Below are 138987 nucleotides of genomic sequence, written 5' to 3'. Positions count from 1 at the left end.
ACACAATATACTTATTAATTACAAAGGGAAAAATAGTAACTTTATGTGGAGAAACTTGACAGACCCTACCTTGACCAGGTGATGAAATTTAATATCACCAGCAATGGGATTAATCTATATAGTACGCCTTCTGGTATGATGCACTGAGAAGGACAGAGCATCAAAAATGAAGTACCTTGAGCTAATCATGAATAAACATTAGACAAATATAAAATGAAGGACAGTTTATGAAATAACTGGCCTGTAATCTCCAAAAATGTCAGTGTTGTGAAACACAAAGAAATACTTTGCCAGACTAAAGGACACTAAAGAGACGTAACAACTGAATACAACATATGATATGGGATTTTCTTTTGCTCTAAAGGACATTACTAGGACAATTGGTAAAATATGAAAAATGTCTGTAGATTAGATAATGGTAGTGTATCAGTGTTAATTTCCTGATTTTGAGATTTGTTCAGTGGTTATGTTTACATATAAGAGAATGCTCTTGTTTTTAGGAAATATACACTGAAGCATTTAGATGTAAAAAGGCATCATTCTGCCCCTGCCCCTTACTCTCAAGTGTCTTAGGGAGAGGGGAGAATAAGTGTGTGTATGTGTATTATATATAATATAATATTTTATATAATATATATATCTATAGAGAGAGGGGAGGATGCAAAGGTGGTATAATGTTAACATTTGGGGAATTTGGGTGAAGGGTTTGAAGGAATTCTTTGTACTACTTTTGCAACTTTTCTTTGTAAGTCTGAAATGATGTCAAAATAAAAAGTGAAAAGAAAAACAGGACACCATAAAGAAAGTGGAAAGACAAGACCAAATTGGGAGAAGACATTTGTGAGACAAAACCAACAAAGGGTTACCATCTAGAATATGTAAAGAACTCTCCTGAGTTCTCAAGAAAGCCAAACAACCCAAAAGAAAAATGGGCACACAACTTGGATGGGAACCTACAGGAACAGCCAAAACCGTACGGAATGATGTCCAACCTCATCAGTGACCAGGGAAATGCAACCAAACCATAAGGACAGCCCACTTAGTACGCATCAGATGAATGAGTATGCATCAGTCAAACACAAGTGTTGGTGCGGTCCTCGTTAGTATAGTGGTGAGTATCCCCGCCTGTCACCCGGGAGACCGGAGTTCGAGTTCCCGACGGGGAGGCAAGATGCCGTTTTGGGGCCGGCCGGTGGCATAGCGGTTAAGTGCGTGCACTCCACTTCGGCGGCCCGGGGTTCACAGGTTCGGATCCCGGGCATGCACCGATGCACCACTTGTCAAGCCATGCTGTGGTGGTGTCCCATATAAAGTAGAGGAAGATGGGCACGGATGTTAGCCCAGGGCCAATCGTCTTCAGCAAAAAAAAAAAAAAAGGAGGATTGGCATGTTAGCTCAGGGCTGATCTTCCTCACAAAAAAAAAAGTGTTGGTGAGGATGTGGGGCAATAGGAACTCTCATCCACTGCAGATGGGGCTGTAAATTGCTGCCACCACTTTGGAAAACTGGCATTATCTAGTCGGGTTAACACTACATGTCTTTTGTGCCCCAGCAATTCCACTGCTGGGTGTCTTTATACCCTGGAAAGATTCCTGCCCAGAAGCACCAGGAAGTGTGTCCAGGAAGAATGATCATAACCACCCAAACAGGAAACACGGAGCCCTCCCCCACTGCTACCTTCCTTGGATGGGAATCCAGAATCATTGCATTACAGGTGGGGAAACTGAGGCATGGAGAGGGAAAGAGGCTGCCCAAAACACCGCGTGGGCTCTGAGGCAGAGTCAGAAGAGAGATCTGGTGTGGCAGGGGAGGGGAGGGGAGGAGAAGAGAGAAAAGGGAAGAGGGGAAAGGAAGGAGGGGGAGGGAAGGGTAAAGGGAAAGAGGGAGGGAGCTCTGCTGGTCTGAGACCTGGCAGACTGGAGGCCAGAGCCAGAAGGGTCCCCATTGTATCCCTTCCCTCCCAGCCACCATCTGGCTTCCTGGAGCTTGCGGAGGGGACTCAGGCAGCCCCCCTCCCTTTGGCCCAGAAAAGGGTGGGTCCCTGCCCCATGGGAATAGCAAAGGAGAAGCTGCTCGGTGGTGTAGTGCTCTTCCTCTTTCAAAGGGTCCTAGGCCCTCCAGACATCCTCAGAGTGTTGATTACTTTCTCCCTAGAATAGGCTCCAACACAACAGGCTTGCAAATATACAGGAAGGTCAGGAGCCTCTGAGGCCCATCCACGAAAACAAAACCTCTCCTAGCTCCCCCAGAGTCACTCAGCCAGCAGATGGCGCCCAGGCCACAGTGTTGCGACAAGACAGCCACTAACATGGGGGTGATTGGCTGCACAAAAACCCAGCAGATTTGAAATTATGGTTTTTTGCCCAGGAACAGGTTTAATTCTTGGATGAGGGGCCCTCTTGTACCAGTGTCTGTGAATGGAAAGGGAGCAACAGAGGATTTATCCCTCCCCTGCCTAGGACAAATGCCCTAGTTCAGGCCATTCATAGGGAGGGCTTCCAGGGTAGATGGGGCTTTAGGGATTGCCCAAATACACTCTCGCGGATTGCCTGGTGCCAGGCAGAGAGCAGTAGTCAAACGTGGCAGAACTTTGAGACATCCTGGCCTTGGCAGTGAGAGCCTGGAGGCTGGGTGGCCCCCCTCAGGGGTGCCAAACCTGCTGGGTCAGGGTGGGGTCAACCTGTGGGATTCTCAGATGCCAGGGCCTTCCTAGCTGAGGTCTCTGTGTCTGTGGGTCGTGGGGCAACTTGTGTCTGCATTGCAGGTTCTGGAACAACAGATGTGTCCCCATGGGACCAATGTGGCCACAGCTACTTTCTCCACCCCACTTGACTTGCGCAGGCCACTTGAGCAAGGGCTAAGGGCTTCTGAAATCTGTGCTCCCCTTCTGACCACCCTGTTACAGCGAGGGGGAAGCTGAGGCCCAAGAAGGGCAGTCTTGCCAAAGGGCCCACCGGGCTTCTTCCTTCACAATTCTCCGGCCTTTGTGAAAGCTTTGTGCTCCAACCATCTTCTCAAGGATGCGTGGAAGCTACAGGGACATTCAGAAGGTGTTGCAGGTCTCAGCTGCCTGTGGTGCTGGCTGAGTAAATAACTGTGGAGTGGCATCGCTCACCTGAATGTGATCTCTTCCCTCCCGCAGGTGGAGAAGTTTTCCGCCGGTGTGTCCACTTCCTGCTCCCTGCACCGTCCAGCTGCCTTCCAGAGAACCCCACCCATATCCTGCCCCAACCTCAGACCCTAGGGTCAAGTTACATGCTGGGTGGGTCATGGAGAAACCTCCTGCTGGACCCCTGGAATCCTGCCCTCATCCTCTGCACCTCAGCTTCAGCAGACCGGGACCAGGCCCGCAACCCCCATGCTGAAGGCAGAGCAGCATAGTGAACGATACTACCCCAGGGCTGGAATCCCAGCACCTCCACTTACCAGCTCTGTGCCTGGGCCCAGTTCTTAACCTCCCAGTGCCTGAGTTTCCTCATCTGCAAAATTGGATTAATGGTGGTCCCCTGGTCAGAGCCTGGAGGGCCAGAGCTCTGGGCTTGCTAATGGTCTCAGCTGCATATCTGAGCCATCACTGCCCTAAAAGCCACCACACCTGAGGCTTCCTCTGCCTCATGTGCTGGCCCAGGTCCTCCACCATATTAGCTTTAATCCTCTCACCACCCTTTCAAGGTAAGAGTTGTTTTCTCTGCTTCACAGATGAGGACACTGAATCCCAGAGAGACTGACTAAGAACCAGTGGGGAAGAGGCAGGGGTGGGATTTGAACCCAGGTCTATGGGACCCTGAAGCTGAGGGGGGGCTCACACAGCTCTACCCCAAAGATGCTCTGGGTCAATTATCAGGCACAAGTTATTGAATGATTTTTATATAGCTATAACAGAGTTTGATCATTTGAACTCATACTCTGTAAAGTCTACCTGTCAAAAAAAACCCACCCCACTTTCTTCCACTTAAGAGCCCCCTACGGCGTTCCCAGGCCTGACTACTGTCTGCCAATCCCAAACCTCTGGACATGTCATAGAGTCTTACTGTTTTATAGGATCATAAAGGCTACATGGTCTGTCCCCACCCCTCTCCATTTGATGCCTGAATCTTACATTTCTTGCAACCGTCATGTAACAGAAAAGCCCACTCAAACTAGCTTAAACAGTAATCTCCAGAGGCCCTCCACCTTCAGGCAAGGTGTGACCCAGAAGGTCAGTGATGTCATTAGGATCTGTTTCTCTCTCCTCTCTGCCTTCTGTGGCACTGATCCAATGCTAAGGGGCTCACTTCACATCCCAAGATGTCTGCTTTTCACATTTAGTCACGCTTCGTTGTTTATTTCCAGGAGGACAGAAAGTGCCTTGCGTTCACACCAAAAGTTCTGAGATGTATTCTGAGGGGACCAGCTTAATCACATGTGTACCAGGAACCAATCACCAATGGTGACGGGGAGATGGAAGGTACTGGTTGACTTAGACTAAGTCGAGTGTTCCTCTCCTAGAACTGTGCAGATCCTCAAAGGGAAATTGGGGCCTGATTAGAAGGGAGAAGAGGTAGGGAAAATGGGTGCTGGAGAGGCCAGGCATCAAATGGCCCTTACAGTCTCCTACAATTTCCTTGCCAAGTGGTTGTCCAGACTCGGTTCAATGTCTCCCAGGCCGCCTCCACCATTCTGGACCCCAGTCATTGTCAGGAGGCCTTTCTTGTTGACATGTCTCCCCCTGGGAGTCCAATGTGTGGTCCTGGCTCCATCCTCTGAGACTACAAGAACAATCTGGTCCTCTTGTTCACGGCAGCCTTTCAGAGGAAGAACAGAGAATCAAGGTCTCCTTGTCACTCCTCTCCTCCAGGTAAAGCCTCCCAGTTTCTCATCATCTACATAGGATGCAGCTGTGTAACTCGGACAAGTTTCCTAACTTTTCCAGGCCTCATTTTCCTCATCTGTCAATGCTTGGGACAATCTGAGCTTCTCTAACTGGTGGGGAGCCACGTAATGGGGGACTGCAAAGTCCCTGAACAAATATTCTACAGCATCTGAAGCCTTGATTTTATTGGAGGTTTTTTCTGCCCCTGATGGAAATTTAAAACATTTTAATGTTAAAATAGTTGTGGACAACTCAACAACACAAGGACAAATAACCCAATTTGAAAATGCACAAAGGACTTGAATAGACATTTCTCCAAATAAGATACACAAATGGACAATAAGGACATGAAAGATACTCAACATCATTAGTTACTAGGGAAATGCAAATCAAAACCACAGTGAAATACCACTTCACATCCACTTCAGTGGCTATAATCAAAAAGAGAGACAATAACAAGTGTTGACGAGGATGTGTAAATACTGGAACCCTCAGAGATTGCTGGTAGGAATGTAAAATGATACAGGCTCTTTGGAAAACAGCTTGGCAATATCTCAGAAAGTTAAAATATAGAGTTACCGTATAACCCAGAAATTCCATTCCTAGGTGTATACCCAAGATAACCGGAAACAAATGTCCACACAAAAACCTGTACGTGAATATTCATAGTGACATTATTCATAATAGCAAAAATGTGGAAACAACCCAAATGTCTATCAACTGATGAATGGATAAACAAAATGTGGTATAACTATACAATGAAATATTTATTCAGCCAAAAGAGGAATGAAGTACCAATCCATGGCACAACATGGATGAACCTTGAAAACATTACGCTAAGTGAACAAAGCCAGACACAAAATGCCACATAGTGTATGATTCCGTTTATACGAAATGTCCGGAATAGGCAAATCCATAAAGACGGTGAGTAGATCTGTGGTCGCTAGGGGCTAAGAGGAGGGAAAAATGGGAAGTGAGTGCTAATGGGCACAAGGTTTCTTTTTGGGATGATGAAAATATTCTGAATTATACACTTTAAAAGTGTATAATTTTTAAACTATTAAAAAGGTGAATTTTATGATATGTGGATTTTATCTCAATAAAAAGAGTTCCATGGGCCGGCCTGGTGGTGCAAGCGGTTAAGTGTGCGTGTTCTGCTGCGGCGGCCCAGGGTTCACTGGTTTGGATCCCGGGCGTGCACCGATGCACCGCTTCTCCGGCCATGCTGAGGCCTCGTCCCACATACAGCAACTAGAAGGATGTGCAGCTATGACATGCAACTATCTACTGGGGCTTTAGGGGATAAATAAATAAATAAGATTATAAAAAAAAAAAAGAAAAGAAAAGAAAGTGGAGGAAGATGGGCACCGATGTTAGCCCAGGGCCAGTCTTCTTCAGCAAAAAAAAAAAGGGGGGGGGGAGGATTGGCAGATGTTAGCACAGGGCTGATCTCCTCACACACAAAAAAGGAGTTCCATGGAACTTGAAAAAACAGTTGCAGATGTATTGTGGAATAAAATGTAGACTCCATGTGGGTATTAAAAAAAATACTTTTATTATTTTGTAAAACTCAAAGTTGTTTATTGTAAATAATTTTCAAATAATAAAGAAAAGTTGAAAGAAGAAAGTCACAATCCCTTGCCAGCTCCCTACAGAGAAGAACACAGAGATGATCATTATTGACATTTCAGTGAACATCCTTTCAGGAACCTTGCTAGCGATATGGTTATGGATGTGGATAGATGCACAATTTTCCACATAAGGAATTATACCTTACACTGGGGGTTGTGTTGGTGAGTTATCTTTCTTAGTCTGGGCAAGCCTCCTCTCTGCTTTTATTTATTATTTTCCCATCCCATTTCCCAACTTCTCAACCATCAATCATTCTTACCTGCATTTTGGGGGTGTTATAGAATGTGTATCAGTTTGAGAGATGTATTCTAATATGTATAAAGAGTGTTAAGTTACATATCTCAGTCTATTTTTTCCCTTTGTTACCAAGCACCATGTGTTGGTAAGATTGATCCATCCAGTTGCTATATGTTCCTGGTCTGTTGCTCTGTCTCAGGATTTCTCAACCTCAGCACTATTGACATTTGGGGCTGGACCATTCTTTGTTGTGGGGGCTGACCCCCAACGTGCGTTGTAGGAAGTTTAGAAGCATCCCTGGCCTCTATCCACTAGATGCCAGTTGCACCCTCTCCCTAAAATGTGACAATCAAAATGTCTCCAGACCTGGACAACTGTCCTGGAAGGCGAGGGGCAAAATCACCCCAGTTGAGAACCATTGCTTAACTGCTCCATAGAATTCCACAGTGTGCACCCACCGTCTTTCCTTATTCACACTCCCTGTGATGTTCACAAGACCAGGTCTCACAAGAGCAGCTGCAGTAGAACCCTCATTCTTTAGCTAAGAACCTATGATGAACGTAATCACCCACCAATAAATGGATCTGTACTCCAATAAGTAGTAGCAGTGTTCCATGGGTGGACATACCACAACTGCTCTAACAATCCCCTCCTGAAGCATATTTAGGATGTTTCTAACTTTTCACCATTATACATCATGCCTGCATGGATTTTAAGATGAGACTTGGGCCTTCAAGGACATGTTGGGCCTGTGGAGGTTTGCTCTGTGTTCTGCCTCCTCTCCCCACTTCCAGCTCTGACTTTCTCAGCTCTGCCTTTAGCTTTTGGAGGAAGTCTCATGAGCAGCTCTGTGCGTTGGTTTCCCCAGTGGTGGGCCTGAGTGGGAACACCCTGTAGTTGCTCTCCTCCTCCTCAGTTTCTGAGTCTCCCTCAGAACAACAGGAGCCCTGCAGCCAAGGGCAGGCTGGGAAGTTAACAGGCAGATCCCCAGCAACAAGGGAGCCAGGGAAAATGGGAGCCTCAAAGGAAGGCAAAGCCCTTGCTCTTCCCCTTCTCAGCTGCAGCCTGGGGCTCCCAGGAATCCTCACCCTGATGCTACTGGGGACAGCCTCCCCACCTTGCCTACATGGAGCGGCCAGGGGGAGGTGGAGAGTGAGGCTGTCCCTGGAGAGGCTGCTGCCATCACAGCCATGAGGGACTGTGAGCCATGGATTGGCAGATCTTGTGATTTTTTTTCAAAATAAGTCATCCAGATTTTTTTGTGTATGTGTGAGGAAGATCAGCCCTGAGCTAACATCCATGCCAATCCTCCTCTTTTTGCTGAAGACCTGCCCTGAGCTAGCATCTATTGCCAACCCTCCTCCTCTTTTTTCCCTCTTTCTCCCCAAAGCCCCAGTAGATAGTTGTATGCCATAGTTGCACATCCTTCTCGTTGCTATATGTGGGACGCGGCCTCAGCATGGCCGGACAAGCGGTGCGTCGGTGCGCGCCCGGGATCCGAACCTGGGCCGCCCGTAGCAGAGCGTGCGCACTCAACCGCTAAGCCACGGGGCCGGCCCCATCCAGATTTTTAAAGATTGACAACAAATTTTTTAAAATGTATGTAACATTGTGGATGTCAAGCTAAGCACAACCTCAGATTGGACACTTTGTGCACTTGGCTGAGGAATTGTCATATACAGAGTTCATGGATTCTGAGCAGTTGTTTTGGGACCAAACTAGAATAGCCAGAGTACTGGACTGCCAGAGCTGGAGGCGCCCTCCTTGTGGCACAGGTGGAGACACTGAGGCCTAGAGTGAAGGGACTTGTCCAGCATCACAAAGGTCTCCTGCCCCCAGCTCAGGGCTCTTGCCTCACTCCTAGGCCCTGGCCTGTTGCCCAAACCTACTTGCCTCTTAGCCAATGGTATTTCGGAACAGTGGCCAACACTGGGTGTCTAGCAAAGGAAAGGAGAGGCCCCTTTCAGGAAGGCACCAGCAGCCCCTGGGCAAGATAGCCCGAGTACCACCTAAAAGGAGCTGCAAGTGGCAGTGGATCAGAGAAGGGACAATGGCAGGGGTCTGGAAGGCACTAGTGCTGATGGTAGGCTTGGCAGCGGTGGCCTGTGTGGCCCAGCGCAGTCTGAGCTATGAGGAGATTGTCACCCTGACCTTGCAGTTCTTCAATCAGGGGCGACAAGGACAGCCCCTCTTCGGCCTGCTGGAAGCCATCCCACCACCTACCTCGGTGAGTGTCGGCAGACCCAGGCCAGGGAAGTGGGTGCGTCCTGCCTTATAGCAGCACTGTGAAGGTGGCAGGCAGAAGAGAATGCCCGGCACAGGCACAAAGTGCTTACTTAACAGTAGATATTGTTGTTGTTATTATTATAATGTCTCTCCTACTAGAAGGTAAGAAAAGATGTCATCTCAGGTCTGACAGCTGGCTAGCTGGTAAACTCAGGGATGAAATGTGGGGTCTGGGAATCTAGCCTGCACTGAATCCATGGGCTTGAGGGAATATGCAGAGCTGTTTCAAAGGACAGATAGGATGGGACTGGTCTAACCAGCACCTCACCAGGGGCTTCCAGTGTCCCCTTCCCACACCCATTACCTCTCCTGGCAGCTAAGCATGCTAGGCAGGTATTCTGGTTCCTATTTCACAGAAGAGGAAATTGAGGGGCAAAGATGGGAAGTGATCCCTCAAGGTCATACAACTATGAAGTGGTATCCTTTGGCTAGTTTCCAAAAGCCCTGCACACCTTAAATCTCTGCTGAGGCCACTTAAGAAGCCCCCAACCCCCACTCCGTTTTGATGGAAAATTCAGACCTTGGCTAAGCCCCTTCCAACTTGTAACTGTGACCTCTCTGTGCCTTTGTTCCCTCATCTGTAAAAGGCAGATCATCAGGAGTTTTCTCTTGCTTTTTTAGAACTTCACCACGGTGATCCCGCTCAACTTCAGGATTAAAGAGAGGGTGTGCCTTTCAGACGGGAGGAGACAGCCCCAAGACTGTGCCTTCAGGGAGGGCGGGGTGAGTCTCCCTCCGCTCCTGCTCCCAGCCCCAGTGAGCAGGAAAAGGTCCTCTCCTCTCTCCCTCCTCAAGTGGGATGTGTGTTCACCTCCACCCACCTCACCTGGCTATGTGAGGTTTCACTGTGGAAGCCTTTTTAAAAATCGGGTTTTTTTTCCTTATTGCTTTCTCTTACTATAAATTATTGTAAATCCTTATTATAAAAGCAATACCTGCTAAAAAAAAAATTACTAAATGTAAAAAATGAAAAGGGGGCTGGCCTGGTGGCATAGTGGGTTAAGTTTGTGCACTCTGCTTCAGCAGCCCGGGGTTTGCAGGTTCGGATCCCGGGCGCTGACATATGCACCGCTTATCAAGCCATGCTGTGGCAGGTGTCCCATATATAAAGTAGAGGAAGATGGGCCCGGATGTTAGCCCTGGGCCAATCTTCCCCAACAAAAAGAGGAGGATGGCAACAGATGTTAGCTCAAGGCTAATCTTCCTCACCAAAAAAAAAAATAAATAAAAAAATAAATAAAAAAGGAAAAGAACACAGTGGGACCATAATCCACCTAGAGATAACGGCTTTTTATAAAATTAGAAAAATAACATTTTATTATAGCATATTAACAAAATGTGGAGAAGCAAAATAAAATAAAAAACTCCTACAAGCCCACTACCCAGGGACAGACAATGTGAACCGTTGTTGTCTTCTGTATCTTGTTTAGGTACACACTTATTATTTAAGCAAATATTGCTAACTCTGGGCATGCTAATTTGTGGATGCCTTTTCCCATTTAATAACTTACATGAACGTCTTTTATCTTTTGTGTGTGTGTGTGTGTGAGGAATATCAGCCCTGAGCTAACATCCATGCCAATCTTCCTCTTTTTCCTGAGGAAGACTGGCCCTGGGCTAACATCCGTGCCCATCTTCCTCCACTTTATGTGGGACACCGCCACAGCACGGCCTGACAAGCGGTGCGTCCGTGCGCGCCCAGATCCGAACCTGGCCGCCAGGAGCGGAGCATGCGCGCTTAACCCATAAGCCACGGGCCGGCCCTAACCTCCTTTATCTTAATTGACGCGCGTCTAGTCTGCTCTGTCCTTCCCAGTGATTGTCTTTCCCGCCTGGCTCTAGGGTAATCCTCAATTTGTATCCCTGGTTTGGGAGGATTAGGGAAAAAGCTGTGGTGGGTCTTGGGTAGGCGCGTTCTCGCGGGCTCTGCAACCCCAGGACGGCTGGGCACCTGGGCGCACACGCGGCTCGGTGTCCTCGGGGCCCGGGGCAGGCCCGCCGCCCTTGGGGAGGGTGGCCCGGTCGCTTCCAGCCCCTGTGCTCGCTCCCCCGTAGGAGGAGCGAACCTGCACCGGCAGCTTCTTAATGCGGAGGCGTATCCGCATCGTGACGGTCAACTGCGTCCCGGACCGTGAGCGCTAGCCGGAGGTGAGTCCCATCCGCCTGGGCTGCAAAGCCACCCGCGGCCCCTTCCCGCCTCGGGGCCTGCACGCCTCTCCCTCCACCGTGCACCCCACTCCGTTCCTTTCGCGGGCGGCTCTGCGGGGTTACCGCCTGACTGTGGGGTCGCCGCCTGGGCCATTGACTTCGGCGGGTGGGGCCTCAGTTTCCTCACCTGGAAAATAGGGCCGATCAAGCCCTTCTCAACGCAAGTTGTTGGGAGGGGAGAGGCTGGTGGAGTGTGAGGAGGGGATAGATCTTGATGACTGCTAGTCGTTTGGCGGGAGGGGAGGAGAAACTGGTGGTCGGGGCTGGGGGCGGGCTGGGAGGGGCACGCAGCATTCTCAGGACGCTGGCTTTCCTCTGGGCCCAACATACTCCTTGGAAACCAACTCTCCTCCACATCCCACATTTGGGAAAACTGAAGCCAGAGGTGGAGCCTCCTGGCAAGTAAATGGAATAGCCAGGGCAGAAATGAGTCCCAGATCTAGGCCTGCCCAGGCCCTCTGGCCTCCAAGGGGAAGGGCCTGACTGAGGACCACCTCCAGCCCCATTACCAGAGTCGCTGCTTGTGCCTGCCTCAGTCTCCTCATCCCTGCCTGGAGAGAGGGGCCACAGGCAGGACAGGAAAGACGGTCAACCAGTGAGGGTGATGGGAGTGACTATCCAGCATCACTTCTGCAGGCCCCCCGGGTGAGGCGTTCTGCTGTGTCCTCTGAGGCAGCCACTGAGGAGATTGACAGCTCCAAGCTGCTGCCTGTGGTCAGGGACATGTACGAGAAAGCCAAGTATGACATCATCAGCAACATCCTGAGTAATTTCTAGGGCTGGAGAAGGGAGAGGAGGCCCTGCATCCCCACTACGACCTCCTCTTCCCACCCATCCACTCCCTCTGCTGCCCTCAGCACCCCGTCTCCTTCACAGCCTGAGCCCATCCACACGCCTTTGCCTTTGCACACCTGTTTCCATCTGCCTGGAATTCCTGCCCATCCTGTGTCTGTAAATCCTATTCATCCTTCAAGATATAGCTCCAAAGTCACCTCCTCCAGGAAGCCTCCCAGCCCCCCCGCCACCCCAGGCAGAAGTGTCTTTCCCTCATCTGTGCATTCACAATCCTCAAACCATGCTGGCATTCCCTCCTGTGCCCCTGACCAGATAGCTCTGTGTCTACTCACAGCTGGGCCCTCCTGAGCCAGCTGCAGGTGGATGTGGAATGAGTTTCTCAACGAGATGCTCCTGGAATCCTGGGAGGACACTTGGTTTTGTGCAGGACCCTGAGCACCCCTGCTCCCTGCCCAGTCACTGTGACAACTAAATGTCCCTTCATATATCCCAGCATCTCCAAACAGGTCAGTCCACCCTCTGGTGAGAACCACAGGAAAGAGGCTCAATAAAACATTTCTTAAATAAATGATTAAGTGAATGAGTGAATGAATAAAGTGTTAGAGAGAGCTGGATTGGCTGTGCTTGGGGTGTGGAGACCAATGAGGCAGGCCTGGTGGGCGAATCTACTGTGCATCAAGGGAACCCAGACTCCCTGAGGTCAAGGGAGGGATGGTGGAGAGAAACATGGGATGAGGGCAGGCGGGGGCTGTTTGAGGGCCGCCCTGGAGGCTCAGGAATGCAGAGTAATCTGCCCCCAGCCTCCTCAACTGCCTTAGTTCCTTTATGCTACCTTTGTGCCTCCTCCTTTATCAAAAAGCTCCAGCTACAACCTCTCCCTGAACCCCAGACTTACGTATCAGACACCTCCCCATGGATGTCCAAAGGATGTCAGACACTCAATACCTTCCCGCCAAACCTGCCCTTCCTCCAGCCCACCCCAGTCCAGCTGATGGCAACTTCATCCATCCGAAAACCTTGGTTCCCTGCTCTCTCTCACAACCCACCTCTGGTCCACCAGCCAACCTTGGTCTTGGTCACTGATGCATCCAGCCCTGAGAACAGGGCCTGGCACACTGGAGGTGCTCAGTGAATACTTGTTGAGTGGATGAATGCCCTTTTCTTCTCATTAGCATGCTCCTTCTTCAAGAGTCTTTGCTACAGAAGTATCTGAGTGAAACTCTCATTTGAGGGGCCATGGTGTAGACCCCCTTGGGGAAATGGGCTTTTTAGTAATAGTCCCAGGGAGGCCCAGGACTCCTCTCCATTAGTGATGATAACAGCCATCATTTATGAATGCCACTTCCCATACAGTCTCAGTTCTCAGAACCACCTTGCAAGCTGCATGCATCTGCAACTTTTAGTGAGGAAAGTGAGTCTTAAGGAAATTGGTTCACTTGCCTACAGCCCACACTCCAAACCCCTTGCCACCTACATCCTGGGTAGCACCCACTGGTGGGTGAGAGGGGTGGGGGATGCCACAGCAAGTGACCCTGGGGTGGGGTTGGGAAATGGGCAGGATGGGGCAGAGCAGGATAAACTGAGACCCTCAGACCCTCTCCCCATGGTGGGCGAATGATGTTCAGCTGGAGAATGCCACGTCTAACCCTTGCAGCCCCACAGAATGCACCAGCAGCTCATTCACACCACCATATCACTCTCTTGCCTGACCCCTACTCCTGAAAGAGAGTTCTTCCAGACCTGGTCTAGGTCTTCTGGGGGGCACCAGGCCCGGCCCCTTGGGCCCTGGACACTATGGAACTGGGCTGAGCAACTTCTCCCAGAAAGCTCAAGGCCCATCTATGGGAGTCAGCACCGTATCACACAAGGCCTAGGGAAACTGGTGCATCATCCTGTACCCTGCAAGAGAGAAGAGTCTATACGACTGGCCACAAGGCCTTGCTGGGGCCACACTGCTGCATTCTCACGGCCCCTGACACTATCAGGCCCTGAGATAGCTCCGAGGCTTCAAATACTGCTCAGCCTTTCGGGTTCTGCAGCTTCACAAAGTCTTCAGGCCCACAGAAGCAAGATTGAGAAGGGAGAATTCATCGGGGTTGGGGGTGGGAACCCAAAGGGTGAACAGACCTATAGGGTAATGTTTCTCTTTCTTTTTTTTTTTTAATAATTTTATTTATTTATTTATTTTTCCCCCTAAAGCCCCAGTAGATAGTTGTATGTCATAGCTGCACATCCTTCTAGTTGCTGTATGTGGGACGCGGCCTCAGCATGGCCGGAGAAGCGGTGCGTCGGTGTGCGCCTGGGATCCGAACCCGGGCCACTAGCAGCGGAGCGCGAGCACTTAACCGCTAAGCCACGGGGCCGGCCCTAGGGTAACGTTTAAATGGCTGCAGGAATCAAAGTTCACTCTTCATACATACAGATACACACATGCAAATGTATTTTAGTTTTAAAACAAAAGCGGCCTCGTGGTGTACCTTCCTTTTTAGAACCAGCTTATTCTTATTTAGCATATGAGCTAATACAGTCCGGTCACTATTGAGCCACTACATGATTTTTTTCTACCTGCCTAATGCTCCATTGGGTGGCTAGACCTCCATTTATTTAAGTCACTTCTGCTGTTGAACACTAAAGTTGTTTCCATTTTCTTTTTTTGTTTTGTTTTGAAATTGTTGTAAACAACGCTGGGATGATAATAAGTTCCTAGAATAGAAGTGGCGTCAAAGTGTGTGTTCATTTTAAGAATTTAATGTACCGATAAACTACTGTCTAGGGTGGGGGTGGAGCTCTTTTGGCAGCTTTAGTTGTGCTACGGGGAAGTAGAGAATTGCCTGCGTGCCCGATAGGGAGATGGCTAAGTAATTTGTTATAGCCAGTGGATAGACTATTGTGCAGCCTATAAAATAAACTTGAAGGCAATGTTACATCAAGGAAAATGCTTGTGTTGGAATACATAAAGCCTTTGTAAGCCTGATTAAAGAAAATACAGAGGACAAAAAGTTCAAATTACATGAAAGGGGGAGATCATAGATGCAGCAGTGACGAAATTTAAGTTATGATTATTTGCAACTCTCCTGCAGAGAATGTGAAAAGCTGGAGCAAATGAATGATTTCCTAGCTAACTATGAATTATCAACATTGACCCAGGACCAGAAAGGGAAAATGTGAAAAGGCCAATTTTCTTGGAAGAGCTTGGAGAGATGAGTAGAGGTCCAGGACCAGATGTTGCAGAGCTGAGATTTAACTAGTCTATAGAGTGGGGCTTCTCAATGTGCACAAGTGTCACCTGAGGAGTCTCCTTAAAATACAGATTCCAGTCCAGTAGGCCTGGGGTGGTCCCCAGGAATCTGCTTTTGTAACTAGCTTCCAGGTGATGCTGATGATGCTGGTCCATGGACCACACTTGGAGTAGTGAAGATTTAAAGGACATATAATTCCAAAGTTATTTAAACTTTGCTAATAGTTTATAGAAAATATACATAAAATTATATGTCTATATATAATAAAGTTATTTAACTCAAAATCAAGGAAAAAGATGGAAAGCTCCTCAATTCATTTTCTTAGTCTCAGAATACACTTAATACTAAAACCTAAAGATCTATAAAAAGCAACATTATGAACCAATTCTCCATAGACTACTGGCAAATGATAATAAGGTAATGTTGGTAATAGTGTCTGTTGTCCTGCTCTCCCTGGAATCTGGAATCCAGTGTCCTTCACCCACACTGTCAGGTACACCAGCAGACATGAAACCAAATCCTTTTTGATCCTAAAACTCCCAGTTTATGCTTCCTCTAGATTTTTGCAGATTAAATTCAACCAAATTAGAGCCCAATCTTATTAAAAGATACAATATAAGATCTGAAAAAATGGAAAGAGAAGCTTTGTTCTGATTTAAGCTCCAAGAGGCAGAGAATTTGATCAGTTTTGTTCACTGCTTTATCTCCATGCCTAAAATTCAGTATCTGTTGATTAAAAATAAATCCTGAACAAATGGAAAGATTTAATATCATGAATAAGTCAGTTTTCTCAAAATACATAAATTTAATATATTAGAATACATTAGGATCCTAACAGGGGTTTTGTGTTTTTAAAGGGAATAAAATAATCTTAAAATTCACATGTAAGAATAAATATCCAGGAATAGCCAAGAAAACCGTGAAAAAGAAAATGAGTTGGGACAAAGTGACTGTGGTCCAGGAATGGGGACAAAGGGCCCAGTGGAACAGGAGACAACCTGGAATCAGGTGGCTGTATATATGAGCAGGGATATATGACTAAAATGGCCGTTTGGTTCAATGGGGAAAGGGTGGATTTTTAACAAATGGAGGCAGGCCTAACTGGAGGAAAAAGTATAACATCTGCTAATAATTCCAGATGGATTAAAGACTCACGTGTCAAAAAATAAGACAAAAACATCTCTCAAGAAAACCCAATGGCCCAAACGTATAAACAAAGAGGAAACCTGCTGAGGAATGATTGAATAAACGATGGGACAAAAACACCCTGGGACATGACACGGTCTTTAAAAATGGGTTAGAACTTTGGCAGAAGGTGTGCAGAAAAGAAGGCTCAAAAAATTGTGTACGATAGATTCCATTTTCTGGAATCTGGAAACTCCCAAATGTGGACATGCAGATATGTATAGAAGGTTTTATGAGTATGGAGAAAAATAGAGAAGAAAATACATCAGGGTATTAAAATGGGTTATTGTGGGGGGAGCTACTGATACAAGTGGTAGGAGAATGAGGGGGGAGTCAAGCAAAAAAGGAAAAGAACAACATGGGAGCTGCACTGTAGACAAGCATGACTATGAGGCACACTTCCGCATTTCTGTGAAATAAGGAGGGGTACGTATGAGGTGAACATATGCGTAAAGGAATTAAGCATTTCAAAACAGTGATAATCTTGAAGACTATGTAACATCAGGGAAAGTGTTTGTGTCAAATGACAAAAGCAGGATCCTGAAGTTTACCCACATGGGAGGACACCCCCTACTCTAGCACAGGAGCTGCTAAGCTGGGGTTGTCCTCACGTGATGGAGACCATGATGCCCTCGGAGCCCACAGGTCCCCTTACCATCCTGGCCTGAACTCCACCCCAGGATCTGGAGGCCCAGGGGAGACAGCAAACCTTGGGGACTCAGTGTTCTGCTGCGTTATTGTGCTATAATTGACATACAATAACTTGCACATATTCAAAATATAAATTTTGATGTTTGACATAGTCTACACCTGTGAAACCATCACCATGTCAAGATAGTACACATATCCACCCTCCACCAAAGTTTCCTCACAGTCCTTTATAATCCCTGCATTCTCCCCAGTATCCTCCTCCCCAGTCCTCTGTCCTCAGCAACAGACTGATCTGCTTTCTGTCACTATAGATTAGTCTGCATTTTCCAGAGTTTTATATAAATGGAATCTGCTATAGACTGGGTGTTTGTATCCCTTCAAAATTCATATGTTGTGGCTGGCCCGGTGGCGTAATGGTTAAGTTTGCGTGCTCCGCTTTGGTGGCCCAGGGTTCGTGGGTTCAGATCCTGGTGCAGACCTACACACCGCTCATCAAGCCATGCTGTGGTGGCGTCCCACATATAAAGTAGAGGAAGATATACAGAAAATGACAGAAAATATCTCTAGTGAACATAGATTCAAAAATACTTAAACTATTAGCAAACCACATCCAGCAACATAAAAAGGATTATCCCACCATGACTGAGTGGGATTTATCCCAGGAATGCAATGTTGGATCAATCATCTTGAAAATCAGTGTTACATACCACATTAACAGGTTAAAGGACAAAACCCACATGATCATCTCAGTACATGCAGGAAAAGCATTTGATGAAATCTAATACCTATTCTCAACAAATTAAAAATAGAATGAAACTTCCTCAACTTGAAAAAGGTCATTGATGAAAAACCCACAGCTTGGGCCGGCCCCGTGGCTTAGCGGTTAAGTGCGTGCGCTCCGCTACTGGTGGCCCGGGTTCGGATCCCGGGCGCGCACCGCCGCAACGCTTCTACCGCCATGCTGAGTCCGCGTCCCACATACAGCAACTAGAAGGATGTGCAACTATGACATACAACTATCGACTGGGGCTTTGGGGAAAAAAAAAAAAAAAGAAAAACCCACAGCTTAACATATTTGACAGTAAAGGACTGAATGTCTTCTTCCCTAAGATTAATAACAAGGCAAGGATGTCCACTTTTGCCACTTCTATACAACATTATACTGTGTAATAAGGCAGGAAAAAATTAAAGGCATCCAGATTGGAAAGGAAAAAGTAAAACTGTCTTTATTCACAGATGACATACCATGTTTGTAGAAAATCCAAGGAATACACACACATGAAAAATTTTTAAAAAGATAAAAACTGAGTTTAGCAAGGTTACAGGATACAAGATCAATATACAAAAAAATCAATGGTACTTCTGTATACTAGCACCAAAAAAATTAGAAAATAAAATCAAGCAAGCATTTCCATCCACAATAGCATAAAAAATAAAAATGCTTATGAACATTTTAACAAAATAACTGTAAGACTTGACACTGAAAATGACAAAGCTGAGAGAAATCAAGCAAGATCTAAACAAATGACAAACATTCTATGTTCATGGGTTGGAAGACTTTACATTGTCAGGATGGCAATTCTCCCCAAATTGATCTATAAATTCAACACAATATCTATTAAAACTCCAGAAAGCTTTTCTGTAGAAATTGACAAGCAGTTCATAAAAGTCTTATGGGAATGCAAGTACCTAAAATAATCAAAAGAATTTTGAAAAAGAACAAAGTTGAAGAACTTACATTATCCAATTTTAAGACTTACTTTAAAGCTGGAGAAATCAATATCCATACAGTCAGTGTGGTATTGGCTCATGGACAGGCATGTAAGATCAACAGAACAGAATTAAGAGTCTAGAAATACACCCTTATATTTATGGTCAACTGATTTCAACAAAGGTACCAAAGCAATTCAGCGGAGGAAGAGATAGTCTTTACAACAAATGTGCTGAGACAAACAGATATCCACGCACAAAAAGATGAGTTTTTCAAAATTAACTCAAAATGAATCATACACCTACATAAGAGCTAAAACTATAAAACTTCTAGAAGAATTTCTTCATGACCTTGGGTTGGGTAGAAAGTTCTTAAGATATGATACCAAAAGCACGACCCATAAAAGAAATAATTGGTAAATCAAACTTCACCAAATTAAAAACTTCTACAATACAAAAGACGCCGTTAAGAAAATGAAAAGACAAGCCACAGACTGGGAGAAAATATTTGCAAATCATATATCTGATAAAGGATTTGTATCCAGAATATGTAAAGACTCCTTACAACTTAATTAATAAGACACGTGACCCAATTTAAAAATGGGGAAGATTTGAATAGGTATTTCACTAAAGATATACAAATAGCTTGTTAGCTAACAAGCACATAAAAAGACACTTAAAATATCATTAGTTGTTAGAGAAATGCAAATTAAAACCACAATGAAATGCCACTTCACATCCACTAGAATGGCTGTAATCAAAAAGACAGTTCTAAGAGTTGACAGGGATGTGGAGAAACCTGAACCTTTGTACACTGATGGTGGGCTTGTAAAATGGTACAGCTACTTTGGAAAAGCTCGTCAGTTTCTTAAAAAGTTAAACATAAACTTGTCATATGACCCAGCAATTCCACTCCTGGGAATCTACCTAAGAGGAATGAAAATATATGTCCACAAAGACTTGTACATCATAGCAGTATTATTCATAATAGCCCCAAACTGGAAACAATCTAAATATCCATCAGTTAGTGGAAAAAAATGGATAAACAAAATGTGGTATATCCATACAGTGGCAGACTATTCAGGAACAATAAAAGAAACAAGTTACTGATACATTCTACAACATGGATGAATCTCAAAAACATTATTCTAAAGAAAGAAGCCAAACACAAAAGACCACATATTGTATGATTCATTTATATGAAATATCCAGAATAGGAAAATCTGTAGAGACAGAAAGCAAAATAGTGGTTGCTCAAGGATGGGGGTGAGAGTGGGGATTAACTGCATACAGGCATGAGGGAACTTTCTGGAGTGATGACAATATTCTAAAATGGGATAGTGGTAATGGTTGCACAACTCTGTACATTTACTAAAAATCATTGAATTGCACACTTAAAATAGGTGAATGTTAAGGTATGTAAATTTTACCTCAATGAAACTGTTAAAAAATCAGTGATGCAAAATGGAGGAAGACTAGGAAGCAGGATTAGAATATGAATCTGGATATGCCTGACCGTCCTCAAGTTCCTCAAGAAACAGAGTTGTCATGCCTCTTCCATGTGCCCGGTGCTAGGTACACAGTAATGCAGACTCTCAGGGAGCTCACCATCTTGCCAGTAAGACAAGCAAACAGGCCATTGCCCTGGTGGGATACAGTCAGAGACAAGCACAGAGGTGGGGCACCAGGCCGACCAGAGATGCTTTCCTGGAGGCGTGACATCTAGACAGACACCCTGAAGGACTGTTTCAAGAAGGCTGAATGGGGAGAAGTGCCAGATCACGGCAGCCTTCTATGCCAGGCTATGGAATTTCGGTTTTTATCCTGAAAGGCAAACCTAGAAAAAGATAAATAGGGAACTGAGCTCTGTTAAAGAGAAACATCTGTGTACCACTAGAGATGACATTGGGAACAGTAAGCCTGGGACAATTCCTCTAAGAACTGTATGATTCCCTTGTTATCTTTGGTTGTTTATTTATTTATTTATCTTGTGAGGAAGATCAGCCCTGAGCTAACATCCATGCCAATCCTCCTCTTTTTGCTGAGGAAGACTGGCTCTGAGCTAACATCTATTGCCAATCCTCCTCCTTTTTTTTCCCCCAAAGCCCCAGTAGATAGTTCTATGTCATAGTTGCACATCCTTCTAGTTGCTGTATGTGGGACGCGGCCTCAGCATGGCTGGACAAGTGGTGCATCGGTGCACGCCTGGGATCCGAACCCAGGCTGCCAGTAGCGGAGCGCGCGCACTTAACCGCTAAGCCAGAGGGCCGGCCCCTCTTTGGTTGTTTAATGTTATGTTATTGTGAGCAGCAGTAAAAACCAGTAACGCTCGTCTTTGAGATGAAGAGGAGTGGGCTCTGCTGCTAGTTGTAGGGGGAGAGGAATCCTAAGAACAGTAACAAAAAAAGAAAATGGGAAGTCAAGCAGATGAGGCTAGCTAGAGCAAGGGAGTGTAGGTTACATGGAAAGGGCTGTTACTACTTTATAGGCATTTGACCTTTCTCCCACAGCACAGAGAATGCAGATCACCTAGCTTTCTCTGTTAAAGCACAAAGGTGCCTGTTTCTGTAATCTAAACACGGTTTCTTCTCTTTCCCTTGCTGCCCAGTCTGCTTTTCCAAGGTCTATCACAGTACTGGGCAGCAGACAGCCACACACTGGGCATGGAAGCTGGATGGATCAGCCGCTTCAAAGGTCAAAGACACTGCTCCCCTCAGGTGAACTGGACTGTGAATGTGGAGATCTGGTCTCAATTCTTGACAATACTACCAGTTAGTCGATGAATCAGGTCAGTTACCCAGCCCTTCTGAGCCGTTTCTTTATGCTAAAATGAGCTATGCTACCCACTGTGTGGGGATTCCTAAGAGGACCAAGTGAAAATCAACCAATGGGGTTGTGTGGGTGGCATACCCTTCCAAAAGCTTAAAAAATAAAGTTGCCATCTAAGAGTATAATCATCACCCAGTGGATGAGACTGGCCATAAGCTGACTTTTGGAAAAGTATGAATGAAGAGTTTCCTCACATCCACAACCACAGTAATCCACAGATCACATTCCCAGGGTGTAATCTCAGGAAGGCAGATCTGGAATGTGGCTGTATTTGGGGAAGTGGAAACTAAACACAGGAGTCCAGTTCTCACACTTTGATGAGCATACGAACGTCCATGGAAACTTGCCCACACCAGAGCGCCTGAGCTGCACCCCAGTCCTAGGGAGCTGGTCTCTGGGAGGGCTCTATGAATGAACTTGTGGTTTAAAAGATTTCCAGTGACTTTTATGTGCACCAAAGTTAAGCACCTGTGGCCTAGATTCATAAAAAGGGAGCTGGAGGTTTTGGTTCCAGGCAGTCCACAGGACAGCCACATTCCATTGGGAAACTGGAGTTTTATGCAATGAGTGAAGAAAAGGGGAAATCCAAGAGAAATGTGATCTGGACAGGAGCGAATGTGCAACACGCCTAATGAAGTCTTTTGTGTATTTTTCACCAGAACCCATTCTTATAAAATACATGTGTGTCTCTCCAAAGATTGCTTATGCTATACATCTGGCTTTTCCCTTATTTTCACAGGAATATTTTCACTTTGTCCAATATATTTTTTTGGTGAATTACAATAAAAATATGATTTACTTCTAACATGTAAAAAATAAATCAGGAAAGGGCAAAATATTAGGAGTGTATTCTTTATTTCTCTTTGGTTTCTTAACACAAAAGACATGCATTCTATAAATAAAAGGAAGTAAGATTTTCTGGGAAACAACAAATTGGGGGGGAGGAGCAGAATTTCTACCTAGTCACATCTCTGTGGCCAAATCAAAAGGCTGGTCTTCAGCTCCCATCCTGGCTTTGATCTCAGATGAAACCCAGAAGAGTTCTGTGTGTTATCTAAGAAGGGGAAATGCCCAGGGACAGTGAATGCCACAGTCCTCTGCTCAGAGCTGGGCTAGATCCCAAGGCCCACCGAGCACAATATCTGTCCTACCTCCTTATACATTCACAGTATCCTTGGGTGATGTCTCTTTCTTTCACGGTACTATTGGAAAGGCTCCCACACCCAAGGGCCAGACCAGCCATTTGCAAACATTCATTCATTATTAGACTGAGGAACCAACTGGGAAGAGTGTGAAAATGCTGCTGTTTGCTCACTTGTGCTCAGAGCCGAACCAAGCACTGGCTTCATCCTACTTGGAAACACTGACCTCAGGTGCAGCAGTGTAACTTCTACACCAGGAGGTGGGAGTGGACTTAGGAAGGCCACTACAAGAGCAGTAGACCACCGGAAAATGATCTATCATCCCCAGTAGCAAAATGGGGGCCGGGATCCTAAGGACCTGGAGAGGCCCACTGACTGATTCTTAACACTTTCACAATCCAGGCTCGTCAGAGCTGCTTCAAATTCGCAGAAGAAAGAGGCTTATAATAATAAGACGAGTACTGACAGACTTCTCTCTAACAGGAAACACAGATCCCAACCACCTTCCGATTCTACCTCTGCAGGCCAACCAAGAGGAAGTGAGAAATGCCAGAGCTGGACCCTGATCCCATGCTAAACTGTATCAGATTGTTGAGTCTTTTAAAATAAAAACATCATTTTCAAGTGCGTGTAGCAGAGGCCCAGCTCCTAAGTGGCAGGTAACAAAGGTACTTCCCTCTGGATACATGGTGATTGCACACACTGGTAAACCTCACAGTCCTGGGGTGGGAGAGAAGTCTCAGGCTCCACGTTGTGCCTTTCTGAACAGGCTTTCAGGCCACCCCAGGCAGGCAGCAAGGGACAAGAGACCAATCAGGTAGAGACTGGGACCCTAAGACCCAGTCTTGCATTAAAGGAATTGTATTCTCTTTTAGTCTCCACTGGAAGAATTTTATAAAACCAGATTTTGGCAGCAGCAGTTGAAGGACAGCCCACTGCCCAGTGCACTGGTAATAGAAAGTGTCCTCCTGTTTGGGTCCCGCTGTGCTACATCAAGGTCCCATCCAGGGAGGAGGAAGAAGGAGCATGAAGTCTCTTCAAGAGGTCATGTTCTAAGATCCAAAGGAAGAAATATAAAATCTGTTCTTTGCAGCAGGAAGAGATTCTTTCGGCCTTTAGTTCTTTATATCATAAAGCCAGCTTTGCTTGAATGTAAAGGTCCACCTTGCTGGTCAGTCTAGCAAGGGCTGGAGGGAGGCGAGACCCCTGGAATTGGCGAGTAGATGGAGGAGTAGTGGACTGGCAGGGTAGACCAGGTTACTGGACCAAGCCAGCCCATGGCTGGTGGAAGGACCAAGTCCCTGGTTAGGTTCTAGAGGTACAAATGGTCAATGTGCCCCAGAAGCTTCACAATGAGGAAAACTATCCCAGAATGACAGATAGATGGGCAAGTGAGAATCTGGCCAGACCTGCTGTTTCCTGCTGGTCTAATAAGGAAGGAATCAAAGTGGGAATGGGGAATCTGAATGAGTGCCATGTGGCAGTGGGAGGTAACCACAGGGGCATCTGGAGCCTCCAGTGACAAGCTGGGAGCTCCCACCTAGAGGAGTGGCAGTAATTCTGCCAACTCACTAAGCCTACAATTAAAAAAGTCCTCTGATGGTGGGTGTGAAGACAAACCCCATGAGCACCTTGCTACAGGACCAGTCAAGACTGCACTGATTCCAGACACGCTGGGGCTCAGAGGGAACCCCAAGTGCTGTGCGAGGCCTTAGGACCCTGGGATCCGAATGTGGGAGCGGATACCGCCCTTTTCACGTTGGGTGGTTTTTCCTTTTAAACACATACTTGCCTTTAGTGTCGTTTATGTTTTCTTCTTGCAAAAAATGTTCACTTAAAAAAAAGTATTTTTCTTTCCAGTTTCTTTCAAGTGTTTGTTTAAATTTCCTTCAGTTTCTTTCAAGTATCTTTTTTTCTCTTCTGTTACTCCTCAACAAGATGAAAAAGACCTCATGGAAATCCCAAAATTAGACATAGGAAAGCTTCTGTTCTCCCTGGTTACCCAGCATTGAGGTCAAAAATCCTCTGTGCCCTAATATGGAAGAAGGAGGTGCTTGTGTGCAACTAGCACATTGCTGTGGCTGTTATCACCGCAGGCAGTGAGAACACTTGGAGCGTGTCCCTCTCTCAGCCACACCCCAGTTTCCAACAGGCTTGGCCACTGCAGCCACCCCATGGCAAACTGGCCGACCCCTGGCTAGAGAACAGCAGGCGAGGAAGAAGTGAGATGGAAGGCCTTCTGCAAGCCGGCGGCCCACAGAGCTGTGGCAGGTGGGAGCTGGGCTTGGATGGAGCCCGTGTATGTGTGGACCAGCAAAGCAGTCCCGTGTCACCAGCTATAGGACCCAGAGGGGCTTGTCCTATGCTGTGCATCTTGATGACCTAGGCCTGAAGGTCACAAGGGCAGCACAGTGAGAAGGACTTAAGCACCTGGAAAAACTGTACCTCCGGCAAGCTCACATTTCACCCCTTCTTCTGGTCCACCGCCTCTCCCGAGAGGGACTGCCCCTGGAAGGAAGTGCCTATGTTTGTACCAGATCCCTACCCCACCACATCCCACCCTCTGCCTTAGATGGTGAGGAGAGGGATGCAGCCCACGCCGACCCCTCCCTCATGACACGCCATGGGGGCCATAAATGTCCAGCGGTCCGTCTCGGGGTCATACATCTCCACCGAGCTTAAGTTCGACTGTCCATCATAGCCCCCCACAGCATAGAGACGCCCACAGCTGGCCACCAGGGAGACCCGACTCCGGCGTGTGTGCATGGGGACTATCAGGGACCACTGGTCTGCCACAGAGCTGTACATCTCGGCGATGCTGAGGAAGCCAGAGCCGTCGTAGCCCCCACAGACAAACATCTTGCTTCCCAAGGAGGCAGCTCCATGCCGGCAGCGCTTGTTGAGCATGCCAGCTGCCAGGTGCCAGGTGGCCGTGTGGTGGTTGTAGTGCTCCACCTGCAGTGGGGAGAGAAGGCCAAAGCTCAGGCCACAGGGTGACCTTGCAGGGCACAGTGGCCCACACGCCGTCAGACTCCAGTGACAGGCCTGGGGACGTGGAGCTCTGCCAGCATGTGCTCTGGCTCTGTGCCCAGTTTTCTCAGCTGCACACCTGCTCTTGGGCTTATAGGGAGAGTGTGAGAGATCACCTAATCTGACCTTTTCTGTTTACATCTAAGGAAACAAAGGAGGTGCCCAAGGATGCACTGCTATGTAGTGACAGAGCCAGGACGAGAGCGGGGTTTCCTGAAATCTGTGCAGAGTACGTTCTACCACAGCACTGACTGACACTATGGAATCACCACTAAATGGCTGTTGAGGTACTTTTAAAGAATAAATTCAATTGCAAACAAATTATCCAGAAGAACACAACTGTTTGCAAATTTATACTGTATATAATTGAGCTTACTTTGGGCAGGAATTTCACCAGGTCTCAGGCAGCATTCCATGGAGAACTGAACAGGATCAGGGTAGGGGTGGCACCTCTGCCCCTCCTTTGTGCATACTGGCGCCATTCTTGAAAGAATTTCAGAGCACAAAGCAGATGGCTCAACACCTCATTAGATGATGCTTTAGCCAGCAATGGTAAGGCTGAAGTTTTTTCCAAAGAACTGCCTTTAACTCTTCAAGATGGAAGGAGCAGGTACCCTTAGCCTGGGAGGAGCCCATACTCACACTGTTGAAGATCTGCAAACCGTCGTGGCCACCCGACACATATATCCTGCCCTCAAAGACTGTAACCCCAGCAGCACTGCGATTCGAGCTCATCGGGGTCACCACTGTCCACCTTCAGGAAAGAGCCAAAGTAGGAGGGGAGCCATGAGATTCGGTGTTGCTGTCCTCCCAAGACAGCTTAGAAGGGCTTGGGTGAACTGTGCAGTGTTCCCTCTCGCCTGGACAATCTCCCCACCTCTTATCTCCTCTCCTACCACCTCTGCTGATGGCTCTCTCTGGCTGCCACCTCTCACCCAAGCCTCAGATCCACAGCTGGTCTTCTCTGCCAACACTCAAAATCAGCATGTCCCAAACAAGGCTTCTCTCTTTTACAGATCTGCTCCTCCTCTAGACTCCCTGGTCTTGCTAATGGGATCACCAGCTATCAAGTTGCTGTATTTATAAACTCAGTGTTTTTACATCCTTTTCTCCCTCATTCTCAACATTCCTGTGGTCAACAAGTCCCTGCTGGTTTGCCTCTTAGTCACTGTTTGTTCCCATCCTTACTACCGCTGCCCTAACTCTGACCTCTCCCCGGACCATTATAACAGCCTCCTTACAGGTGGCCTGGCTTTCAGACCAGGCCACCCTGACCCCACACAGCATGTCCCTCCAGTGGCTTCTCACTGTTTCCTCTAAGGCAGAGCCCAAGTTCCTTAATGTGGTTCTTTACCACCTGGTCCTCATCTACCTTCCTGCATCACCTCCTGCCACGTGCCACCCATGCCTGCTCTTTGATCACACTGAGCGCTGTTTTTTTTAATCTCTGAGCCTCTCCTTGCTGTCTCCCTGCTTACGATGCACATCTCCCACTGTCTATCCATGATGGGTCTCCCCTCAGAAGACATCTCTGCAACCCTGCCTCTTGCCACTGTGGGGAAGATGAAGGTGCTCCCTACTCTGCCCAAGAGCTCCAGACACAGGCCTCTAGGGTAGCTGATTACGACGGGCCTGTGGCCCCAGCAGACCGAGTGCTACTTAAGGATCTCAGATACCCAGGTTGCTGTCCAATACACAGTAAGTTGGTTAAGTGAATGGAACAGTGACTTAAAAACATTCTGATGAATCCATTCAACTAAAATTTGCTTATATTTTATTACATAATATGAGAAGATTCAAATGCTGAAATGAAAAATTTGGGCTATCTTTGCCAGTGTTTTCCAGAGTGTTCCACAAAATGGTGATAGGTGTTATATAAAAATGAAGTTAATTAGGTTTCTCTCCCACAAGATTTTTCAGAGCCTTTAAAATGTTAATTGGAAAGATAAGGACTCTGGTGGTACAGATCTCAATGTTTTCCAAGCTTATTTGACCATATAACCTTTTTTTCTTGCTTTTTTTCCCCCCAAATCATATCCTACCCAAATCATACCTATCCTACTTTGGAAAATGCTGTTCATCTATTTCTTATCCTCTTTCTTCTGCATTTCCATTAAAATGGGCTGATTTAGCTAAGACCATTAAATAAATGTTTCCAAGTATCTATGTACACTATTTGCTTCTAAAATTTATTTAATCATTCATTCATTTAACCAAAGGTTTTTATTTATCTATTATATGCAAGGTACTATAGGAGCTAACAGGGTAAGATATTCTCTATCCTTGAGAAGCTTAAATAAAAAACTGCAGTTCTAATTTTTTATACTCTCTGTTTAGCAAGCTCCATTTGCCCCAGGGGAGCTGGAGTCCTTACTTGTCCGTCTCAGGTGAGTAGGTCTCCACAGAGTTGAGAGAAGAGTTGCCATCATAGCCCCCACAGACGTAGATCTGCCCGTCCAGCACGACAGTCCCCATGGCACTGAAACAGACAGAGCTGTCATCCCAGATGGGCCTCAGATTTCCTGGGGCAGCCTCTCATGCTCACTGAGAAATAAACCTAACCACCAAAGACTCTAGAAAAGACCTAAATCCCAGGTATGTGACTAAGTAAAGGTATAAAATTGAGAAAGAAGCTGCCCTGTGGTTTCTCTTGCCTCCTACCCCCCTGAAGGTTACCTCCTTCCCTACTTCTTCTTAGTCTTTGATCTGTCTGAAATGCTCATCTTCCACTTGGCCGTGCTCAGGGTCTAATTTACCTTTAAAGCTCAAGTCAAATTCCTCTCTGTCCTTCTCAAAAAGCTGTTCTGGATCTCTCAGCAAGAATTACTCTCTCCCGACCCCACACTCCCAGAGCAGCTTCTTTATGATAGCACCTGTGGTCACTCACTCACTCATTCATCAGATTTTCATTAGGCACTCAGGAGGCATGCTGTCCCAGGCACTAGCATTAGAGTGGTGAACAAGCCAAAGCTCCTGCCCACAGGTGCTACATTCTGGCCTCATGGGAATCTACCTGGCACCTCTTAACAAGTGGGGACCTCCTGGAAGACAGGGGTCCTCATCTGTGTGACTCTGACAGTGGTTAGTGTGGTGCTTTGTACATAACAGGCCCCCAGCATATGTTTGTTGTGTTACCCTGATTTTCCCATTTAATTCATTATGAAGTTTGACAGATGTCTTTTCATTACATAAATGGGCCTGCGTGGCCCGTAATTTGTCTTAGTGGGTGATGCAACAGCTTCTGTTTGTTATGCATACTACACGTGTCAGGTACTCTATGCTTGCTATTTTCCACCCTCACCACACCCTGCAAGGAAGTATCACCATCATCACTGTACAGAGGAGTAGCCATGCCTCAGGGAGGCTGGGCTCTCTTTTTGAGACTACCCAGTCAGAGGCATGCTTGGATTAAAATGAGACAAGCCTGACTCCCCTGCTGTTCACCATGCCAAGCTCTCCCACTGTCAAAGACTCAGGGGTCTGGTGTAATCATATAATCTGTTCTACACAAAGCTTCTTGAGAAATTAAACACAAATGCAGAGCTGCTCGATTCACTGTTTTCAAACTGATCCACATAATGTCCCTTTGAGGGACATGGTAACAGACCCCCTGAAACAGCCTGAAAGAGGAAAAGGACTTGCCTTAGGGAAGGACTGTAGGAAGATCACAAATTCACTAGATATGTCACTATCCTTCTAGAAGTAGACACAAGTTATAATACAGGAGTTCAACAACAATATGAGAAAGAATTAAGTGGTGCCACAAAACTGTGTGATTAACTATCAACTAAGTGGTAAAGACAAGTGTGAAGAGATGAAGGGAAATGCTGATCCGTGTAGACTGGAATTGTCCATGAGAGAAAGTGCCATGGAAGCAGCCTGGAAGACTGAAGAGAGGGGAAGGAACGACGATGGCAGAAAGGAGGCTGTCACTGATGGGCAGGATAGAGAGCCATGTGGAATGTCAGGAGAGAAGTGACTGAGAACATTTTAAGGTAGCCTGTAATTTAAAGGGGATGAAATGGAGCTGGGCTCATGCTACTAATAACAGGGTATTAACCAAGTGAGGGAAAGGAACACCCAGAGGACTTTCTTCCCAGATAACACTCCAAACCCTGTGACATCAAAGCAAGGCATTGGCCCAAAGCAGACACACAAGGAAGAACAACTGACTGCAGTCAACGCAAAAAAGGCACTCATGGTTGGGGATATGGAGCAATGAGTCATTCGAGGCCATAGAAAGCTGCAGAGTATCCAAGGAGCAGGAAAGGGAAGCACTGAGGTGGAGATGGTGGGAGGAAGGAACCAGGAGAGTGTTAGCTCATGGCCTCAGGAAGAGCAGATCTTACAGACATATTTTTTTCTTCCAAAAGGAACCTAATTTGACCATTTGTGGATCTGGTTTTATTGGTACAAAGGCAGATTCCTCTTGGCTCGAGGCCACACACAAACACTGCTGAACGTGGAACGTGTGTATCATGGCCATGACACTTTTATGTGGCAAAGGACTTCCAAACTGACTCTTCTTCCTCACCACACATGCAGTCACTTGATCTTTTTTTTTTGCAGCCATGAGATCTTACAAGTAGAAAACTCAAAGCATGACCAGACAAAGGGGTCTGTAAGGCAAATACTTAGACCACAGAATTACAAAGCAGAAAGGGCCTTAAAGAGCAACTAGTCCAGGAGTTTTCAAACTGCCCCTTTAAAAAAACATTTCAGGGGCCGACCCGGTGGCGCAAGCGGTTAAGTGCGCGCGCTCCGCTGCGGCGGCCCGGGGTTCGCTGGTTCGGATCCCGGGCGCGCACCGACGCACTGCTTGGTAAGCCATGCTGTGGCGGCGTCCCATATAAAGTGGAGGAAGATGGGCACCGATGTTAGCCCAGGGCCGTCTTCCTCAGCAAAAAAAAAAAAGAGGAGGATTGGCGGATGTTAGCTCAGGGCTGATCTCCTCACAAAAAAAAAAAAAAAAAACAAAAAAAAACATTTCATTTAACTTCTATCCCCTAAAGTTAGGCATATGTCAAGGAAGCTCAATATGTAAAAGAGAGAAATGCAGAGCTGTTCTGGGTAAACAGGTAGGGGCCTTGGGCTGCTTTCCTCTCCTGTCAGTCTCAAAGAGAAACCTCAGAGTGCCATTTGAAACCACTCTTCTGTGTGGCCTCACTGAGGGTAGAGAAGAATGGAAGAACCTGTCCAGTTACACCCTCCCACTCCAAAGCTCCCACTGCCCAACCATGTAAAAAAATACCCCACACGCCTGATGTAAGGAAAGATGTCGCCTGTCACTTTAGCACTAAGAAGGCTAAATGGAGGCACTAATTGGATGTCCTCTAATCCCACTTCTTATTGAGGAAATGTGAGCAGGCAAGTGATGGAGGAAACAAGTAGCTGCAATGTGTTAAGAGACATAGAAACTTCGTCCACCTCACCAACACCTATGTGCTCATGCCTGGGGGAATGTGGTGGCCCTGAATTAAAGAACATTGCTATGGTTCATACACTCTCTGGGTAGTGAAAGCACATGTGTGGCAGGGATCCTGGGGGAAAGAAAGTACAAAGAAAAGCACCTCCTGTTTGCTTTTATCACTAATAAAATCCTCCTTGGGGTCGGCCCAGTGGTGCAGCGGTTAAGTTGGTGCATTCCGCTTTGGCGGCCCCGGGTTCGCCAGTTTGGATCCTGGGCGCGGACCTACTCACCGCTCATCAAGCCATGCTGAGGTGCCGTCCCACATAGAGGAACTAGAAAGACCTACAACTAGGATATGCAACTATGTACTGGGGCTTTGGGGAGAAAAAAGAAAAAGAGGAAGATTGGTAACAGATGTTAGCTCAGGGCCAATCTTCCTCAAAAAAAAAAAAAAAAGAAAAGAAAACCCAGGAGCTGCTGGATGGCCTGTGTTTAAAAAAAAAAAAAAATCCTCTTTATTCTTTAAGTTTCAACTTTAATCCTACCTCTTCCCTGAAATCTTCCAGACATTCCAGTCCAGTTTCTCTCCCTCCTCGAATCGTCCATAATACACATTTTCAGTCCTTATCTGGCACTTAAATAACAATACAACTTCCACATGTCCGTGTCACATCTCCCCAAGTTCTTCAAAGGACAAGGCAGGGATTTTACTTCTAAGCAGATGGGAGCTGGCTCCAGGAGGTACTGGCAGTGGCTGGCCTGGCTGCAGGAAATTCCCAGGCCAGAGCTTGTATTTACTTTATTATGTGTCCCTGCTTGTCTGCTTGTCTAGCATGGTGCTCCCCAGATGCTCAGTGTGTATGTTTGGGCTGCACAAATGGCTTCCAGAATACCTTCTCTTGCTATTCATGCTCCCCACTCTGGTCCATGTGTCCGTCTCTGGGTTGTAGACCTCTACAGTGCTCAGCCGGAGCTGGCCGTCATACCCCCCGATGGCATAGAGAAGACCGTTCACGACAGCCACACCGACGCGGCTGCGGGCTGTTGTCATGGGATGGCACTTCTCCCAGCGATTGGCGATGGGGTCAAACACTTCCACCACATTCAGGGAATCACCTGCATAAAAATTTGCTACTCAAATTAAAACAAATGAGACCACTCGTTTAGATCACAGTTGCTGGACAATGATTACATGGAACATTTGACTTGATTCTATCAGCTCTTCCCACAGAATTACTCAAGCCAGAAGGGCCCACTAAGAAATTTCGGCCACAGGGGCCGACCCCGTGGCGTAGCGGTTAAGTGTGCACGCTCGGCTGCTGGCAGTCCGGGTTCGGATCCCGGGCGCGCACCGAGGCACCGCTTGTCAGGCCACGCTGTGGCGGCGTCCCACATAAAGTGGAGGAAGACAGGCACAGATGTTGGCCCAGGGCCAGTCTTCCTCAGCAAAAAAAGAGGAGGATTGGCATGGATGTTAGCTCAGAGCTGATCTTCCTCACAAAAAAAAAAAGAAAGAAATTTCAGCCACGATATAACCTCAAACCTAATTCTTTAAGGAAAATCAGAATCAGACAGGAGGCATTTACTTTCTAGAGAGGGCAGTTTTAAGTTGCAATGAGGTACTCCACCTGTTTAAAGCTAAAGATGAAGGCAACTGGATACACTATTTCCCCAATGCAGGAGGCACGCCCAGAGAAGGGGGCATGGGTTCCAATGCTGACTTTCACTTACTAGTGGGTGATCCTGGGCAAGTTGCTTTGTATCCCCATCTTCTGTTCTCACATGTGAAATGGAAATAATTTCTATGGCAGAGTTCCCATGAGGATGAAATGATATAATAGGTAAAGCACCTAGCATAGTTCTAGAACATACTAAGTGCTGAATAAATAGTAGCCATAGTAGTGAGGAACGATAATTCCAACCCTAATTTTTTCATCAGGTTTTTTTTTTTGGATCAAATAAAATAATCCCCCTCCGTTTTATTCTGCTTTGGGGCACTTAGCACCTGGCGCACTCCAGCATTTACTAGTTGAGGAGTTACCTTTTCCAGGTCATATGGTTAACAAGCAGCAGAGACTATTACCCACCTCTCATTAACCTTCAATTAAAAACAAAAGTGCCCAGGACTTCCCACCAACTCCCCACCTCCCACAAACCTGGACTGACACTGTGAAAAGGCCATGCATTCACATCAGAGGTGACAACTCCCTGTGCCATTGTACTGCAAAAATTCAGGCATCCACATTGCCCTCTCTACTAAATCTCTACTGCCCTGTAATGTGCCTGGGGGGGAAGGAGGGTAGGGGTCCCCACGGAGCTTTCCTGAAAACATGACTGTATGATACAAGAGCTACCAATAACACACAGGCCGTAAAGCATGTGTGTGTTTCACAGGAGGTAAGAGGTGAAGCGTAAAAAGTATTACTGATAACAGCAGACACTGTGTATTTGGAGAATCTTCCTTCTTATGGTGACATTCTCAGTCTAACCTCAGAGATCCATAGGACCAAATGTGATTACCCTGGTAACAGGAGTGGGTCTCTGACTATATCCTCATCCAGGGCTGAGTAATCTATAGCCAATGTGATATCAGGGAAAGAGTGCTGGCTCAGGAACCAGGACCTGAGTTCTAGTCCTTGCTCTGCCAAAAAACAACTTGTGTTAACGTAGCTCAAGTTCTCTGGGCCTCAATTTCCCCATCTGTAAGGTAAGGGGGCTAGGCCTCAAGGATTTCTAAAGGCCTCTTTAGCTCTGATATTCTAATCCAATGGTATTAATATCTGACATGCTCTAACTGCAGAACAATTACACAAAATCAAGAAGGACAAGGGCAGTGACACACAACCAAGAGGAACCAGAGGGCCAGGCTAGGTTGTTCAGTGCTTCTTCCTCCACGGAGTCCAAGACAGAGCTCTGCAAAGGGGAGCTGCAAGATACCTGCTGAGTTGAGGCCCCCCACGGCATAGATAAGCCCAGCGATGGACGTGCAGCAGCGAGGCCGAGTTCTGAAGGCCGGCAGGTGGGGCCGGCGCTCTGGCATGAGGTGATAGTCCTTTGCTTCGTCTACCAGGTCCCTAGAATAAGGTGCAAGATGCTAGGAGGAGGTATTCTCCCCACTTGGTCTACATTTGTATTTCCGAGCCTGGCTCCCTCACCCGCAACTGTAGGGGAAACCTAGAAGGTTTCTCAGAGAACTCAGGGTCTCCAAGAACCCAGGTGAGTCCAGGGGAAACCATACACAGCTACTGAGACACGCTCAAAATTAAAGGGGCAAGCTGAGTAGAGCCCTCCTCTAGTTTAGTCAGAACGAATATCATCTAACAGGCATTCACCTGGCAGAAGTAAAACAGGGCTGTGCCTTAAATAGCTGGCCTTGGGGAGGTTCAACAAGCAGCCTGCATCCTGTTGCCACTCAGCCCCAGCTCTTCCTTTCCACCCCCGTGGCTCACACCCTGCAATTAACCATCTCTTACCTGGACTGTGGCAGCAAAGCCAACTGCTCCTGACTGCTCCCTGCCTCCAGCCCCACCCCTCCATTCCACCCTCCACACTACAGTCCAAACTGTTTTTCTAAGAACCTCTGATAACTACCCATTACCTAGAGAATGAAGTTTAAACTCAACAGCACCCTTGAGACTGCTCGTCACGAGGTTTTAGCTATCTCCAGCCACACCTCCACCCCTATCTGATACACACCTTCACATTGCTTGCACCAAGCCACTGACTTCCTCCTGAACCAGTTGTGAATATGACAAGCAATTTGAAGAAGGATGAACATCTTTCTCTGCTGCTCTACTTTTATAACAATCCTCCTATAGGGCAGCCATCTTCTGACCTGTTTTGGTAGCTCCGCTGTACCATGTTGGCATTGATCTACTCTGGATAAGTTTTTCGTGCTGGTAAACAGGTTTCCCCCTTGCCCATCACTGTAGATGGCAAACCCACCTGAGGCCAGTATGCTAATGTTTACTGAATAAGGCAAGGAGCCCCAGGAAGTCAGCATTAAGTCAGCTACTGGTGTGAACAGAGTCAGGGCAGGCAGTATAGACGCCTATAGGTCCACAAATAGCTCAATGGATGACGATGCTAGAAAATCCTCAGATAACTGAGTGGAGGAAGCTCCTTCTGCTTTGATGCTCCCACATGACACATTTCTCTGCCCAAGGTGTAAGAGACAGAAGGCAAATCAATCTGTGTGCCATGAATTAAGACTGACCACTCCAAATCCTTCCTCCCTGAGCTGGTACAGAAATGGCCTAAGTGGCCAAGTTCTCTTTTCTGGCCAGACCCTCAGCAGTGTCCTGTGCAGGCCCACCTTTGCTCACCTGCATTTGTGGTAGCAACGCACCAAGTCATCCTGCTGCACTCGGTCTGACAGGAACTGGGGCCGGCAGAGGGGCAGGCGGATGTTGGACAGCAGCTCAGGCAGGCAGGGCCCCCTCTGCTCCTGGTCATATCTGACCCAGGCCAACGCGGCTTCAAAGACCTGCCATGACAGACAGTGAAGGCTCTAGCAGCAACTCCTCCCACCCAGAGGCCACATCCCTGTAGCCCTAATCTCAAACCCTCCACTTGCTACACTAAGGCAGTCTCTTGGACCCATGAATCTTTCCTCCTACTTGTCTCCCTAATCCACTATTTTCTCTCCACTTCCACAGCTATCCCATTCGGTCCAGTCTCTTGAAATGCAAGCCAAGGCTACTAGAACAGTTTCCTGGCTTTCATTATGACTTCCTAATGAAAACCTGTCAATGGTTCCTTATTCCTTTCTGCATCACAACAAAATACCTGTTTACCTTCCTTCCTGCTGCTCCTGTACCCTACTCCTCAACTCCTTCCACCACTCTCTACTCTAGCCAGGCTGGCTGTCCCCTTCACCTAGAATGCCCCCTCATCTCCTGCTCTTCATCTAAACTCACTTCTCTTGAGGCTGGTTCCAGCCCCATGTTCTCCAAGGAGCCTTCCCTAACGGCTCCAGCCACAAGGATATCTCCCTCTAAAACCCTATATCCCTTATAGAATGAATCACTCCAATAAATGTGGGTGGCCCCAGGTCATATTAATTAGTGGAAGAGCTAGGGACAGAATTCTTTGCTCTTAGGATGGAGCTCTTTCCGCTAAATCTCAGCACCCACACTGCCAGGCTCAGGGTCCACTTTTCTACTGCTCTCTAATATTCAGGGGTGAGGGCTCTTCAGACATTAAGGACAGGAGCTGACTTGGGACTAACCTCCCAGTGGCTTGCCTCCAGAAGCCTGGGGCTCCTCCTGCTGAAGCACAGCTTCATGACAGGCCAGGACTCCTGATTTCAAATATCCCAAGCTGCTCTGCCACGGACTTGGGTTAGACTTCCCAACTGACCGAACGGGAAAAGGCCTGGCCACAGCGGTGCTCCCAGTGCATGCAGCGCCACGTCCAAACTTTCACCCCCCAATTCAACACCCACCACTGCCCAGCCCTCACCAGCCTCTGCTCAAAGTAACATTTACTCACTATCCTCTGAAGGCAACTTGCACCACACCTTTGTTGAACAAAAAGGATCGTTCTTTGCTCCTTTCTGACCACTAACCCCCTACACTCTCATTTAGGCTCTTCTTGACCACCCCAAGAAGATGTCTTCTTTGTCCTTCGAGGACCCTATGATCATCCACACCTTGCTCTGCCAATAGCTGCACCTCTTCCATAATTTTAAGTATACCAGTGCCTCTAATCCTTCCAGCTCAGTAACTGACTCCACTTAGCCTTAGCCTTTGACACCGCTGCCCCTTCCCTAACCTCCCTCTCAGGTCCCTCTTCTGGCCTATTTCCTCACTTCTCTCATCCAGCATGGGTTCCATGGGTTATTATGCAGGTGCCCTCAATTCCCATGCTACACATCGATCTCCCTTTATCACACACACCTGGAAAAAAGTCTCTACCCTGGTAAAGTCCAGCTCTTTAGAGTCAACTCACCCCCTGCAGTGCACCTGCCCCAGTATATGTGGCTGACAGAAAACACAACAGAGCTGACCAGTTTATTTTGAATTTGTGACTGCTAATCTCATCAGGCCTTGCCTCCTTTATGAAGCCCTCTCCATTTCCCTAGCATCATCCATTTACTCTCCCCCTCTCCCAGAGGCCTAGTTCATACCTTTTCGCCTCTCCTCACATTTCTAACACTCCTCCCTTATCCTCATTCTCAGCTGAGAAAATAGAAGAAACAAATCAGAGGAGAATGTCAATAGAATCTACCAGTATCTCCCTTCCCACCTGCACACACCCCCCCCCCCCCCCGTATCTGGGGTATCCTGGTTCTCCCTCCTGCGGTGGTGGATGTGAATGGCCTGAGCTCCTATCAAATACAGACCCCTTGTGCCCCAGACTCCGTCTCTTCTCACTTACTCCAGGACATCATTCCAGCAACTATTCTCCCTTCTCTCCTACATCACCAATTCTTCCCTCTCTTCTGGAATATTCCCATCAGCAGTCAAATGTACAATAATTTCTCTCACCTCAAAAAAAATGAAAACCTCTTGACTTCATATTCCCGCCCCCAGCAACTGCCCCAATGTTCTGCTCTTCTTTAGAATAAGACTCTTTCAAAAAGTTATCTATGCTTATTTCCAGTTCACGGCAGCATAATTTCTTATAGTAAATATTGGAAATAACCTGAACATCTAAGAATAAGGGAAGTAGGCTTGATAAAATCAATTGAATATTATTTAGACACTGAAATATAAAAAAGTTTTCATGAAAAATGCACATGAAATAATAAAACAAACCCATAATAAACAACAGCTTCATACACATTATGTTCTTCATTTTGAAAAAAAAGCAAATAATAGAAAACAAAGATTAGAGCAGCAGCCCCTGTGTCACCTGCAGACTGCTACTTCGCTTTACAGACCTGCTCCTCTGATTTTACATTCAGCTCATCCCGAGACACCAGCTCAAGCACGTCTTCAAAGGTCAGGGCCAGGAATTCTTCCGACATGGACACCTCCACAAAGTGCTGGTGGACGAAGCTGTTGGCCGCATCGTACAGCACGGCACACATCATTGTCTCAGCAAACTGGCGTACACCCAGGCAATTTTTTGGGTGAAGCCTTTTGGCATAAGAAAAGATGAAAAGAAAAAATTTAGAGAAAGAAAGAATGTTATCCTTGATCATTCTCAGGTTGGTTCTGGGTAGAGCTACAGAATAGAAAAAAACAAGCTTGGTCTTCAGCTTTGTTAAAAACTCCCTGTGTGACATTAGGCGCGCCTCTCTGGGACTCTACTCGGAAAGGTATAAAATTAAGACAGATTATCCTCAAAGGTCCCTGCCTCTCGGGCCCACTGCTCTGTGCATCTAGGTGGAACGAACCCTCTGGGAAGTCCTGTGAAGCAGCTCTCAAGAGAGAAGAACAGGAGAATGTGTACTGGAAAACCTATTTGTTTTCCTTCAGCCGCTGACATTCTTGGTTGAGTGTCCACCTCTGGTCACCAGGAAGGCACTGAGTTGGAGAATGCGAGTTTAAACCACACAAAGAGATGACTGTTCTAACATCAGGACCCTTATATTTCTTTCTGTTTTTAAACAGAAAGAGGCTCTATGGGCCTAAGTGTTCAGACATTCAGAAACAACAGCGGCAGCTATCACTTATTTAGCACCATCAGTGAGTCAAGTACTTTGCTAGGCCTTTTATACTCATTTTCCAGAAGCTTTTTAACAACACTGCAAAGTAGTAATTGCTCTCAGTTTTAGATGGAAAACTGAAGCTCAGAGAAACTAAGAAATGTGATCACAGTCCCCCTACAAGCAAGTGGTGGTGCTGAGATTGAATCCCAGCCTCTTGTGCGTGTTCCTATGACCCCGAGGCAGATCTGCACTCGTGGGCCGGTAAATCCTGGCCCTGCTGCTCACTGGGTGACTTCAGTAGGTTCCTTAGGCTCCTCGAGTGTCAGTAACAGCCTCACTTGGAAAAAGGTGATGACAACAGCTACTTATCTCCCAGGGCGGTGGCCATGATTAAATAAGAATGTAGGAAAAGCACTCAGCATGGTGCCTCGTATGAAGTTAGCTTCTGTTTTAATTTTATCATGGTTGTTTTCTTACTACTATTGCATCTGAAAAAATCCCAAATATGGTTCTGAAATCTTCATGACAGCAGCAGACATTGGAGGATGGGCCTTCTCTTATTTTGATATTGTGACTGATAATCTGTGGAGGGAGATGGTATTTATCAGATTAAAACTGCCCAGGTTTACTTTTTTCATTAGAATGCTTTCTCTCTTTTCCTCCATGTTGTTTAAGGTTATACACACAACGTTATATTTAGGAAATTCATAATCACTATTGTCCCACAGCAGAAGACCTGTCAGGGACTGAAAGGGCAGAGCACCTCAGGAGCCTGGCTTTGTGGCTAGTCTAAATTCTACAGAGCTGTTGTTTCATTCCAGCCTGAAATGGCTCTGTCCACCACTTTGGAAACCTCTGTGCATTTCCAAAGGCCAAGGAAACATGTGCACTGAGCAATACACGGACAAGGCAGTGTGGCCAGCGAGGAACACAGGGCTCAAGGTCAGGATGTCAGCTCAGTCATGTCAAATAACGCCTTTCTCCTGGAGCACTCACAGTGACTGAATAAGACTTGTTAAAAGCACTTTACACATGTATGGCAGATATGAGGATAAACCTTCCCTGGGCCTCTATAGCATGTGCTTCACTCATCCCTACTGCTCTGCCATCAACTCAAGAGGATTCAAAATGCCATAGACTAAGTACTGGATAGAGTCCAAAGATATGGGAAAGGATTATCAATATAGCTGATTGGCATATATCTCCATCCTCTCCCTCTCAGACTAGGATTCCTGTACCTTACCTTTGGCTGTCGTTGACTGGCTTGGCATAATAGTGAACACAAAACACACCTTTGACTGAAGTGGGCTTTCACATCCAAGAGGATGGGATGTGGGAAGTCTGTGAGGCAATTGGTGGGGAAAGAGGAGGGAGAGCTACCAGGCAGGGAAGGGGCCCACTCAGGAGCGGGAGGGAGATGAGAGGGAAAATAAACCAAAAGGGTAGAGAGAGAACCACATCGTTCATTAGCTACTTCACAACCTCCTTCCTGGCTGACATAGCTTGACTTTGCAAGCGAGGAGGCCACATATGATGTAATGCTTTATCAGAGGCATGAAGCAGTGACTTGGATTAAGTTACTGCCTTGGTTCATTGATGCATTTGATGTTCTAGTCCAGTTCTGATAGAAGAGTTTTGGAATATACACAGCTCCAGTGCTCACCTAAAAACAAGGAGATGCATACATCTGAAGGCTGGGAAAAGGGCCACAACAACACAAAAATCAGGAGGCTGAAGCTCTAACAGGCAGAGTGGCCTCAGGAACTACTGCTCCAAGAACTTCGACAGCCTCGCAGTTTCTCTGTGCTCTGTCATGCACCATCTTTTCCACTATTGCTCAGAGTGATTTCCTTCAGGTCATTAGTAATCAAACCTTGAAACTGAAGGGCCACGTGCTTGTCTTCAAGGGCACACAGGAAGGGGGGGAGCCGGGAGACCCCATCACACTCTGCAGCCAGGCTCGGGGAGAATCACCCCAAGGAATAGAGGCAGTGATGGTAACTGCTGGAGAGAAAATAGAAAGCAGGCCAAGCCTATGGGGCCTGTGGCAGGGAATAAAATGGGAATAAGGTGTGAGTTTAAGCTTAAAAGGGGTCTTGCAGGGCTGAATGAAAAAATGTCAAGGACAGACTCAAAACATTAGGCTTTGTGTTTAAGAACCTTTTCCTAAAATGTCATTGGTGCGTGTAAAAACTGCACTGGTCTAAAAATCACTTTTCTAAGCATCTTTTAGGTGACGCTACTTTATAACACAGCCTGGACCCAGTGTTGACAGTGATGACCACAAAAGCCCGTAGGTGGAGCTGTTGTTCCCTTGGTGAGGTGGCCAACTTAATCCTTTCCAGAGTGCCTCATGCACTCTCTAGCTTGACCCAGAAGGCATCCCAGGGCAGGGACAAGCCAGGCTCTTGGGCTGCACTCTCACTACGTGGTCTCCCTCTGCAAAACCAGAACAGGACCACCTACCTCATGATGAAACCAATCACCCCTGCCCAGCAGAGAGCATCCCTGCACGTCAGGCATCAGTACCACAGTTATTATGACTAGATGCACATACAGCAGTGCTCAGTGATGTCCATGAGCACCATATGGGCAGGATATGGACAACAGGCGGGATCCACAGAGCTGCTAAGTAAATTGGATTGGTGGAGCGGGAATGGGAGATGGGGAGTCAGCTCTAAGAGGGGATGAGGTTCAGGAGGGCAGATCTGAGACAGGAGGAATGCTGGTCTTCAGGCCAGGGACCTGGTGATCAGGGTAGCTCAGGTGGAGGCTGGGCCTTGGAGAGCACCCACAGACATAGGGGCGCAGTTCTGGTTTCTCCCCACTGTGTGTGGCCCAGCACTAACCCTCACCCCCAACCCTCTACTGGTTAAAAGGTGGCTTTTACCCTACGACTGAGAGCTCTGCTTCTTGAGGGGGAGGAAGTGCCTTATCTGCTCAGTCATCAAAAGATCATTGCCAAGTGCTGGACATAGGTAGAGGTATAATCCATGGTCCTTACCCTAAAAGTGCATACAGTGATTATTCTGGGGGAGTGAGCGGGACAGAGAACTCCAGGAGGTGAAATGTGGGTGGGATCTTAAAGAGCTAAAGGAGAAAGGAAGGTCAAGAAACTCAAGGAAGGGGAAGGAGCTAAACAAAGATGGAGATGGCTGTGGAACAGTTAAGGAGCACTGAATACATTGGTTTGGTGAGAACAGTCAGCTAAATTAGTGGCTGGTCAGTTTGGAGGGAGAGGACCAGAAGAAGAGGTACATGTCAGGCCAAAGGAGACTGTAGGCAGGGTTCCATAAATCATGTTCCTCAAAGGTCCATCCAAACCTGCACTGCTTGATATTAATTTCAAAAAAGGTCATTTCTGCAGAGTAACCTTCCCAGCTCACTGCCTTCATAAAACTCTATATGCCCCAAAGACTCAGCAAACTGGCAGGGGATTCTGGAAACAAAATGGTCATGCTCCCCACCATGAGCCAGGCCTATCACATCAGCTCACCGTTCTCGGAGGAACGTGCAGCAGGCGTCCTTGATGCTCTGCAGCTGCAGGAAGCTCGCCCCCATTAGCAATGACTGGACATTTTGCTGGTCAATCGCAAGGTGGCCGTTGTAGGCAAAATTGATCAGAGCCTCCAGGGCACTAGAGGAAAGAGGAAAGATGCTCTTCAGAGATGGGTCTTGGCCCACAGGATACTCAGGCCCTAAGTGAGCTGACATTACAACCTGGGGAAGGATGGGCCCTGCTCTAAAATCCGTTTAGCCCATTCCCTTTGAGAATCTATCTGAATGGAATAATTATTTCACCATAGCCAAAGACTCATTCTACTTCTTAAGTTGCCTTTATTCCCCAAATAATTTTATTACAGAAAATTCTAAAGAGAGAAAGCAATTACCCACAGTCTCACTACCAAATGAGTCAACAGTGGTCAATTTCTTAGGCTCATTTTCAGTTCCTGTTCACCTGCACACATAAAGTGTATGGATATAATCACATAATACTTATGCAGGCCTTTCCCATGTTGCTACACTATCTTCATGTTTACTGTTTTTAGTGGCTGCTATATAATATTTCAACATGTAAATATGCTATAATTTATTTCCTTTATTGGTAGGCATAATAGCTATTATCACTTACTGCCATTATAAGTAATGTTTTTGGATTATTTTGGGGAGATAAATTTCCAGAATGAGATTTGCAACATTTTTTCTGGCTTCCAATTCACACTGAGAATGAAATCCAAATTCTGTCTATAGGGCTGTATGTGGTCTGGCCCCTCTCCATCTCTCTGACCTCATCACATTCCGCTCTTTCCCTCCTCACTCTACTCCAACATGCTGAACACACTCTCACCTCAGGGCCTTTGCACTGGATGCTCCCTCTGTTCGGAGGGCTCTTCCCCCAGATGGCTCACCCTCACTTCAGTTAAGGTCTCGGCTCAAAAGTCACCTCATCACAGAGGCTTTCCCTGATCACGCTGAAATAGCACAGACCCTCACCATCACTCACTAGCCTTTACTCTGCTTTACTTTTCTCACATCACTTTCACTTCCCAGCCATGTCATGCATTTGGATTTGTTCATTGCCAGATCCCCAGTACTAGAAAGTTGGCACAATAAGGGGTGCTTTCTGTGTTCTCACTGCTATATACCTCAGTGCCTACAGTAGCACAATCACATGTGCTCAGTCTATCTCTGTTCAATGAAGCGCCTGGACTGTGCATGGTGATCAGCAAGGCTCCTTCAGATACAGACCTCAGAGAAGAGGTACAACTGCCCTTGGAGACCCACTTCTGTGTCTTTCCTTACAAGCAGCTGACCTGAGACTTCTGCTTTGCAGTGGGTATATAAATCCTCTCCATATATTGGGCAGATCACCTTCAATCACCTAGAGGGTACCACACAGTCTCCTAGCTCCTTTCCCCCTCATTTCACCATTATGAGATTAAGAGGTTAGGAAAACATGACAGATTACTGGCTAACTAGATAACCTTGGGCTTGACCTCCTTTGGCTTCAACTTTCTCATCCATCAAATAACTACAATACCTGCCACCTTCTAGACTTGTGTTGTTCCATATAGTAGCCATTAGGCACACATGTCTATTTAAAATTAAATTTAAATGAATTAAAATTAGGGGCCGGGGCCGGCCCCGTGGCTTAGCGGTTAAGTGTGTGCGCTCCGCTGCTGGTGGCCCCGGTTCGGATCCTGGGTGTGCACCGACGCACCGCTTCTCCAGCCACGCTGGGGCCGCGTCCCACATACAGCAACTAGAGGGATGTGCAGCTATGACATACAACTATCTACTGGGGCTTTTGGGGAAAAAAATAAATAAATAAAATTTTTAAAAAATTAAAAAAAAATAAAATAAAATTAGGGGCCGGCCCAGTGGTGTAGCAGTTAAAGTGTGCGCGCTCCACTTCGGCAGCCCAGGGTTTGTGGGTTTGGATCTCGGGCATGGCCGATGCACCGCTTGTCAAGCCATGCTGTGGCGGCATCCCAAAGAAAGTGGAGGGAGATGGGCACAGATGTTAGCCCAGGGCCAGTCTTCCTCAGCAAAAAGAGGAGGACTGGCATTGGATGTTAGCTCAGGGCTGACTGTCCTCACAAAAAAATTTTTAAAAAAATAAATAAAATTTTTAAAAAATGAATTAAAATTAAATAAACGTTTAAAGTCAGTTCCTCAGTGCTTCTAGTCACATTTCAAGTGCTCAACAGCTACATGTGGCTAGTGGCTACCATTTTGGACAGTACAAATAGAACATTTCCATCACTGCAGAAAGTTCTAATGGACAACACTGTTTTAGACTGAAGAGAAGAGTAATGAGTAAAGATACTTATTTGAAAAACTATTTTTCCAGCTAAAATGGGTAGCACTGAAAAGTGCAGAAAATAATATACCACTACCTTTGTACCCAGTCCTAGTTTATTTATTTATTTATTTATTGTGAGGAGCTCAGCCCTGTGCTAACATCTGCCAATCATCCTCTTTTTTTTTTTTTTTACTGAGAAAGACTGGCCCCGGGCCGACATCCATGCCCATCCTCCTCCACCGTATATGGGACGCCACCACAGCATGGCCTGCCAAGCAGTGCGTCAGTGTGCACCCGGGATCCGAACCGGCGAACCCCGGGCCGCCACAGCAGAGTGCGCGCACCCAACCGCTTGCGCCACCGGGCCGGCCCCCCAAGTCCTAGTTTAAAAATATATCTTGGACTCTAGCTCCTATTAAATGTGTTACTCTAATAGAGTGAAAATACATCAAAACTCTCCTCATTTTAACTCTGTCTCAGGCCACTGGCTGAGGTTCTAACTTGTTTACTAATTGCCTATTGTGTGCGTGCTAGATACTATGTCTTGGTGCCCTCAAATGGCACCAAGCACAAGGCTGAAGCTACACCTGGAAAGCAGCCTGTGAAACCTAATGGAGGAATTTAGTACCTTGGGTCCATTCCTTGCATTACAATCTCATCCTGCTTGCATTCCATCATGTCATTTGTAAACATAGCGTGGAAGTATGGGATTGAGGCTGCTAAGACGATCCGGTGAGCACTGAATTTGTGGTCCCCAATCTGTGGGCAAAGTAAAATACAGACAGATACTGAGGAACGCAAATACAAAACCCCAATCTGCCCCCTCCACAGCTTAACCCTCTGCCCACTGGATTGGTACTGAAGGCTTCCCAGTACATGACAGCTGAGGCTTATCATGGAGACCCTGAGGTATTTTAAAATTCAATACACTCAGTTATAGTAGAGGAATGTGAACAATACATTTTAATGAGGTAAGCCTGAACGCTTCAAATGATAGTTTTTCTTATATGGTAGTCCTCGCTGCACTCTTCCCAACTCCCCCACCAACTCAAAGACCTGATTTCTCTAATGCTTCATCCCGATCCCAGTTTTATTAAAAGGCAGATGGAACAGATAAACTGTCCAGGAATCCTGGAGCTCCTAACAGTAGGTTCCTCAAGAAGAGTAAATACATAGTAACAGGAAAAGATGAGGAGAAACGAGACCAGACTTGAACAGGGAGTGCATGTGGGGAGCAAAGACAGAACAGGCATCATGGGCACAAATGTTGGGGGGGTCCTTGGGCACCAACCAGGCTGTGGTAGATCACAACGAGCCCAAAGTTCCTCTGATGGAGGACAATGACGCTGGTAGTAGCCAGCTGGAATGACTGGTGCTGTGGACTGGCCAGTGCTCTGCGTGGCCCACAGGGCTCAGGCCCCCGGCTCTCACAGAGACAAAGGGAGACTCTCCAATTTCTATCAAACCCTCACCGACACAATCCTAGCCTGGGGAGTTGTATAAAGTGCTTTCCAACTATCTACCAAAAGGATATTTCCTTTAATAAGCTTTGCCATTTATAGCTCCAAGCCACACAACCATTTCCACTTAAGAACTTTCTATTCTTCAGAAAGAGCAAAACAGTCTTTTTTTTTTTTTCCTTCACTGGAGTTCCACATTAGTGAAATGCCAGAGCATCTCATTACCCTAGTGCTCATCTCTTTGTGTCACATTTATTCAAGGATTCTAACTCAGGTTCTGTCACTATGTCCTCTTTTTCACTGAACTTTAGGTTTATTATCTGTAAACTGTCCTTAAAGATCACACACAATTTTCCAAATAGCAAAGAATCCTTAACAGATTCAGATTCTACGAGCTCTTCATATAATCCACATGTTGCTCTACTACTGGTGTTGGGGACATTAAACGGCTGTGTGCTTTGGAGGTTTTTCATAATTAAAAAATAAAATCACAGTAATACATACAAATATTTCTTAAAGTTGTTCTACAAGGCTTATAAGGAAAACCAGCAGTTTATGCTCCTGTTCTCATTCCTGCTCTTAGGAGCAACTTCTTTTTTCTGGTATTTATCTCTACCTTTCTGAGTAATATGCCTATATTTCTTCTTGAATCTTCACGTTTAGTTATTATTTGTGGTAGTCAGTCTCCAAATAGCCTTCAAATAGGGATCTCCAATGATCCCTGTCTCCTGGTATTTATGCCCTTGTGCAGTTCCCTCCCACAATGTCTCAGCGTTGGTCTGTGTGGTCAACAGAATATAGCAGAAGTGATGATAGTATGTCACTTTCAAGGCTAGGTCATGAAAGGCACTGCAGATTCCCCTTATTATATCTTCTGGATCACTTGCTCTTGGAGAAACCAGATAACAACATATCCTGAGGAGAGGCCCATTTGAAGAGAAACTGGGGCCTCTTCCTATAACTACCTGAGTGAGTTTGGAAGAGGATCCTCCAGCCTCAGTCAAGCTTTCAGATGACTGCAGCCCAAGGTGACACCTGGACTGCAACCTCATGAGAGATCTCTAAGCTGCTTCTGAATTCCTGACCCACAGAAACTGTGTGATAAAAAATACTGTTAAGTCACTAAGTTTTGGGGTAATTTGTTATGCAGCAAAAGATAACTATTACATTACCTATTTAATTTTTACGATGGAAGATTAGGATTTTGTTCTGACACTCTCTTCACATACTACTCTACCTACTCTATCTTCCCAATATAATTATGTCAAATTTGGTTAAATTAACATTAAGGGTTGCATTATTAGGTCTATGTGAATATTATTTGTAGCCAAGCCATGTGTATACTATGATTACATTTCCTCTTTTGTATAATTTTTATTTTCCCTGGAGATAATAAAAAAGTATAAAATTCCTTTTAATATGTTCAACAATCAGGTACCCTATCAGCTTGTTCTTGTTTGTTCCTGAGACATCCCTATGGGAACTGTCCTTCTGGAATTCCTTTCACCTCACCTATATTGGAAGCCCTGTGTCCTGGATCCCATTTAGTCTGCTTCCTTATTTATTCTCTTGTTCTGGGGGAAAGTGTCTTCTAGTAGAGCTTCCTAAGAAAGGGTGTACTATAAACTGTTTTTACTGACAGCACTTCTGACACTAAATGTGTGAGTTTTTTTCTCATACCAAACAATTCTCCAACTCTCCAGACACCAACTGGTGTCCTACAATTTAATTCAAATCTGACACTAACTACCATGAGTTAGCGCAGACCCCAAAGGTTAAGAGCTTAGTCCCACAAGACTGCTCCTGCTTCAGATGCCAATTGCAAGTCTGGGCCACTCATACTTCTGATCAATTGGCTATAAAGCTGGGGGGAGGTTCCCTACAACCCCCTCCTCAGGTTTGATAATTTGCTATCAAGGCTCACAGAATTCATGGAAAACAGTTTACTTACTATTACTGGTTTATTATGAAGGCTACTATAAAAGATACAAAAGAACAGCCAGATGAAGAAGTACACAGGGCAAGGTCTAGAAGGGTCCTAAGCACAGGAGCTTCTGTCCCCATGGAATTGGGTGCACTACCTCCTGGCACATGGATAGGTCCACCAACTTGGAAGCTCTCCAAACTCTGTTGTTTAGGGTTTTTATGGAGGTTCCATTATGTAGGCATGATTGATTAAATCATTGCTCACTGGTAATTAGCTCAATCTCTAGCCCCTCCCCACTCCCCAGAGGTCAAAGGGTAGGGTTGCTAGTTCCAACCCGTTAATCACATGGTTGGTTCCTCTGGCAACTAGCCCCATCCTGAAGCTATCTAGGGGCCCACAAAGAGTTACGTTATTAGCATAAACTCAGGTATGGTTGACTGCTCCTCTCACCCCTTTCACTCAGAAAATTCCAAGGGTTTTAGAAGCTCTTATGTCAGGAACTAGGAACTAAGACCAAATATTATATCAAAAGATGCTCTATCACCCCTACCACTCAGGAAATTACAATTTTAGGCACTTTGTGCCAGGAACCAAGGACAAAGACCAAATATATATTTCTTATTATATCACAATATCACAGGGCATATGCACAATATATCTGAAAATGTCTTTATTATGCTTAAACTTGGGGATAGTTTAGCTAGCTAAAAAATTCTAGTTGGGAATATCTTTTTCTGTCAGAATTTTGAAGGTATTGCTCCACTGTCTTCTCATTTGTTGCTTTTGAGAAATCTAATGCCATTTTGAATACTAACCCTATGTATGTGATTATTCTTTCTAGAAGCTAGCTTTAATGACTTGCTCTTTGTTCTCAAAGTTCTGAAATCTCACAGGGCTGTAGCTTGGCATTGGTTTTCTTTCATTCATTGTGCTGTATCAATCTATAGACATTATTTTAGTTCTGAGAATATCTTTTCATACCATTTCTTTGATAATTTCTCTGTTGTCTATTTTTTCTTTTCCTAAATTTCCATTAGTCAGGTGCTGGACCTCTTGGAATGATCCTCTAATTTTTTAATCCATTCTTCTCTATTTTCCATCTCTCTCATTTGGTCTATCTTCCAGGAATCTTCTTCAACTTTATCTTTCAATATTTCTGTGTTGCAGCTTTTTATATCTGCTATCATATTTTTAATTTCCAAGAGGTCTTTCTTGTTTTCTGAAGGTTCCTTTTTTTTTTTTTCAAAGAATCTTGTTCATCTTTCATGAATGCAATATTTTCTCTAATCTCTCTCAAGATATTACAGTTAAATTTCTTCTTCTTCCTCCTCTTCCCCTGCCCCTCTTCCTTCTCCCTATTTTTACTGTTTCCTCTGAGTTCTTTTCTCCCCCATTTGTTTTGGTCTCTGTCTTTTATCTTAGAGGCTTTCTTTAAATGTCTCATGACATGTGGCTATCTGCTCATACTTTTAGAAGCTGTTTGAAAGCTGTGGCGGGGGCTAGGCTTGTCAACTTGTGGACTTCACATTAGGGTGATCAGGCAAGAATCTGCCATTCTATTGAGGACCCCTAGAAGCAATCAGTATCTTTAGGACTTCTTCTCTGGGGCTAATATTATCAGAGAAGGATCTTCTAATCTCTTGCATGGGGGTGACTGCCTGCAGATATTCTGGAAAGTGGGTGAGAAAGGGGAATGATCCTACCATTCACTATTTATAACTTTGTCTTAAAGCTTTTATTTTCAGTTTTGCTCCATATTCCATCCCTTCTTCTATGCTTGGTGTGCTTCTGGTTCAATATCTAAAACTAAAACTCCTATCTGAGAGAGTCAGGGATTAATTGCTTTTCACACAGACTTTCAATTAATCTTTCTGTTTTCAGTATTTGGTTTCTCCAATTCTGGAGCTATTGCAGGGTTCTGCATTACAAATCCTTTCTTCTTAGTTTCTCTCCCTAGCAGGCACTTTCAGTTCCTCGGGCCCACTAAGTTCAGCACACATGCTTTCTGGCTTTAACATTCCATTGATCTCTTATTTGCTGATATCTCTTCTCCCTCTTATTATCATTTTAATGGAATTACAGGAGGGAATGGAGGTTAAAATGTGTGTTCAATTTGCTGTGTTAAACTGCCATGCATTTATTTTTCATGTAGAAAGTAAACAGAAGACAAAAGAACAAGCTGTATGTGCATGAACTGGGTGACCAGGTTTCCCAAAAAAGCTCAGCTAAAGAGAAGACAGGCCTATCTGGGGATGTGCTAGCCAGATTACATCTGCATTCTGTGTTCAGTTAAGGGGAACAACAAATTTGTCTTTATCTAAAAGAGGAAGACGAAGACAGGAAAGGGTCTGGAAGCTACATCTTATGAGGAATAGCTAAAAAATAGTTAGTTTGGAAAAGATCATTTAGAGGGGACACAATAGTTGCCCTCAAATCCTAGAAGGGCTATCACATGGATGAGGGCAGATCTAGAGGTTACAGGGAGGCAGATTTTAGTTTACCATAAAGATTAAAAGCCTCTCACCTAAGAATGTTTAGGGGTGTCCTTCACTGGTTCTAACTATTAAGGGACCTTCCAATTCTATAATCCTGGGATACTACACTTTCGCGAAGAGTTTTAAAAAACCCAAATACTTTCCTTTGTAATCTTGGTTAAAAAATGTCACTTAAAAAACAAATGAGATGATCATTTATTGAGTTCCTTTTGTTAAGTACCCATTACACATATTTTCTCATTTTAGTCCTCACAGCAAACCTCTGCATTAAGTGGCTACTGTGAATTCCATTTTATAGATGAGGAAACTAAGATTTAGAAGTTAAATAACGTGCCCAAAAGTTAAGTAGCTATCATGTGAAAGAGAAGGAATTACACTTGAGTTGTTTACTGGTGGAGTTTGAGAGAGACCCAATAAATAACATACCTCCTCCCAGCTCAAGTTCTCAGCCGACTGAGAAACTTATAAAATTAAAAATAAAAACCCTAGGGCTGGCCCGGTGGTGTAGTGGTTAAGTTCAAGCCTTCTGCTTCGGTGGCCTGGGGTTCGCCGGTTTGGACCCTGGGTGCAGACCTACTCACAGCTCATCAAGCTACTGTGAGGCAGTGTCCCACATAGAAGAACTAGAAGGACCTACAACTAGGATATACAACTATGTACTGGGGCTTTGGGGAGAAAAAAAGAAAAAGAGGAAGATTGGCAACAGATGTTAGCTCAGGGCCAATCTTGCTCAAAAATAAATAAATAAAAATAAACAAACAAAAAATAAAAACCCTACACACATGATAAAATTACATAGAATTAAATACACATATACAAACAAGTGAGTAAAAGTAAAACTAGGGAAACCTAAGTAAGAGTGGTGGATTATATCAATGTCAATATCCTAGCTGTGATATTGTACTACAGTTTTGCAAGACATTACCACTGGGGGAAACTGGGGAAAGAGTGCCTGGGATCTCACTGTTATTATTTCTTATAACTGCATGCAAATCTACAATTATCTCAAAATAAAAAGTTCATTAAAAAAAAGGGACAAAGCAAATAGGAAATCAAAATATTATTTTAATACCGATAAATCTAATATTATAAACTACGGCTTATATAGGAGGACAAGTGTGTTCCCTATTTTAACATCTTGAATTACACAGGCCCACGCAAAGTTCACTTTCTCCACTGATTTGCAATTATACACTGTTACCTCAAATCTCGCCTCTTCCCCATCCCTAAGGTGACAAACCATGATAGTAACCAATGGTCCACAAAGCCAGAAAAGAAAGCCCTTTACAGAAAAAATTTGCTGACCTCTGCTCTAGAATCATAGCGAACAAATATTATGAAGAGGGACATGAACATATTCTCTAGAAAGAAGATGTTGATCACTTATCTAAGACATCCCCCTCCCCCAGCTCACATCACACCTGATTTTCTGCAGGTATTTACAGACTCCCCCTGCTGAACTAGTATGAACTGTTCACACTTTGTGAAATTCAGCACTGAGATAACCATGTCTTATAGAAAATGCTTGCTCCTTTTCAAAAGGAAATGAGCTAAGCCTAAAATAGAAGCATTCACACTGGAGCCTTTTTTTTTTTTTTTGGTGAGCAAGATTAGCCCTGAGCTAACATCTGTTGCCAGTCTTCCTCTATTTTATATGTGGGATGCCACCACAGCATGGCTTGATGAGTGGTGCGTAGGTCTGCACCTGGGAGCCAAAACTGCGCACCCTAGGCCACCGAAGTGGAGCACGTGAACTTAACCACTACGCCACCGGGCCAGCCCCTGGAGCCTTTTTTTAAAACTTTAGTTTCTTAGCCACAGTTACACAATTCTTTTCTATTTCTCCACCCTCCATGGAGTTTAAATGCTAATTAGCAATAATGCAGCCTTGTCCATCAGAAATGTAGGAGGCGAACTGCATGGAGATGCCTTGAAGTATCTGCCTTCCTACCTCAGTAGCAACTAATCCTCCATCCTATTCAGCAACCACCAAGCACAAAGCCAGCTCAGCCCAGCTCTCCACCCCCAATCAAAATCTTATTCAGATATTAGATGAGTAAGGCTATTCCATGTTTGAGACATGAAGCCTCAGTCTCAAGTACTGTACTTTTCTGTTTTTACCTACTCCAGTGGACTTCAAACTCTTTGAGGGTAATAAGGATCTGGTACATCCCTTAAATAGCTCAGTAAATATTCATTGAAAATAAAATACCAACACTATCCTCAATAGCAGCCCAGGAAATCAACAATTCCCTGTAAAAATAAATTAATCTCATTGAAAAGATGGCAGTGTCACTAAAGGTTATAGTCAAAATGGACCCAGGTTCTCCCAGTTAAATTCAGAAAAGACTGAGCAGGAGGCATAGTGATCTTCTACTCATTTCCTTCAAATTTTTCTTACGTACATAAATAGGTACAGTAAATCTTCAAATAACCATAATACTTGAGGGCTATTACAATAATAATCTATTATTATTATTTACTATTAACTATATATAATATAGTTATATATATATATATAACTATATAACTATATAATATCGAGCTATTAACTATGTTAATAATATTACAATAATAAATTAACTATCAATTATCTATAATATTATGATGATGACGATCTATTAATGAACTATTTTAGGTTACTTGGAGGGTAACAGAAAACACTTGTGGCTTCAACACACGTCACTAAAAACCTTCCAAAAATATATGACTAGCTATAGACTCCATCTCATGTCCGCTCTGTCCAATGCTCCTTACCTTCTTCTGGGAACTTCTCCTATCTTTATTCCAACCACACTATACAACATATGACCTAAACCCTACAAATTAGACCTTTCCTCAGGATTTTTCAAATCAGAAAGAAAAAGGAACAATCCCTCCAGGGCAGCAAGGAGCCATCAGATCAGATGCTCCATCATCCTCCCTGCGTGATAAACAGTCTACAGTGGAAGGAGAGTGCTGACCACGGAGGCAAAGAGTCTTGACAGCATTTCAGTCCCCCAGACCCATCATCAACCCTGTCTTTTCTCCAGTTTGATTACATAAGCCAATAAATGATTGGTCTTGCTGAGACTAGTTCTGCCATTAAGAGCCAGAGATCTGAGCACTGCAGTCTAGAGAAAGCCCTGCAGGAATTAGGAAAATGGGGACCTTCCTTCCCGGCCTTAGTAGAAGGGCTATGACTAAGCATGGCTTCAGCTCTGATTTGGCCCCTGTGGTATCTCAAGGCACCCATTCTGCTCACCCGTCAGGTGTTAAAGGACCCCATTTGTAAAAACACCTTGGTTTACATATGCTATACGTATAGCACCCACTATAGGTATCAAAGGCATAGAGCAGTGTTTTATTGACTAGGAACATTGTGGGGCACACAGAAATGGTCAACAGATATCTTCTGCATGGATGACTCATTTGTTGTATTCCTAGCAGTTTATTTTCTTGGAAAAGTTATCATTATTTTGGATAGGGATAACCAAACCCATCATCTGAATCCCCACCATAACTCTGAGGTACGTGACCTGCTTGGGATCAGACAGATAGGAACAAGGGCCACTTAGTTCCGCCTCTGTAAGTGTGGACAGTAGGTTCTGAAGAAATGTTACTCCTTCCTCACAACACCACTTTCTTTTTCTCCCACCATAATGATACCCTGATAATTTTAATAGCCCTATAACTATTACGGAAATTGATTCTGTAATTTTAAAACTCCAGAAAAGGAGATCTCCAGGCTCAGATGGTTTCATTAGAGAATTCCACCAAATATTTAAAAAAGAATTAATACTAATTCTTAACAAAATCTTCCAGAAAATAGAAGAATTCTAATTCATTTTATGAAGCCAGAATTAGCGTAATACCAAAACAAAGACAGTACCAAGAAAACTACAGACCAATCTCCCCCAATATAGATACAGAAATCCTTTTTTTTAATAATTTTATTTATTTATTTCTTTTTTCCCAAAGCCCCAGTAGATAGTTGTATGTCGTAGTTGCACATCCTTCTAGTTGCTGTATGTGGGACGCGGCCTCAGCACGGCCGGAGAAGCGGCGCGTCGGTGCGTGCCCGGGATCCGAACCCGGGCCGCCAGCAGCGGAGCGCGCGCACTTAACCGCCAAGCCACGGGGCCGGCCCTAGATGCAGAAATCCTTAACAAAATATTAGCAAATAGAATTCACAGGCTAAAGAAAAAAGAAGTCACACAATCCTCTCAACTGATATTAAAAAAAAGCATCTGACAAAATTCAACACACATTCCTGATAAACACTCTTTTTTTGTGTGTGAGGAAGATCAGCCCTGAGCTAACAGCCATGCCAATCCTCCTCTTTTTGCTGAGGAACACTGGCCCTGAGCTAACATCCGTGCCCATCTTCCTCCACTTTATGTGGGAGCCACAGCATGACCTGACAAGCAGTGCGTTGGTGCACGCCTGGGATCCGAACCAGGGCCGCCAGCAGCGGAGCGCGTGCACTTAACCGCTACACTACGGGGCCGGGCCCCCTGATAAACACTCTTAAAACACTAGGAAGAGAGGGGAATTTCCTCAACTTGATAAAGAACATTTACAAAAAACCTTTAGCTAACATTATACTTATTGGTAAAAGACTGAATGCTCTCCCATGAGATACAGAAAAAGGCAAGGATGTTCACTCTTACCACTGCTATTTAACATAGTCCTGGAAGTTCCAGCCAGTGCAGTAAGGCAACAAAATGAAATAAAAAGAATACAGATTAGAAAATAAGAAATAAAATTATCCCTGTTTGCCAATGACGTGATGGTTTATGCCACTGGAAAATCCAAAGCAATCTACAAAAACAAAAACAACTCACCTAGAACTAGTAAGTGAGTTCAGCAAGGTCACAGAATACATACAAGGTCATAGGATACAAGACCAACATAGAAAAATCAATTGTATTTCCACATACTAGCAATTAACATGTGGAAACCAAAATTTAAAATATAATTATGTATATAATCATTCAAAAAAATTAAATACTTAGGTGTAAATCTAACAAACTGATGTACAGGCCCTTGTAAGCTACAAAATGCTGATGAAAGAAATCAAAGATTTAAATAAATGAAGAGACATACTGCGTTCAAGGTTTACAACACACAACACAGTCAAGATGTTAATTCTCCCCAAATTGATGTACAGATTTGATGCAATTCCTAACAAAATTCCAGCAAGATTATTTTTAGAGATATAGACAAGATTATTCTAAAATTTCTATGGAAAGGTAAAGGATCTAAAATAACTAAAACAATTTTGAACAAGAAGAATAAAGTACAAATGGCCAATAAGCACATGAAAAGATGTTTAACATTATAAGTCATCAGGGAAATGCAAATCAAAACTACAATAAGATACCACTTCACACCTACGAGGATAGCTATTATCAAAAAAACAGAAAATAATAAGTGTTGGAAAAGATGTGGAGAAACTGGAACCCTTATGCACTGTTGGTGGGAATGTAAAATAGTACAGCCACTGTGGAAAACAGTTTGGCAGTTCCTCAAAAAGTTAAACATAGAATAATAATATGACACAGCAATTCCACTCCTAGGTATATACCCCAAAGAATTGAAAGCAGAGTCTTGAAGAGATATTTGTTTATCCACGTTCACAGCAGCACTATTCACAATAGCCAAAAGGTGGAAACAACCCAGGTGCCCATTAACAGATGAATGGATAAACAAAATGTGGTATATACATACAATGGAATATTATTCAGCCTTAAAAACGAATGAAATCAAGAAAATGAGAAGATAAGCCACAGACTGGGAGAAAAATATTTGCAAAAGACGTATCTGATAAAGGACTATTATTCAAAATATACAAAGAACTTTTGAAACCCAACAATAAGAAAACAAAGACGGAATTAAAAAATGGGCAAAAGACTTAGACATCTCAGCAAAAAAGATATACAAATGGCAAATAAGCATATGAAAAGATGTTCCACACCATGTCATCAGGGAAGCACAAATTAAAAACAACGAGATACCATTACACACTTATCAGAATGGCCAAAATCCAAATACTGACAACATCAAATGCTGACAACGATATGGAGCAAAAGGAACTCTCATTCATTGCTGATGGGAATGCAAAATGGTATAGTCACTCTGGAAGACAGTTTGGCACTTTCTTACAAAACTAAAATATTCTTAACATGTGATCCAGCAATTGCGCTCCTTGGGATTTTCCCAAAAGAGTTAATAACCTATGTCCACACAAAAACCTGCACGTGAATGTTTACAGCAGCTGTATTCATCATTGCCAAAACCTGGAAGCAACCAAGATGTCCTTCAGTAGGCATATGGATAAATAAGCTGCGGTACATCCAGACAATGGAATATTATTCAGCAGCAAAAAGAAATGAGCTATTGAGTCATGAAAAGACATGGAAGAACCTTATATATTTATTACTAAGTGAAAGAAGCAAATCTGAAAAGGCTACATATAGTAGGATTCCAACTATATGACATTCTGGAAAAGGAGAACTATGGAGACAATAAAAGGATCAGTGCTTGCCAGGGGTTAGGAGGGAGGGAGGGATAAATATGCAGAGCACAGAGGATTTTTAGGGCAGTGGAACTACTCTGTATGATACTATAATGGCAGACACATATTGTTATACATTTGTCAAAAATCATAGAATATACAACACCAAGAGTGAACTCTAACGTAAACTATGGACTTTGGGTGACAATGATGTGTCAATGTAGGTTCATCGATTCTAACAAATATACTACTCTGGTATGGGATATTGATAGTCGGGGAAGCTGTGTGTGCCAGGGGGTAGGGGATATATCAGAAATCTCTCTATCTTCTGCTCAATTTTGCTGTGAACCTAAAACTACTCTAAAACATAAAGTCTATTTTTTTAAAAAAGGAATGAAATTCTAATACATACTACAACATGGATGAACCTTGAAAACATTATACTAAGTGAAATAAACCAGAAACACAAAGACAATATTGTATAATTACACTTATATGAGGGGTCTAGAATAGGCAAAATTATAGGGATAGAAAATAGAATAGAGGCTACCAGGGGCTAAGGGAAGAGGCAATGGGGAATTATTGCTTAATGGTTATAGGGTTCTGCTTCGGGTGATGAAAAAGTTTGTTAATAGACAATGGTGATGGTTACACAACATTGTAAATGCATTTAATGCCACTGAATTGTACACTTAAAAATGGTTAAAAATGGGCCAGCCCCATGGCTTAGTGGTTAAGTGCGCGCGCTCCGCTACTGGCGGCCCGGGTTCGGATCCTGGGCGCGCAACGACGCACCGCTTCTCCCGCCATGCTGAGGCCGCGTCCTGCATACAGCAACTAGAAGGATGTGCAACTATGACATACAACTATCCACTGGGGCTTTGGGGAAAAAAAAGCAGGAGGATTGGCAATAGATGTTAGCTCAGAGCCGGTCTTCCTCAGCAAAAAAAGAGGAGGATTAGCACGGATGTTAGCTCAGGGCTGATCTTCCTCACAAAATAAATAAATAAAAAATAAAAAAATAAAAACTTAAAAAAAATGCTTAAAATGGTAAAAAAAAGTAAAATAAAATAAAAGAATAAATTAGGAGGAATTACCCTACCCATTTCAAGATTTATTATTTAGCTAGAATAAGCAAAACTGCGTAATATTGGTGCAGGGATAGGGACATCGACTAATGGGAAAGAATAGAGAATAGAGAACCCAGAAGTAGCCCCACACAAGTATGGCCAACTGATTTTTGACAAAAGGTACAAAAGAACTTATACTTCAAATGGAAGAAAGAGTCTTTTCAGCAAATAGAGCTGGAAGCAACTGGATATCCGTAGGTAAAAAAAAAAGAACTTCAACCTACACCTCAGGTTAAGTTTGATGCGCTCTGCTTCAGCAGCCCAGGTTCAGTTCCTGGGCATGGACCTACACCACTCGTCAGCCATGCTGTGGTGGCAACCCACATATAAAACAGAGGAAGACTGGCCACAGATGTTAGCTCAGGGCAAATCTTCCTCAAGCAAAAAGAGGAAGATTGGTGACAGATGTTAGCTCAGGGCAAATCTCCTCAAAAAGAAACCAAAAAAACTTTTGCTCTATGAAGGACCCTGCTAAGAGAATTAAAAGACAACCTATAGGGCCAGCCCAGTGGCGCAAGCGGTTAAGCGTGTGTGCTTGCTCCGCTGCGGCAGCCTGGGGTTCGCTGGTTCGGATCCCAGGTGAGCACTGACGCACCGCTTGTCAAGCCATGTTGTGGCGGCATCCCATATAAAGTGGAGAAAGATGGGCACAGATGTTAGCCCAGGGCCAGTCTTCCTCAGCAAAAAGAGGAGGATTGGCAGATGTTAGCTCAGGGCTGTCCTTCCTCACACACACACACACAAAAAAAGACAACCTATAGACTGGGAAAAATATTTGCAAACTTGCAATATAAATAAATAAATTTTATTTGCAAATTAAATAAAGGCCTAGTTTCTCGGGGCCTACTTTATCTGCTGTAAAACAGGGAGACTTATACTGACCTTAAGAAAATCTTTTTCTCAAAATTACATGATACAAAAGAAATGAAAGGGCCTTATTAACTAGACACTCAGCAGGAACTCACTTAAAGGCTCAGGTCTGGGATCTCCTCTCCTTCTTCTGCAGGAATCCAAGGAAGGGGGATCAGCAGAGTATGTTTTCTGCATGGTAGGAAGGGGCTTCCCAAGATCTGAATAAGCAGGAGATTCCCAGTTTCATCAAAATGGCAGATCAGGCAAGTGTAGAAATCCTCTCACTACATACTCTGAGAGGTGTGTGATGAAATAAAAACAAAAGTATCATTATTTGCAAATTATATTTTTAAATCTGTATTACTGTTTACAAATAAAACTATTTAATAATAGGACTTAATAGTATTTAATAATACATTTTTGATATATTTGTCAAATATGAGTCCTACTGACAAAGGACTCACATCTATAACATATAAAGAACTCTAAAAACTCAACGGTAAAAAAACAGACAAAAACAATCCAATGAGAAAATGAGCAAAAGACAGAGACATTTCATCAAAAAGGATATATAGATGGCAAATAAACACATGAAAAGATGTTCAACAACATTACCCATTAGGGAAATGCAAATTAAAATCACAATAAGATATCACTACACATTTAACAAAATGGCTATAATAAAAAAAAGTGATAATACCAAATGCTGGTGAGGACGCAGAAGAACTGGGTCACTCATATTCGTCAGGGTTCTCCAGACAAACAGAACTAACAGGATATGGATGTGTGTTGTGTATGTACATGTTGGGGGGTGGGGGAGAGATTGAGACTGAGATTGATTTTAAGGAACTGGCTCACACAATTATGGCGGCTGGCAAGTCTGAAATCTATAGGGTGGGCTGGCAGGATGGAGATTCAGATAAGATTTGATGTTTCAGTCTAGAGTCTGAAATCCACAGGGCAGGTCAGCAGGTGTGGAATTCAGGCAGAGTTTCTATGTTGCAATCTTGAAGAACTGTTTCTTCTTTGGGAAACCCCAGTTTTTGCTCTTAAGGCCTTCAACTGATTGGATGAGGCCCACCCACATTATGGAAGGTAATCTGCTTTACTTAAAGTCTACTAATTTAAATGTTAATCACATCTAAAAAATATCCTCAGAGCAACATGTAGACAGGTATTTGACCAAACAACTGGGCACCATAGCCTAGTCATGGTGACACATAAAATTAACCATTACACTCATACTTGCTGGTAAGAATTTAAAATGGTACAGCCACTACAGAAAATAGTTTGGCAATTTCCTCTAAAACTAAAAATGAATTTGCCATATGACACAGCAATTCTACTCTTGGGCATTTATCCCAGAGAAATGAAAACCTACATTCAAGAAAAATTCTGTAAATGAACGTTCATAGCAGCTTTAGTCGTAATAGCTCAAACCGGGGAAAAAGCTAAATGTTCTTCAATGGGTGAATGGTTAAATGAAATGTACATCCACACCATAGAATACTACTCAGAAATATAAAGGAAAAAACTATCGACATACACAACAACTTGGATGGTCCTCAAAAGGCATTATGCTGAGTAGAAAAAGCCAATCTCAAAGGTCACATATTCTATGATTCCATTTATATAACATTCTTGAAATGAGAGAGAGAACAAATTAATGGTTGCCAGAAATCAGGTGGGAGGGGAATGGGTGTGACTATACAGGGGTAGCACAAGGGAGATCTTTGTGGTTATGGAATAGCTCTGTATTGTGGAGGTCATTCTGTATGCGGAGGTCACTGGTAATCTTGACGAGAACAAACAGTGGCGGCCTGATATAACTAACTTACCTATCTTACTAAAACATGAGTTCCACCAAGGGAGCAATCTTTGTATGTTTTCTGGAATAGTCTAGCAATTAACACAGTATTTGGTGAATGAATGAAGTTTCTGAATGGATCAACTCAATATACAATCGAGTCTGTTACACCAGCCCCATTTTGTTGGGTTCCCTACTGCCTACCAGTCAGATCCAAATCCTAAACTAGTCCCTATCTACCCCAACTGGTTTATCCCCCACCATGCCTCTCTTCTAAGCTGTTGGCAATTCCCCTAAATCGCCCTATTCCCTCTGCTTGGATCCTTATCCCTTATTTTTCTGCTCAGTGAATTACTCCTCATCATTGAAGATCCAGCTCAAGTGCTCCCTCCTCTGAGGGGCTTCCCTGACTTCCAGGCAGTCAGCCCTCCCTTTCCTGTAGCACCTGGTACAAGCCTCCAGCATATATTTTAGCATACATTATATTGTCCCTAATGAATGTCTCCCCATCCAGACTGAATGTTCTTCCCAAAGAAAGGAAAGGCTATGTCCTAGCACTGAACACAGTGCCTCATTCTCAAGTGTACTTAATGAATCCTAAAGCCTATTTCATCTAAAAGGTAGCTCTCAGTCCTTCATCTGAGATACAAACAAATAACAAAACTTCTGATGAGTTTCACCTCTTCTTTTTAATTTTGATCTTCTGGCTCAGGATTGGTGGAGCCGGTGGGAGGAAGGCACTGGCCCTTAACTAAAGCATAAGGGGTGTTACTCTCTCACCTTATCTGACAATTCAGTCAGCTGAAGTAAAAGGCTCAAGAAAAAGATGGTGAGGCATAGGGCCAACTAGTAGGGGGCATGACTTCCAGGCTAACAGTGCATTCCCAACTCTAGAAGAAATAAACAAGCCACACCATAGTTGCCTTGTTCAGGTGCATTTCTAACAAGGTGGCATGTGAGGAAATGCGGGGAGGGGCATGTGTCCCTTCATCCTGAATGCTGGATAGCCTGCCTGCCAGCCCAGAACATGGGCAGAGGGACACGAGTCCATCCCACCATAAGCAGAAATGATTAGTCCTCACAAATGCACGGGGTTGGGAAACAGATGGCAAGTATAATCAAACATACTGGGTTCAGTCTGGGGTTTTGATGGCATTTTAAAGCACACTGTCTAAAACCCTCTACTGATGGAGCTTGGGTCTCTCTGCATGAGGGGGCCCCTCTAGGTTAAGTGACTCTGGAAGAGGGTGAGAGAGGAAGTGGCTGACCAGCTGGCACTAAAAAAAGACCTGGGGCTATGGTCCCATATAAAGAGCCAGTAAAGAGCTGGCTAAAACAGTCAGGCCTGTCTCACCTCTTCCAAACCCTCCTCTGCCTCCCACCCATGTCCAGCAAGGTAGAATGGGAGGAGAGAGGGAGACAGGAGGGTGGAGTCCACAGAAACCACTGAACACCTAATTGTACCAACAGCATGTCACTTGCAGATGTTTCTTACCAGCCCAGACTCCTCTTTCCTTGAGAAGTCAAGGAATTCAGGCTGCATTCAACCCACCTCCCTAGTCGCACCTTCCACTTTGCTCCTCTATGTCTTACTTGTTCAAGAAACACCTTTTATGTGCACTTTCATCCCTGGGCCCTTGAACAGCCTCTCCCCAGCCTGGAATGCCGCTTCCCACCGTGTGTGTCTGTCAAAATCCTATTCGTCCCGCAAAGTACCAATTAGACACCATCCTCTCCATGAAACCAACACAAATCTTCTGAACTGGAAATAACTACCATTCCTTTGGTGTTCCCTGAGGCCTCTAGTGATACCTGTGCAGTTACAGAATTTACCACACTCTGCCTTGTCTCAAAATTAATTGATGGGTATCTATCACCCCCACCAATCTTTAAATGCCAAAGATAGGGCTGACTCCCACTCACAGCAGGGTGCCTCATGCACCTAGCAAGGCACCATGCGCAGTCAATAATATGTTGACTGAAGAAGCGTCTCGAACATAATACCAGGGGCCCTCTAAGGTAATTCAGCAAACACTTTCAAGTACTTGAAACATGCCAAGAAATGTGCTAGATAATAGATGCTTCACATGCTTCAGGAGCTCAACATCTAGAGGGGAAGAAAAACACTCAAACACATCTACACTCTGTTCAGTTTGGTAAGGGGAGTGGGAGCCAAGTGTTAAGGCAATGCTTCTCAAACTTTCACATGCACAGGATATAAGAATCCCCAGACTCTAGTTCAGCAGGTCTAAGGTGGGGCCTGAGAGGCTGCATTTCTAACAGGCTCTCAGGCAATGCTGATGCTATTGGTACAATGACAATACTCTGAGTAATGAGGGGTAAAGGTACAATGGAAGAGGGAGAGATTAACTGCACCTGGAGGGAAATGAGAAGACTGTCTTCAGAGAGATGGGATTTCACACAACACCACCCCACTGTGATAGGCCGGGCAAAAGAAAGATGGCATGGGTCTCTGCCTAACAGAAACATACAGGCTGGCAAGGAGACAGGTGTGCAAACTTGTGACCACAAGACAATAGTGAACACACAAATGCAAAATGCTTTAGGAGAACAGAGGAAGGAGTGTTTGGCCATTTCTCTCTCCTTAAGAAAAGAAAATACAAAAAGAGCCTTGAAGCCTGGGTAGGACTCTGCTGGCAGATGCGAGCGGGTCCTCCAAGCCAAAGGAATACTAGAACATAGGCTGAGAAGTTGGAGAATGTAGGTTATGAAAAGACAGCCAGCAGGAGGAGACCGTGGGTAACTAGGGGAGAAGGGCAGAGAGGGGCCACAAGAACACAGCTGGTGGTCCTAGAAAAGTCAACCAGGAGTCGCTGTCAGCACCAACAGGACATCCTTAAGCTTCTCCCTCTTAAGTCTCACAGACGGCAGTGACAGATTTCTGTGAGCAGCTTAGAATAATCAGAGATTCAGGTAAATCAGCAGTCCTTCCCTTAATCCTACCGAAAACCAGTCACCACCTGCTGCTTCTGCATTCTTGCTACCCTGTGGCTACGCCCAGATGTCTTGCTGACTTAAAATGACAGCCTATGGACACAGGAAAAAAAAGACAAGCTTTACCCAACATGGGTGGGAGCACCTTTTAAAAGTACCAAGAGCTGAGCAGCTCTGCTCTATCCCCTGTTCCCCTGACAAGATTCTAACCTCTGATTTTCTGTGTGCAGAAGAACAGAAGTTTCTTCAAGAACAAGCCAGAATTGGTCTCTCTTGCCCTGGCCATTAGCATTCTCTCTCCCGAACAGGAGAAGAAGGGGAAAGTGCAAGCGAAATCCTGTGCTCTCTTCATGAACTATGGAAAATGCATCCCATCTTTCTTAGGTACAACCCTTATACCTTGCCCTAATTCTTCATTTGTTCATTCATTCATTCATAAATAAATACATATATACTGTCTAGTTTCATTCATTCATTCCCTCACTCACTTATCAAGTATTTACTGAGCCACACTGTACCTTGCAAGGAACTGTGTTGGGCCTGAGGAGCTAGCTCTCCGACCTCATGTCCTTCCACTTTTCTCCTTGGTTACTCTACTCTTATTATCCCAGCTTCTTGCTGTTTCCAAAAAATACACCAAGTATGCTGCTGCCTCAGGACTCTGTGCTTATTCCCTCTGCCTAGAATACTCTTCCCTCAAGTATCCTCATGGATCACTCCCTCACTTCATTCAGATCTCTACTCAGAGAGGCTGGCTCTGGTCCCTCTAACAAAGAAGCATTCTCAGTCCCCTTATCCTGCTTTATCTTCCTTCATAGCACTTATAACCAATGGATATTTTATAGCTATTTATTTGTTTATTGCCTGCCACCCCACCTCCCACTAGAATGTAAGCTCACACTCACAGAGGCTTTGCCTACTCTGCCCACTGCTGTGTCCCCAGCACCTAGAACAGTGCTTGGCACATGAAAGGCGCTGACTTATCTGCTAAGCACACTGCTGAATGAGAATGAAGCGAGAAGCCACTTAGAGCAGGAGAACAACGACATGATCAGAGCTGAACCTGAAGAAAAACAATCCGTTAGCTGCACAAGGATCATTCCCTAAAGGGTCCGTAAGGATTCTCTCAGCATGCTACTACAGTTAATCAAATCTTGGGTTAGGTAAAAGGTGAAAAGGATCTGAATTAGGACTGTGGTTGATGGAGCACCTATTATGGAGACACCTCAGTAAATAATTCAGTCATAGGCCCTGCTCTCATGGAGTTACAATACTGCAAATAATTATGTAATTATTATTGGGATAAATGCCACAAAATACACATAAAAGAGAGAGGGCAAGCCAAAGCCAATTCCAGAGTTTCAATCCTAGATGACTAGATTTCAATCCTAGTTTCAATGACTAGATGGATGGTGTGCCATCCTAACATAAATGGAACAAAAGGAGAGATGGTTTAGAAGAGAAAGAGGCTTCATTTTAGACATAATGAGTATGAGGATCAACAGGACAAATGGAAATAGAGGTCTAGTATCTAGGAGTAAAATAAAGGGTAGAAATACAGATTTGAAAGCCATTTGTAATTTGTAGACTATGCCAACAAACCTTTACTTGGAAGACATGTTACCACAGTGTGTTTTGCTGGTCCTCAGGACAGCTCTGTGAAAGTTACATGACATTTAGATCTTACAAATCAACACAGAAAAAATAAGCTTACAACATGCGTGCATCACTTAAATATGTATCTCTTAGAAGTCAATTCCTTTTAAGTGACCATTTGAAATGCAGCTACAGGGCTGAGCTAACAAAATTTGGCTCTTAGCCGAGGCAGCATACTATAAAAGCTTAAGAACAGGAAAGATTACTCCTTAGTATCAAATGTTTCTGATCAGTGGGTTTGGATACAAAGACAAATTCTGTTTTTAGTGTCTTCAGAGTCACAAAGCATTGTAAGCAATCTCACTTGCCCACCTGATAACAAGTCTACTTGAGCTTATCATCTCCCTTTTTTTAAATCGGGGTAAAATATAAACAACATAAAATTTGCCATTTTAACCATTTTTGGGTGTACAGTTCAGTGGCATTAAGTACAGTCACATTGTTGTACAATCATCAACACTATCCACCTTTGGAACTTTTTCATCTTCCCAAACTGAAACTTTGTACCCATTAAACACCAACTCCCCATTCTCCTCTCCCCCCCAATCCCTGAGCAATCACCATTCTACTTTCTTTCTGTATGAATTTGACTACTGTAGTTACCTCAGTTAAGTAGAATCATTTGATATTTGTCCTTTTGTGACTGGCTTATTTCACTTAGTATAATGTCTTTAAGGTTCATCCATGTTGTAGTATGTATTAGAACTTCCTTCCTTTTTAAGGCTGAATAATATTCCATTGTATGTATGGAATATTATTCCATTGTATGTACGGAACAAAATGTACCACATTTTGTTTATCCATTCAAGTGCTGATGCACCCTTGGGCTGCTTCCATCTTTTGGCTATTGTGAATAATGCTGCTATGAACATGGTTGTACAAATATCTGTTCTTGAGCTGATTTTTTGAAAAGCATTTTTGTGTTCTGATCAGTCATGCAGCACAGCCTGCCCAGAAATATTGGGCCATATTTGAATTACTGATCTTCTACTTTGCCTGCAAAAAGCCCAAACTCTGGCCCTTACCTTCACGGCCCTGAACACAGCCGGTCAGGTCCACTGGAACACAGGAGCCATCACGGTCTCCTCTGGCCTGCCATTCTGCAAGCAGTTAAGCATCCTCAGCTTCAACTGAGACAGAAAGGGAGCACGGTGTCTTTAATTAATGCTTTGGAAATAGTCTGCTTCAAGCTCCAGCAGAGCTACAAGACTTTAAAGATGAGATGCAAAATTTAACAGTGACTTCTCCTATGTCAGTTATTCAGTCACCAGCCAGGACAGTCCCATGATCACCTGCAGTGAGCTAGAAAAAGAATGTCCCTCACTTCTGGTTTGGCAGTACTCTTTAACAAGAGATGCTTCCAATTGTAGATACTGTGTTGAAACTATAGAAGTACACACTGGGGCAATAAAGCAAGTGCAAGCTATTCCGAAAGTCTTAAACTTTACAAAGGCCATATCATTGTACAACAGGAGTCAACCAACCACAGCCAATGGGTTTGGTTCATACCTATTTTTGTAAATAAAGTTTCACTGGAACACAACCATACCCATTTGTTTAAGTATTGTATACAGCTGCTTTGGTGCTACAACATCAGAATAGAGTAGCTGCAACTGAAACTGTATGACCCACAAATCCTAAAATATTTACTATCTGGCACTTTACAGAAAATGCTTGCCAACTCCTGATTCACACGTCTTGGTTCATTCTCTCTACTCCCCAACTGGGAACAAGTGGTGATGTGATCAGCTGTTTGGGTGGAAAAGGCGTTCCTAAACTAACTGTGGGGAAGCTGGCTGGTTCCATACTGAAGAGGCAATGGGAGTGCCAACACTCAACAAATCAAAAGTAGGAAGGTAGATGCCAGGCCTGTAATTTAGGAGGGGCTAGGAACACACCTTTAGAAAAACAATGTGGTCTCATATTCCATCAAGCAGCCTACAAGCTGAACCAGGTATGGCCAAGGGACAAACAATGGAGTCTCATGTACAAAATAATAAAGGAACAGCCTGCAGTAAGAAGTATCCCCAAACATGGGCTTCTTAATTTCACCCAGCCGGTGGCCATGCTCCAGAAGCCTCATGGTGAACCCCATGAATGGTGCTTGGCTGGCAACTGATTCTCCAAGATATCTCCAACTCTCTTTCCCCACCCACATGTCAGGCAGCATCAAGCTCTTTCACTCATCTTATGACCAAATTTAACAGCACTACCCATAACATAATTTGAAGAAGAAAGAGAGCAAAACTGACTTTTTGATGAGTATGAATTCATATCACAAGTGCACATGTGCTTTCAAGGAGCACATTCTTCCTCTCAGTTCTAATTGCTGATTAAAAAGAGGCAAGGCTGAATATGAACACAACTATCTGAAAAAAAGTCAGTAGAAACCCCTGGGAATGAATAATACTCATAAGCACAAGTTTTCCAATACGGTGTCATTTCAAAATCAGAAGAGTCAGGAATTCATATGTCCAGAAGACTAGCAGAAAAAGCCTGCATCTTTCTTCTCTCCTGAAATAGAACAGCGGTGTTACATCTGGACGTACACATCACTGTCCTCCATACTCAAAGAAGATACTGCAGATGGGGTTTGTTCCCTGCTCTGCTTCATACCATCAGCAGGGCAGGTGAGTAATCTGACAAAAGGATGTAAAAGCATTGCTTCCATCAATAAACAGCTGTGTTGGATCTCAGATAATACAGCTTTCTGCCTTGGGCAATCCTTTAACTCTAAGCTTCAGGGTTTTTTTCATCTGTAAAATGAATGGCTTTGATAGAGGACTTCAATGGCTCTTTTTATATGATTATTCTAGCTCTATAATTATACCTGTGTAACTTACCACACATAACATAAAAATGGCATGCATCAACAAGTCCTTACTTCACTTCCTGATATCCTTCTCCACCTACTCTTTCATCACAAAATCAGTGTGACAACAAATGAGGCATGATTCCAGATTCAAATTTGCGGCTCTTGAAGCCAGTTCCAGTGAAAATTGTGTACCTGGATTTAGTGGGTCAAAAGGAAATATTCTAATACTGTGTCTTTCACCCACAGAAAAGACACTTCCTTCTGGAGGCTAAATTTTCTGACCTGGGTTTAAAACCTCAGCAGGGGCCTTGGGAAAATGCTGAGAAGACTGATGCCAGATCTTTGAGGAACCATTTATTAGTGGTTACAAAAGAAAGTGTGTGAGTGTGTGTGTGTGTGTGTGTGTGTGTGTACAGGAGGCTTCTCTCTCTTCTAAGCTTAAGGGTCAAGGAATAGTATGCAGGTTTGGAGACCCCATTCTGCACTCACAAATAAAGAAAAAGAAAGGAGTATGTGAGGTGAGGGTAAAATAGAAATATATGAATCTGGTGAGTCTAGATCTCATGAATAAGAAGTTGTGGGGAACACTCATTGAATCTGGGGAGTCTGCCCAACTTGCTGGACCCAGATAAACCTGACAGACACAGCCTGAGCACTGGGCTCCTGGTAGCCTAGAGGAAAAGAGATCAAACAGATGGTTGGGAAGAGGGGCTGAGAGCCTCTGTGGATGCAATCTCTACTCAGACCAACCCTTATGCTATAGGTTGTCAAGATGCTGGGCACTACTATCCTTCTAACTTTTAAGATAAAATGATTTGTCAAGGAGGATCCTCGGCTTTTTCTGATAGGAGAATAATAGCTGGATTCATAACTCAAGATCCAAAGATAGGGGGCCAGCTCAGTGGCATAGTGGTTAAGTTCCTGTGCTCTGCTCTGGCAGCCCAGGGTTCACTAGTTCAGACCCTGGGCCTGGACCTACACCAATCATCAAGTAGTGATGGTGTGGCGGTGTCCCACGTACAAAATAGAGGAAGACTAGCACAGATGTAAGCTCAGGAACAATCTTCCTCAAGCAAAAAGAGGAGGATTGGCAACAGATGTTAGCTCAGGGCCAACCTTCCTCACCAAAAAAAATAAATAAATAAAAAAGATCCAAAGATGGGCTTAAGGGGAATTGCTCTCAAGACTGAATGCAAAATTTTGCACATATGTAAGTAGGTGCATTTTTCTGGGGGGAAGATTCATCGCTTTCAGTTTTTCAGAGTTTCAAGTCACCACAGATACAGAATGTGATTAAAAAAAATCCAATATATTACCGTTTTCTGTTATGCCTCTACTTAACTATCCAACAGGAACCCAAAGAATTTAAATTTCAAATATTTCCAAAAAGAAAGTTAAGCAAGGTTCAAGAGTTGGCAGTGAATTTTGAGAATGTGGCATGCCTGCTAAAGCTGACTTTCATACTCTCCCTAAAACTCGCGAAGGTAGAAAAGATGACATGTTGTTAAGGATGAATACAAATGACCTAAGGTAGATTAATTCACATAGTAGCAGCTGAAATCAGTTCAGTCACTGTCAGTGACAGTAGGAGCAACAGGAGCGCATGAAAGAACATTTGAGAGCCAGCCTTGATGGCATAGCGGTTAAAGTTCCACGCTCTCCGCCTCAGCGGTCCGGGTTCATTTCCTGGTCACGGAACCACACCACTGGTCTGTCAGTTGCCATGCTGTGGCGGCAGCTCACATAGAAGAACTAGAAGGACTTACAACTAGCATATACAACCATGCACTGGGGCTTTGGGGAGGGGAAAAGAAAAAGAGAGAACACTTGACCTGGACTACGGAGACCAGGAGTCTAGCCTCTCGTCCTAGTTCTGCCTAACTCAATCTGTGACCTTGGACAAGTCCCTTCTCCTTCTGGGCTTGGGTTCTCATCTGTAAAACTGCAAGCTACTGAGAGAGAGCAGTGGTCTGCAAACTCTTTTAAGGCAATGAACATTATGTTTAGATAAAATCATCCAGAATTCATCAGAAGCTAAAGCAAATTCAAAATGGCAGGTTGAACATATGTGTTTATCTCCACTCCCTCTGGAAACCCCATTAAGTTATTATTCATAAATATCTACTACTTATTGAGCATTTACTACATAACTGTTTTAAGTGTATTAACTAATGGCATCCTTAACACTCCTACTAGGTAGGAGATGATCCCCATTTTATAGATGAAGGAACTGAATCACCAGTATTTAAGGAACTTGCTCAAGTTTTCACAGCTAATAAGTGGCAGAGCCAGAATTCAAACCCAGGCAGTCGGGCTATACTACCTCTCAGACTGACAATCAAGGAACAGCAAAGCTTCCAAGGAAAAAGAAGCTGAAAGAGAGAGCAGATTAGAAAGGGTACCCAATTTTGGAAGATGAAAAGCAGACAAATGAAAAGTCACTGACTTAGATGGAGAATACTGAGTGCTGCAGATGGCAAGCCACTGCAGAACCCCCTCCAAAACTCAACTGTTGGAGACACAGGTTTCCTCTGAAGACGTGCATAAGGAAGGTTGAAAACAGGCAGTACTGGTGCCCTTCCCCAGCAACTGCTCTGTCACCACCCCAGCAGAAGACTGGAGGTTTATTCTCTGGACAGGATGAACTAAAGACTCCAGACCTGGGTAACCAGGGCACCACTGAAGACAAGGAAGTGGCACCATTCAGGGGGATTAAGTCAAAGTCTGCATACAGAAGCAAGAGACTCCAGTCCCCTCCCACCATAAGGCTCCTAGAGTGATAACAGTCAGGCTTATTCCACCTAGGCAGAAGCCTGAAGGAAGATCCATGGACTCCGAACATATCCCATTGAAAAAGACAAGTCTATCATCCTGTGGCTCTAGGAATGTGGCCTCAGGCCAGGAGTAGCATCACTGGAGAACTTGTCAGAAATATAAATTCTCAGGCTCATGCCAGACCTACTGAACAAGAAATTCTGGGGTGAGGCCCAAGAACCAGTGTTTGAACAAGGCCACCAGGTGATTCTGATGCCCACTGAAGTTTGAGAACCACCGCCCTACAGGGAGGCCCACTAGTCAATAAACCCATCCTACACCAAAAAGCTTCCAATGAGATTTTCAGTGCCTATCTATTTGGAAGACAGTCTGGAATCACCAGAAGTTTCAGGAAAGACTCTATCCTGAAAGAGACAGACCAAAACAGATTTCATACAGCAGCTCTAATGAAGGGGAGTGAAATGAGGCAGAGCCCGGTTTGCTTGGCTTCTCTCTGGCCCCACCATCACACTGCTACCGAGGGGCTCCTCAGGCTCTACAGGAGAGTTAGAAAACCAAGGAAGCAGATGCTGTCTATGGTCCTGTCCAGCTCTAGCCTGTGGCTTTATACTGGTCCTTATGGCCCAGACCCTTGAAACTAATACAGCAATTTAGACTGACACTCTCGGTTGGAACTACCTCTGATAATTTACTTGTCCCTTTGAATGAACAAAAAACATTTTAATGGAAAAATCATCCAAGCATTTTTATGCTGAAGAGTTGCTATATTCCATATCCGCATTAAATGCAGAGGCAAAATGCACTGCTTTAATTTATGTAGAAGTATCTGTGACCATCCCACTCTATCATGTCCTTTTTGCTTCTCTGTGTCTTACAAGCTTTCCCTGGCTCACCCTACAGCCTAAATCTTAATCCAAAAACTCTCCCCTATTACTGCTTTTCACCAGTCTCTACTCACACCAAGTGTTACCGCCACAACCAGATGATTCTTCTGCTTACAAATCTCTAGTAGCCTCAACATCTTCTGTCACATAATCACCATGGACAAAAATCTCTCATTTGTATTTACTTCCTCTACCTCCTTTAGTCCAGCTCATTTTTCTCAAACCCCATGGTTTCCTTCTAAAGATCCTTTCCCCTCTCAGGCCACTTCACTCCTCTCTTGGAAAACTAATCTCCTGTGGGAGGGGTTTAAACTGTGGAAATACTTATGCCAGGCATTATGCAAAGAATACCATAAATTTTCACATTTAATCCTTACACTAATAGTGAGAATTAGGAATCATCCCCATTTTTACATTAGGAAAACTGATGCTTAGAGAGATTAATTAACTTGCCCAAGGTTACAACTAGGATTTTAATCCAAATCCTTCTATCTCCAAAGCCACACTCCTAACCATTCTACTCTACTGTCTCCAGGGGTCTGACTCAAATATGTGGAAGCAGAAGTTTCCTTAACCCTGTAGAAAATAAGAAGAGCAAAATGATCTCTGCATAGTTTTGTTTTTAAACAGGGTCTTCCACAGATGCTGAGAGCCTTCCAGTCAAAGCCCACCAGAGAACAAGGCTTGCAGCAGCATTTCCCCACCTGGAGGGCTCCACGTGGCTCAGCAGCTGGGCCAAGGAGCAGCACAGCACATGCCTCTCCAGTAGGCATGGATGCAAAGCACAGGAGGAAGGCTGGCTCTTGCGCCCAGAATGCCAGTGGGGAACAGGTGGTTAAGATCCCTCTCCCTACGCAGCCCATCAGTCCATTCTCTGAGACCTCTGTGGTAGTGGTGTGTCTTCCAGTGTGGGGCAGAGTAGCCGCCCACCTCAAAAGACTTCCAGATCTGATTTTAAAAGCTCTTAAGAGACAAATAGTAATCTAACAATCAAGGGCAAGCAAGGACTCCTAAAGAGAAGCCTGCGCCTCTACAACAGCACAGCTAACTTTGAGAGACAAAAAACTATGTCTACGGTGTCGCAGAAGGTGCTTCAGCGGTGCCCATCAGAAAGTTGAGACTGACACCGCCCCTTCCTCCATAGAGGGGCTGCAAGTCCATTTTCTCTTTCTGTGTGACAGAAAAGGGAGGCGGGCACCCCAATGTCTCGCACTCCGAGGGCCTCAACGGCGCACATCTCAGCCTTTCCTTCTAAGGGCTGAGAGGCTGTCCCTGTCCGTCTCCCCACTCAGCCCCAATCCCCCTCTCCCATTCGGCAGCTCTCTCTCCCGTACTCGGTCTCCCTCCAACCTCCTTTCCCCACCCCTCTGCCCGCTAGACCTCTCTTCCTCTATTCCCCCGTCCCTCTTTCCTCCTCACTAGGTCCCTTTTCCCTCGTCCCCGCGCCGCCCGGCCCTCGGTACCTTGAGCGTCACGTCGCACAGCTTGCCCTGCCGCCGGATCTCCTCCATGACGCCGTAGCCGCGACTCGGCAACTCGGACACGGAGAAGTGCACCAGATCCTCCAGCTCCTCCGCGCCGTCCTCCACCATCTTCCCCGGCCGCCGCGACTGCGCAGGCCTGGCCTGCCGGCCCGAAACTAAGCAGGGCGGGGCGCGGGGGCGCGCCGACTGCAGCTCGGACCGCAGGGCTGGAACCAGCTGGGCCTGCGCGGCCGCCGTAGTCACCGACGGCTCTGCGCCGGAAGCGCTGCTGCCCCGCTTCCTTGTTCATGTGCAGCCTTCCTACCGCTGCTTTCCCCGACCTGGCTTCGCGCCTGCAGCTGCCGCAGTCTTCCTAGATTAATCAGTCCCATCTCCCGTCTTCCCAATTCTGCCCTGATCTTACTCGTGTCTCAACAGAGGACTGCGGACTTCATTTCCGCCACCATCCGGATACTTCCGGAATCTCCGCAAGCGGCCCGTTGCCATGGCGACTGTGTACACAGCCGGGCAGCGGTGCGTGCCAGGTTTCGGTCGCTGCTGTCAGCCGTTGCGCTGCCGGAGGGCCGCTACTTCGGGAGCGGTGAGCAGGGGCCACGAGCAGCCGGGATGGAGAGAAGGGAGGCCGGAGAGGGGGTGTACACCTGAGGGGCGGTCAGCGGCTGGATTCCGAACACCGCTCCACAGGGGAGTTCCTTAGCTTGTTTCGATGATCTGTGAAACCTGAGCAGAGGAGGGCGTGGCATCGCCGGGGCCCTTTCAGCCTGGCTGCGGCATAGGGTCTTCGGATCTAACGTTCCGTGGCCCCACAACGGTCCTATTTCGCGCCTGAGGTTCAGAGGGCGCAAGGCAGAGGACCAGAGATCTTCTGGACTTTTGTGTACTAGTTGGTTTTCGAACTGGAGGGGTCTTCGGGATCGCCATTCCGAGCCCTTCGCTTTACAGACGAGGAAACCGCTCCAGAGAGAGACAGGAATGGTCCCAGGTTCCGCTGCCTCCCACACTCCGCACAGGGGTCCAGCATGTTGGGTGAAAAAGGAGATAAGGCCAGTTCTGCTTGGATCCGAGTCTTTTGTTTAGCTCAAGGCTGGGTGCGTTTGGCCTCTGTGTTTTGGGGTTTAGATGCTCCTGCCGCTTTGGTGGTTATGAGGGTTCTCCATGAGATCCCCTGGTCTGGGCAGGAGCGCTGGAAAGTAGGGACCCGCCTGGTGCCTATGGCCCAGGAGACGCTCCCTCTCCTTTTACCGAGCCTTAAGGGGTCCTTGGTGGCAATTCTATTCATTCTCACCCCTAAAACCATGGTGATATCGCGAGCCTCTCAGCAGGGAGGTCTCCTGGTGGCCACACTCAGAGGTTCACTTATTTATGCCAGAAATATCGAAGAGTGGTGCCCATGAGAAAGGGGCATTCCCTACAAGGTCCTGAGGGAGAAGGACCCCACTAAAAGGGAGGGCGTGGTGAGAGGCTGAACATGGCTTCTTGCAAGTGGTGCCTGGAAACCAAGTGTCCTCCTGGAAGGGCTGTGGGCTTAGGAGTTGGAGGTGGTGTGGGAGGGGAGTGACATCATATGCCCCTTGGAACTATCTCAGTAGTGACGGAAGATGGACCCACATATGGAGATTCAGCCACCCTCTGACTTCCAGCTGTGACCATCACCACCAACCACCATTTCTTGAGCATCTTGCTCTGTGCTAGGCACTGCTCTGGACGTTGAGGGGGGATTCAAAAGAGATAAAAGGCACAGTCCTATCCCTCAAGCAGCTTGTAATTTAATTTGGGAACTGAAGCCCACTCAAATGATGCGGCGTAAGAACGGTAACAAGCATTATTTCAGTAAGTGCAAGATGGCATGGGGTCTCCAAATGTGTGGGTCTTGAGGGGCTGCTAAGCAGCAGATTCACAGGAGGGATGTAGTTAATAGAGAAGGCTTGCTTCAGTTGGATATTACTTTTGGCATGCCTGGAGCCATGGGTGTGAGCACGGGGAGGGCCTTGGGAAGCACAAATAGGGTGACTGCATGTGCATGTTGGCAAATTGCAGGGCAGAGAAGGGGCTGGCTCTGAGGGGAGGGTGATGCTTGGAGCTGGCCTCCTGTGCTGTCAGTGAGTGGGGGCTGCCGGGAGGGAGGCCTGGGCACCTGCCCCCAGACCTGGCCTGCTTCTTTATGATCCTTTTCAAAGGGCACCTTGGGCAGCATCTTACCTTCCCTGGACAGGAGGATGGGCCCTCGAACTGGTCTGGGAAATGGTTCCTAGAGCTTTAGAGATTGAGGGTAAGTATTTGCTTGAGTCAAAACACACCTCCCTCCACTCACCTTCCCAATAGCCTAGAACAAAGTGAACTTGGAGATGAGATGTTCTCTTCAATTTCCTCAATTTGGGATTCGTGTTAGAGCTCTTTGTGGCTTTTTATTTCTAGAGCTCAATTTTGTAGAGAAAAATTTTAGAACTGAAATTGGACAAGCCATTATCCTTGCTTACTTGAATACCTTTCAGATTCATTTTCTAAAAGTTAAAAGGTCTGAATGATCCCATAGTGGCTTGGAAAAGACTTCCATGAAATAATTACTGGAGGAATGTAGGAAGTGGACACACACTCTCCAATAGGCAAATATGAAGGTAACATATTTGCTTATTTGATTTGACATCTGAAGTGCTTGTAACAGGGGTTAGAGTTTTACTCTGTCCACAGCATTGAAACTGTAAACTGAAAGAGGGGGGCCTGTCTCTTTTTAACTTGCTTCTATAGAGATACTTAATGCCACTTGATGATAGTTACTATAATTGTAAGAGGAAATCAAGTGGTCCCCACAAGTTGTGTCTAGAAATGTGGAGGGTCAATGATAATTTCAAAATCTGGAATCATTTTTATCGGGTAACACTCATTGAACTTCTCTTAGAGAATATGTGTCAAATTTTAATATTCTTTATTTAATGTGCATTTTTAAAAAGTGAAATAATTAACTGTAATTAAAAGAAGAAATCCCTGTCATGCATGACTTTTTCTTTACAGTAAAGGTCTTGAAAATTAGCTTTTTAAAAATATTAAATATCATATCAGTTTATTTCTTAGAGTGCTTTGCAGTAGCACAAGCAAGCTGTTTTTTCCTTAATAACTGTGTCGATATTGCTATTTCCCAATTTGAAGATGAAATTGAGTCAGCTCCCTATGGCCCGTGTTTCTCTAACTCATTGTAAATTCAGCAAACTCCTTTGCTGGTTGTCTTTTTCAAAAGTGTCCAGGAGTTTTCTTTAGCCTCAACTCCTCTCTCCTGCCCCATGAATGTACAGGTTATTTTAGGGGCAAATGCCTCGTTTCTTATTGAACTGGTCCGACCTTGACAGGGAGATCAAAAGAGAAGTGTATGATGCAGCACACATCCTGACCCTCAGACCTCGTCTCTATTCGAAGTCTGTTTTGTACATTGTGGAACATTAACTCTAAATGAGTTTTTAACATTCTTTCTTTATATTCATGGTTCTATAAAAGTGAAATTATTGAAATTTGAGAGTCCAGTGGACTACATGATCATAAACTACTTGATGATATTGTTCAGATTATTTAAAAAGAAAGAAAAAAATATTAGGTTGATCTTAGAAAAATTTATATGTAAAATTAGAGATGTTCTATCTTGGAACAATTTAAAATTGTATTATGTTAATTTACCCAATAGTTTTGAACAGTGAACTCGTTTAGCATATTTTCGTAGACCTTTGTCTTGTTTTCTAGTATTACTTAACTGGATTTAACACAGTTGATGATGATTACAGATAGATTTTTGCTTAGCCTTCTTTAGAGCTCTTGACATTTTCTCTCAATATGTAATCCTTTGTCATCCGCGTATGAGAGGCACCTGAAGAGCTGATGAAGTTTTAAGTTCCCCTTAAAGCAATAAAAATCAGTGCAATTATTACTTCTATGTAATAACTCTTTGCTTCTCCACTCTATGTCGATGCTAGAACCAAAATTTGCTATCTAATTAGTATTAAATATTTTTGCACAGACACTCTCAGGAGAGAGCCTAGTGTGATTTGACCAATGAGACTAGTATCCAATAAAATGTGAGATTTCTTAGTTATCATTTGGAGGATTGTACGATTCTTTTTTTTTTCTTTTGGTGAGGAAGATTGGCTCTGAGCTAACCTCTGTGCCCATCTTCCTCTATTTTGTATGTGGGATGCTATCACAGCATGGCTTGATGAGTGTTGTGTCAATCCGCACCCGGGATTCGAACCTGCGAACCCCAGGCCGCTAAAGTGGAGAGTGCAAACTTAACCACTACGCCACTGGGCCAGCCCTGTACAATTCAATTTTTAAAAATTTTTATAAAGTACTTTAGTTCAACAGGATCTTAGAGATCAATTAACTCTCCCTTCAATGCAACAGTCCCTTTTGTAGCATCTCTGCTAGTTGGCATTTTGACTTTGCTTGACTGTTTATGGTGTCTATGGTCCTTGCCTTGTGAAAGTCTTTTCCATTATAGGGCAACTCTACACAATAGGAAGGTCATTTGCTTAAATATGCCTCCCTATCACTTATATCTGTAAGCTTTCATCCTCTTCCATGAAGCCACATCAAATATTTAACGTTTTATTATACATGGTAATTATTTGTGATAGTATAAATGAAGGAAGACAAATATATGTGTGTCTACCTGAAAGAAGATGATGAGCATATAGTTAGGTTTTAGAACATGAAGTGGAAGTGAGGGACTCTCTGTGATTTTTCTCTTAATGGAGTGCCAGAGAAGAAAGAATATTTGATCATGGGCTAGATTAAATATATCTCTAGGGAATCTTTTTCTGATCTAAGTTAGTCTAATGGAGGTAGAGAATGAGGTGCTGCATCTAAAGTGAGGTATGTTAACAAAGAAAAGAAAATTAGTTTTAATACCTTTCATAGTAAGTATTTTAGAGGAAAATATAATGAATGGGGCAAAGCATAAGTGGACTCAGATACAGAACATTTCTAGAAACCACATCTAAGATTAGGCCACTAAAGGGAGCATTCTTTTTGCTTTATATTTCAGTCTCATAGGAGTCATTGGTAGAAAATGGTGAGGCAGCCTGTAAAGTAGGAAATACACGTACTTGTTGAGCGGTGTCCTCTGGGCAGAGCACTGAAATGCTAAGGGGTAAAAGGAACACTGGCTCTCAGTGGGACAGGAAAACATGGACTATACATCACTCTTTTCTGATCTTCTTAATGAATGACACCTCCCCTCTAATTGTCATTTGATGATGACTACTGAAAATGTTGCTGTTTTCTTATTTTTAGCTAAAATGGGTACTAGGAAAAAAGTTCGTGCATTTGTCCGTGTCAAACCCACCGATGACTTTGCTCATGAAATGATCAGATTCGGAGATGACAACAAAGTAAGTGCAATGTGTTTGCCTTCACCTGCTGGGCCTCTCTCTGTCCCACCTCACTGCAGGGTGACCTTGTTTCCAAACAGCCTTTTAAGGGCCAAGACAGAATTGGTAAGAGTTCAGATAGATTCTAGAGTCCATCAAGTCCAAACCACTCCCCGACAATGCTGTTGATGAGGAACTCATAAAACTGCCTTTTTTTCTTTTTTTTTTCTTTGGTGAGGAAGATTGGCTCTGAGCTAACATCTGTGCCAATCTTCCTCTATTTTGTATGTGGGACGCTGCCAAATCATGGCTTGATGAGCGGTGTGTAGGTCCACTCCCGGGATTTGAACCTGTGAACCCTGGGCTGCCAAAGCGGAGTGTGTGAACTTAACCACTTAACCACAGGCTGGCCCCTGAAACTGCCTTTTTAATTCTTTTTGGTTAATAAATTTACCTTTATCCTTGTATCTGACACAAAAACTTACATTTGTCCCCACTCATAAAACTTTCTGGTGATCAGATCTGCCATTACGTAATCTCCCAGGGGGTACAGTAAGAATGTCTTAAGTTGATTACTGTTAAACTTACCAAAGCAGTGGGAGAAACTCTTATCGAGAGAACTGGAAAGATTTATCCATCCCTATGTCCTCATCACTGTCCTGAGAACCTTTCTGAGGCCTGTAATGGGCTTAGTACAGCTTGAGCGTGTTAGATGTTTTCATTCAGCAAACATTTGTGGATCTATGGGCAGCACTGAGACATTTTTTAAGGGAAGTATTCAAGGACAAACAGCTCAAGTTTCCAAAGTCATAGCAGTCAGAAAAACACTCATGTGCAGCTCTGTGAAGTGCATCCTGCGGGACATGGTTTCAGTGAGCACAGAAGCACAGAGCATTTAATATGTGAATGAACCAAGCCCATTCTCTCTTAGTTTTTCTGCATGTGGCCGTGTCTTGACTCCTGGATTAAGACAGCCAGTGTAAGATCCCAATGAGAGTCTGTTTCCATCAGAAGTCCTCATTGCAAAGATTGGAATCTACCATTGACCTAACCCAATATGTTCCTAAATCAGCTGCTGCCACAGTGGCTTGCTATGTGGAGAGATCTAAAAATCTAAAAATTATTTTAGAAATCTTTGCATCTAAAAATCTGCTAATTATAAGTAAGTAGGCACCCTCGATTTACTCTAATACCAGTGAGTAACTGAGAAGTCCAGAGCCTTTTCTGTGGCAGTCATTTCATCATTACTCACATTGGCCCGCAGTGTGTGTGTAGGTGCTCACCACAATGCTGAGGAAGGCCTCACTGCCAATAACCAGAGAGGTGGGGCTCAGCCCAGGCCTCTGTCACCAAGCCCACTGTTCTCTCTGCCTAATTCAAGGCCTCCCTGTGCTTACTGAATGTATCTAAAGTTTGTATAATAAGAGCATGATAAATGTGCTTGACCCCATATCATAGGTGGGGGGACCAAGACAGACAGCACCCTGCAAACTAGGGCAAGAGGTACTGAAACTAGTAAGTGCTCCAGTCTCCTGACCCTTCTACCTTAAAGGTCATGTGGTTTCCCTGCAGGAGCTTCCTTCCATCCCAAAGAAATCATCTGGAATATCCGCCCCTGTGTGGGAGTCCCTGTTCTTCCTAAAGTTCACTTCCTCTGTTTCTTCCAGGTCAGGCCTCAGCTATCAGGGATTTTGTGTGTGTGTGTGTGAGGAAGATCAGCCCTGAGCTAACATCCATGCCAATCCTTCCTCTTTTTGCTGAGGAAGACTGGCCCTGGGCTAACATCTGTGCCCATCTTCCTGCACTTTGTATGGGACACTACCACAGCATGGCCTGACAAGCGGTGCCTCGCTGGGCGCCCGGGATCCGAACCCAGGCCGCCAGCAGCAGAGTGCACGCACTTAACTGCTACGCCACGGGGCCGGCCCTATCAGTGATTTTTTTATATCAGTTTCCTAACAAATAACTCTCTCTCTCTCCCTCTCTTTCTCTCTCCCTCCCTCCCTCTCTCTCTCATTTCCTAGAGCATTGATATTCACTTAAAAAAAGATACTCGGAGGGGAGTTGTCAATAACCAGCAGACAGATTGGTCATTCAAACTGGATGGAGTTCTCCATAATGCCTCCCAGGACTTGGTTTATGAGACAGTCGCGAAGGATGTGATTTCTCAGGCCCTCGATGGCTATAATGGTAATTTAGTTCATTAACTGTTGTTTTGTGTAAGAACCTATGGAACCTCTCCTGGAGGAAGAGGTGCAAGTATTTTATGGTGAATAGAATAAAATATAACCTCACTTACTAATTTTTTTTTTTGTGAGGAAGATTGGCCCTGAGCTAACATCTGCCAGTCCTCCTCTTTTTTGCTGAGGAAGACTAGCCCTGGGCTAACATCCATGCCCATCTTCCTCCACTTTATATAGGACGCCGCCACAGCATGGCTTGACAAGCGGTGTGTTGGTGCACGCCCGGGATCTGAACTGGTGAACCCCGGGCCGCTGCAGTGGAGTGTGCACACTTAACCACTTGCACCACCGGGCCGGCCCCCTCACTTACTAATTTTTGTTCACTTGTTTGTCTGCCTCCATGTTCTTATGGTAGAAGACTTATTTGCTTGGTGACATTGTGGGCGTGGCTTGATCCAATGTCCTGGGATCCTACCTTCATAAGGAAGACTAAATGACCCTGGCTCTCTATAGGTCATGGGGATTCAACTGTTATCCTGTTTCAAATCTCTCAAATATTTGTGAAGATAATATCTTTATGATGAATTTGATGGAGTCCAAACATTTTTCTCTTGGCTACCTGCTAGGAGCTATTTCCATTCATTCTACCAGCACAATCTACTGTTCATATTCTAGTATAGGATTATTGACATGTATATCTAAAAACTTGAGTAGAGTTTGATTTTCTTAACAAATTAAAAGCAGCTTTATTGGGAAATTTTTACAAACTTGTTCAGTCTAAGATTGTTTTAAATTCTTAAAAAGATTTTAAAATCCTTAGAAAGAGTATATCACAGTTTGTAGACTTTGCCAGTCTAGTGGCTGCTGACTAGAATGTTCCCTGTTTGCAAGTTTTAAGTCTTCTGTTTAAAAGTCTGTTAAGTGTAGATGCCCAGACATTGCAGTGTATCCTGTCTATGATCCATAGGTGTGGTCCACATTGACCCTGAGGGAATGTAGACCTGAGGAGGTAGAGACAGAGGAACCAAGGTGTAGGGAATTTAAGAGTCTTGAGCCCTGGGTGCTGTGGAACCACAAATGGGCGCTAAGTCTCAGTTAAAATGACTCCTTCCTGCACATTTGTTTTGGGTTAATAGATACTGTTTCTGACTCCAGCTCTGATGCTGAATTAGAGCCCCTTGTGTAAAACCTACCAATACCAGGAACTAGAGCATCTGTGTGGCAAAGGCCAACATTGATTTCCGTGGCCCAGCGTTGCAAGGACAGGTCTGCTGTGTAAATGCCCAGAAGCAGCCTTTGGGATGGGGTCTGGCTCTGGCTGCCCAAACCAGGAGGAAGAGCAGATGGAAACCAAAGCCCAGGGTGACTGTGGTTTGTGTCCCAAAGCCTGGTGGTGATGGTAGACCTAAAGGATGTGGGAGGTGTAAGTGAAAGTCTTCCCAAGGGCAGTGAGACCAGATCAGGACCTGGTCATGATGGTCTATTTCTGGAAGTGGCATGAGACCAACTAGCAGCCCTGTTTGGGCCTGTGGGAACTTGTAGTCTACAAAGAATTCTCACCATTAACAGGAAATGCCCTTCCCACTCCCGTCTCTTCCTGGGGATTTTCTTGCCTCCTGCCTGGCCAGCCCCCGAGGGAGGCCTGCCCCTGAGACCCTGGCAGTGCATGGCCTTGCTAAAGAAGGACTGGAGTTCAATGCTCTTATTTCCCTTCTCATCGTTCTAGGAAAATTCCCACTTCCTCTGTTCCCTGGGATTCCCTGCTCTCCTCAGAGGCCCTAGGGTCAGATCTTCTCTTGGTAGAGGGAGCAGTAGAGCACTACATGGACCACAGATTCAGAGCAGATGTCTGTGTTTTGACCCTTTATGTCCCTGTTTCGTTGCCTGCCCACCCTCAATGGCAGGAATTCCTGATGTCCTTGGCTGCTCCTGATGATCACCTTCACACCAGGGTCCTGGGTGGCACCAGGCATGCTGGGAGAAGGGAGAGCTATCCTTGGAGCTATTTTCCTGGATGTCACCAAGACGTGTTTTGAAATGTTTGCAGGCACCATCATGTGTTATGGGCAGACGGGAGCTGGCAAGACATACACCATGACGGGGGCAACTGAGAATTACAAGCACCGAGGGATCCTCCCTCGTGCCCTACAGCAGGTAGAGTGGGCCCCGCGGGTGGGATGCCACACAGGTGCCCTCTCTACCATAGATGCTGCTGACTCCAGGCCAGCTATGGAAGACAGTGGGATCCAGGCCTTGAAGGAGTTGCATCCTGTAGGGGAGACAGGATGTACACGGTAGGGTGTATGTGTGTGTCAGAGGCCTCAGGAAACTGGGAGTTCGGGTTTCAGACTCTGACCCACGCCCATGCTGAGACTGTTTCCTCATTTGTGAAAGAGGGAGTCTGACATGCTGACTGACTTCTTGCTGCTCTGATGGTCTGCAATCCTGTAATTGAGGATTTGGAGGTCCTAATCATGTTCCTTCCTGCTTTTAATGAGAAGAATATGGACCCTTGCAGAACTTCCAGGACTGAGTCAGCCCTGGGGATCTGGGAAGTGTGACTGAAGACAGGACAGAAGGGCCTTCCTATGGGGTCCACTCGCCTGCGTTCTTTGAGGACCCTCTGTTGGGAGGTAGGAGGCAGAGGGGTTTTCTTCAAAAGCATCTTGAGGTTTTATAGCCCTGTCCTGAAGAAGTGTAGATGTCCTTCTAGTTCACAACCATTCATGCTTTAATTTTTGAAGCAATACCCTTAAAATCCCACTGTCAAAGATTCAGTATCTTAGCATCTTAGATTTTAGTAGTGTAGCTCAGCCCTGCCCAATAGAAATATAACATAAGTCACATATGCAATTTTGAGTTTTCCAGTAGCCACAATTTAGAAAGTAAAACAGGTGAAATTAATTTTAATAATATATTTTATTTAACTCAATATATCCAAAATATCATTTCTACATGTAATCAGTATGAAAATTATTGAGATATTTTACATTCTTTTTACCATACTAAGTCTTTGATATCCAGTGTGTATTTTACACTTACAGCACATTTCAATTTAGACACTAAATATTCATCAGAAATGCTTGATCTGTATTTAGATTTCATAAAATTTACAGTTGAAAAAGTAGATTTTTTTTTGTGGGGAGGAAGATCAGCTCTGAGCTAACATCCAATGCCAATCTTCCTCTTTTTTTGCTGAGGAAGATTGGCCCTGGGCTGACATCCATGCCCATCTTCTTCTACTTTATATGGGACTCTGACACAGCATGGCTCGACAAGTGGTGTGTCGGTGTGCGCCTGGGATTCGAACCTGCGAACACTGGGCTACCAAAGCAGAGCATGCACACTTAACCACTGTGCCACCAGGCCGGCGCCGAAAAAGTAGATTTTTAAACCCAAGTTGTTCCAAATATAGTTAAAAGTTTATCAATAACTGAATTTAGTATCAGTTTTTAAATTTAAATTAATTAAAATTAAATGAAATTTAAAATTCGGTTCCTCATTTGTACTAGCCACATTTCAAGTGCTCAGCAGCCACCTGTGGCTAGTGTCTACCATGTTGGACAGCACAGGTCTAGACTGTTAGAGCAAGGTGGGATCTTGGATCGTCCAGCCCAGTTCCCCATTTAACAGATAAGAAAATCAAGGTCCAGAGAGAGGAAAAGACCAGTCCAAAGTCGCTTGCTGATAAGTACTGGGGAGGGTATTAGGAGTTGAGAAGGCTGAGTTCTGGCTTCGCTTCTTCCCTTACTAGCTGAGTGACCATACACAAATAATTATATTGCATGGAGCTTTCCACAGATGGATATTGCCCTGCCCTACTTCAATCAGAGGGGAGTTACCAGGATGGAATTAAATAATGGATGTGAAAGAGGCTTATAAATGGTGAGACTACATAAAACAAGAGATCTTCACTTCAGAGTCCTTTTCCATTCATCATGCCTCTGCTTCTTGGTACTGTATAAATATTAGCAAATCTATAAGTCAGGCCTCAAAAAACTACAAGATGATAATAAATATCACCGGATGGGCTAATAATAATAATTGTGTTGTTGATGATGGCCATCACACCAACTAGACGGTCAATTTTTTTAGGGCACAGATTTTCTTATTGTATTTCTTGATGTTCCCTTCTGAGGTAAGAACTCCCCTCACACCAGCTGGTCATTGACGTTCTGCTCTTGGTGACTACTGTCAATCTCCCATCTAGGTTTTTAGGATGATTGAAGAACGCCCCACACATGCCATCACTGTGCGTGTTTCCTACCTGGAAATCTATAATGAGAGCTTGTTTGATCTTCTGTCCACTCTGCCCTATGTTGGACCCTCAGTCACACCAATGACCATCGTGGAAAACCCTCAAGGGGTCTTCATTAAGGGCCTGTCAGTCCACCTCACAAGTCAGGAGGAGGATGCATTCAGCCTTCTTTTTGAGGTGAGATGCTCAAGTCTGAGGGTTCCTCCCTCCCTTTTTTTCTTTTCCTCTCTCCCTCCTTCTTGGTTTTTTACTTTGATAACCAGAATGAAAATTAATATATGCTCATTTGGCAAGTTTGGATAGTAATGAAAAAATATAAGAACAAAAAAAGAATTTACTCATCTGTTTTCTATATATGGCAACAATAATGTATTTTTTGGCTTATTTCCTTCTGGTCTTTTCTCCCATGCAATTGAAGTTGTCCTTTTTTCCGTTAACATTACATCATGGGCATCTGTGGTATAGAAAAAAATACGGATTAACATCCTTAATATATGGGCCGGCCCCGTGGCTTAGCGGTTGGGTGCGCGCGCTCCGCTGCTGGCGGCCCGGGTTCGGATCCCGGGCATGCACCGACGCACCGCTTCTCCGGCCATGCTGAGGCTGCGTCCCACATACAGCAACTGGAAGGATGTGCAACTGTGACATACAACTGTCTACTGGGGCTTTGGGGGAAAAATAAATAAAATTATAACATCCTTAATATAGAAAAGCTCTTACAAATCAATAAAAAATTTCTCAGTGTATGTTATTCTTTTAAAAGTCATATAGGTCGGAACTCTTATACATTGCTGGTGAAATGTAAAATGATGCAGCCATTTTGGCAGTTCCCTAAAAAGTTAGACATTAATTTTATCATAGGACCTAGCAATTCTACCCCATGTATCTACCCAAGAGAAATGAAAGCGTATGTGCACATAAACACTTGTATGCAGATGTTCATAGCAGCATTATTTATAATAGCCAAAGACCAGAGAAAAACAAAATATCCATCAAATGGTGAATGGATAAACAAAATGTGTGCATCCATATAATGAAAAACTATTTAGCAATAGAAAGAAATGGAGTACTGATACATGCTACAACATGGATGAATCTCAAAAAAATGCTAAGTAAAAGAAAGAAAAAAGATCACATATTGTACGATTCTATTTGAAATGTCCAGATAGCCACATCTGTAGAGACAGAAAGCAGATTAGCAGTTGCCTGTGGGAGGAAGCAGGAAGTGACTGCAAATGGGCTCGAGGGAACTTTTTGGACTGATGCAACATTTCTAAAACAGGATTGTGGTGATCATTGCACAACTGTGTAAATTTATTAAAAATCTTTGAATTGTATACTTAAAACAGTGACTTTCACGTAGGATGAATTCTGTCATTTCTTTTACCTGTTACCTACTTTTTCTGTGAAATTCATCTATATTCTTGATGTCTATTTTTCATTTCCATCATTGTATTACCTTGTGTGAATATGTTACAATTTAGTTATCCATTCTACTTCTGACGGACGTTTGGGTTTTCCTAGTTTGGGCGCATTTCAGACAATGCCTCTGGGAATGTCCTTGTTTGTATGTCTGGTGCACATAAGCATGAATGTCTCTAGGTAAATCCAAGGGCTGCAATTGCTGAGTCATAGAGTGTGTGTGTCTTAAGCTTTTGTAGACAATGCCAACTGTTTTCCATATTGGCACACTTCCACCGCAGGTTATCAGAATTCCCATTGTTCTGACCTTAAAATTTTGACCAGTGTGGCCAGTGTGTAGTGTTTCCCACTGTGGTCTTGGCTTGCATTTTCCCTGATTACCAGTGAGATTAAGGACCTTTTCATGTGTTTATTGACCATTTGGATTTCCCTGTTCATGCCTTTTGTTTATTTTCTTTACAGATGTCGTTTTTCTTTCTCTTACTTATTTGTATAAATTCTTTATATATTTTGAAAACTAGTTCTTTTTCAGTTATATGTGTTGTAAATATCTTCTATTTCCTGTGCCTTGCTTTTTTTCCCTCTCTTTATGTGTTATTTGATGAAAAAATTCTTAATATTAGGTTGGTTGAATGTGTATAAATTTCTTGTTTTGGCTTTTTGTGTAAAGAGCGTATAAGAGGATTTAAAAAACAAATCCACTGGTAGAATTCACCAATGAAGCCATCTGGTCCTGGACTTTTGTTTATTGGGATATTTTGGGGTACTGATTCAAACTCCTTACTATCATATTTTCTATTTCATTGTGACTCAGTCTTAGTCATCTGACAGTCTTTATCTTTTAATTGAAACATTTCATTCCATTTTCACTTAGTGTAATTCCTGATATATTTAGGTTTAAATGTGTCATATTATTATGTGCTTTCTCTTTGTCCCATTTGTTCTACATTTATTTTTCTTACCTGTTTTGCCCTCTTTTTAATTGGATATTTTTTATTAGACTTGTTTCCTCCTTTACTAGTTTGAAAGTTGTAAATTTATTCATATTTATATTCTCTCTCTCTTGGTTTATCCTAGAAATAACAACTTGCATATTTAGTTAATACACACACAGACACATATACATACAGAAATGAGTTTGGGACCGGCCCCATGGCTTAGCGGTTAAGTGCGCGTGCTCCGATGCTGGCGGCCCAGGTTCGGATCCTGGGCGTGCACCGATGCACCGCTTCTCCGGCCATGCTGAGGCCGCGTCCCACATACAGCGACTAGAAGGATGTGCAGCTGTGACGTACAACTATCTACTGGGGCTTTCGGGGGAGAAAATAAATAAATAAAATCTTTTAAAAAAAAAAAAAAGAAATGAGTTTGTATAACTGGGGAAATCTGAATAAGCTCTGTGGGATTATACCAAAGTCAATTTCTTGGTTTTGATATTGTGCTATAGTTTTACAAGATGCTATCATAGGAAGAGGCTGAGTGAAGGGTACAGAGAACCTCCCTGTACGTTCCTTTGAAACTTACTTCCTATGAATCAAAATAAAATGTTATTTTATCATAACATTATAATTATTTTATTGTAATATATTTAAAAGTAAAATATTTAAAAATAAAAACTTCTAAAAATAAAAACTTCTAAAAATCTGAAGTTAATAAAAACCTTTTCCCTCCTCCTGGATTCTACAAGAACCTTAGGATTGTTGCCTTGTCTGTTATGTTTTTGTATTTTAACCCTGCAGGGCATTATTATTACTGTTTTATATAGTCAGTATTCTTTTACATTTACCCTCATATTTACTACTTTCATGTCTTTTCTCCTTAACTTTCCATCTGACATTGTTTTTCTTCTCTCTGATGTACATCTTTTAGAATGAGCATGCTGGTGATAAACAGTTTTTTGTTTTTTTGAAATGTCTTTATTTTACTCTCAATCTTGAAAGATATTTTTGTTGGGCATAACATTCTACTTTGGCATTTGTTTTTTTTTTACCACATTAAAGACGTTATTGCAGAGTTGTGGTTTCCATTGTTACTGGTGAGAAGTCAACTGTCAGTCTATTCAACAGTCTTTTAAAAGTATGTTAGTCTGGGTTCTCTGAGAAGCAGATGCGAAGATGGAATTAAACGTGCAAAGATTTTATGAGGGCAATTCCTGTGTCGAGGAAGGGAAGGGAATCAGGTAAGGCTGGATAACCATCAATCCATGCTGCAAGTCTTACCTCAAGTGAAGGGAGGGAAGGTTGGGTGGAAGCATCCTAGACTGCCATGCAGTGTAAAGAAAGTTCAGTGTAAAGAAGTCTGGACCCTTGAGCCAAAGTTGGCCAACTAAGAACAGATCTGTATTAGTATCCCTGCCACACTCAGTCATTGGTGGGAAGCAGTCTTTCTTGTGATTTGTTACACTTGATGAATCTGAGGATTCATGTCTTTCCTATCAACTGAAAAAAACCTCAGCCATAATTCTTTTGAATATTGTTTCTCCCTTTTTTATCTCAATTATCTCCCTCTGGAGTTCTGATTAGACAGACTTCAAATCTTCTCCATGTCTCTTAACCTTTCTTTCATGTTATTTATCCTTTTATCTCTTTCTTAAATGTTTGGTGGAATACACCCATCTGGACCTGGTGATTTCTGTTTTGGGAGGTTATTAATTATTGATTCTATTTCTTTAATAGGTATAGGCCTCTTCAGATGATCTAATTCTTCTGTGAGTTTTGGCAGATTATGCCTTTTAAGGAATTGGTCCATTTTATCTAGGTTATCAAATTTGTGGGCCTAAACTTGTTCACACTATACCTTTCTTACCCTTTTAGTGTCTGTGGGATCTGTAGTGATGTCCCTTCTTTCACTTCTGATATTAGTGATGTGTGTCCTCTTTTTTTCTTAATTGGCCCAGCTAACGGCTTATTGATTTTATTTAACTATTTAAAGAACCAGCTTTTGGTTTCATTGATTTTCTCTGTTAATTTCCTGTTTTCAGTTTCATTGATTTCTGCTCTGATTTTTATTATTTCTTCTGCTTACTTTGGATTTAATTTGCTCTTCTTTTTTGGTTTCCTAAGGTAGAAACTTAGATGATTGACTTTAGAACTTTCTTCTTTTCTAATATATGCATTCAATGGTATAAATTTCCCTCTAAGCACTCCTTTTTGCTGCATCCCATAAATTTTCATAAATCATATTTTCATTTTTATTTAGTTCAAAATACCTCTCAAGATTTCTTCTTTGACCAATGTGTTATTTAGAAGTATATTGTTTAATATCCACATATTTTGAGATTTTCCAGTTATATTTCTGTTATTGATTTCTAGTTTAATTCCCTTGTGGTCTGAGAGCAGACATTATATGATTTCTATTCTTTTAAATTTGTTAAGGTGTTTTTTTATGGCCCAGAATGTGGTATATCTTGGTGAATGTTCCATGTAAGCTTGAGAAGAATGTGTATTCTGCTGTTGTTGCCTTTTAGTATGCCTTGTAATTTTTTTTTGGATAGCTGAACACAATGTACTGGGTAGAAGGAACTGCCTGCCACTGGTTCCCATGGATGTTTCTGCTTCGATAAGTTGTGAATCTCTATACCTTCCTATCTGTCTCTTCAATTTTGGGGACAATGATTTGCCTTATGACCTCACTTCTCTTACAGATTTAAGAAGGGTTGTTGATTTTTGAGTGTGTTCCACTTTTTACTTGTTATTAGGATAAAGTGGTGAGTTCCAAGCTTCTTACATGCGGAACCAGAAACCAGAACAGTAATCTCTTCAGATGTATTTTCTAGTTTCCTAATTCTTTCCTCTGCAGATTAGTATCTAATTTTCTCTTTAATTTCAAGTATTATGTTTTTTCATTTCTAAAAGTTCCATTTTGTTCTTTTTTAGTCTTATTAGTTATTTTTTGTAGAATTTTACTCGTTTCTTATATTTTTGATTTTCTTTTATTTCTTTAAACATAAAAACTTATTTTATATTCTTTATCTAATAATTCCACTGTCTTAGCAGTTTGAGGGTCAATTCTGCATGTATTCTTTCTACTGAAGTACTTTTGCTTATGGTGCCTTGTTTCCATGTGTGTTTTGTGATTTGATTATAAGCTCTACTTCCTTAGAGCTTGTATCGATGTGTCTTCTTTGAGAATATATTACTTTAGAGAAAATTTTTTTTTTCTTTCAGGAGCCTAGGGGATGTTACCAATCCAGGGCCTCTTTAAATCAAATGTTTATTTTAAGGTTGTCAGAACTTATAAGTAGTACATACTTGTGCCCCAATCTTGTGTTTGGTTGAGTTTGTGATTGTGAATTCTTAGATACATTTTTTTTTTACCCCTTCTATCTAGAGATAGTGCCAGTGCTAAAATAGTTTCCTTCTCTTTACTTTCTGTAGTAGATTTTCCTCTGTTTCTCCTTTGCCAGAGGGCATAGACTTCAGGGACATGGTTGTCAGACGCCTCCCTTGGGTAGACCTAAAGCTTTTTCTGCCTTCACCTGCATGATTGGATGTTGGTCCCTCCAAGATGTTGAGTCCAAAGCTGTGAAGGATCCCTCCCATAATTATATGTACGCGCGCACACACACACACACACACACACACACACACACACACCAGACCTCTGAATGGGAAATCAGACCGTTATTACTCAGAGCCTCACAGTGGTAATAGTGGCAATAGCAATATTTAAGCACAATTTTCTACACCCCAGTCCCCTAAAGAGCAACACAGTGATGGCAGATGTCACATGTGTTTACAGAGGGGAAGGGTGTCTGTACTATTGGAGAGGAATTCAGAAATTATGAATCTGAGAGCTTATATAGGAGCTAGTACATTTACTCCTTCTCATCTTAATGGGATAGAGAGAGATTTGGGGGGCACAAGTAGGAACAGAAAGGGAGAATGAGAGAGAGCATGCTTTTATTTTGAAATGTAAGCAAATCCTCTCTTGGGAAAGGAGGGGAAGGTCTCTAACCCTGGGCTTTAAGCATTTGGCTCTGGAGGAGAAGGAAAGACTTTATCACCCTTTGAATGGGAACAAATGGCTTGGGTGGGGCATGGGGAGTGGAGGAAGTCGGAGGAGGAGGCAGTTGGCTCCCAGTACCACCCTTAGACTGTGAAGAGCAAATGGCTCTGGGAGGAAAAGGAGATATTCTCTATCTTTATAACATGTCCATTTCATTGCTCAGAGAAACACCAAGAAATCCAGCAAGGACTGCCTTGCAGCACCCAGTCTGCAGGTGCCCTCAGGGCAGTAAGGGCATTGGTTCTTGTTTACAGTTCCTGGATTCCTGCTCCTGCTTTGTGTCGGGCCCCTGGGTACTTCCCTTACTTTCTTGTAGACTCAGCCATACATTCAAAAGGAAGTTTTAAATATTCTATCATCTTTAGATGTAGGAGGGTTTCTGAATACTCAGTCCATTGTATTGCTGGAAGCCTCCTTCATGTTTTGGGCTGAGATACAGAGCAAAAGGTGGAGGACTTGGAATTGGGGGACCTGGGCTCAAATCCAGGGTTCTTTCAAGCTATGAGGCCTTTGTCTTGAGCAAATCATTAATCTCTCCAAGCCCCAGTTTGCTCATCTATAAAAGTGGAGATACTAAGTACCAATCCCAAAAGGTTGTTATGAGAATCAGATGGGATCAGGAATTTTTTATTATTGAGGAATAATTGACATATAACATTATATTAGTTTTAGGTGTACAACATAATAATTTGATATTTGTATGTATTGCAAAATAATCACCACAATAAGTCTAGTTACCATTCAGCACCATACATAGTTACCAATTTTTTTCTTGTGATAAGAACTTTTAAGATCTAATCTCTTAGCAACTTTTAAATATGCAATACAGTATCATTAACTATAGTCATCATATTGTACATTACATCCCCATGACTTATTTATTTTATAAATACCCAGAAGTGGCATAGCTGGATCATATGGTAGTTCTATTTTTAAGTTTTTAAAGAACTTCTATACTGTTTTCCATAATGGCTGCACCAATTGGGATCAGGCATTTTGAGCATCTACCTCAGGGCCTTGCATATGATATGCTCAGTGGATGCTGTTAAAAAGCATGATTGGTATTGTTCAAGCCCTCGTATTTAGAATTGAACCAGGCATTCTGTTAGCAGCAATAATTCCTCAAACCTTGATGCTTTGCAGGAACACGTCCTTGCTGAGCTCTGATGGTAGAAGGACAAATTCAAGGCCTAAAGAAGCTCACTGTGGAGTGGGGAAGGGAGAGGGAGAAATCCATGAAGACCAGGGCACAGTGTGAGCTGTGCTCCAGGAGTGACATGCTCCTGGATGGATATGGGCTGGGGTGGGAGCAGTCAGCAAAGGACTCTTAATGGAGGAAAGGGCACTTCTCTGGCCTTCAGAGATTACTTAATAGAAGCCAGAAAGACAAGGGAAGAGGGCCCTTCAGAAAGAGGGGACTGAAGGATAAAGATGAAGTGACCCCCTATACTCTTGGCACATGTCATTGAATTTGTAGGACAGGTAGACAGTGAGAGGCTGTAGCGATATAGCCACCGGGGTCAGTCAGGCCTGCTCCACAGCCCAGGGCCTCCCCTCCTCTTCAGGTGTTCCGCTCTTTCCAGGGGGCCATGGTATCACTGCTTTGTGGCTTGTTCATAGCATTTCTCAGGGGCCTTTAAGGAGATAGGAGTCCCTCCCACAAGGACCTTTTTCTCTAAGAATAGCCATTTCTATCATACCTCCTTTTAAGTGTATTCTGGCCACAGGGTCCAATCCTGTGAATTAGAGGCAAGGGCCTGCTGTCCCTTTAAAAATACAAATTATTGATTATTCCTAATTTTTAAAAGTACTACATGTTCACTGTAAAAAAAATATGAAAGCACAAACCTGTATAAAAAAGGAAAAATGACCTATAAACCTCAACCCAGAAGTGACCATTCTTAACATCTTGGTAGCAGCATCTGTTTATTCTTTCTTCTATGAATGTTTTTGCATTCCTTAGAGTGTACCAGAACATGATTTTCTCCTTTGTCCATTCTGTTAATGTGGCTTATCACATGGATTGATTTGTGTATGTTGAACCATCCTTGCTTCCCGCGGGTAAATCCCACTTGGTCCCAGTATATGAACCTTTTAACGTGCTGTTGAAGTCACTTTGCTATAATTTTGCATTTCTCTGTTATTAAAAACTATTTGTCAGCGTTCTCCTGGCTACATCACATTGCATAGATAGATCATTCCCTAATTGTTGGATTTTTGGATTGATTATAATTCAATATTCATGAACATTTTTAAGGCTTTTAGTTCTTGTTGCCACTTTGCTTTTCAGAAAGCTGTACGAAATCACAGGTCCCTAGCAGTGGGTGAAAGTATAGGTCTGGACTCCAATTGAGCTCTCCTTCTACTAGTTCATAAATGAGATTTGCCTGGAGGGCCTGGCTGATTGCAGTGATATGAGATCACTTGTATAGCTGTTGGTATAGTTGAAAAATGACCCAAATGCTTTGTTATTTTAATTTTTCAAAATATTGTCTACGTTTTCCCTCCTCTTTAGGGAGAGACCAACAGGATTATAGCCTCCCACACGATGAACAAAAACTCATCCAGGTCACACTGCATTTTCACCATCTACGTGGAGGTACGTTCGAGCTCTTTGATCAGCATGGGAGGGGTGGTAGATTCCCATGGGGCCTGCTTGGTCAGAAGCTTCTACCTGTGACAATCTAACCTCTGTTTGGATGTTTCATAGGCCCATTCGCGGACACTATCAGATGAAAAGTATATCACTTCCAAAATTAACTTGGTGGATCTAGCAGGCTCAGAAAGGCTGGGGAAGTCTGGGGTAAGTGCAGGGAGGAGGAGGTTCCTTCTCAGCAAGCCACAGCCGGGTTTCCAGCATGGGGCCCATGCATCTGGGCCATCCTCATTGGGCATTCGTGAGCACAGTCCTGAGCTAGGCGCAGTGGAGCACGTGAGCTTGACCCTGAGGAGCTGGAGGGACAGAATTAGCAGAGGTGGAACAGCTGCTACATAGAGGCAGTTCCTACCTGACAGTATTTTGGTAAACATTAAATGAGATGATAGCCCCTAAATTCTTAGCAAGGTGCCTGGGACTCAGTAAGTGCTCAGTAAATGCTCCGTGCTAGTATTAGCATTTCTCTGTGTATAGTGTGAGTGTTCACATGAGTATTGGCATGAGTATTTCATCTCAAGTATTCATATAAGTGTGACTATTAGCGTTAAGTATTCACAAGAGTATTCAGATGAGCATTCCTATGAATGTTTGTATTTGTGTGGATATTCACAGGATTATTTGTTCAAGTATCTGTACAAATATTCCTATTTGTATTCATATTAGTGTGAATCTTAAGCGAGTATTCATATGAATATTCACGTAGGCATTCATATTCACTTGAGTGGTCACGTGAATATTTGCATGAGTGTTCCTATGGGTATTAGTATTAGTCCAAGATGGAATGCCATCCCATGACATTGAGGGAAGACCCTAGTTCTGGGAAGGAGGCTCTGGTCTGGCTACAGACCTGCAGTGTTGTTAGTGGGGCAGCCTCTCCACTTGGTCTGAAGCGGAACTGCCCTTTGGTTTGTAGTCTGAGGGCCGAGTCCTGAAGGAAGCTACCTACATCAACAAGTCACTGTCATTCCTGGAGCAGGCCATCATTGCCCTCGGGGACCAGAAGCGGGACCACATCCCCTTCCGGCAGTGCAAGCTCACCCACGCCCTGAAGGACTCATTAGGTGAGGGTGTGGTTGGTGCACAGGCTGGAGGAAGAGGCCTGGGGCATCGGCTGCTGGTGATAATGGAATTGCTCCCTCCCAGTGGCAGGGACCTCAGACACACTGGAAAAGGCAGAATCAAGCATAGTGCCCTCTTCTTTCACCCATGACATGCTATGCTGTTCACTCCTCAGAATCTTTGCTTAAGCTTTGCTTCTACTGGGGATTCCTTCTCCTTTCCCCTCGTCCCTAAACCAGCTGCCAGAATCCTTCATGGCCTTGAAGACCCAGGTAAAGGGCCTCTCCCATGATGTCTTCTCTTCCCCTACAGCCTCCCCAACAGAGGAGCAGGGGCTGTGTCTTGTCATACTTTGTGTCCCCAGGCTTTCATGTTGGTGTCTGATTTTTAAATGAATGCCACCGTGAGCAAAACCCTGGCCCACAGCCCTCTCCCCTGCCCCTCTACGCCCCATGTCATCTCTCCTCTGCTGTTCCCCTGGCTCCTCTTTTAGGTACATCTGGCAGCCTCTCCTGGTTCTCTCCCTCTTCCCCGTGCCTCCCAGCCTCATACGTGCTTGGGTGTGTCCTCTCTGACCCTGTTTTAGTCAGCTTGGGTTGCTATAACAGAGTGCCACAGATTAGGTGGCTTAAACAACAGACATTTATTTCTCACAGTTCTGAAGTCTGGAAGTCTCAGATAAGGTCCGGCAGGGATGGTTCCTGATAAGGACTGTCTTCCTGGCTTGTAAATGGCTACTTTCTTGCTGTGTCTTCACATAGCAAAGAGAGAAAGAAAAGAGAGAGAGAGGCCAAAAAGAGAGTCAGAGCTCTAGTGTCTCTCTTCTTATAAGGGCACTAATTCCATTGTGGGGGCTCGACCCTCATGACCTCATCTAAACCTAATTGCCTTCCATAGACCCCACCTCCAAATACCATCACATTGGGGTTAGGACTTCAACATTTGAATTCTGAGGGGACACAAACATTCAGTCCCTAATAGGCCCACCAGCCTCAAAGGAATCTCCTGGCAGAAAACCCACATGGTTCATGGCCCTTTTGTGTCCTGCTCTCTGCAGGGGGAAATTGCAGTATGGTCCTCGTGACAAACATCTATGGAGACGCCGCCCAGTTAGAAGAGACGGTATGTAAAGATAGCCAATGTGACCAGGTTGGATTCCCTCCTCGTGGGTGGCAGGGCTGGGTAAGGCTGGCTTTGGGCTGGCTAAACTGGCACACTAACCATAGACATTGTCAAGAGAGGAGGGATCCGGGGGATGAGTCTGAGCCAAAATTGCTGAGGGGGCCCAGCCAGGATCCAAATACTGAGTACCAAGGGGCAGAAGCTATGTCAAGGAATTAGCAAGGCAGAAGGCAGGCTCAGTATGGGGGCCTATGCGAGGAGAGGAGGCTGAGAGCCAGGACCCTTGTGGGGGCAAGGACCATGCTTTCTGGGGTGCTGCTCCTGTGAATTGGAGTCAGGAAGGACAGCTGATTCCTTGTACTTCGTAATCACACATGTTTTAAAATCTTGAAAACAACCCAGGGTTCCAGGCTATGGTAGGTATTAAGCACCTGCCATGTACAAAGTAGTCGGAGGGCAGCTTGGTAGAGATGAGTCATACATGGCCTTGGGGCTCAGAGTTCCCAACAATCGCCCTAAGTACTGTGAAAGGCCCAGATGTAGGAGTCCTTCAGAGGAGCACGGATTTTTTCCTGAAGCTAGAATGAGGAAGGTGGACACTGAGCTGGCTTGGTGGTAGGGAAAGCAGAGATCTTACTGGCAGAGGAAACTGTGGACCTGAAGGTGTAGCCCATGCCAGGAACATCTGGCCACTGCAAGAGACGACTCAGGAAAGAGAGGAAGAAGAAAAAACTCAGAGGCTGGATAGGCCCTGGTGGCCAGGCTAAGGTCTGACTGTTCTGCAGGTGGCTGGGCTGTCATGGGGTTGGAGTAGGGGAGGACTGTGACCAAAGTTGTGATTCAGGGAGATTAACTCAGCAGCAGGACACAGGTGACCTGGGGAGGGGGGACACTTACGAGAACCAGGGGTAGGAAAACGGGCTGAGGCAGTGACACAGGTGAACCCACACCGCTGGGTGAACCCAGGCTGGGGCTCCCCCCTTACTCTGAAGGGCCACCCATCATAAATACAACAGGTTTGGAAAGCTCTCCTTAGACATTTTGCTTCTCAATGTTTAGGGCAAGCTTTAGTCATCTGGAGAATCCACTTAGGTGAAACAGGTCAATTCCAGGAACACTGCAGGGCAAGACACTCCTGCAGGGCCTCCCAGCTTCGTGCATTAGGGACTGTCCCAGCTTCCAGGGGGAGTTCTCCTGTCACATACCCAGTGCCCTGGGACTTGGGAGGCCAAGGAGGGGAGCTCCAGCTGACATGCAGGCAGCATCCCCAGAGGAAGGCTTCAGGAACCTCCTGGTCTTATAGTATAATAAAGCATGGGAACCCCAAGAGAAGCCATATGAAATATTGGGCCACCTGGCTACCTGGTTAAGAAAGATGTCCTCCAAGATGGTGGAAGGCCCCTCTTCCACTTATCCCCACCCCTGAGATGGTCACTGCACGAGAAGCAATTCTCCTGGTACCTGCCATCCCCAGAAGCTTATGCCTACACCGCTCAGGATCTCTGCCCTGGACTGAGCCCACAGAGCCTGGAGGAGCTGCTGAAGGATTCTCAGAGGTTTGGGACAAAGACATATTGGGGGTGTGGAAGCTAATGATTCTCTTCTCCAAATGTTTTAAAACTTGAAAACTGTTCCTGTCATGTATTGTGTTGCTTTATGCAGTGACTGTGTGTGTGTGTGTAGGAGTAACCTCGATTGAGGGGGTCCTGGCCATACTTGGTGCTGTGCTTGGAGCAGGAGAGTCTGATTTCACCCTACACAGAAGCAACCTCAATGACAGGGTTGTAATGACAGGGGCCTCTTCCTGAGGGCTCTCTATGGGCCAGTTCTGTCCAGAGCACATTACACACCTCCTTACCAAGTCTCCCAATGACCCTGTAAGGCAGGTCTCCCCAACTTTACAAAGAAATTACAAGACCTGTCTGAGGTTGTGCAGTTTGTCATTAGCAGAGTTTTTAATGACCAGACCAGACTACCCAAAGGAAGAGCCTTTCAATCCTTCCTCTGGGCCACTTCTGGTGACTGAGCCCCCTCCAAGTCTGCTTTCCTGTTTCAGGGCCCCGAGTCAGCCCAGTGTGGTGTGAAGCTGGGACCTCAGGGCCTGCCTCGTACCACCACTGGCTGCACCTCACTGCCAGGAAGCAGCCCTCCACCCTTCCTGTGACATCAGTGCAGTGGGGTACAGTGTTGGGGCTGTTTCCCAAGTGGCTACTTACGTAGCCACCTCTTGGACCTCCAGCCATAATTACCCCTGCTGGCTGCCCCTCCAGAGGGACTCGGGCAGGACCCCCCAGACGTCACTCCATGGGCCCAGGGGACACTGCAGTCCATATTGGAGCGTGCCTCTGCGCAGGGATTCGTCTTTCCTAGTGGACTCCTTTTACTTGTTTTGCAAATATTTTGACTCACAAGTAATTGGCCAAAAACATAGAGGTCTGTCTGATCTGTTTTTCAGCTGTCTTCACTGAGGTTTGCCAGCAGGATGAAGCTCGTCACCACTGAGCCTGCCATCAATGAAAAGTATGACGCTGAGGTACTAAGGGGCTTGTGGGCAGGTGTCTCACTGTGGGGAAGGTGTGTGGGTTTGCTGCCTAGGTCACACAAGCCTCGCTTCCCTTCCAGCCTTAATGAAAGATGTACATGCAATCCTGGGTCAGTCCCTTTCCATTCTGGGATAGGCCAGAGTCTTCAGAGTCCCTGGAGACCCCCTTGGAGGCTGCCACAAAGGTGAAGGGTCTAGATCAGGCCGTCGCCAGTTCACCTGTGAGCTTCAGGGCCTCCAAGTACCCTGGGCTTCTGTATGAGAGTTCCTTAAGAGCCAGCTGCTTCAGAGCAAAATCAGTGTGGACTAGACCATCTCTCAGAGTTATCTGGTTATGTCACTACAGGACCTCTTTCCTCCCAGCCTGAGTGATCCCTCCCAGCAAGCAAAGCTAATGATCCCTCCCCAGTCAGAGGGAATGCTCAGCATCACCATTAACCAAGGAAATGCAAATTAAAACCTTAGTGGAGTTCCACTCTCAGACAAGCAAAAATTAGAATTTTCCTGACAATGCAAAATGATGGTGAGAATGTGTAGAAACAGGAACACTTTCCTATTTCTGGGCAGAGTGTAACTGATACAACCACTTTGGAGAGCATTTTGGCAACGTCTAGTGAAGTAAAAACATATTTATCGATAATTTCGCTTTCCTTTAAGATGTGCATGGAATCACAGTTACTGGAGACAGGAGCATATGCATGCTGTAAGCTCATGACAAACCCATGAGTTAAACCTTCCAGATTCTAAATCCTGAAGGAAAATAACAGTCCCTGTGGCTCTGTGGAACTAACCCATGGTTTGGAGGTTGAGGAGGGAGGAGAGCTTAGAGCAGTGGTTCTCAGACTTGAGCGGACATCAGAATCACCCAGGGGGCTTGTTGAACCACAGATCACTGGCCCCATTCCCAGAGTTCCCGATTCTGTAGGTCTGCGGTGGGGTCTAAGGATTCGCATTTCTAATAAGTTCCCCAGTGATACTGCTGCTGGTATTCCGGGGCCACACCTTGAGAACCACTGGCACAGTAGTTCAGAGCCCTGGCCCCTGCATTGGGCTGTCCTGGTTCAGCAACCTATTCTTTCCTTCATCAACTGTATAGCCTTCGCAAGATACTTACTCTTTCTAAGCCTCAGTGTCTTCATTTGTAAATTGAGGGAATAACAGAAGCCACTCTCAAAGAGGTGTTGTGAAGAATAAGATAGGTAGAAATCTCTCAGCACAGTGCTGTCATGGAGTAAACGCTCAGTAAGTGTTAGCTAGCACTCTACTCACTTCTACAGGTCAGCAGGGTCACTTCTAGGTATAGAGTCTAAAGGCAGTGTCACCTGAAGAGACTCATAGAAGACAGTGCTTGCACTGCTTAATGTAATAGTGAAAAGTTAGGAACATGATCAGTAGCTTTTAATAGGAGAGTAGCTAAATGAGTTATGGAGGGCGGGAGCCAGAGTTAGAGCTATGAGCATGGATAATATCAAGTGAGAAAACGACTTGGGGATTGAAGTGGACTGAATGGTAGCATCTATCATTTATACCAAGTATAAAAACATGCAAAGCAATGCTGATTATCATTAATGGATATATATATGTGCAGTAAATATGTGGGAGTGAAAAGACCAAACTGATGCTGGAGTTTACCTCTGGATGTCAGGGGGAATGGACTTCAGTTGGGGTGCATCGAGGCTTCACATTTATCTGAAACGTTTTATTTCTATAAAAAAACCCAAAACAAACTGAAGCCAATACGGCAGCATGCTATTAAAATTAGGTTTGGGGATGGTTTTCTCAGGTTTCATGGCATTATTTTCTATGCTTTTCTATATCCTAAAGCTTTTTTATTTATTTTTCTTTTTTTCATATTTGGTGTTCTCTTAGCTCAGGACTACCACATTACCACCTGTGAACCTGGCTGGGTGGTTGTTGCGCCTGACAGCAAGGACTTTCGTGCTCTTCAATGTAATTTCTGTTCTGAAATCTGCATTGTTGGTCCTGGACAGCCAAGTCTCCATGTCATCAAATGTGAATGTGTTTATAATCTTTGTGATAAGCATTTTCCTTTATAAGCATGAGTTCTTGAGAGAGACATGGAAAATTGTTTTGGTTTTCACCTTTCCTGGACTGTAGCCTGTATTGCCAGGTTGTTTCCAGCACCATCTTCAGTACTGATGCCTGTTTATAAGGAGGTGGAACAGGGTCTGCAGAATTTTCTTGGCTGGTGGGGCTGGCTGTCAGACAGGAGACTGGGTTCCTGATCCACCTCTGCTGCTAGCTCTCTGTGATGAGTTGCTCAGACTCGGAGCCTCAGGGTATTCATCTGTGAACTAGGAGGTTGGACTGATAACCTCCAGTGACCCACCCACTTGGTTAGTCTGTGATTCTGTGAGGTGGTGTGAAGGTGGTGAGCCATGGCCATAGACAGTCAGCAAAGAGAAACCTGGGATATCCTACTCTGCCAAGAGGAAATACACCTGGAGGCTGCAATGGGGTCAAAATAGGGAAACTTCTTAGGCCAAGAGTTGCTCCCAGCCTGGTGTGGGACCTAAGCAGAACTCTCTGAATTATCCTCATTACATTTCTGATGGAAACACCTCACTATCAGGGAACTTAGGTGAGTCTGTGCTGTTTTCAAGGCATTTTTTTTTCCATCCAGAAAATGCCCCTGATTTTTATAAGGGAGTTGGTCAGCCAGGTGGTGCTGCTAAACCCTGTTCCGTGGGGTCTACTGCTTCAGCCCTGTGTTTCCAAGCAGCTTCTCTCCAGTCAGTAGAAGAGGGCAAGTTGGAGGCCACTAAGCCTGCCAGGTATTAGGGGAATTGGCTCCCCTGCTCTCAGGGTGCGACATGGAGGCTGGTGACCTGTAGGAGCAAATGGCCCATTTCCCCACATCACCTGATTGGCCCAGAGGTCTAAGCCTGGCTCTCTGTGCTACATTGGACAGAGTCATCCAGCTGGAGGCCCCCAACAGCTCAGCTGGACTTTTCCTTACTGGGGCATGAGGCATTTTCTAGAGCTGAGATCCCTCAGCTGGGAGGAGGGAATGGGAATGAGTAGGGACTGGCCATCAAGTCTTTCCCATTCACCTCATAGGAAGTCCACCTGAAGGACTATCTTGAGGCTTCCCAGAAGGGCAGAGCCAGAATTTGGACCCTGGTCATGTGCCTTGAATTCAGGCTTTGTGCCCTGATTTGCCACAGAGCCACCAGGACGCCAGGGTTCTGTCACCCCTTACTGCAGACTGGTCACAGCTTTGGTCACCAGTCCTGGGATCCAGCTGTCAGGGGCTCCCTCCAGTGGCCATTTTTTGACAACTAAAGGAAGCCTTGTTCACAGTGAGGGTTCTAAGCATGAAGTCCCTTGTGTAAATGACTTAGCAGTTCTGCTTCTAGAAATGTATCATTTATCCATTCGTCTAAAATTTATGGAGCAGTTACTGTGTGCCAGGCACTTTTGGAAGCACTTGGGATACGTTAGTGTACAAAAAGAAACAGAAATCTCTGTCCTTGAAGAGCTGACAGTCTGCTGGGGATGGGAGAGAGAGATATAATAAACATAAGAAATAGGTCAATTCTAGATCCTGCCATTTGCAACAATGTGGATGTGCCTGGAGGACATTATGCTAAGTGAAATAAGCCAGACACAGAAAGAAACATACTGCATGATCTCATGTATATGTGGAACCCAAAATAAAATAGTCAAATTTATAGAAGCAGAGAGTAGAGTGGTGGTTACCAAGAGTGGGGATGGGGGGCAGGGGCTGAGGAATGGGGAGATGTTGGTCAAAGGGTACAAATTTTCAGTTATAATATGAATAAGTTTTGGGAATCTAATGTACAGCATGGTAACTATAGTTAATAATACTGTATTGTATACTGGAAATTTGCTAAAAAAGTAGATCTCGGATGCTCTTATCACACACAAAAAATGGTAACTAGGTGAGGCGATGGGTATGTTAATTAGCTTAACTAGTAATCATTTTACTATGTATATGTATATCAAAACATCATGTTGTACACCTTAAATATATATAATTTTTCTTAAAAACACATTAAAAAAACCAAAATAGGTGAGTTCTAGAGCTTCACTGTCCAATACAGTAGCTACTTCTTAGATGTGGCTACTTAAATTAGTTAAAATTAAATAAAATTAAAAACTTCCGCGGTCACACTAGTAACATTCCAAGTGTTCAATAGCTATATGTGCCTTGTGACACAGATATAGAACATTTCTATCATTACAGAAAGTTATGTTAGACAGCACTGCTCTAGGGTATGTTGGTGATACGTGCTATGAAAAAAGTAGAGTAAGATTTTAAGAAAGAAGGTGTGGGGTGGGGAGGGGATTGCAGTTTTACGGGGATGAATTTAGAAGCTTTTGAACAAAGACTTGAAGGAGGTGAGGGAGTGAGCCATGGAAATACCTGGGAGAAGACTGTCCCAGGCAGAGAGGACAGGCAGTGCAGAGGCAGGAGTGTGCCAGTGTGGTGGGAGTGGAGCTGGGCGACAGCAGGAGGAAAGAGGTCACAGGGGCAGATTGCGGAGAGCCTTTTAGAGCGCTGTGTTACCCTACAGAAACCTAAAGGAACACAAAGCTATAAGTGCAAAGGTGTTCTTGCAGCATTGTTTGTGGCAGCAAAAAATGAGAGGTGACATACATGATTATCAGTGGGGAATGGTGGTACATTTGTACAGTGGTTGGGAAGGAGGAGGGTGAAAGGTGAGACCAAGCATGGAAGGCATCCTGGAGGAAAGGGCTGCACTGAGAGGACCATTACCCTGGTAGACTGGAAATGTCCTGGAGCTTCTGAGAGTTGGGGTTTGAGGTGGCCCTATGGGTGCCTGTGCTCACTCTGTTCTCAGTCTCCTCTGCTGTAAGAGGCAGAGGCCAGGGGACTGCTGAGGCTCCCTCAGACCCTAAATTCACCCCAGTTGGGGAAAAGTCACCAGTGGGGAGAGAACCGTCCAGATGCTGAGATCACACTCCATGGATTACCAAGAAGGGCCAGGATGTGCGAGCACTGCGTGGGGAATTGTGGGCTTGATGTTGGGGAGGCAGGATGGCCTCTGACCGGTCTCCTGCCCACCCCCCCAATTATGTTTCCCTGGCAGCGAATGGTCAAGAACTTGGAAAAAGAACTGGCACTGCTCAAGCAGGAGCTAGCCATCCATGACAGCTTGGTAAGGGGTTAGAGGCGGGGATAGGGTGGGGTGGCCAGAAGGACTATGTGAGAAGGGGGCAAGGGAGTCAGAGCAGGGATGCTGGGTGGGTAGAAGGGGGTGGGTAGGCAGAGGGACTGGGTGGACAGGGGACCAGATGGATAGCAGGGCCAAGTGGGCAGGGAGACCCAGGGTGGGGGCAGAGGTCTAGGGGGCCAGCAATGCCTGGTGGGCAGGGGTCCTGGAAGAGCAGGAGGATGTGGGCAGAGGTGTCAGATGGTCAGGGAGCAGAGACAGGCAGTAGGCAGGAGGATGAGGGGCAGGGGGCCAGGGACCTGGCAGGTAGAAGTACAGGGGTAGATAGCAGGATGGGTCAAGGTCAGGGAAGGTGGGGCAGGCTGGGGGGGGGAGGGGCAGCAGCAGGGAGCCAAGTGGGCAGGGGCCAGGGGTAGGAGTCCTCCAGTGACCTGCCTGGGCTGATGCTCATGGTCCAGAGGGACCTCAAGACAGAGGCAGCCACCTTCCTCCTGTGGCTCTCATCTACAGTCTGCTGAGACTCAGCCAGCAGAACCTCCTTGCTTGGAGTAGCAGGCCCTTTCCTTTTCTGCCTGACCCAGTTGTCCCTTGCTGACCTGAGCGCCTGGCCTGTGTGTCAGGCCCTTTCTGCCAGGACCTGATGGTGAAGGGAATGGAGCTGGCTTGGGTGACCAGGGCCTATGCCCAACCTCCCCACCTTGGTTCTCAGAATGACCCCTGCCACCCCTACTTGGGCTCAGGTGCTTGGAGCTTATCACCATGTTCTTCATCCTCCTCCAAGGCCAACCGCACCCTTGTGAATTACGACCCCATGGATGAAATCCAGATTGCTGAGATCAACTCCCAGGTGCGGAGGTACCTGGAGGGGACGTTGGACGAGATGGATGTAAGGAGCCCCTCCTTGGGACCACCATGCCCAGCTGGCCTGGGCCTTCCTGTCTTGGGCACACCCTCATTTGTGCTGTGATGGCCTTGGAGCCTCACATGTGCAGTGGGCATAGGGTGGGTGGTGCTGGACTCCTGGCCTTAGGGGCCCTTCAGCCCACCAAGGCCTCAGCTTCCATGTTTAGGGTTACAAGGCTGTGGGTGCCCCGTAGAGTGGCCAGCAGCCTTGAACGCACAGGAGGTGGTCCATCACTGGGCACACAAGCTCGGGCTCTGGAGCCAGGCTGCCCTGGATCAAATCCCAGTTCAGCTGTCTCCTTGCTGTGACTTCAACAAAATGCTCAATCCTTGTGTACTTTGGTGGCATCGTCTGTACAGTGGGGAGGGAAACCGAGCTGGGATTAACTGAGCTACAGCACCTCAGGTGCTTGGCTTTGCCAGGCAGAGTAAGGCTGTTAAAGGATGATGGTCATGCTGGCTGTCCACAAAGCAGACCCCCAGGGCCAAGGAGGAAGAGACAGCGGCTACACAGGGAAGGGCCCTCAGGGGGAAAGATGCATTCTGTTTTTATAGTGCAGGCCAGCAAACTCCTCCTCAGGGAGGTACATGGGCAGCTGCAAGAGACAGCGTAGGAAAACTGAGGGGTGGGCTTTTTCCGGCCTTCCCAGCAGGGGCAACCCCAGACTGACCCTCAGTTAAGGGTGATGCCTGTGGGCTAGAGGGCCAAGAGGGAGGTCAATGGCCTTCCTCTAGCCACAGGTTTGTATGTGTCTGTACCCCACACAGAAAAGTTCATAATGGAGCCTTTCGGAAGCAGGGGAGAGCTGAGGACAATAAATTTTATTAAAAATTTTTTTAGTATTTTCAAGAACTAAAATCATTTTAATTTTATAGAGATCATCACTTAGAAAAGGTGATTTTTATAGCCTCAGTAAATACTTAGTTTGAAAAACTATTAATCAGGTGTTTCTCTGTTCTTGAGGAGGGCTTCACTGCCACTCTACTGAGAGGCTCTTTGCAGGGATGTTCCATTCTCAGGACAGATGGTCAAAGGGTTAACCAAGGGGTCCTGGTTTCTCTACTGACATAGACACGGCCTCAGTTCTGTGGTGCCCGAGGTCTAACCTCTGCCTTGCTCTCTTCCGTCCAGATAATCAACCTGAGACAGATCCAGGAGGTGTTCAACCAGTTCCGGGTGGTTCTGAGGTAAGGGATCTTCCCTACCCACCCAACTCCTACATGAGGCTGTCATTTTCATTTCGCCTGGTCTGGATGTGGACTCCAAGCGCACCGCCTTGTCTCTCGTGTGTGAGGAGCCAGATCAGAGTCCTCAGGGTGTGCCCAGACCCTGGTGTCCCTGACAGTGTCTGCCCCTGAGCTCTCAGATCCTCCTGCCCTTCACTTCCTCTGGGGGAAGTGGGGAGGACAGCCCTCCATTTGAGAGCTACTCAGAGAGGAGGCGGTCCCTGGAGGATGTTTCCTGAGTTCATTAATTGGACAGGAGGTCTTTATGGTGTGCCAGGCCTGAGCATGGCCAGAGCAGGGCATCGTGAAGACTCCCTGCTCCCCCACCCCCACCTCAGGAAGTGTTTGTGGTTTGTTTGGATGCAGACATCCCTGTGGCCTGAGTGGCTCATGCTGGGTGGCATCACAGAAACTGATCACATGATTCCAAAGGGCCTGTTAGAAACAGAACCCAGGTAGGGAAACGTGGTCCCGAGGCAGGCTTATGGTCCTTGTTAAAATCATTTTGGAGCAGATTTGCCTGGCACATAAGGGCACCCCCTGCAGATTTTTGGGCTGAACAATGGGTGTGTGCACTGGGCAGTTGGGGGCATGAAATGAGCTTGTTTAGTCTGGTCTCGTTCATGATAAGGATGTGGCTCAATCACAAGGGGGCCACACCCAAACATCCTGTAAGTCCAGTACTTGGTTCTTGCTCTAGAGGGTTCAGCCTGGCCCCAGGTGCGAGGTGTTCTCTCACTCTCTCTCCCAAGCCAACAGGAACAGGAATTGGAGTCCACTTTACGCAAGAAGTACATTCTCATAGACAAGAATGACTTTGCTGCCATTTCTGCTGTCCAGAAGGTAGGCACGGTTTCCTCTTGCTGACATGACTCATGTCAGATTTTTCCATCCCCAGACCTTTCCAGAGGCAGCAAGTGTTCTGCATTAAAGCAGATCTAGGGTTGCAACAGATAAAAGTAACACCAGGATGAACATGGGGTGACCCCTGCAAGAGTAAACCAAATATGAATTCAAAATGATCTCCAAAATTGGAGATGTGGCTAATAATAAAGAAGACCAATTCCTGGAGTTAGGTTGGAAACAGGCCTTAAAATCCTCAGGATATGGAATGAGACCCCAGATCAGTGAGAGGAGTTGATACGGCAAGTGGACGTATGGTAGGGTGGTCAGAGACAGCCTGAAGCTAGCAGCAGCAGCAGCCACATCTTGGTGTGTGGGATGAACATGCCCACTTGAGGCTTCAGTTCATATACACTTGGGTCCCCGAGGGGCCCAAACTCTTAATCTAACCCTTCGCCCTGCGGCTGGCCTCTATCCAGGCAGGGCTTGTGGATGTTGATGGACACCTAGTGGGGGAGCCTGACGGACAAAGCTTCGGACTTGGGGTTGCCCCTTTCTCTACCAAACCTGGGAAGAAATCCAAGTCCAGGAAGACATTCAAAGAGCAGCTCAGGTGAGTGACCTTCCTGCTACTCTGCCTGTTCAGCACCTGGCCCTCCTTGGCTGGTGAAAGGGAGGACATAAGCTGTCCCCATCTTCCTCCTGGTGTCTTAGCTACTGGGTGGTCACAGTGGATATCACTGCTACCAATACTAGCACCATCTGTGGGGCCCAGGCTGGAGCTAGTCACCTCTCATCTGCACAGCAACTCCATAAGGTGGGAATTAATGTCTCCATTTTACTGATGAGGAAACTGAGGCTCAGAGATGGGAAGTTACTTCTAAGTTCACACCACTGATGAGTGGTAGAGTTGAAGTGAGAAGCTGGGCCAGCACTCACCATCTGGTACTTCATGTGGAAACCCCCACCCCAACCAGAGACTTTCTCTGACCCAGATAACTGGCAGTCATGTCACCTAAAAACACCAATTCACATTTCAGGCGAGACTCATTTGTTGTGTGCAAGGTGGAAGAGTGTGAAGGTTCACTTAATGAGCCACTGTCCCCAGGAGGTGCTGTGTAGCAGTGGGCAAGAGCACAGGCTCCAGAGGTGACACCTAGGCTCACCTCCCTGCTCTGTACTTCTTTCACCCAAGGGGCACCTTGTGTGAGGCATGTATCTCCATTTCCTCATCCCGAAAATGGGAATAATAATAATAATTGCATCACAGTCATTGGGGTCATTGTGAGGATAAGTGAGTGAGTGCAGTCCCTGTCCCTGGAAAGTACTCAATAGGAACGTGTTAACCATTACTATCACTTGTAAAAGGACACGGGCCAAAGCTGATTATAGAAAACTGTCACACGCAGGACAGGAGTCGGGCAGCAGGGATTGCCGATGCCCCTGGCCTCTTCCTGCCTCTTCAAGAAGGGCAGTCACCCCTAGCCCTCTCTGTTCTGCCACCAGGTAACCAGTGCGATAACAGATGGATCGAGGCTTGGTTACCCAACCTACATTTGTTGCAGGAAAAAGAGGGGAGGAAACGGTGGAAAGAGCTGGGGGCATCCTCCTGTCAGTTGAGGCCTGCTCAGATGTGCCTCTCTAGGAGGGAGGACCCCAGGCACCATCACTTGGAGAGGGAGGGTGGCTACTTTCCTGGGAGCTGGTGTGGACACTGATGTAGGCGGGGAGAGCAGGTTGTGGACTGGTCAGAGTAGCAGGGCAAACCTGTCCTGCTTTACCATTGGCCCGCAGACAGACCCACCCTGGGTGGGGGCTCTGCTACTCCTTCCCAGAGACGCCTGTGTAACTAATATCTCAGCAGTCATGATGCTTCTGGGAGCCTATGGCCCACCCAGCAGGTCCACACGCTTTCAAACCTGGAGACTGCCCATTTTTCCCAGGTGCCTCCTGCCGAGACTGCTGAAGGGAGGGCTCCTTGTGCTGATTAAAGGGAGAAAAATGCTCTCCTCTTCCTCCCCATCTGCGTGGCTTATGGTCCTACTCTTTGCCCTTTGGCCTAAGTATATGATCAGTATGGGAGCTGAGTGGGTTGGGGCTTCTGGTGTATGAGGGCTGACAAAGGTCACTCCCTGCAGTGACACCTCACTGGAGGTCACACCTTACCTCATTGGAGACACCTCACTGCCCATGACTGAGCCCTGGAGTCTCCCTGTCTTCTCCTTCCAGCTCCTCTGCAAGAAAGGAAGGTGCCAGCAGCCCTGTGGGTGGCAAAGACTTGGATGTTTCTTTCTCTAAGACTCAGCTGACCCCATCCTCCAAGGATGGGGATATCAAAGACATGCTTCTGCGGGACCGGGAGACCTCCAACATCGAGCCCCTTCCCTCGGACTCCCCAAAGGAAGAATTACGCCCACCCAGGTGACCATCTAACGCTAGCTCCTGCACCAGATCATCCAAAACCAGAGTGTGATCCTCAACACGTAAAGAGTGCTTACAGATAGAAGAGTAATAAAATAGGGGATAGTGGGGAAAGACTGGGAGCACAGTCCTAAAAGAAGAAACATGATGGCTTATACACATGTGAGATGATCCAACCTCAGGAGTCATCCAAGATACACAATTATGCACAGAATCATTTTAGAGCCTCCAAATAGCAATTATTTAAATAATTAAATTTACATATTTTTTGAGTAAGTAATGTATTCAAAAGGTACAAAATTCTCAAGGTTTGAGACCCCTTCCTCCAAACAGCCAGTCCCTCTCTGTTGTAAGTCAGTAATTGAGTTTTTAGGAATCTATCCTGAGGAAATAATTAGAGATGTGGACAAAGATTTATGCAAAAAGAAGTTCATTGTATCATTAATTTAAAAAATCAAAAAGTTTTTTTTTCTGAAAACCTTCAATAGCCTACATTAGGGAAAGGGCACAAGTGAATTATCATCTCTGCCCTTGAAATGTACAAGGATGTGCATGAAGCCCTTTTTTACTCAGCCTGCGAACATTTCCAAACATTCAGAGAAGTTGAAAGAATTGTACAGTCAACACCTTCTTGATTCTACAATTAATGTGTTACTATACTTATTTCATCATGTGTCCATCTTTCTCTCCATCCATCTTATTTTTTGATGCATTTCAAAGTAAGTTGCAGACAATCCACTTCCCCCTGCCCCAACACTTCATCTTACATCTCATTAGCTAGAGTTCTCAAAGAGTTTTTAATAGTATGAAAGAATGCTTCTGTGAAAAGAGTGAGATGTAAAATTCTATGTACTGCATGACTCCAAACATTTAAAAATTTATCAAATAAATCCCTGAAGGAAATACACCAAAATGTGGTTGCCAATAGGTAGTGAATAGTTTTTTGTTTTGCTTTCTGTTTTTTTACACTTTTCCTTGCTTCCTCATTTTCTGCAATGGTCATATGCCCTTTGTGCTGAGTAAAACAGAGATGAGGGAATGATTCCTACACAGCTTAGCTCCTGTCTGGAGTAGGTGGTGCTCAGGAATTCTGGCCTCCTGCTCACAGAAGCCCCAAGGAAGAAAGGTGAAGTGCTTGCTGGCTCCAAGACAGCTGCCCCATTTCTCCTTCCTCTTCCCTGTCCGTCTTCAGGTCTAGCACCCCACCCTCCAAGTCTGTGGCCTTCGAGGACTTTAAGAACGAGCGAGGTAGTGAGATTAACCGCATCTTCAAAGAAAACAAATCCATCTTAAATGAGCGGAGGAAGAGGGCCAGCAAGACCACACAACGCATCAATGCCATCAAGCGGGAGATCGACATCACCAAGGAGGCACTAAATTTCCAGAAGTCACTAAGGGAAAAGCAAGGTAAGTATGACAGGAAGATAGATGGCCAGGGGGCTGTGGGATCTGAGTCATCCTGCTCCAAATGGGGCAGCCTTGGGTACTGGAGGACTGAGATGGAAGGGAGCCAGCAGGGGACATTGGGGTACAGTCTTCATCCCTGGGCCATCACTTGGCTCTAGTCAGCCCTGGGGAGCCAGAGTCCTTCCCTATCAGCCAGCCTCTGCCTGTGGGTCCCTCATTATTGCATTATCTCAGACCTTGGTGCTTGGCTTTCTACCTGATATGTACTGCTGCCCTTGGAGAAAAAGGCTTTTGGTCTTGTAGAGGCTTCCCCAGGGAGATGGGCAGTTGGTGACCCCACAAGTTCCCTGGGTCCTGGTGTGGTCTCCTCACTGCCCACAGTTGTCTGATTGGGGTGAGGGTGCTGGTCAAGATACTAGAAACCAAGGAGGGAAATGAGAATGTGTATATCAGAGAGCCAAGGGATTCACTGTCGCTAAGACCATTCCTCATGCCAAACCCTCAACACCCCTGCTGGCCTGGCAAAGTCTCATCTCCTAAGGCGGATGGTGTAGGGGGGGCGCTCAGACTTGGAGAGCAGGGACCTTTGCATGGGGAGTGTACTCACGTTGTTACCCTGACCTGGTGCCCTTGTCTTAATGGCAGACACTGCCTACACCTGCACTGTGGGCCAAGAACCCTCAAGCTGGAGTGTGCAGAGGACTCATCTGGGAGGGCTGGTCAAGTGTAGACCTAGGCCCCAACCAGTGGTTCTGACTCAGGAGATCTGGAGCAGGGCCCAGAACCTGCATTTTACTGAGTGACCATCCTGATACTGAGGCCGGTGGTTCAGAGGCCATACTCTTTTTCACATTCCTGGCTTGGTCCCATTGTCTTTTTCCAGACAGGGCACTCCACAGGGTACTGGGCTTTCCCTTGCTAAATCACAACCCTGTTCTGGGCCAGCTTTCATGAATGGTCTCACTGATCACCTGGGGCATCTCCAGATGTGATTTGGTTTATTTCTGCAGGTCAGGCGGATCATCTCATTGACAGAGGGTGCATTTTACTCATTTACTTTTCAGAGGGCAACTTTATTTCCAAATTCTTGGGGCTACTCTGCTCATACCCTACAGACCAACCATGACACACTATTCCAGAGGGCAAAGCCCTCCGTGGGTCTGGGAAACCGGGGATGGAGGGTGATGGTGGCTCCAGACTTGCCCCCACCCAAACCTCCAAGGTGAAGGTCTTACAAGACCAACAAGCACTTCTTTGTCCCCTCTGTCCATACCTTTTTTGAATATGCAACCATTTATTTCATGTTTACATGTTTTATTTTATTTATTTTTATTTTTTTAAATAATTTTATTTATTTATTTATTTATTTTCCCCCAAAGCCCCAGTAGATAGTTGTATGTCATAGCTGCACATCCTTCTAGTTGCTGTATGTGGGACGCGGCCTCAGCATGGCCGGAGAAGCGATGCGTCCGTGCGCGCCCGGGATCCGAACCTGGGCCGCCAGCAGCGGAGCGCACGCACTTAACCTCTAAGCCACGGGGCCGGCCATGTTTACATATTTTAAATAATATATATGCATGCTATCCTGATATGTCATTTACTCCTAAATATACCTGAAAATTGATATTGTAAAGGATGAGATGAAGAAGAAATAATATTTTAAAATATTTAAAATTCTATCTATCAGTATCAAAAATTTTTGTTCTTTCCCCCTAAAAGCAGTTGTTTTCCCATTGGTTGTTAAAATACCAAATAAAATACCTTTATCTTGAGGGAACAGATCAAGTAAATTCATCCTTTTAAATACCTTCTAGGCACTTGACTGATGGCCACTTATCAACCCAGAAAGGTCAATGAATTTGGAATATTAATTAGTCTTTTGTGAAAGAAAAATCATCTTAAGTTCACCTCTTTTAAGTTTTTTCCTTGGAGATGATCCGAGAACGTCTGGGTAATACAAAAGGTGTTCATAGTAACTCCCCGTGTCAACAGAGTACTGTAAAGACTCTACTCTGTAAAGGATGTGTGTCTATCAAAGTGACCACATCAGGGATGTCCCACAGCACACAGACCAGGTAGCTCTGACTGAAGGTGAGTGACCTGCTGAGGCCGACTCTGGACCCCCCCACTCCAGACATCTTGAATTGGGACCCTTGCCTCTCTATTAATGGTGTCAGTGACACTTAATGTGTCTTACTTTTCCCCAGTAAACATCAGCGGAAGTGCTAACGTTTTCCTCCAGCACCTGGGGACTGCCTCATGCACCCCAGCCACACACCTCAGTCACATGCAAGACTCATTTGCCAGAGGTCCTGAGGGTGGAAGCCCCATACCCTGGGTGGGTTGACATGATGCCGTGACTCACCTTTCGAGGTGCTGTGGGCAGTGGACTCCACAGACGATGTTATTTTGTCTTAACCCAGCAACCCTTATCAAACTGACAGACCCTAAAAGGTCTATGCAAAGAGACCGTGAGATGATTGATAGCACAACTGACCCCTCTCCTCCCGGAGCCCTCTGACAGCCACTCGACATCTAATCATCTCTAACAAGAAAGTAGCTGGTGAATGTTGAAATCATCAAGAAGACAATTCAAAATGTGGGTTTACATCTACTGTTATTAATGAGGAACTTTGCCCAAGTGCCTTGTGGTACTAGCCAGTGATGGCAGTCCATGTATATAATTTACAAACAAGGTAAACATCAGTATAATAGAGGTGCTTACTGAATATCTTTGGCTAATGGGTTTAAGATCAAAATAAGCATGGAGCATAGGCCATCTCTACCGTCTCCTCTGCCCACCCTTCCTGTTTGTCCTAAAAATGCCAGTGTGGCCCTCTGATCTGAGCACCCCCTCCCCATGGTGCTCCTGGTGCTTTGCCCACCCCCATGCCTTCCTCTAATCTCCTGTCTTTGTGCTTTGCCAGCACTGTCCCCTCTTTCCGGAATGCCTTCATGCCCTCCCTAGGTAGGCACCTCATTCCCTGACCTCCATTCCCCTGCAGGTGAGTATGAGAACAAGGGGCTGATGATAATCGATGAGGAGGAATTCCTGCTGATCCTGAAGCTCAAAGACCTCAAGAAGCAGTACCGTACAGAGTATCAGGACCTGTGTGACCTCAGGGCTGAGATCCAGTACTGCCAGCACCTGGTAGATCAGTGTCGCCACCGCCTGCTCACTGGTGCGCCATTTGGGAAGGTTGGCTGGGTCCTGAGGTCCTGGAGGCAGAAGGCAGGGCCACTGCCTGGGTTGTAGGAATGGTTTCAGAGCTTCTCTCTGGCAGAGGCAGGGGCTGGGTAGGGGCTTCAGATGTGTGTTTCTAGGACTCTGAGGGCAGGAGATGGAGATGGGAAAGGGTGAGACCCTGGAGCAGGAAGTGAACAGATGGTGAACTATGACAGGCATAAAACAGACAGACAGTCACACAGCCTTTACCTGCTTCCTCAGGGCCTTCCCCACACCTCACAGTGCTGTCTCCCTGCCTCCTTGCAGAATTTGACATCTGGTACAATGAGTCCTTCTTCATCCCCGAGGACATGCAGGTGGCACTGAAGCCAGGTAGCAGCATCCGGCCAGGCATGGTGCCTGTCAGCAGGATCGTGTCTCTGGTGAGTGGCACAAGGGCAGGGGTGGGCATGATGGATGAGCATGGGGCAGTGGTCAATGCCCCTTGTCCTCTGTTCTCTCCACAAACGTGGCAGTGTACGGGCTGCTCCCAGCCTCTCCCACAGCCAGCCCAGGCAGGTGGGCAGGTACAGGTCTCTCCCCAGTTATTGATGATGGGAACATAGAAAACACCGCTTGCTGCTTCCCTTCTGGGTTGGCTTATCCTTCCCAGGTGGCAGTTACAGGTTGTAATAATGCTAGCAGACATAGGGCTAGGGGGTTGTGAGCTACACTAGGTGGGGGTTTGAAAACCTAGTGACGGGCTGCCCTGATGCCCACCACAGGCCTTGTCAGAGTGGATCCTGACAATGCCAGGCTGAAGGGACTGTGCTGAGTTGGGCCTCCTCTAGGGAGAAGATGACCAGGACAAGTTCAGCCAGCTGCAACAGATGATGCTGCCTGACGGCCCTGATTCCGTCTCCTTCTACAATGCCAAAGTCAAGACAGAACAGAAGGTAACTCTAGGGGTTGATATCTCCAGGAAGGTGGGGCCTCAGGGACCTCATTAGTAGGAAGGACACCCACTCCTCACTTTAGAGAGGCGGAAGAGGAATATGTCAGCCCAGAGAGATCCAGAGTCACCCAGAGTCAGTGGGTATCTTCTGCCAACTCCAGAGTCCTGGGACTAGGCTGGATCCAGTAGGGGTCCCAGAGACCATGGCCGGGCCTGGACATGGCTAGTGAGTGCTAAGCCAGCCCATGTGTGGTTCACAGCCCGGGACAAGGCCTAGGGATCCCCTGAGGTCACTGCCTGTTGGGGAGGACCTCTCCGATGAGGGCCACGCTACAGAGGTGGCAGGGGACAGAGGACCACATGCAGCCAAGGCAAAGCTAGACAAAGATGTTGGCCATGGGCCACGCCTGGTCCTGTACTCTCTGAGCAGGTTGGACTGGAGCAGAGGGTCTTCATTCTGCTGAGGCCCAGCCTGGAGCCAGAACACAGAGGGCCTGTATGCTGTGCACTTCTCTGTGCCCAGAGGCAGTTCTTATATAGCAGGTGGCAGATGCACATGGGGTCAGTGCCCTAGTGAGTTCATTCTTTTAAAAATATTTTTGTGGTATTTATTTACATTTTCAGTAGGTGATACATTCAATTTAAACATTAAAAAGCATGAAAGTACAAATACCTGGTCCCCCATCTGCCCAGCTCTCATCAACCCCCTCTGACAGGGAACCCCTGTTGCTTGTTTCTAGTGTTTTCCCTGCATATTGTTCTGCATCTTGCTTTTCTGCACTTGCTTAACAGTATATCCTGAAGATTGTTCCTTGTCAACCCACAGGTGCTTCTGTGTTCTTTTTTACAGCTGCATAGTAGTACTCCATTGCAAGGAGGTATCACAATTTATTTAACCCATCTCATATTGAGGGACATATAGGAGGTTCCATTTCTGAACTATTACAGATATTGCTGTGATAATTAACCTTGTACAAATGTGAACTCACACATGATTGAATATATGTGAAAGGTAAATTTGTAGAAGTGAATTTCTTGGTCAAAAGGACATTTGTATTTTTGGTGGATGGTGCCAGGAGCTGGACCCATTGGCAACCCCACAGCAGCATATATGGGATGCTTGTTCCCCAAGCCTCACCACAAGATGTATTATCCTGCTTTTTGTTTTTTTTCCAATCTGAAAGGTGAAAAATGGTCTCTCAGTGTAGCTTTAACTTGCATTTCTCTTATTATGAGTGAAGTTGTGTTTCTTTTCGTGTGTTTAAGGGCCATTTTAATTTCTTTTCCTGTAAACTGCCTGTTCATATTTTTGCCCATTTTTCTATTGGTTGTTGGTCTTTTTCTTATAAATTTGTAGGATCTCTTGATATATTGGGGAGATTGGCTCTTTATGATATGAGTTGCAAATATTTTTCTCTTTGTCATTTGTCTTTTGGCTCTACTTATGGTTTCTCGTAGTTATTTTGTTGATTTTTATGAAATCAAGTGTATCAGTCTTTTTTTCCTTGGCTTCTAGATTTTCTGTCGTAATTAGAAAACCCTTCCCCGGATTGAGTTCATTCTTTACATTTATAGTTAAGCTGACACCTTTAGTGACCTTGATGGCTGTGAGGAGCTGAAGCCCATTCAGAGAAGCTTGAATGAAAGGGTTGTTAACACGGATTCCGAAGGTCACAGAATAGCCCTTCTCACCCTGTGCGGTGCACTTGAATCACTAGGGGTCTTGTTAGATTGCAGATTCAGATGCAGCAGGTCTAGGGTAGAGCTTGAGATTCTGCATTTCTAATAAGCACTCAGATGATCCCATGCTGCTAGTCCAGGACCACACTTTGAGGAGCAGGCCACAGAGCTCATCTGCAGGAAGCATGCTCCAGGCTCCTTTCCCTCCAGGCCTTTTTTTGTCCACACCTGGCCTTAGCTTCTCCCTGAGGTCTGCTCCTTCCCCAGCTGTTCTTCCCACCCCAGCTCTCAATTTCTAGCCCCAGTCTTGGCCCTGGCTTGCCATTATTTTCTAAGACTTCCCAGCCCCAGTGTCCAACATCACCTGACTACTTATTTTGTGTCTCTCCAGAGGGAGAGCATAATTGGCTCTTCTTGGGTTAAGTGTACATTCCTGGTCCAATCAGCTGTGGCTTGGGGCAGGGTCACCTGCTCACTCCAGCTGCCTGGGCCCACTCCTTCAGCAGGAGAGAGGATTGCTTTACCCAGGCAATCACTTAGCCTTATCTGTGAGCATCAAGCTTTATTAACCCTGGCCCCTGGAGGGAAGCCCAGATCAGTGGACAGCCCTGCCACACTGGAAAGTTTTACTGGAACCCAACTATTTTGGCTGGAGAAGGAGACCCTGGCCACAATGCTGTCATGTACCGCATTGGCTGACTCCAAAGAGCTCGCTCAGGGTTGTCCATGAAAATCTCTCTGTGGGGAGTCTGGGCTCTCCCAGAGCATCTGGGAGAGAATGGAGTGGGGACAAGTAGGCCTAGGCAGCCAAACCTCAAAGATCATTTGACTGTGACTACCATGCAGGGGCTTCCTTCTCTGACCACAGAGAGACCTGCCCCCGCTGGACTCAGAGGAGGGGGCACATGGTGTGAGGTAGGGGTCCAACTTTATTCCTTCACATGTGAATATCCAGTTTTCCCAGCACCAATTGTTGAAAAAGTGATTCTTTCTCCATTGAATTGTCTTGGCACCCTTGTGGAAATTCAATTGACCATAAATGTGAGGGTTTATTTTTAGACTCTCAATTCTATTCCATCAATCTATATGTCTGTTGTTATGCCAGTACTACACTGTCTTGATTACTCTACATTTGTAGTTAGTTTTGAAATTGCAAGGTATGGGTCCTCCAACCTTTTTCTTCTTTTTCAAGATTGTTTTGGCTATTCTGGGTTCTTTGCATTTCCATACAAATTTTAGGACCAACTTGTCAATTTATGCAAAGAATCCAGCTGGGATAGGGGTTGTATTGGATCTATAGATTGCTTTGGGGAGTATTGCCATCTTAACAGTATTAAGTCTTCAAATCTATGAACACAGGCTATCTTTCTATTTATTTAGGTCTTAACTTCTTTCAATGATGTTTGTAGTTTTCAAAGTGTAAGTTTTGGACATCTTTTATTAAATTTACTTCTAAGTATTTTATCCTTTTTGATGCTGTTGTAAATGGAATTGTTTTCTTAATTTCATTTTTATATTGCTCATTGATGTATATAGAAATACAGTTGATTTTTGTATATTGATGTGGTAGTCTGCAACCTTGCTAAACTCATTTATTAATTCTAGTAGTTTTTTAGTGGATTCCTTAGGATTTTCTATATATAAGATCATGTCATCTACAAATAGAAATAGTTTTACTTCTTCCTTTCCAATCCAGATGCCTTTTATATGTTTTTTTTTGCCTAATTTCCGTGGCTAGAACCTCCAGTACAATGTTGAATATAAGAGGTGAAAGTGGACATCCTTGTCTTGTTCCTGATCTTAGGGGGAAGGTGTTAATTCTTTCACCATTAAATATGATGTTAGTTGTGGGGTTTTCTTAGAAAAAAGAAACTTCAAGCAGCACTTCCCACCCTGTGCTGTGCACATGAATCATCAGGTTGTTAGAATGCAGATTCTGATGTAGCAGGTCTGGGGTAGAGCCTGAGATTCTGCATTTCTAATAAGCTCCCAGATGATGCCTATGCTGCTAGTCTAAGATTACACTTTGAGTAGCACACTTTGAAGTTCTTTCTTAGAACCTTCTTTATCAGGTTGAAAAGGTTCTCTTCTGTACCTAGGTCATTGAGTACTTTTGTCATGAAGGGGTATTGGAGCCATTATCTTTTTGAATACCGTCTCCTTTTTCTTCCAATACCCCTCTCCTAGGATTCTGATTAGATGTATGTTAGACTTTCTCATTCTGTCCTCTCTATCTTTTAAAATCCGTCATTTCTTCCAGCTCCTCATCTCTCTGTGCTGTAATTTGGGTAATTTCTTTAGATTCCTGTTCCAGTTTATTAATGTCCTCTTAAGCTGTGTCCAATCAGCTGTGTCTTAAAATTCTATATGGTTCTCCTTCAAATATGCTTGGTCATTTTTTATAAACTCTTATTTCATGCTCTTTTTTTAACAAGACATCTTTGAGATATAATTTACATATATACAGTTATAATATATATATACATATAATTTACATATTATACAGTTCACCCATTTAAAGTTACAAATCAGTGGTTTTTAATATATTCACAAATATGTGAAACCACAACTACAGTGAATTTTAGAACATTTCATTCTCTGTTTTTTTACTCCTAAATATTTCGGTGTTTATTTCTTAAGAACAAGGACATTCTCTTACATGCTGATACAGTAATTGAAATCAGGAAAATTAATAATGATGCAACAATATTATTTAATCCAAAGTCCATATTCAACTTTTGACAGTTATCCTAATGATGTCATTTATAGTTATTCTCTCCTACTACCCTGATCCAGGATGTGGTCTAGCATCACACATTATATTTAGTTGCCATGTGTCCTTTAATATAGAAAAATTCTTTAGTTTTTCCTTGTGTTTCATGATTTTGGTATTTTTGAAGAATACAGGGCAGTTTTTTGGTAGAATGGCTCTCAGTTTAGGATTGTCTGATGTTTTCTTGTGATTTAAATTCAAGTTATGCATTTTAGGCAGGAATACCACAGAAATTATGTTATGTTCTTTGTGGCACATCTTATCAGGAGGTGTCTTAGTGAGCTTGGGCTGCTATAACAAATACCATAGGCTGGTGGCTTAAACAACAGACATTTATTTCTTACGGTTCTGGAGGCTGGGAAATCCAAGATCAAGGTACTGGCGGATTTGGTTCTTGGTGAGGGTCTTCTTCCAGGTTTGTAGACAGCTGTCTTCTTGCTGGGTGCACACGTGGCCTTTCCTAGGTGTGTGTTCATGGCGGGGGCTGGGGGGGGGGGGAGAGAGAGAGAGAGAGAAAGAGAGCTCTCTTCCTCTTTTTATAATGGCAATAATCCCATCATGCGAGCTGCACCCTCATGGCTCCATCTAAACCTAATTATCTCCCAAAGGTCCCACCTCTGAATACCATCACACTGGGGATTAGGGATTCAACATATGTGTTTTGGGGGAACAAAGACATTCAGTCTATAACAGGAGGCACATGATACTGCTTTGTCCTGTTATCGGTGAGGTTAATTTTCATCAGTTGGTTAAGGTCATCCTCTATTTTTCTTTTTTTTGTAAGGAAGATTAGCCTTGAGCTAACATCTGTCACCAATCCTCCTCTTTTCGCTGAGGAAGACTCGCCCTGGGCTAACATCCATGCCCATCTTCCTCTACTTTATATGCGATGCCGCCACAGCGTGGCTTGACAAGCAGTGCCTCAGTGCGCACCTGGGATCCGAACCTGTGAACTCCGGGCCCGCGAAGCGGAGCACACACACTTAACTGCTGTGCCACCAGGCCGGCCCCTCGTCCTCTATTTTGAACAAGAGGACCAAAAGGTCTTTGGCTTTGGAGAAAGACCTTCAAAAATCTTATTGCTTATTGTAAATTATATTAAACTTGCTTTAACTGGCATAAGTTACTTCAAAATGACAGAAAAGGTAAACCAAAATGATTTGCATGGTTAGTACCATGAATTTCTCTCTTGATATTCCAGACAAACCTTGCATTTTCTTTAATTACTTTCAAAGTCTCAGATAAACATTTCAGTTTTAAATCAGAGAAATCCTGCATTTCTACAGGTCAATATTAAATTCTCCCACCATCCCCCAATCTCTAGGAGAACTCTTGCATTGGGCATTTTTTATATTTAAGACATGCCCATGCACAAACTTTTTATGCAGATGTTGCACTTGAACCATTGCATCTTCTATTTATTTAAACCTTTCATGTATGTTTTTATATATGAAATATATTGGATCAGATTTTTCAAGGCCAAATGTTTTCCATTTTACTGAATCTCTGTCATGGTCGCTTTTATCTGTGTGTTTGTGTGTGTGTGTGTGTGTGTGTGTGTGTGTGTTTAAGTCATAAGCTCATATTTGGTTGAACTTAAGCTCTATGAGTTCTGAGTGCATAAGCTGAAATTGCTTTCCTCCTGAAGGGGTTTGCACTTGCTTTTGTAGTTAGCCATGGGGCATTACCAACCCAGGACCATTTTAACCTCCTTCAAGAATTCCAACTTGGTAAGGGATTAATATCCAGAATATATAGAGAACTCCTAAAACTCAACAACCAAAAAAACAAAACCCTAATCAAAAGTGGGCGTAAGACTTGAATAGACATTTCTCCAAAGAAAATATACAAATGGACCATAAGCACATGAAAAGATGCTAACATCACAGATCATTAGGGCAATGCAAATGAAAACTACAATAAGATACCACCTTACACCCATTAAGATGGCTACTATCAAAAAACCAGAAAATAGGGGCTGGCCTGGTGGCGTAGTGGTTAGGTTCGCGCACTGTGCTTCAGGGGCCCGGGGTTCACAGGTTTGGATCCTGGGTGCAGACTGATGCACTGCTTGTCAAGCCATGCTGTGGCGGCATCCCATATAAAGTAGAGGAAGATGGGCACAGATGTTAGCCCAGGGCCAATCTTCCTCTGCAAAAAGAGGAGGATTGGCAACAGATGTTAGCTTAGGGCTAATCTTCCTCTCACACACACAAAAACCCCAGAAAATAACAAATGTTGGCAAGGATGTGGAATAATTGGAACCTATGTGTGCTGTTGGTGGCATTGTAAAATGGTACAGCCACTAAGTGAAATAAGCCAGTCACAAAAAGACATATACTGTATGATTCCACTTACATGAGATGCTTAGAGTAGTCAAAATCATAAAGATAAGAGATAGAATGGTGGTTGCCAGGGTCTGGGGGGATGAGAGAATGGGTAGTTATTGTTTAATGGGTACGGAGTTTCAATTTAGGATGATGAAAAGAGTTATGGAGATGGATGGTGGTGATGGTTGCACAACAATATGAATATATTTAATACCATTGAACTGTACACTTAAAAATGGTTGAGAGTAATTTTTTTTTAATTTTTTGTTTATTGCAGTAACATTGGTTTATAACATTGTAAAAATTTCAGGTGTACATCATTGTACTTGAGAGTAAATTTTATGTTGTATGTATGTTACCACATTAAAAAAAAGTTGAAAAAAAATCATACAGCTGCTATGTAAAACAGTATGGAGGTTCCTCAAAAAATTAAAAATAGAATTACCATATGATCCAGCAATTCCACTTCTGGGTATATACCCCAAAGAATTGAAAGCAGGGTCTCAAAGAGATATTTGTACATCCATGTTCATAGCAGTATTATTCACAATAGCTAAAATGTGGAAGCAACCCAAGTGACCATCAATAGATGAATGGATAAGCAAAATGTGGTATAAATGTGCAATGGAATATTATTCAGCCTTAAAAAGGAAGGAAATTCTGACACATGCTACAGCATGGATGAATCTTGAGGACATAATATTAAGTGAAATAAGCCATTCACAAAAACTCCCTAAAATACTGTATGATTCCACTTATATGAGGTACTTAGAGTAGTCAAAATCGTGGATAGAAAGTAGTATGGTGGCTGTCAGGGGCTGGGGGAAGGGGAATGAGGAGTTATTGTTTAGTGGGTATAAAGTTTCAGTTTTACAAAATGAAAAGAGTTATGGAGATGGCTGGTGATGATGATTATACAACATTATGAATATGTTTAATACCACTGAAGCATACACTTAAAAATAGTTAAGATGGTAAATTTTATGTTATGTGTATTTTACCACGATAAAAAAATTGGGGGAAAAATGAATTCCAGCCTAATGTGAGAGTTTCAGTTTCAGTTTCCCCACGGTGTGGGGAGTCTAGGATTCATCTCCATATTCCAAGTTGGTTTTAGCATTTGCTTGCTTACTGCCCACTATTTCTGTTTCAGCTGACTTTTTCCCTCTGCTTTCTGAGAGCCTAGCAGTTCATTAAAAGGGTAGGATTCATGAACATCTAGTTGATTTGCAGAGGGAGGGTGCTTTGGAGTACAGGGGCCCCCACCCTCTGGAGATAGAACCCTCTTCTTTTCTTTTCTTTTTAAACCTAATTCTTGTCAGAAACTTTCAAGTGGACCCTTCAAACATGACTATCTCCTTTTAAACATGACTGCCACACCATTTTAAAACAGTTTTAGACACTTTCTTGAGGATGAAAGAATGAAAGGCATTGAATAGAACATTATTTCTCATAGAATTGGGACTAGTCAGAGGGAATCCTTGTCCCAAAACTGTGATGTTTGCAGGAAGAAGGATAACGTTGGATGTGAGTGGCATGGCTTCTGAGTCTTTGTTAAGTCCCATCTCCTAATCAATTCTTGTTTTCTCCTCTTTTCTGTGTCCAGCACAATTACTTGAAAACCATGATGGGCCTCCAGCAGACACACAGAAAATAGAGACTCCTTGTGAGTGCCTTGAAGGACAAGATCCCCAGCCCTCCTGCCTGCTTTAGTGGAGCTGCTAAACCACCTGCCCAGAGCTCCAACCACTCTGCTCCAAGGCTGGGGCCCAACCCAGAGAATACACAGTGTGTGCCAGGAGGCATATCCTTCAAAGGACACCCTTGCTTATCTTCACAGAATACTTTTGGTTTCAATTTACTATCTTATATGCGGGGACAGGATAAAGTCACTTTCTAGTCTGGACTTTTAGTGCTTACCCAAGAACTTTATTTCCTGTCTGTGAGGATGTCTTTGCTGTGTACAGGTAGGGTCAGAACTGAGTGTCCAGTGAAAAAGTAGCTCAGCCAGGCTCCTCCTGGCAGGGGTTTGTCTCACTAGTCAACCTCTTTCCTTTCCTGGATGGACCTCCTGGGGGTGAGCTGGGTCTGAGGAGGTTCTGGTTCTCACAGCTCCTGCAGACTGTAGGTTCTCTCAGGGCATCCTTTCTGTGTTCCTGAGCCAGTGAAGGCAAGAGGCCCTCCTTCCTCAGCAACCCAGAGAGGATCAAGTCTAGGTTTAAATCGCTGAAAGGCAGATTTTTATCCCAAAATAAGACGAGCCTTAAAATGAGAGCAGTCTTACCATGAAGTTAGCAGCAAGAGCCCCACAGTGGGAGGCAGTCTGGCAAGGAGGGTACAGAACCTGCACTGGAAGGAATGTTGAACTGAGTGACATCTGCCAATCAAAGACCTGTGATTCTGTTCTTCAGTCCATCAATGAGCAGATGGTTGGAGGTTTTGTTGAAGAGAGAAAGCAGACAAACTTTTCTTTAGGTCTCTGTTCTCTCTCCTGTCTAGCCCCTTTCTCTGTCATGGACTGATACATAATGGTCCTGAAAGAGCTTTCAGAGACTCCTGCTACACCAAGGCTTTCTAGAGCAGCTTTGAAGTCCCCTGACTTCACTCCTCTAGGTGACACACATAGGGACTGTCACTGACCAGCACTAATGGTGTGCACACAGCCCTGTTGGTCAGTCCTCATGTTTCCTTTGATTGTGGCCAAACAGGCAGGTCTGCCCAGGCTCTGCTCCCCTTCCCAGCTATTGGAGGTGTTAGGCAGAGAGTTCTGATTCTTTCCCTTCTTGGCTGTGCCTGCCCTTACTGGGACTTGTTTGGGGTTCCTGGGTCTTTGGGGCATCTCAGGAAATAGGACATAGCAAACAGGGGCTGCATCATCTTGTTGGGGCCAGAGGAAGCAGCCATTTGTGGCATTACCAATCTCTCTTCCCTTCATTCCCTGTCACTGCCTGGAATGTCATGTGGCATACTGGATGTCCTTCCATAGAATTTCTGGACAGCCAGCCCTGAGGCCTGCTGGCTGGGGCAAGCTGGGCCTCTCTCACGGTGGTTAGTCACATTTGTCTTTAGCTCATTCATCACCACATAGGCCTCTTTGGTCAGTTCTGGCACAAGCTGAAACAAGTAATCATGAGGGTGGGCAGAGCCACAGGAATAAGCCAGGATGGTGCTCGGAGATCACTCTCCGTACAAATTCTTCACAGGAGCAGAGGCTTCCAACATAACAGGGAGCTAGGGGGCATCATGTTCACTCAAATGGGCCTGTTGTTCTAGAAAATAGTTCCTGCTGAGCTAATCTGACCATCAAAATCACCACTGAAGGAACTTCCAATTCCATCAATGTGACAGATAAAATAACCTGAAAACACTTCTGTTACAAACAGAGATGCTGGCTAAGGTATAATATTCTTTTAACTGCAAGGCTAAATTTGCAGGAAAGAAAAGGAACTGCCAGGAGCTGGAGAACTGAAAACCAGAGCGGTCAGCGTGTGAACTGACTGTGGCAGCTAGAGATGGGTAGAAGGTGTGTGAATGGATTGTTGCTCTTGAGCGTTAATGTCCACATAAGTACGAGAAATAACAGTTTGGTCCATGCCCCATAGCAGGTGCACCAGCTCCTACATTGCAGATAAGGCTCCCAATGTTGACACTGGCCAGGGCCTTTGCAAACAAGCCTGGCTAGAAAGGTTCGACGTTTACACTGGCTGCTTTAATGGGAGCATTGATCTTATCCTCCATGACCGTCACCTCATCATCATGCAGGATGAGGGCCAGGTAGACACAGGCGAACTCCAAGCCGGAGGCCATGGTGTGGGTGAGTGCTGGGCAGGTGCTGCTGGGTGCAGTGCTAGTCGCGGGATGAAGTGAGGGCCTCACCCCAACGCATCCTTAGCTTCCTCAGAAGGACCGAGCACCTTAGCAGCCAGCTGAAGAAAGCAAGAAAATGTATTTCTGAAGGTTAAAATGACAGACTAGAAACAGCAAGAGAGAATGAACTGGATGTCGGATCTGAAAAAATTGCCTGGGATTGTAGCATAGAGGGATGAAGAGAGAGAATATTGAAAGTGTGGATAAGAGACGTGGTGGACGGAATGAGAAGATCGAGTATACATCTAATCACAGATCCAGAGGAGATAACAGGGAGATCACTCTCGGTTGTCTTGTCCAGTCTCATGGCTTTAAACATTATCCATATGCCAACTCTCAATTTTATAGGTCTAGCCTAGACCGCTCTCCTGAACTCCAAACCTGTATAGCCAACTGCTAACCTGGCATCTCCACTTGAACATCTATTAAGACATCTACAAATCAACGTATTTAAAACTAAATGCCTAGGGCCGGCCCCGTGGCTTGGCGGTTAAGTGCTCGCGCTCCGCTGCTGGCGGCCCGGGTTCGGATCCCGGGCGTGCACCGACGCACCGCTTCTCCGGCCATGCTGAGGCCGTGTCCCACATACAGCAACTAGAAGGATGTGCAGCTGTGACATGCAACTATCTACTGGGGCTTTGGGGGAAAAAATTAAATAAATAAAAAGTATAAAAAAAAGCAAAAAACAACAAAAAAAACTAAATGCCTAATTGCCCCCCAAACATGCTCCACCCACAGCCTCCTTTGTCTCAGCCCAATCACTCAGGCTAAAGTCCTTAGTTTTGTACTTCACTCCTCTCTTCCTCTCACAGCACACATCAAATCTGTCAAGAAATTCAGTAGACTTTACCTTCCTACTATGTTAAAAATCTGACCATTTCTCACCACTTCTATTGTCCCTACCCTGATCTAAGCCACTATCATCTCTTGCCTGGGTACAGCTTCCTAACTGTGTCCTTGCTTCCTCCCTTGTTCTCTTATAGTCTATTTCCAGAACAGCAACCTAGTTGATCCTTTTGAAATACATTAGATCGCATCACACCTCTTCTGAAACTTTTAATGGCTCCTGTTTTTCTCAAAGTGAAACCTAAGTCCGTAAAACAACTCACAAGGCCCTATATGATCTTGCCTCCTGTGACTTTACTCTCATCCCCTCTTCCCATTGGGCACTCTGCTCTGGCCACATGGGCCTCCTTACTGTTCCTCAAGCATGCCAGGCAGCTCCTGCCTCAGGACCTTTGCACTGGCTGATCCCTCTCCTGAAACATTCTTCCCACAGGTGTCCACATGGCTCACTCCTTCAATTCCTTCAAGTCTTGGCTTAAATGTCATCTTCTGTAGCAGATGCTGTTGTGCCATGATCATAGTTCCTTGCACTTGCCATTCCTGCTAATGGCTTCCTACTGAAAGGACCTGCAACTTTCTACATAAAGCCTTTCTCAACCATAGGTACTTATTGTTGTAGAGTGGGCCCAAATGCCAGGGCATTAACACCTTTAGGAGTGGCCCTTAGCCAATGAGTCGGTGGATGAGTACCCTAACCTCCTCTCCCTTCAGTGGGACAACTCTGAGGCATGTTCTCCACTATTTCCTGTGACTTCACAATATAAATACAAATCCGCATATACATAAATAAAACCAAAGGAAAAAAATAGTTGCTATATTAAGTTGGATTTTCAATGAAATAATATTATAAAATATTTAAAGTTGCTTTAATAATGTTATATAATTTTTAATAATATATATATATATATAAGTAGAATGAAAAAGATAAGGTTGAACCAATATAGCACCCAAGGTTTCTTTCTAAAGTTCTGAGATTCAAGGTAGGACAAAGAGCTCTGGATAATCTTGCCTGTCTTTCCATGATCTTTAATCTGAAGGGGTCAGACACCTCTGTTGCTGCTGCTTCTGGCATTGCATGCAGGTTCCAATCCACCTGCCCTACCACCAGCTGGGTCCAGGGAGTCTCACTCTGAACTTGACTGTTGATCAGTGGGTTGCACTTTCTGAGGCAGTATGACATAGGGACAGAGCACAGGTGTTGGGCTGAGACATCTGAGTTTAAATCAGGACTCCATATCTTACTGGCATAGGACCTCGGGCAAGTTGTCCAATGTCCCTGCCTTCCTTTCCTCATATGTAAAACAATAATTAATAATCCTGGGGCTCTGTGAAATGAAGGAATCGATGTATGTATAGTGCACAGCAAGGCCTCAACCAACTGAAACTTCTATGACAGTATCAATAACTATAATAATAATAAAGATAGGAATGTGCCCAGCATTACGTCTGATAGATGGTGAGCAAACACACACCAACCTATGTTAGGCTCCCTTTCCACTCTCCAAAATGGATTTTGCATTTGAAAAGGCAGCATTCAGACTGGCATTATCTTTCTCCAATTAATTCTTACTGGGATGGCTTTTAAAGACCAATCCAAAAGTTGACAGTAGACTAACTGCTAAAAATATACCCAGTGCCATCCTGGGCAGTGTTACTGCAGGTCAAGCGTCTTGGGTCAGGGAAGTAGTAGTCCCACTGCACATCACATCTGCCAGGCCACACTTGGAAATTCATGTCAGGGGCTAGAAGCAGTGTTTTAAGTGGACAGACTCTTCAGGGGAGGGTGACTGGCATCATGAGAGGCTCTGAAAACTCCGTCAGGCAAGGAATCATCACAGAAACTAGTGACATTCAATCTGAGAAGTGGAGTCCAAAGGAAGCAGATTTTCTGTCATTTCAGGAGGAAAAAATAGGATGAGAGTTTTCCCACCCTGGGATGGATGGTCTTGGTGCAAACTGGGCTCCCAGTCCCTGGAGGATGCAATCAGTGTCTGGGAAGCCCCAGTCAAGGTCCATGTGAGAGAAATCCTCAAACCAGGAAGAAAGGTCTTGAAGGCCACTAGGTTCCTTCTAAATCTAAATTCTGTGATTCTATAAAAGCAATTGTGGAAAAATATTTAACATATCAGTTGAAAATTACATCATACACATAGCTATTCACACATATATATGAATAAAAAAGACTAAAATGTCAAAAGCGGTTGTTTCTAGGTGAGACTAGAGTTTTTCCCCTTTAAATTTTTTCTTTATTTTCTCTATTAAATATGAATTGCTTTTATTAACAAAAATAACATTTAATTTAGAAAGAATATTTTTATTAAGAAAAACAACCTATCAATTGGATAAAGAAGATGTGGTGTATATATATACCATGGAATACTACTCAGCCATAAAAAAGATGAAATCGTCCCATTTGCAACAATATGGATGGACCTGGAGGGTATTATGTTAAGTGAAATAAGTCAGAAAGAGAAAGACAAACAGTGCATGATTTCACTCACGTGTGGAAGATAAACCAACAAACGGACAGAACTGTTTGGTGGTTACCAGGGGCTAAGGAGGTGGGGGTGGGCACAAGGTGTGGAGGGATGCACTTATATGGTGACTGATAAACAATAATGTACACCAAATTTCACAATAAAAAAAGAAAGAAAAACAACCTATCAATGAGCAGATGAAAGACATTTCTACCAGCTCAGATTTCCAGCAATAAAGGGAGAGGCGCCCTATTTGCGGAAATGTATCAGCAAAGGCTGGAAGAAAGAAGAGGGAACCTTGCATGTATGGAAGGGGATTACCTCAAGAGCTGGCCATGATTGTGGGACTTGATAACCAAATGGCTTGTAAGAAACTGATTTCTAAACCCAGGTGGGATTTTCCTGTTACAAGCTCCTTGAAGGAGAATCTGCTCTGTCCAGAAAAGCTGTAAAAAGCATTAGGAGGCTGAAGTTGAGTATGTGTGGAATAGACAAGTATTTTTCTTAAATTTGGGAATGAAGGCAAGGGCAGATATGGCAAGGGTGGAAGGAACCTTCTTTGCTCTAGGGCTGTGCCCTGGTCTTCTTGTAGAAAGTGAGGGAGGCTGAAGGAGGGACCTGGAAGGCTCCCAAAGAGCCTGAGAGCATAGAGAAATTGGCCATGTCTGTTGCCAGGTACATGAAAAAGGAACGTGGCATCTGACAACCACATGCAAGTCCAGGTGCCACCATTCAGAGTCTGTGATCTTGGGTGCCCTTACTTCTCCAAGGCTCAATCTCTGCATGTGTAAAATGGGGGCAGCAGCTGTTACTGCCCTCCCCACAACAGGGATGCTAAAAGGATCATGTGAGATAATGTCTATGAAGACTTTGCAATGTCTAAAGCCTTCCATAAATATCTGTTATTATTCCTGTTCCCTCAGAATGGCAGAAAGTCATATTAGGTAAGAATCTCTTCTGTTTAGGTTAGAGCCACAGAAGAGAAAGAATTTAGGAGTTTTGACACCTAGTAAAGCATTAAAAAGTCTCAGAGCTGTAGAAGAACAAAGCGGTAGTAGTGGCAGCAGCAGCAGTGGTGTCCAAATCCAAGAAAGATATTGGACCTGAAACTTGACTTTACTCAAGTCTGACATGAAACCAGGATCTACTAAATCACCAATGGATGACTGGATGTTAGTGAGAGGCACATCTAATGGTACTTAGGTGTTTCCATTTCTTCCAATCTTTTCATCTAAATTATGTTACCATCTGTTTGAATATTCTAATATTAGCTAAGATGTATAATTAGCTCCTGTTATAGGGCTTGTGGTCTCCTGCCAATGCCACTCTCTTGGAAAGCTCCAGAAGTGGAAGATGGATTCAGAGCTCTTCCCTTGGTGGTCAGCAATGCTGCCATTCTGGGGGCCTGTGATTCTAGGTCAATTCCCCCTGCCACACACACACACACACACACACGCAACAAATAAGGCAAACCAATAATCCAAGGGCAAAGATGATACAAATTATTACCTCAAACCTTATTTTAAGATTGGATTCTGAATAAACTGAAAAGAAAAAAACGTGTTATGTACATGCGAAAAAATATTAGCCACTAAAGAAAAAGGGAAGTGGGTTTTTGGTTCTGACATAGCTGTTCTTATCCTCGGCCGCATATTATAATCACCTGGGGTGCTTTTATAAAATCATGATGCCTAGGCCACACCCTAGACCAATTAAATCAGAGCCTCTGGGATTTGGGCATCAGTATTTTTTAAAGCTCCCCAAGTGATTCTAATGTGTAGACTGAGTTGAGATTCTCCTGGTAAAAGGAGACCTAGATATTTATTTGTTTTTCACCTTTGGTATGCTCGTTTACCTGATTAATGTAGTGATAAGTTGTTGATTAACCTTAATTAGCAACTATTTAATATCACATACTCTCTTGGAAACAAGCACAGAACCTTCTCTACTAATGAAGTTTCCATTCACAAACTTCCGTAGTTTCTTTTTTTTTTTTTATAATTTTATTTATTTTTTTTCCCCCAAAGCCCCAGTAGATAGTTTTATGTCATAGTTGCACATCCTTCTAGTTGCTGTATGTGGGACGCGGCCTCAGCATGGCCGGAGAAGTGGTGTGTCGGTGCGCGCCCGGGATCCGAACCCGGGCCGCCAGCAGCGGAGCACGCGCACTTAACTGCTAAGCCACGGGGCTGGCCCCATAGTTTCTGATTATAAAAATTTGAATATTCAAGGATAACTCCTGGGCACTTGTATGTTTTACATGGTCCACAGGTGATTCTGATTTGAAGCCAAGATTGAGCGACATTGTGACAGGTGCTCAATAAACATTTAAATAGACGGGTGTGGGTGCATGGATGGATGGATGGGTGGGTGGATAGATGGGGATAGATCAGGGATTCTCAACCTTGGCACTATTGACATTTTAGGTCAGATAATTCTTTGTTGTGGGGGGCTGTCCTGTGTGTTATAGAATGTTTAGCAGCATCTCTGGCCTTTACCCACTTGATGCCAGTAGCATCGCCCCAGTTATGACAGCCAAAAATGTCTCCAGACATTTCCAAATGTTCCCTGGGGACAACATCACCCCTGGTTAAGAACCACTGGGGTAGATTAATGAATGGGAAGATGAATGGATGGATTGATGGACACATGGTTGGATAGAAGGATGGATGGAAGGTTGAGTAGATGGGTGATTGGTGAATGAACGGATGGATGAGTGGTGAGTGGGTGGGTGAATGGAAGGATTCAAATGGATGGGTGGGTGGAAGGATGAATGGATACATGCCTTATAAACCTAACTGAATGTCTTTGTTCCTAAGGTTTTTACTCCGAGGACATTCTTCGCTCCTTGTACAATAGCAAAGCATGGAGAGTAAATACTTGGCACACAAAATAATGGAAGGATACAAGAAGGGCTGAATTTGAAATTTGAGACATTGACATCATTCTCCAGGGTAAAACTGAATTCTAAAGTCTGACCTAGGAAAAAGAATTGGTAAACATAACTGATATAAAATAAAACTGATGATGGCTAAAACTGCATGTGGTAAACTATTAATGACTGAAAATTGACAAAAGAATCAAATCATCACACATCAAGACAGAAAAATGTAACCTGAGAAAACTTGATTTAATAGAGATAAGGCCACAAAATAAAATTCACATTGACAAAAGCTATAATCAGGTACATTTGGTACAAAAAATTTTCAAAGATTCAAATTTTTTTTGTGTGTGTGAGGAAGATCAGCCCTGAGCTAACATCCATGCTAATCCTCCTCTTTTTGCTGAGGAAGATTGGCTCTGAGCTAACGTCTATTGCCAATCCTCCTCCTTTTTTTCCCCAAAGCCCTGGTAGATAGTTGTATGTCATAGTTGCACATCCGTCTAGTTGCTGTATGTGGGACGCGGCCTCAGCATGGCCGGAGAAGAGGTGCGTCGGTTGCGCCCCTGGGATCCAAACCTGGGCCGCCAGTAGCGGAGCGCACACTCTTAACTGCTAAGCCACGGGGCCGGCCCCTCAAATATTTTCTAAATAAAATGTACTAGTAAGAATAACCTCAATAAAAGAATTTTTAAATATTTTTCTTCTTTTTTTCAAATTATTATTATTTTTCAAAGTACATTGAAATGAAAAAAAAATAGCTTTAGTGGTAATATGTAGAAAACTTATAGATTAAACAGGTTTAATGGAGTCTGCACAAGAAAATATTTTCTCAATTAAATTTATCATTGTTGGTATGATTCTGACTGAAATATTTGTATTTCCAGAGTCAAAACATCTGGCTGTTAAAAATATAATAATGGAATCAAAAGATTCTCTGATTAGGGGCCGGCCCAGTGGTGTAGTGATTAAGTTAACATGCTCTGCTTCAGTGGCCTGGGGTTCGTGGGTTTGGATCCCAGGTGTGGACCTACACACTGCTCATCAAGCCATGCTGTGGCAGTGTCCCACATACAAAATAGAGGAAGATTGGCACAGATGTTAGCTCATTGACAATCTTCCTCAAGCAAAAACAGGGAGATTGGCAATAGATGTTAGCTCTGGGCCAATCTTCCTCACCAAAAAAAAAAAAAAAGTCTCTCTGGGTAAAATCCAGCTATTTTCTAGATGTTGGATGTGATGTTCAGAAACAGTTAGCTGAGGGAAGTTTTTGTGGGTCACCATTTTTCCAGTTGTTTAGGTCTTTTTTCTTTTTAATGAAAATATAGATCATAAAGATTTATAAAAGAAAGGTACCCCATGTGGTTTGCCCACAGTGTAGAGAAAAGTTGTGAAAGACTTTGAAATGGACAAAAAGATTACTGAGTGTATTCAATGGACAACAAGGTGGTATCTAGTTGACCCTTCCCAGTAATGGCATTCTAAACACATTCTGACCTTTCATTGTCTTTGCGATATTTTACAGCTCTGTAGATTGTAGATAACGATAAAAATGCAAATGAACTTGTCCATAGACGTGCAAATTATATTCCCTCTCAGAATGCCCTCCTGAAAAAAAGCCAGTTTTACATCTATTTGTAAATTCATTTCAGCATTCCTGATCTATGTAAGTGTGGCACTTTAAATTATCTTTTGAATTGGTGCCCTCATTAATTAATGAGTTAAATAAAATCTTTGACACATTCATTTTATATCTGTATAACAGAAATGATTATAACTTCTTTGAAAAATTCTCCTTTAACAATATATAAATGGACATTCTTCTTCAGTGTTGGAGAGAGAATCAATTGGGTCATGTTTTCTGGAGGACAATTAGGTAGTGTATCTCCAGATCCTTAAAAATGTATATATTGGTACATACATTATACATTAGTACATACTTTTTGGATAAAAATTTGGCAATACCTTTCAAATTTTTAATTGTGTATATCAGAGGTGTACCATTGTAGGGGAAGGGGAAATTCTCCCCTATACCCCTCTTGAGTTCTTATGGCTGGACTAATAATAAAATTGACACAAGACAAGATTAAGAGGAGAAAAACCAATTTAATATGTATGTATGGGAGATCATAAAATGATGCCACGAGAGTGAAGAAAGCAGACAGTTTATATACCTTTTGGCACAAAGAAACAATAAATTTGTGAGGATTTAACAGGACCAAGAAGTTTAGGTTTGGGTATGTAATTAGTGAGGAATTTGAGCAGAGTTTAGGCTTGAGATGGTAAATTAGTAAAAGTAACAAGGTTTGTTTACACAAGCTTCTCAGCCCTGAATTTCCCAGCACTGGTGATAAGGATATCTCTATCTCCTGTGTGGGGAGGATACCTTTCATATGGGAGATTTATTTTCTGCTTTCAAGGGGAACAGAGAGAGTAGCATCAAACTTCAAGTCAAAATAAGTAACTTTAATTCAAAATAATCAATATGCCATTGCAGGATATTTTGGGGTAGCCTGCCCTGGGCCCCAACACTATAAACACATTTTGTTTCAATGCAAATTTTAATTATTGTATTTTAAAATTATTATTAGTAGTATATAATTATTATTTTTTATAAATAATAATTTTTATTTTTTATAAAAGAATTATTATTTTATTTTAGTAGCCAAGTTTTATTTTTTTATAATTTTTTTTAAATTTATTTTTCCCCCAAAGCCCCAGTAGATAGTTGTATGTCATAGTTGCACATCCTTCTAGTTGCTGTACGTGGGACGCGGCCTCAGCATGGCCGGAGAAGCGGTGCGTCGGTGCGCGCCCAGGATCCCAACCCGGGCCGCCAGTAGCGGAGTGCATGCACTTAACCGCTAAGCCACGGGGCCGGCCCGAGTAGCCAAGTTTTAAAAGCTTAACATTTTAATACTTATGGGCACCATAATTTCTAAGCACCATTGGCTGCTTGACTGCTGTGTGCACTTCTTCTTTTTTTTTTTTTTCAGTGGGGAAGATTGGCCCAGAGCTAACATCTGTTGCCCATCTTCCTCTTTTTGCTTGAGGAAGATTGTCCCTGAGCTAATATCTGTGCCAATCTTCCTCTATTTTTTTTTATATGTGGGATGCCGCCACAGCATGGCCTGATGAGCAGTGTGTAGGTCCACACCCGGGATCTGAACCTGTGAACCCTGGGCCAAACCATGGGCTGAACCCTAGGCTGAACTTTAGGCCACCAAAGTGGAGCACGTGAACCTAACTACTATGCCACCAGTCCGGCCCCTGCTGTGTGCACTTCTGAGATACTAAAAAGACATTCACTTTCAGTAAAGGTGAGTAAAGGAGCCAGATTTATTTCCACAGGTTCTGCAGTAAAAGATTCAGTTGACAGTGATGTTGTCATCAAGTTATTAAAGTTTCCTTCCTATCTAATAGTAACTGACTGGGTAAAGATTTATCTTCTCTTCAATTCTTGGACTTGAGGTTAAGGAGATGACACAATTTCATTGAAGGAAGCACACAAACTGAAGAGTTTTACTTCACTTGAAGAAGACACTGAATATCAGACGTAACATTGCTACTTTCATTTATATATTTTTATTTCTAATAGTTTCCCATCATACCATCCTTTGACTTTGGACCTAGAACTGTGGCTGTGGAGCAATGTAACTGGTGTTCAAGGTAACAAAATTTTATTTGCATATCCATGTGATACTCAGCTTCCACTGCATACACAACAACTTTAGTATCTTCTCTGGAGTGGAAATATAGGAGAATCTTTACAGCAGTTATCATAGAAGGCATACTAGCACTCTCAAGGTTCCTTCTATTGAGTATACACTCTTCAAAAGACTCCCTGAAAAACTATTCAAGTAAAGATAAATTTATTAAACTTACTGCATTAAGGAGAATGCCAAGTTGACAAAGTCATAACAATTTCTCAGAAGGGGAGGGGGGTATTAGTAGGGCTTTAGGGCTTAAACTGGGTGATTTTAAGGAGGGTCTTGCAAAGCAGGAAACTGATTGAGATTAGGCAGAGTTTATTTTGGATTGGTAAGCACAGTGAGGCAACAGTCTTTAAGCAAGTCTTGATGAGTAAGCTGCTAGTTTTGATAAGTAAGCTCTTTTTGTCAGTTCAAGTCTTCTAGGATCAAATATTTATTGGTGCAAATAGCTAAGTTATTTTCACTTGTTCTTTTTTTTTTTCAATTTTATTTATTTATTTTGTTGGTGAGGAAGATTGGCCCTGAGCTAACATCTGTTGCCAATCCTCCTCTTTTTGCTTTGAGGAAGACTGGCCCTGAGCTAACATCTGTGGCAATCTTCCTCTATTTTGTATGTGGGTTGCTGCCACAGCATGGCTTGATCAGTGGTGTAGGTCCGCGCTCAGGATCCAAACCCGTGAACCCCAAGCCGCTGAAGCGGAGCGTGTGAACTTAACCACTACACCACCAGGCTGGCCCCTATTTTTGCTTGTTCTTAATATTATTTACTATAATGACAGGAGTGCATGCCTGGTCCCAGTATTTTTTAACCCAGAGACAGGAAATTAAGTTGGTTTTGATTCTGTTTATCAGGTTTCCACAAGCTATTTTTGTTGTAAGCAACCATTGGTTGTTAGTAAATCCTACTCTGCTGGTATTATTATTGAAAAATACAGTGATAAGGCTTCTTGTTGTTATTGTACTTAACACCTAAGAGCTGCCATTTCATCTTGCTTGAGCAACTTTTATAAGATGACAAGGCATTTCCCAAATCTCTGACAGGTCAGGTAGAGTATTTGCCTGAAGAATTGTGAAAGCATCCGACTCTCTGCCTCTGACCAGTAATTCTGTTATATCATGCTGCACTAAAAGGACTGTCTGAACAAACATTTGAAGGGTGTAAACAAAACATTATATGCTTATGATTCCAAAATCACTCATGGTCTTTACCATGTGTGTTCCATTGTCAAGAACACTCATCAAGGATCTTCCTTACTGATTTTTCATCCCATAAATACTTACTTAACCAGATTCACTCTGTTGTTAGACCCAGAAATCCCTTGATGACTGTTTTCCATTGCTTCTATAACAAATCATCGCAAACTTAGTAGCTTGAAACAGTAAAAATTTATTATTTCACAGTTTGAAGTCTGACGTGGGGCTAAAATCAAGATGACAATAGGGGAGAATCCATTTCCTTGCCTTTTCCAGCTTCTAGAGGCTGCCTACATTCCTTGGCTCATGGCCTCCTTTCTTCCATCATCAGAGCCATCTCTCTGACCATTCCATAGTCATGTCTTCCTCTGACTCTCTTTTTCAGCTTTCTTCTTCCACTTTTAAGGACTTTTATGATTACATTGTCCCCATCTGGATAATCTAGGATAATCTCTCTATTTTAAAATCAGCTGATTAGCAAACTTGATTCTATCTGCAACCTTAATTCCCCTCTGCCATGTAACCTAACATATTCACAGGTTCCAGGTATTAGGACATGGATATCTTTGTGGAGAGGGGCATTATTCTACCTACCACAGTCATCAAGTGAAGCAGGAGTTTCACAGCAGCAAATCACAGAGGGATTTGCTGATGTCCAGGGCTACCATGTGATCACTGATCACAAGGTCAGGGAAGTCCGAAGTGATTACGAGGTAGGCATTTTGCTATTTGGCTAATGCCAAACTCAAATATTGGATTTTGGCAGAATACCAAGGCTGAGACTGAACTTCAATACATTCCTAATGCCCTTTGACCCAGCAGTCCACTTCTAGAAATGTATCCTCCAGAATTACTCATAAAACTGTGCAAAGTTATAGAAACAAGAATATTCACTGCCACATGAATTATAAGACAAAAACTGTAGACAACTTAAATGTCTGTTCATAGGGGAATGGTTCACAAAATGTAGTACACTTTTGGAATACCTTGCAATTTAAATAAAATGAGGTGAGCTTATAGACTAGGAGGATGTTCATGATATATTGTAGTTTTTATAAAAGAGCAAGCTGTGGAACAATACGCATAGTATGATACCATTTTACCTTTTATAAATGTGTGTGTGCACAAATGTGTGTGAACATGCAGAGAAAAAGAGCTGGAAGGATATATATCTGTGTTGTCTGAATTTTTACAATGAGCATGCATCATTTTTGTTTATCCCTTGACCCGGAAATTCTAATTCCAGGAATTTACTAAGGAAAACATCATGGTGATGAACAGAGATTTATCTGCAAGGATGTGCACCATTGTTTATATAAGAGTGAATAGCTGTTAGCACCCAAATTGAAGAGGGGATTGATGAAATGAGTTGTGCATTTATACCATGGAAGAGTATACAGCCATTAAAAATAAGATAGGCAAATATACTATTAAATGAAAATATTATAAAACATTATGTATAATGTGTTCCATTTCACTCAAATTTGTATGCACATACAAATAAAAATATTATTATGCAAATACCATCAGTAGCTATCTCTGTAGGGTGGGATGATGGTTGATTTTTACTTTCTTATGATTTTTTTGGAAGAGAGGAAGAGGAAGGAAAGAAATCAGAGGTGAGGCTCTAGTTCCACACTTTTTTCAGGGTTGAACTTCAGAGAACAATGTGTGCATTAAGGACCCACAATTTTGGGGTGGGGTGAGAAATTCCAGAGTAGGCATCTTGTCCTGGATTCCCTGGAGCAGCCATTTAGAGAGCCTGTGCAGCACTCAGTAATCATACTGAAAGCATGATGGCCCACCAACATGCCCGCTTCTACTTGGTGCCACTGCTAACATGGTGCTACAATCCAACATGGCACTGTTGCCAACATGGTACTCTATCCAACATCGAAGTGCTCCAACATAATGCTACCACCAACATAGTGCTATATCCAAAGGGCACTACCACACCATGGTACTCTATCCAACATGGTGCTACATTCAATGTGACACCAGAATGAACAGGGCACCTGAGCTGTAGAGTACCTGTGGCTGAGGCAGGATCCCAGGCAGTGGAGCTTGAGGTCAGCTTCACTGGCCACCCCTCCCCAGTAAGGTGCCAGAACAGAGGCAGAATCCAAGTGGGATGAATACATTATCAAGCAAAGACTATCCACCCCACCTC

General features: G+C 44.4%; 3 protein-coding genes across 13 annotated transcripts; 2 read left to right on the top strand and 1 right to left on the bottom strand.

Moving 5' to 3' along the window:
- Positions 1-8771: 8771 nt before the first annotated feature.
- LOC131411009 (15 kDa protein B-like) lies at positions 8772-12558 on the top strand. Its single transcript, XM_058549670.1, has 4 exons — positions 8772-8948; positions 9629-9730; positions 11063-11155; positions 11852-12558. The coding sequence occupies exons 1-3, from the start codon at positions 8772-8774 to the stop codon at positions 11147-11149; spliced, it is 366 nt and encodes a 121-aa protein (XP_058405653.1). The 3' UTR covers positions 11150-11155; positions 11852-12558.
- A 9904-nt stretch (positions 12559-22462) lies between these two features.
- On the bottom strand, positions 22463-73636 carry KLHL18 (kelch like family member 18). 5 transcript variants are annotated; one of them, XM_058557185.1, is made up of 12 exons: positions 73331-73419; positions 66419-66523; positions 59089-59268; positions 45241-45371; positions 42303-42443; positions 38093-38291; positions 35532-35692; positions 34144-34280; positions 32100-32337; positions 28171-28275; positions 26439-26550; positions 22463-25721 (listed from the first exon to the last, which is right to left on the bottom strand). In XM_058557185.1, exons 4-12 carry the CDS (start codon positions 45303-45305, stop codon positions 25335-25337), a joined length of 1545 nt encoding a protein of 514 aa, XP_058413168.1. In that variant the 5' UTR covers positions 45306-45371; positions 59089-59268; positions 66419-66523; positions 73331-73419; the 3' UTR covers positions 22463-25334. The 5 variants fall into 5 exon arrangements, with proteins under 5 accessions (XP_058413168.1, XP_058413158.1, XP_058413140.1 ...); XM_058557175.1 differs by lacking the exon at positions 66419-66523 and having other exon boundaries at positions 73331-73393; XM_058557157.1 differs by lacking the exons at positions 59089-59268; positions 66419-66523 and having other exon boundaries at positions 73331-73636.
- Positions 73637-73679: 43 nt separating this feature from the next.
- Positions 73680-127411, top strand: KIF9 (kinesin family member 9). Of its 7 annotated transcripts, none has more exons than XM_058557092.1 (21): positions 73680-73931; positions 75564-75620; positions 78626-78723; positions 80727-80892; positions 82933-83039; positions 85096-85320; positions 94088-94171; positions 94283-94375; positions 95142-95289; positions 96345-96409; positions 98865-98942; positions 104051-104119; positions 104916-105020; positions 106170-106225; positions 107017-107107; positions 107587-107720; positions 109337-109528; positions 110721-110935; positions 113941-114117; positions 114429-114544; positions 114953-115247. In XM_058557092.1, exons 2-21 carry the CDS (start codon positions 75593-75595, stop codon positions 115109-115111), a joined length of 2406 nt encoding a protein of 801 aa, XP_058413075.1. In that variant the 5' UTR covers positions 73680-73931; positions 75564-75592; the 3' UTR covers positions 115112-115247. The 7 variants fall into 7 exon arrangements, with proteins under 7 accessions (XP_058413075.1, XP_058413097.1, XP_058413086.1 ...); XM_058557103.1 differs by lacking the exon at positions 73680-73931 and adding an exon at positions 123446-127411 and having other exon boundaries at positions 74021-75620; positions 114953-115057; XM_058557082.1 differs by lacking the exon at positions 73680-73931 and adding an exon at positions 74021-75181 and having other exon boundaries at positions 75529-75620.
- The last annotated feature ends 11576 nt before the right edge of the window (positions 127412-138987 follow it).

This window comes from Diceros bicornis, chromosome 2 (assembly GCF_020826845.1).
Source record: "Diceros bicornis minor isolate mBicDic1 chromosome 2, mDicBic1.mat.cur, whole genome shotgun sequence".
Lineage (NCBI taxonomy): Eukaryota > Metazoa > Chordata > Mammalia > Perissodactyla > Rhinocerotidae > Diceros > Diceros bicornis.
Note: the sequence above shows the minus strand (reverse complement) of the source record. Positions and strands in the feature narration are given on the sequence as shown.

Coding starts and splice junctions, on each gene's coding strand:
- KLHL18 (XM_058557157.1), bottom strand. CDS start 73,459: ATGGTGGAGGACGGCGCGGAGGAGCTGGAGGATCTGGTGCACTTCTCC. Junction 42,444..45,240: donor ATGCAAGGAATGGACCCAAG/GTACTAAATTCC, acceptor TCTTTCCTCTAG/TGCCCTGGAGGCTCTGATCA. Junction 32,338..34,143: donor GGGGGGCCTCAACTCAGCAG/GTATCTTGCAGC, acceptor TAATTTGAGTAG/CAAATTTTTATGCAGGTGAT.
- LOC131411009 (XM_058549670.1), top strand. CDS start 8,772: ATGGCAGGGGTCTGGAAGGCACTAGTGCTGATGGTAGGCTTGGCAGCG. Junction 8,949..9,628: donor CCATCCCACCACCTACCTCG/GTGAGTGTCGGC, acceptor TTGCTTTTTTAG/AACTTCACCACGGTGATCCC. Junction 9,731..11,062: donor GTGCCTTCAGGGAGGGCGGG/GTGAGTCTCCCT, acceptor GCTCCCCCGTAG/GAGGAGCGAACCTGCACCGG.
- KIF9 (XM_058557092.1), top strand. CDS start 75,593: ATGGTTCCTAGAGCTTTAGAGATTGAGG. Junction 98,943..104,050: donor ATGAAAAGTATGACGCTGAG/GTACTAAGGGGC, acceptor TTTCCCTGGCAG/CGAATGGTCAAGAACTTGGA. Junction 107,721..109,336: donor ACATTCAAAGAGCAGCTCAG/GTGAGTGACCTT, acceptor TTCTCCTTCCAG/CTCCTCTGCAAGAAAGGAAG.